The sequence below is a fragment of the Pygocentrus nattereri genome, chromosome 19 (genome assembly GCF_015220715.1).
Source record: "Pygocentrus nattereri isolate fPygNat1 chromosome 19, fPygNat1.pri, whole genome shotgun sequence".
NCBI lineage: Eukaryota > Metazoa > Chordata > Actinopteri > Characiformes > Serrasalmidae > Pygocentrus > Pygocentrus nattereri.
Window position 1 is genome coordinate 19,708,209 of NC_051229.1, and position 118,307 is coordinate 19,826,515.

At 39.1% G+C, this 118,307-nt stretch overlaps 4 protein-coding genes and 1 non-coding gene across 12 annotated transcripts; 3 read left to right on the forward strand and 2 right to left on the reverse strand.

Moving 5' to 3' along the window:
• Positions 1-9,067: 9,067 nt before the first annotated feature.
• trnar-ccg lies at positions 9,068-9,140 on the forward strand. Its single transcript has one exon. It is a non-coding gene; the product is annotated as a tRNA-Arg (tRNA).
• A 14,063-nt stretch (positions 9,141-23,203) lies between these two features.
• Positions 23,204-69,786, forward strand: per2 (period circadian clock 2). Of its 6 annotated transcripts, none has more exons than XM_017718511.2 (24): positions 23,204-23,382; positions 35,758-36,244; positions 42,353-42,451; positions 43,549-43,706; positions 44,178-44,299; positions 45,094-45,295; positions 46,583-46,634; positions 49,969-50,111; positions 50,887-50,965; positions 51,660-51,766; positions 52,607-52,760; positions 53,170-53,278; positions 53,669-53,809; positions 54,110-54,185; positions 54,632-54,800; positions 55,290-55,417; positions 55,949-56,149; positions 56,977-57,237; positions 59,102-59,997; positions 61,568-61,729; positions 63,056-63,251; positions 64,482-64,617; positions 65,642-65,792; positions 69,126-69,786. In XM_017718511.2, exons 2-24 carry the CDS (start codon positions 35,856-35,858, stop codon positions 69,243-69,245), a joined length of 4,251 nt encoding a protein of 1,416 aa, XP_017574000.2. In that variant the 5' UTR covers positions 23,204-23,382; positions 35,758-35,855; the 3' UTR covers positions 69,246-69,786. The 6 variants fall into 6 exon arrangements, with proteins under 6 accessions (XP_017574000.2, XP_017573997.2, XP_017573999.2 ...); XM_017718508.2 differs by having other exon boundaries at positions 23,205-23,382; positions 64,482-64,698; XM_017718510.2 differs by having other exon boundaries at positions 23,205-23,382; positions 59,105-59,997; positions 64,482-64,698.
• A 2,984-nt stretch (positions 69,787-72,770) lies between these two features.
• On the reverse strand, positions 72,771-82,913 carry hes6 (hes family bHLH transcription factor 6). Of its 3 annotated transcripts, XM_017718506.2 has the most exons (5): positions 81,821-82,913; positions 75,036-75,121; positions 74,864-74,950; positions 74,669-74,750; positions 72,771-74,155 (listed from the first exon to the last, which is right to left on the reverse strand). In XM_017718506.2, the coding sequence occupies exons 2-5, from the start codon at positions 75,114-75,116 to the stop codon at positions 73,710-73,712; spliced, it is 696 nt and encodes a 231-aa protein (XP_017573995.1). In that variant the 5' UTR covers positions 75,117-75,121; positions 81,821-82,913; the 3' UTR covers positions 72,771-73,709. The 3 variants fall into 3 exon arrangements, with proteins under 3 accessions (XP_017573995.1, XP_017573996.1, XP_017573994.1); XM_017718507.2 differs by lacking the exon at positions 81,821-82,913 and having other exon boundaries at positions 72,771-74,152; positions 75,036-75,374; XM_017718505.2 differs by lacking the exon at positions 81,821-82,913 and having other exon boundaries at positions 75,036-75,373.
• Positions 82,914-85,281: 2,368 nt separating this feature from the next.
• Positions 85,282-92,439, forward strand: itm2cb (integral membrane protein 2Cb). The gene is made up of 6 exons (XM_017718504.2): positions 85,282-85,456; positions 87,617-87,754; positions 88,058-88,246; positions 88,609-88,719; positions 89,290-89,440; positions 91,046-92,439. Exons 1-6 carry the CDS (start codon positions 85,364-85,366, stop codon positions 91,135-91,137), a joined length of 774 nt encoding a protein of 257 aa, XP_017573993.1. The 5' UTR covers positions 85,282-85,363; the 3' UTR covers positions 91,138-92,439.
• A 12,713-nt stretch (positions 92,440-105,152) lies between these two features.
• Positions 105,153-108,427, reverse strand: lpar5a (lysophosphatidic acid receptor 5a). The gene has a single exon (XM_017718503.2). It carries the CDS (start codon positions 108,253-108,255, stop codon positions 107,251-107,253), a length of 1,005 nt encoding a protein of 334 aa, XP_017573992.1. The 5' UTR covers positions 108,256-108,427; the 3' UTR covers positions 105,153-107,250.
• Positions 108,428-118,307: the final 9,880 nt, after the last annotated feature.

Here is a 118,307-nt window from a genome sequence, read left to right on the forward strand (position 1 = left end):
ATTATTCCATTTTAATGTTATTTTATACACCAGAAACAAAACCTCAGCACATCATAATGGTTGAATCACTCGATCAACTTAGCTTAGAATATTCGCCTCACGTTTTGCCATTATTTTTTGAGGGAAGAGTGCTTAGCTTAGCAATTCAAGGCTTTTCTTTTGTGAAATAACTCAAAGTACATTGATAAATCACCAACGTGTATGATATACCATTTTAAACTTTGATACATTTGTTAAAATTTGATCAATTTGCGTTGACATAAATTTGCTGATATTAATTGTTCTTGTTTTCTTTTATTTATAACAATGTGTTTCTCTCAATTAGATAGAAAAGCTTCCTGAATGTGTGGTCTTATGAAAGAAAACAGTACATTTGTCTACATTAAGAGGATCGGTCACCCCCTTACCCCTCATCTCAGCCTCAGATTCACAGCCCACAAAGGTACATGGAGCATCTGATATTTATTGAAAGCTAAGCTGCCCATATCAGATTTTTGTCAGTTACATTCTGATCAGCTGTCTGCAGCACTATATGTATACACTTCGGTGGACCAGTTTCCTTCAGTCCTATGGAAAACTAATTTTTGTTTATGAGGTTAAGTTCTAGCTACTCACCAGTAGCATGCAGATGCAGATTTGGAGAAAGATATAGCCCTTGGTAAATTTAGAGCATCACATCTGGGAGTTTTCTTTATTGCAAATAAATGAAAGATCACTGTGTACTGCCACTTTGTTTTTTGTGGGCCTGTTTTTGTTTAGTACTGTTTTGTTTGCCCCTATATATCATACAAAAACAGTGATCCTTGACTAGCCAGTTTGCATGTCATTTAAACGGCCCATTTCTGTTAAACTAGGTAGTTGTTGGCCATGTTAATCAATGATACTGACTACACTTTTTGTCAGACATAAGGCAAAACGTCTCACCCCACTGTTCCTTTGTGATCACTCACACCTTTAATGCTATAAAGTAAAACTAATGCATCTTTCATGGCTGTATTGTTTATCTGTTGTCTTTTCTCTGTCTCATCATCAAAAACTACTCACACCAAGAGTTCTGTCACATGTAAAATACCTTCCCAGTAAAAACATGATGACTGACAGATGCAAATTGACAAGATACATAAAACCAATGGTTGCTAATTTATTATCACATGCTGTGTGGTACTAAGTATTCAAACCAGTAACATGCAAATAGGTGGGTTTGCACATGGACACGATCAGTAACACAGTCAGACACAGATGCAGCACCCTTAGCATGAATGTACATGTTCCGAGTAATTATCATGAAACATCTGTTTTGCACGAGTACTAGCTAGAACACCTTGTTGCAATCAGAAATCATTAATCATGCGATTTCATTTTTTTAGTTTAATGCCCATTACTTCTCTGAAAGTGTTCCATGCTGTTTTATTTCAACGACATTGAACTGTAATGATATTGTGGCGTTTACTAGAAAAGAAACAGCATACTTAGGTAAGCAAAAGGACTGTGTGACTACTTTCCTTGTTTTCTAACAACAATACAACAGTGCTGCAATCTTTCATCATCCAACCTGAGACCCAATATAAACTTAAAGGAACAGCTGTTGGCTATGCCGGTGGGTAAAGTGTACAATAGCAATTAGGTTCTTCCCAGGGTTCCACAGAATTCACAAAAACTAGGAATGTAAGCTTAGCTGGTGGCTGAACTAGTCGCACAGCCTATGTTCATGGCAGAGATAACACTATCACTCCATTCTATCTAACATCAAACAGTCTGAGCAGGGGCCCCAGGGCAAGGTGGCAGCATGATGGCTGGATAATTAAAAATATGTTTTACATGAGCTGTTTAAAAACTTGGATATATGCATTTTAGATTGAATTTAAATAGAGGTAACTGGAATGCTTTATTTTATGTTATTACAGTTGTTTGTCTGTTATTATTTGCAGACGATACAGCAGTGGTTGGATGCATCTCAAATAGTGATGACTCTGGCTATAGGCAGGAGGTGGAACACCTGAAGAGTGGGTGCAGTGAGAACAATCTCTGTATCAATGTGAAGAAGACAAAGGAGATGATTGCGGATTTCAGAAGGGGCAACACCATCCCTCCCCTCCTCCTACACTTCGGAGGATCTGCAGTGGAAGTGGTCTCCAGCTATAGGTACTTGGGCGTACACCTAAGTAACAATCTTACCTGGAGTAATAACACTTCCAGCCTGATCAGGAAGGCACATCAGCGCCTCTATTTCCTCAGACGTTTGAGGCGTGCTGGACTCGGGAGTTCAGTCCTCACCTCATTTTACAGATGTGTGGTGGAGAGCGTTCTGTGCTCCAGCATCGCCGTGTGGCACAGAAGCTGCTCTGCAGCGGAAAGGAAAGCTCTGCAGAGGGTGGTGAAGGCTGCACAGAGGACTGTTGGAGTCGGCCTTCCCACCACCATGGACATTTAAACCTCCAGATGCAGGAAAAGGGCCACTGGCATCATGAAGGACCCCACTCACCCAGCACACACACTCTTTGTCCCGCTCCCCTCAGGTAGGAGGCTGCGGAGCATTAAGAGTAAAACAACCCGACTGAGAAACAGCTTCTTCCCTGAAGCCGTAAGACTCTTAAACTCCAATTAGACATCACTGCAATGGCACTTCATGTCCACTTATTTATCTCTGCTGCTGTACTGAATCGGTGCCTCCACTATATCACCCCTACACATGTCAGTGTATACATGACTCTTTATACATTATCAATATTAAGATGTACTCTTTCCACCTCGTACTCAGGCCGCTGTTATTTGCACCTTACTATTTATTGTTTATTGTTACTTTTGGGAGTTAACTGGGACCTTGAGTACACTATTTCATTCCACCCCATGTACCACATGTGATGCGAATGACAATAAAGTCTTATTTTATCTTATTCGTCTCTCAGTTTTTTTAGGCTGAGGCATTCCGTGGGCATATTTCCAAATCTGATTGGATGCCATAGTTTGTGCTGCAGGCTAGAATTGTGGTTATTTGCATCAGATACGGTCTGGTTGGTAGGATAAATGAAAATGTGTGTTTTGTTGTACATGAGCTGTCTCTAGATATGTGGAGTGTCTGCCTATACACCAGCTCCACCGAAGAGCACTGCAGATGCTGTCCTGACCTCCAGTGGCACCTATGGTGGACAGTCATGGCAGCAGTCATCCCTCAGGCCAGCTTTCAGGGTGGTCTTATGATATTGTTCACACAGGCCATTGGCTTGTGGATGATATGCAGTGGTTTAATGGTGTTCCATAGGTTCTAGGGATATCTGACCAGAGTTCTGAAGTAAACTGAGGGCCATGTTCTGAAGAAATATAAGTTAGTGTGCCAAACTGGGCCACCCAGGTACTGATGAATGTTCACTCCAAATCAATAGTTGTATTAAACATCAAAGGCCATCTGTGGTTCTGTACACTATGAGCAGGTAAGTCAAGCTATGGGAAGGGTGAAGGAGGCCCACTAGGTCCACAAGGACATGATTGAAATGTCACTCACACAGACCGTGCTAATTGTCCCCTAACATGCTGGTACTTTTACATTTACAGCATTTAGCAGATGCTCTTATTCAGAGCGACTTACAAAAGAGAGAGTATCCATGCTAGTTACAAATAGGTTAGAGAGTAAGCTAGTCCTGAGCTCAGATACTGCTGGAAACAAAAGCCCATGTTACTTAGAGAAAAGGAACAGAATAAAACAGCACAATACATTTCAGTAAGTGTAGAACAATACATTACAGTAAGTACTTAGTGCTCACTTAAGTGCTGTAAAATGAGATGTGTCTTCAGTTTGCTTTTAAAGACCACAAGAGACTCTGCAGATCAGATAGCCAGTGGATGTTCATTCCATCACCTGTGTGTCAGGACAGAGAAGAGTCTTGATGCTTGTCTACCACACGTCTTGAAGGATGTCGGGTCAAGCTGAGCTGTACTTGAAGCTCAAAGGGCTCGAGGTACAGTTCGAGTTTTGACCATTGCTATTAAGTAGTGAGGGGCTGGTCCGTTTTGGCTTTGTGGGCAAGCATCAAGGTTTTAAAATATGATGCATGGAGCTACAGTAAGCCAGTGAAGGATGGTTACAGGGGCTTGATGGCCTGCATAGGAAGACCAGCCAATACCAAGTTGCAGTAGTCAAGCCTTGAAATGACAAGAGACTGAATTAGCGCTTGGGTGGCTTCTTGAGTGAGAAAGGATCAAATCCTCTGGATGTTGCACAGGAGAAACCTGCAAGACTGCGGATTCGCAATATGAGCCAAGAATAACTGGCCATCCAGAATCGCACCAAGATCTTTAGTTGGAACAGCCAGAGAGTTGTCGAATGAGATGGCAAGATCATGATGAGGAACTGTAGTTGCAGGGATGAACAGCAGTCAAGTCTTGCTAGGATTGAGCTTCAGGTGGTGAACTGCCATCCATGAAGAGATGTCATTCAGACATACCAAGATGCGACTGGAAACCTGGGTAGCAGAAGATATAAAGGTAAACATTAGTTGAATGTCATAAATTCACACCTTTGGTTAACCTGAAACCACACCTGAAACTAGTAAATACAATCACTAGGTTTCACAAGACAGGCTTGTGACTAACAGAGTCTAAGCTAAAGAAAGTCTCAGCTCAGAGCCTACCTTTACCAGCAGAAAGACCCAGTTAGAGGACACAAGCACACTGATTCTTCCAGGAAATACTTAATCAATTCTCTCAACATACGCAGTGTGCCTGCCCTGCTTTGAATAACTCTGTGGATGTAGACAGCTTTATTGATTATAATGGAAATGTTTTGATTTTGTTGTTGTCACTCGCATCACTTGCTGTCAGGACTTGGTGTTAGTTTATTTTTCCCACCACAAGTCAAAAAAGTTTTTTGATTTTCTTATAATTGGTCGTGGGTCCCCCTAGTAGCTCCAGCTGCAGGGCATGCGCCCGTAAAAACCATTGGATGATCCAGGCCAGGGTGCCGCACACCGTTTTCCAGATGTCTTAAAGCTAAGTGTGTGGCGGCCACAGAATTTCAGCATCTTCCCCTTTTTTCAAAGCTGCGCTATGGGTGACACCTTTTGACATTTACACCAAAGTGAGAGTGATAAAAATACAAATCTGTGGTTTATGACTGCATCTCGGATGTTGGCTATATGTTAGCTTTGCTGACAGGGCTAACAGAGGCAGCAAAAGGAACTAGCACTTGACAGTTCACTGTGGCTGAATCTTGGATCAGCTTGCAAAAGCAATTCCCCACAAAAAAATAAAGCAGGGTTGGTGGTTACCTAAGAGTATCTGCATATGATCCATCAACTCAGAGCAAAGGGCTGGAGCTTGTTTCTCTCAAAAGTTTTTCTCTTGGAATCACCCAATCGTAGTCACCAATGTGACATCTGTGAGAAAAGAAACATGCAAAGATGCTGTGTTTAGCTTAGGTTGTTTAAGACAATGCATAAGTACCTAGGGACAAGGTCTTTTTAGGGGCATAAGAGACAATCTACCTTACCTATAATTATAACTATACCTGCCAACTTGAATTGCATTACTTTGTATTCATTCATTTCTGTAGCATCTTTAAATACATTTATAATAGAAGATCATATTAAATAAATAAATGACAATATAAAGATAAACTATAAGTGGCATGCCATGATTTATTTATTCTTTTTTTTTCATGATATGTTTGACACACAAACAAATAGTCACAGGGTTCCTTATGACTTGCAGGCTTTAAGCGACTGCTGTAAGAAAGTCATGGCAGCAAAAGTATGAAGGAAAATGTATTGTATTTGCAGATCAATAGCTGACTCACACTGTCTACTCTGTGAGAAGTTATGTCATGACCCAGTGGCCTAATGGATAAGGCATCAGCCTCCAGAAATGGGAGTCATGGGTTCAAGTCCCAATGGGGTCATTAATGTCTCTTACAGTGGATCTTTGTGAAAAAAGCAATCAAATGTTTTCTCCTTTGCTTGTAAGGGACAGACCCCTCCATGTGGTAGATGGTAGAAATCAGTCCAGATAGGGTTACAACGCCATTGCTAAGGCTCTGAGACTCATGAGAACCACAGTGAGAATCTTTATCCACAAATGGAGACAGACCAACTGTCCTACCAAAATTTCGCCAACAGCTCATTGACAGCTCATCCAGGAGGTCACAAACCCAGATGAAAATCTAAAGAACTGCGATGACAATCTTGATTGGATCATTTCAAAATGTCAGCTCTTTTGTTTCCACTGTAAACTTAACAAAGAAAAATATTATTACAACTACTTGCAGAGGTACTGACTACAAAGAACTTACTGTTGTTTGTAATCTTCTTCTTATTATTATTCTGCACTCACAAAATAAAATGTTTCTCGTCCTGCAGTTTTTAAGCTAGAGCCACAAACCTTTGCAAGATCTCATAACTGAATAGTGTGCTTGTGCTTTTCTAAGCAATCCAATGTATGGATTTTGTAAAATGATAAATTCAAAAATGAATTTTTTTCCCATAGGAAATGAAAGGCAGAGTACCAAAGTGATGCCACATTGCACATTTCTCACACAGAATACTCAGTACACACATACTCACACAGCCTAATGCACAGCAATATCAGCACAAATAATGGATTTAAGGTGGCAATGAGATGTGAGATAGCATGGAATGAAGGAAAGTGGCACTAAATTTAAGGTGGCTGTTGATTTAATGTTTCCGTAAATTTGAAGTGGCAGTGAATTTAAGGTGGATCAATGAATGTAAGGTGGTTAATTTAATTTAAGGCAACCTGACATGTAAGTTTGGCAGAGGGTTTAAGGTATGAGTAATTTTAAAATGTCAGAGAATTTAAGGTGCCATTGGAATTAAGGAGGTGTTTCATTTAAGGGAGAACTGGATTTAAAGGAGGAATTAATTTAAGGTAGCATGAGATTCAAGGTAACTGTAAATTTAAGGTAGCAATGGATGTAACGTGTCAATGAATTTAAGGTGGCAATGGATTTAAGGTATTAGTAAATTTAAGGTGACAGAGGATTTAAGGTATCAACAAATTTAAGGTTGTAATGCATTTAGGAAGCAGTGGATTTTAGATTCCAGTGTGTTTACTAGCATAGGAACCACGTAGCAATGCTTTAGCAACCACCTTGGAAACCATAGCAACTGCTTTGCAACATCTAAGCAAAACTTTAGCAACCATCAAGTCTTTCACCATTTTACTATTTTAATGTAATTAGCTGGCGTTTTCAAACCAACTAAAAGTTCATTCACAAATTTTCTCTTTCTATTTTAATTCAAAACTGCATAGAATTCTCTGTGTTCTAGAACATATAATGGATAAGGCATCAGCCTCCGGAGCTGAGGATTGTGGGTTCAAGTCCCACCTGGGTCGTAAGGTTGATGTGTTCCTCACCTGACTTGTTCTCCATAATGGAAATTTGTTATTCGTATTAAACCACCTCCATTTGTATCTGTGTATCTTACTCCAAGGTCACAGAAATAAATTTGGAATTTCTCCAGCCTGTACACTTGTGGCAAAGCTTTCGACTGAGGCAAAATGGAAAACTGTTCTGTGATCAGATGGATCAAAATTTGTAATTCTTTTTGGAAAACAGACTCAAGAGGAAAGGGATGGACAGAGATTTTGAATTGGTTGAAACCAGTTTTTAGGAGTGAGCTGAACATATTTGCGCATGTGAGTCTCTTGAGACCCTGTGCCACCTGATACTTAAATAAAGAAGAAGCCTTTTTCCCTCTTAAACGCAGCATCTGAAGACTCTTTCCTTTTTGACATCTTTTAGAACTTAGACTTCCATCCATTATCTAAGCCACTTCTCCATCAGGGTCAAAAGGGGTGGGGGGGTGCTGGAGCAAATCCCAGCAGCCTTCAGGCAGAAGGCAGGATACACCCTGGACAGGTCACCAGTCCGTCACAGACACACCTAAGGGCAATTTAGCATGTCCAATTGGCCTGACTGTATGTCTTTAGACTGTGGGAGGAAACCCACGCAGACAACATGCAAACTCCACACAGAGAAGACCCTGGTCGCCCAGCCGGGGAATCAAACCCAGGCCCTCCTTGCTGTGAGGCAACAGCACTTCCCACCACGCCACACAGAACTTAGACGTAAAACAGTTATTAATGAAAGTGTTTAGCCAGTATTAAAGGATTTCTTTTTACTCATAATATTATATTGGAGGCCTGGGGTTGGAGGGGATAGCCTTTGGTCCCAACAGGACCATCCAGCTTGTTATAATCACACAGTTCGAAAGCCTGTATCTCTGATGGTATGGGGTTGCTTTAGTGCCTATAGGGATTGTTTTTGGAAATAGGGTTGTAATTATTAGATGAATAATGTGTACAATGCCTAAAAAATAGGAAAAATAAAAACATTAAATGTTCTCATGCCCCTTGAGTTTTTTTATATTATGGGATTTTGTTGTTGCCATTTAGAAGGGATGGCTTGAAAGAAAATTAGAATAAATAATTCAAGTTTTACACAAAAATCTTCAAATCCTGCACAAAAAGCACATTTCACATTATAGTCACACACTCATATCATGCTTAAACTGGCTAATTCTGTTTGTTTTCAAAACCAAAAGTAAGCATTTTTCCACATAGATGTGGAAAAGAAATTCTTTATTTCACTTATGAATTTTGTGTTAGAATTTTTTATTGTTAGAATCCAGGAACCCTCCAAGTACTCGTGAGACCATGATCTGTTCTTGGTTGAAAGACGTGGACAATGAAATCAAGCTTTAACAGAAGTAATAGGCTGAAATATCCCATGACCATATATTACCACTAGAGGGGAGTATGACCTTAATAATGTCAGTTCCAGACTTGACTTTAGGTTTATCTAAGTGAGGATGTCTCTCAGAAAAGACTCGCCAGGTCCAGCTTCTTCTAATCCTGTTCTCATGTTTACAACCTCCTGCACACGGAATTGTTAAAAAGCAAAGCAAAACACAAATGTCTTCCAAAGTCATACACAGCTTGTGTGTCTGTATCATCCACTGAAGTGGCTGTAATTACTATCAATGAAAAACACTCCCTAGCCATACTGGGCAGGCCTGCTTACAGCTTTCTTGGGATTGTGAAAGCACTTTTCTGTGGCCCAGTGGCCTAATGGATAAGGCATCAGCCTCCGGAGCTGGGGATTGTGGGTTCAAGTCCCACCTGGGTCGTTGCTCAAGTTTCCAAAAGCACAGTATGTACTCTGCAATTATGCTGGGAGAAGCTATTACACCAAGTTATAATGAAACCCTCGTGATTTGAAATGGGTGCTATAATCTAGATATAGATATATAACAAGAGATATAAACTTTGTAGAACAGAAATGCCAATATAAAGGGATGCTCAACTACATTTTGATCCATATCACTGAATATGTGTTAACTGAAAGGTCTCTATAAGTATTTTATGATTTTCTGTATGAAAATGTAATAATTGAACACATTTCATAAGCATGAGACAAGGCCAAAATAAATAGGGTCTCAAATGAAACACACAGGAACTTACTTGCTTAATTTCTCACTTTATTATTAGGCTTTGTTAAAATTCCAGTATGAGCCACAGTTGGAACTGTTATACTTGTTTTGTCAAAGTATCCAATAGCCCCTTTAAAAATGCATACACTAGGCCCTCTGACACAGTTCACAGCCTGCTGTGTATGTGAGGTGGATCAATAGAAATTAGAAGCCCTGCCAAGAGAAACATCACCATCTGTGTCTGTCTGCATTTTTTCAAGGGCTTGGAAATATATTCCCATATTAAATTTTCCCACCTCCACTATCAGTGATAGAATGAGTGATGCCTAAGAGGTGGTGTTGGATGCAGTGTACAGGTTCACTCTGCACCTGCTATTTTTTACTCCTATGTTTTTTTTATAAGGCTTCTTTATTTGCCACTACTTGAGTTGTTTTCTAACTGTAACTGTACTTATTTAAGTTTAATCTACACTATCCACCTCCAACAACCAGGGACAAAGCTGCCCCCACAAAAAACTAATAAGTTCAATAAGTTCAACTTATTCAACTCAGAGATGGACTTAGATTTTTATTACTGCATTTTTTTTATTTATTGGTTGGTTTGTGGGAGCCCTGAATCACTAGGCCTGGCACTAATGATGCTTGAGTGGTCATATGGAGGATGGAGAGGTGTTGAAGCATGCTAATGTGTGTATGTGCTGAGTAGATTGAGCAATGAACTATCGGAAGTGATTCACCATCAGTGGGAGGTAGAAAACCAGTTGCCGTGCTTGGAATCAACAACATATAAAGCCATTCTGCCGGGAAAGCCCTAGCTCAGGGCCGTCCATTACAGGGCCCATGTCAGGGAAAACTGAATTTTCCTCACATTTTTTAAATTAAGGAGTTTGATGTAGTACGTAAGCAAATACTATTTACTAACCAGGTCATGTAATTAACAAAGCTACAAAAACAGCTTGCCTGTTAATACTGATGTTGAAGTTATAAGGAAGGTATCATCCTGGAATGCTTTGTGAATGAGGCACAAAACAGGGCAGCCAATCAGAACAGTGGACATTTACACAGATCAGTCTTCAAGTTACAGTAACAGAAACAGGTTGTTTATTTCTAAGGGAGGTTGGAAAATGCTTCTGTAAAAATGAATTATGACTGTTTTCTGGTACATGAACCCACAAAATTGTTCAAAGGAGTTCTAACAATAAAAATGGGGTCAATTTAAAGGCCTACTTTCTCCTTCTTACAGGAAATTGTACATGCCTCTGCAGGGCTTCCAGTCGATCTCTTTAGGTTTGAACTTAATCAGGCAGATGTGAATGGGGTTACACAGTAAAACTGAATGCAATAATCTCACACAGAGCTTGAAAGTACAGAGCCCCGCTGGTGGCATCCTGTATAAATAAAAATAATTTGTGTCCATGCCTTAGTAACACGTGGGAACGAGATCCTAACGCATGGCCACGACTTAATCATCTCGTTCCCATGCCTTACTAAGGCATAGAAACGAGATCACAGCTTGCTTAGTCGTGGCCACACATTAGGATCTTATTCCCACGTTTTACTAAGTCATGGCCACGGCTTAATTATCTCATTCCCACGCCTTACTAAGTTGTGGCCATACATTATTTTTATTTATACAGGATGTCACCAGCGGGGCTCCGTATGAAAGGCTGTTCATTGCATCAAAAGATTTTTATCACGTTGAACACGCTTTGCCTTGCCAGTTGTGTAAAAATGCACATTATAAAGTTGTATTTAAAAAAGCATTTGCAGGAAAACTGAACAAAAGTCATGCATAAACTGAGAATTCTTAGAGTTTTTGTACAAAGTAATTGACGCCATCTGCTCCTTGCAGTTTTGTCTCCAGTTTGCAGGCTGACAGACTCCAGCTATGGAGGCATATGGCCAAAACTCCATTCTGTTCACCCATTTACATTTAGCAGTGGAGGTCCATGGCTATCTCTGGTTTCTGAAGACCACCGCACAAGTTGTGTAGGAGAAATTACAGAAAGAGAAAAATGAAAGAATCTTCATCACAGCATCATCAAAAAGGGGAAAAAATAAACAAAAACAAACAACATTGTGATTCATAACACTCGGTTACTAAGGGAACCAGCTGGAGACACTGATGTCAAAGCAGGAAGCGTTTCACCACAAGACTGTGTACTGACCTTATAACAAGAAGACAACAATAACAACGAAACTGAACATAGATTATGCTGAGTTGCATCGTGGTTAGTTGAATATCAGAATTGCTGACTATCAGATTAGAATACTTCTCTCATGCTAATGAAAACCGTAAGATAGAATATTACAGATATACATCTCATGCTGCGGAAAAGCGAATGCGTCACTACTACCACCATAAATGACAGAATTTTAAAAAGATCCCTTGCATGATGCAAATGCCAGTGGTCTCATAGTGACGCAACAGGACGTTGCCCCATAATCACCACATTAATATAAATAGAGTTTAATCAGGGCCAGAAAGGTTAGTTTGATCTGAACACATTATAAAGGTGAAATAGAAATGAGCACCAGCTGTTTAACAGACATTAAGATGCTCCTGCTGCTAGCAACCCATGACTGCTTTATAACAGAGAGGAATTCTAAATGGTAAGACAACCATAGTGATGTATTATGAAGCCAGATTCCTAAGATTTTTATACACAGTACCAGGAACTGAGGAAAGGTGCTCAGTGGGGTTGAGGTCAGTGTCCTTTTTTTGTTTGTTGTACAGGCCACTAGAATTTCTCCACACCAAACTCGCCACATCACATTTTTACAAACCTTACTTTGTGCCCAGAGACACAAAAAGGGCATTTTACAAACTGTTGCCACAAAGTGGGAAGCATATAATTGTCTAAAATTGTCTTTGTATGCTGTAGCATTTATATTACCCTTCACCTGCACCAAGAGGCCTAAACCCTGAAAAACAGCTGCAGACCATTATCCCTCCTCCACCAAACTTTACTTCCAGCACTATGCATTCTGGTAGATAACTTTCTTTTGGCATCCACCAAACCCAGATTCATTCATCAGAGTGCCACATAGAAAAGTATGTTTCATACAACATTGTACAACAAATTCTACAGCTAGTGTTTGACTATGGAAACCGCATGGCTAAGGATGTTATAATGGCTATATAATGTATAATGTATAATGAAGAAGAAAACTATGTATCAATGAAATACATGAAAATGCTCTAAAACTAGATTGGAAACTAATGAATACAGTAAGTGGTCAGCACTGAAACAAATACACAAACATGAATTACATTATTAGTCATCATACAGAGGAACCTTGCAAATGAACTTATAACTCACAGACATGCATGGACTATAAAACTTTAACAAAATATAATATTATATATTATGACCACCTCCTTGTTTCTACACTCATTCTCTAGCAGCACTGTTGTGTCTGATCCACTCGTACACACACTACCATGTCAATGTTACTGCAGTGCTGAGAATGACCACTGAAAGAATAGGGTAAAAGGGGCTAACAGAGTATGCAGAGAAACAGATGGACTACAGTCTGTAATTGTAGAACTACAAAGTGCATCTATATAGTAAGTGGAGCTGATAAAATGGACAATGAGCGTAGAAAGAGCATAGAGTTTTTCAGTTTTTTTTTTCTTTACATAATTTGAAAATGTCTTGTTCCCTTTATACGGTGTGTGAATTAAGATGTTTCATGAAGAATAAATCAAAAGAAATGTGCCAAACGACTTGGAAAAAGTCTGGTTCCATTGACTTACATTGAAAGTGAAGTAGGTATTTTCCTTCTCCTGTAAAGTTACACTTTTGGAGATACAAGGTTTTCTGCGACATATATATTACATAAAATCTACACATCTACGCATTACCTGCTGTGTAACTCCTCCATTTCCTGGACACTGACTGGACAGGATAGGAGAGGCCTGTCGTTACAGGACCCTACTTCACCCCTCTGCTTGGTAAAATAGATAGAGGCAACAGAGACAGTGGGTCAGCCAGGGCAGGGGAGGAGTTTTAAAAAGGGAAGGGAGGCTCAAGTAGCTTGCAGACAGAGTGCACACTTGCACCGGGCCTAGTGCCAACACATTTCCTCATGCCTGTCCCTGTAAAAGTGCAGGGTGATGTAACGCTCAGAGGTTGGAGAACAGCGTCAGCCAGAGTCCCTTCTTTCAATTACTCACACGCACACAGAAAAATTACAACTGCTTACACAGCTCAGCATACACAGCTCATAAAACATAGCTTTTATGAGACTTAAGCTGTTGTTAAAGCACTCAAGTAGTATACATTAGGACAGTACTTCAGCCCAGATTAAATACTAATGACAGCACACTTGAACTCTTGAAGTAGAGATACTTTCTCATGGGTGGCACGTGACCAAGTTTCTTCAAGTCTGACCTGGCTAAGTTCAACGCTGACTGACTGCTATCTCATCGAGCCTAATTTCCACTCAGAACAACTAAATCCTCCTTCAACCTTTATTATGTACTGGGAAACAGTAAGTAGGCCCCATTCTGTATATTTACAATACCAGCCCAAGAAGACCTGCAAACAGTGTGAGAAGCCAGTATTCAGCTCAGGGACATAGATAAAACTGAATGAAATGAGGATAAATTTTATTTTAGTGGCACAGAGCAAAGATAAGAACAAAATGATGCACTAGCTTTTTTTCTGTACATAACTAAATTTGTCCCTCATTTCCACATCACATCAGCACAATTATTGTTGAAAGTAGACTGAAAGACAAAACTGTGATGTAATGTATTTTATTAATTCATAAGGATATATTTGAATGAATGCATCACTTTTTTTCAGCACACAACATTCAATTTCAGTAAAACATTTCATGTAGACATGCCATAGAAAATGATTCATTAGGGCCACCCTTGCTGTAGGTTATGCGTGAGTCTAACATTTAGAAGGCTGGCCAGATAGCACAGTATGAAGTAACCTACAACACACACTTGTATGTAGCTGTATTTAGCATGATAAATCATTATAGCAGACTAATTTCTGATACTTAACTGTATCTTAATTGTAGCTCAGAGCAGCACTGCTGAAGGGACCTAGAGAATTTACATTCACCTGTATGCTCATCAAATTAGCATATCAGAGCAAGATATAATTATTAAAAACAGAGTCATCAGAGTCATCAGACTCTTATAACTGATTAATAACTAGCCTGATAGCAGATGCCAGATCATCTAATTTTCCATAATTGTGGCCACCTCTTGGCTATGCTTCTAATTCAGCTTTAAAACTGTCTTGATTCTAAGTCAGGCAGTGTCAAAGTGTTGGAAGGCCTAGCCTGTCTTCCTAAAGGAAGTGTGGGTAGCTGAGAAAAAGGTGATTTGGTTGGATTTCAAGTGAAAAGACTCTTACAAAATGAAGGTGCCAAAAAGGATTTTTTTGAGTGATGCTATAATTGAATGCTTTGTTTCTTCCCTACAGAACTTTTCAGATGTGCAAAGAATCTTTTTAAAGTTTAAAGGCCCCCCTGTGATGTCGGTTTCATATTAGTTAAAGGTTTGTTCTTTAAATAATCATTTAGAAAATTTTCCTGGGGCTTATCAACTGAAATCTTAACAGATTTTGGAGATTCTCGCTTGTTGATTGTCTGGTTTGTAAGTGTGTTTGAGCAGGAGAATCACCAAACTATCCCGGATACTGGCCTGAAATCAATGAGTGAAAGCATGCACAAAGAAAGTATTTTGCCTGTTCAAGCACACTTGAGTCAGCAGCTAGTACTACACTCCATTAATTATCAAGATGATCACGCATGTTGGTTTCTCAGCTCACACTTTTGGAGAACGGCGATGATGAGTGATGACGAGAAGGGTGCTGAGTTAGCTAAATTAGGACAAGTGGATGTCAACAACAGTGCTAGGCACTGAAAGTGTTATCCTGCCCACTCTACTTCTGTGGGCTTACCAGCAGTACGTCAAAGTCCAAGGCCCAAAAATAGCACTTGGCATCCCTACTGGAAAGACTTCATCTAAAAGTCCTGCAAAATGACCTCACAATTCCTGTTCCCATAATGATGTTTTTCCAGACAGAGAGGAATGTTGTCCCAGTAGAGCTGTTTGGCATGAGTTTATACTGGGAGGGGAGTTTTTGTGTGCTGATTTCTTTCTAAGAGCACTTGGCAGCCTGATGTAAAGGAGAATTTTACCTGTGTTTTAATTTCTGCTTTATTAAAATGTGAACAAAGTCATTCAGAGTAGTTTGATGTGACATGTGAATTGTCTACAATTCAAATATAGCCATTTTATTTACTATCCAAAGCAATCAGTGAACCTACATGTCTTCTGAGTTTTGGTATCCATCCATCCATTTTCCAAGCCGCTTCTCCATCAGGGTCGCGGGGGGGTGCTGGAGCCTATCCCAGCAGTCTTCGGGCGGAAGGCAGGATACACCCTGGACAGGTCGCCAGTCCATCGCAGGGCGAGTTTTGGTATGTAATATTTAAATGTAAATTACACAAATTCTTAATTTCTGCATACTTATTAATTACTTATTATTCAATTAAGTGGCACCATGTATGTTTGGTGGATTTGAAGACTTCTCTAGAAATGTGCAATTGCACAGAATGTGTGGAACATTTTGTAACACTGGTTGTGTTTCGGCCCCCTTCCCCGAGTGGATGAATCTGATGCTGTGAACACACTGAAAGAGTATTCAAAGAAAATATTCTGAGGATGCACGAAAATGATCCAGTATTGCTATCGTCTGTTACTTTTGCATTTTAGACCTAATAATGAAGTCGGACCTTCTTTTTATGTTAATATATGACATAGTCTAAAAACTGGTGGTAGGAACCAGACATCTGTAGCTTAGCTTGAAGATAAAGTTTTGGCTTCAAACATATTTTTAAAATACATTAATGGTGGAGAGGCACATGCAGGGCATTATGTTAAAATAACACCTTTTTCACATTGCCCACTATTGCACCATGATCAAAATTACATATCAAATTTAGAAGATATGCACAGGTTAATTGGTCATTTTGCGTAGTAAATAAAATACTTATATTTGTGTTGCACCCATCACTACCAAGGTAAAAAAAAAAAAGAATAAGTCGGTAAGTTTCCCTAGAATGCATGATTCCACATTAAAATACTGTAATTCACAGATCAACAACAGAACTATACAGATTTTTTTTCAAATCTATAACATTCTGTAAGGGAGTTTTTAAAGGCGTTAAACACTTCAGACATCTGGTTCCTATTACCACCACTATGAACAATTCTGACTTCTAGAGCTCCCATTTAAATTAAGGGCACATTAATATTTACCCAAATGAGCCTGAAAGTCAGAAGAGATTAATTCAACTATTTTACACCATGTAGTGGCCTATATCTGAAGTGTATTTATTGTGTTAAGTGCATGGATGGTTCCTCTGAAAGCAGTGACTCAGAAGGATTTCTGCCATAGTGAGCGGAGAAAGGTGCTTCCGCTCAACGCCCACCTAACACTGACCATACTGCCCACCATCCATAACAACACCTGGTCTCTGTCTCTCCAAGCTTATGGTCTTGCTCTTTGGGTTGCCATTATTGACTTCTGCTGGCAAGCGTTTGTTTCTTGAAGAAAACAGGAGTGGAGACTTGAGGAAAAAAAGTTTAATGAACGCACGTCTTCCCAACCAAGCAAGTCTAACTAAGCTTACAAAAACCATGAATGTCTGGTCACCCAGGTAACCCACACCCTCTAGTTGTGTCTTTGTTTAATCGATTAATAGATTGCTAGACTGGGGAGCTATAGATAACTAGATGTGAAATAGGGTAACCATTGTGGGTAGTTACGTGACAAAAAGGACTGCTCTCCAACGCCCCCAAGAGAGACATACAACACGCAAATGAGATTAACTAAAAGGCAGGGGAAAAACGTGTTACAAAGTTAATAAAAGCAAATAAAGTAAAATAAAGTAAAATAATATTTAATACTATCCACTGCCTTATTCCAAATCCCAGCGAGAGGCAAGTGTCACAGTCAACCTAAAATCAAAATAGACCTTTTTATCTGGTTAGTTCTGCCCCTGGTCATATTCAGCACAATTCAGTACATCTTTATAAAACAAAATTCTTATTTTCCCATAATCTTCTATTAAAATGTGATACATTGTCTCCACATCTAAAACACCACATACAAGCAGGTGGGAAAAATCATATTAGCAAGTAATATGTTTCATCTCCGCCAACACCACCCTCATCTATTGAGTGAAAGCACTCATCTAGCTCAGAGACCCTCCTTGATGCTGTCTTTCACTCACAAACACAGAAGGAAATACACACACACATACATACACACACACACACACACACACACACAGTAGACAAAATTATTGGGACACCCCTGCTACAAGTTGTGTAATGCTTAAAAAACACCTGGTGGTTAACTGGCAACAGCTCAATAACATGACTGGATATAAAATGAGCAGCCCAGAGAGTCTTTCAGAAGTAAAGCTGAGGAGGATTCACCACTCTGTGAAAGACTGCACAATCAAAAAGTGCAACAATTCAAGGATAACATTTATCAACATAAAATAGAAATGAACTTTCGCTTTTCATCATCTATGGTAAATATTATTAGTAAAAGAGTCAGAGAATCTGGAGAAACCTTTGTATGCAAGGGATAAGGCCAAAAAACAGTATTTGCTGGCCATGATCTTTGGGCTCACAGGTGGTACTGCATAAAAATTAGACATCATTCTGTAGTGGAAATCACTGCATGGGCTCAGAAAAACTTTCTGAAAAACAATGCCTGTGAACACAGTTCACCACTGCATCCACAAATGCTAACTAAAACTCTTAAACGCAAAGAGGACATTGTCTATGAAGAGGATCCAGCAATGTTGCCTACCTTCTCTGGGCCTGAGCTCATTTAAAATGGACTGAGGGGAAGTGGAAAATATCCTGTGGTCTGTGAATCATCATTTGAATTCTTTTTGGAAATCCTGGACACTTAGGGTCCTTTGGGCTAAAAACCACTTGACTTATCATCAGTGCACAGTTCAAATGCCAGTATTCATGATGGTATAGGGGTGCATTAGTGCACATGGCATGGGTGACTGGCACATCTGTGAAGGCACTATTAATACTGAATAATAAATACATGTTTTAGCAATATATGCTACCATCCAGACAACGTCTTTTTCAGGGAAGGTCTTGCTTATTTTAGCAAGACAATGTCAAACCACATTCTGCATGTATTGCAACAGCTTGGCTCTGTATTAAAAGAGTCTGAGCACTAAACTGACCTGCCTGCAGTCCAGACCTGTCACCCACTGAAAACATTTGCCACATTATAAAATGAAAAATATGATAAAGGAGACCTTGAACTGTTGAGCAGCTAAAATCCTGTTAGGCAAGAATAGGAAAACATTTCACTTTCAAAACTACAGTCATTGATCTTCCCAGTTCCCCTTAGATCCCAACTTTTTTGGAGCATGTCGTTGGCATCAAATTCAAAATGGACATATATTTTTAAAAAATTCTTAATTTCAACATTTGATATCTTGTCTTCTGTACTAAATTCAAAGAAACATAGGGTTTAAACAAACAATTTGCACATCATTGAATTTTGTGCACAGCAAATATATAAATATATAATATATTCCTCAGAGATTTTAATCCATATTGACATAATAGCATCACACAGTTGCTGCAGATTTGTTGGCTGCACGTCTATGATGCAAATCTCCTGTTCCACCACATCCCAAAGGTGCTCTATTGGATTGAGATCTGGTGACTGTGGAGGCCATTGGAGTACAGTGAACTCATTGTCATGTTCAAGAAACCATTTTGAGATGATATGAGCTTTGTGACATGGTGCATAATTCCTGCTGGAAGTAGCCATCAGAAGATGGGTACACTGTGGTCATAAAGGGATGGACATGGTCAGCAACAATACTCAGGTAGGCTGTGGCATTTAAACAATGCTAATTGGTACTAAGGGGCCCAAAGTGCACCAAGAAAATATCCCCCACACCATTACACCACCAGCAGCAGGCTGAGCCGTTGATACAACGCAGGATGGATCCATGCTTACATGTTGTTTACGCCAAATTCTGACTCTACCATCTGAATGTCACAGCTGAAATTGAGACTCGTCAGACCAGGCAACATTTTTCCGATCTTCTATTGTCCAATTTCAGTGAGCCCCTGCGAATTGTAGTCTCAGTTTCCTGTTCTTAGCTGACAGGAGTGGCACCCGGTGTGGTCTTCTGCTGCTGTAGCCCATCTTCTTCAAGGTTTGACGTGTTGTGCATTCAGAGACGGTATTCTGCATTTCTTGGTTGTAACAAGTGGTTATTTGAGTTACTTTTGCCTTTCTATCATCTCGAACCAGTCTGCCCATTCTCCTCTGACCTCTCACATCAACAAGGCACTTTCCTCCACACAACTGCCGTCCATTATATATTTTCTCTTTTTGGGACCATTCTCTGTAAACTCTAGAGATGGTTGTGTGTGAAAATCCCAGTAGATCAGAAGTTTCTGAAATTCTCAGACCAGCCCATCTGGCACCAACAACCACGTTCAAAGTCACTTAAATCACCTTTCTTCCCCATTCCGCTGCTCGGTTTGCACGGTGTTGTCTTGACCACGTCTACATGCCAAAATCCATTGAGTTGCAGCCATGTGATTGGCTGATTAGCTATTTGTGTTAACAAGCAATTGAACAGTGTGCCTAATAAAGTGGCCCAGTGTGTGTGTGTGTGTGTGTGTGTATATATATATATATATATATATATATATATATATATATATTAAATGTTTCTCTGCATCCTTTGCTAGCCACCTTTTACCCTGTTCTTCAGTGGTCAGGACCCCCATGGACTCTTACAGAGCAGGTACTATTTGAGTGGTGGATAATTCTCAGCACTGTAGTAACACTGATGTGGTGGTGGTGTGTTAGTGTGGTGTGCTGGTACAAGTGGATCTGCCACAGCAGTTCTCTGTTAAGGGTTAAATTCCAGGCTTGAGGACCATTGGAACTTTACCATGTGCTGTAATGAAGTTTCTCTTTTTTTTTTCTCTTTTTCTCTTTTTTTTTCCTCAGCATAGTGAGGTATTCCAATTAGATTCCTCTGTAAAAAAGCATTCAATTTTTGCCAGCATCTTTCAGCATTCCAACAGAAATTACATTTAAAGCAACACAGTATACATTGTGTTAAATTGTGAAACTATCTTGCCTTAACAACACATCTTCCTAAAGTTCAATACTCCATGAGCAGTTCCGTACAGACCCACGGCTCTGCGTAGGCAGGGACTGACTATGTGTGGGTTGATTCGATGCTTGTGTTACTATAACAGAGCATGAAAATGTTTTTATAAATAACAGATCTCAAGGAAGCCAAGAGTCCCAAACAAAGCAGCCTCTGGATTTGCGCATTACAAGCGCACTTTGTTCCACCGATTTAGAGCACAGTCTGTACTTAATATATTCATCAAATCTTGATTAGACAGGCATAGACCAATGTACTTCACTGATCCCTGAAGTAAAATCTGGGTGCAAAAATAACAGAAGAACACAGAATATGGTGAATACACCAAACCGCATCTACTACACTACATATACACTTAAACAAGTGCAAAGACAACGTTGAAACATTAACATTTAAGTAGTATGGGGCACTGGGTTGGCATGAAAACATTACAAAGAATTCACATGTGTGCTAATGTTTCAGTGGTGTGTGATACATTATATGTCCAAAAGTATTCTCATGCCTTTTGTAATTTGTGAATTCATCTGCTGAAAGTTGCACACACTGCTGACACAGGCATTCAGACAAGAGGGGCATAAAACCTCCCAGCACTGGGCCATGCACATCTTTAAAGGTGTAGCCAGTGCCACCTTGAAATCTTTTTGGAAACCCCAAGTGCTACCCCAAAATTTCATGCCACATCATTGACTTCCACCTCCCTGTGAGGCATATGTGCATGCTTTTATGAGGAGAGTCCTTTTGTTATCATGAGAACCGTCCAACCTCACTTGGACATTCACATCACTGCCCTGCCAGAACTCCCTGCCACCACTGGTAAAATTTTCTACATGTGCCACTGCATTGGGCTACAGAGCACCGGTGTTCTCTCGAGTGATAGAGCTCCATCCATTTCCTTTAAGACAGTTTGGAGTGGAATTTACAATCCAGAACTAATCATCCAATACCAGTACCTGACCTGCCTAACGCTGAATGCAGTCAAATCCTCACAACAATGTTGTTACAACACCTAGAGCGAAGCCTTCCCAGAAGAGTATGGGCAGTTAATGATCCAAAGGGGGACCATTTCCCAATTAATACTTCTAATTTCAAAAGAAATGATATCTACAAATTTCTGGACATACAGTGTAACACTGGTGTTAAAAACCTTGTCCTGTTGCTCATTCTTAGAAGCTGGGAATAAAATATTAGACATCGTGGAGCCTGATGGTGGAAAAGACGTTCGATGCAGATTCAGAGTCTGATGGTGGAAAAGACGTTCGATGCAGATTCAGAGTCTGATGGTGGAAAAGACGTTCGATGCAGTTTCAGAGTCTGATGGTGGAAAAGACGTTCGATGCAGGTTCAGAGTCTGATGGTGGAAAAGACGTTCGATGGAGGTTCAGAGTCTGATGGTGGAAAAGACATTTTATGCAGGTTCAGAGTCTGGTGGTGGAAAAGACGTTCGATGCAGATTCAGAGTCTGATGGTGGAAAAGACGTTCGATGCAGGTTCAGAGTCTGATGGTGGAAAAGACGTTCGATGGAGGTTCAGAGTCTGATGGTGGAAAAGACATTTTATGCAGGTTCAGAGTCTGGTGGTGGAAAAGACGTTCGATGCAGATTCAGAGTCTGATGGTAGAAAAGACGTTCGATGCAGGTTCAGAGTCTGATGGTAGAAAAGACATTTGATGCAGGTTCAGGGTCTGATGGTAGAAAAGACATTTGATGCAGGTTCAGGGTCTGATGGTAGAAAAGACGTTCGATGCAGGTTCAGAGTCTGATGGCGGAAAAGACATTTGATACAGGTTCAGAGTCTGATGGTGGAAAAGACATTTGATACAGGTTCAGAGTCTGATGGTAGAAAAGACATTTGATGCAGGTTCAGGGTCTGATGGTAGAAAAGACATTTGATGCAGGTTCAGGGTCTGATGGTGGAAAAGACGTTCGATGCAGGTTCAGAGTCTGATGGCGGAAAAGACATTTGATACAGGTTCAGAGTCTGATGCTAGAAAAGACATTTGATGCAGATTCAGAGTCTGATGACGGATCAGACGTCAGATGCAGGATCAGGAAGGTTCTTCAGAAACATAAAAACATAAGAAAAGTGTTGAAAAGTGTCGAGTAGTGCACTGTTCAAACGCCCTTGACTGAAAAGTGAAAAGTACTCTGGTCATATGACTCCCGACGACGGTGCAGTTTTGCGCGTACAGCGACCACATTGACTTACACACGCTTGTATAACCGTTTGTATAACACGCCGGCGTGCTCGGCTTCTCTGGACCAACCGCTCTCCTCCCTCGCCAGAGCTCCATTCACTCACTCGCTTTCCCTACTTACTGATTTGCCCACACCGTTCGCACGCCGTCACTGGCCATGGGGTTTCCACGTGAGGCGTATGCCAGCCTTATATAAAGAGACTGGCGGCGCTTTCAGCCAATGGCAGCTCGAGCACCGTCGTTCGCTTGTATTCGTTATGGAAACGCGATGCCTGTAGCCGATCGTGGTTGGACGAGGCGAGGCGAGGAGGGAGGAGTCCGTATTGAGGTCATACTGAGAGCCGGGGATTCAGGGCAGCAGTGTGAGGGGAAACAGTGAGCGAGTGCAGTGTGTCAGCGCAGACCGGTGGGCTGAACCCAGACATTCAGGAATATCACTAAATACAACCCAGTAACCACGACGTGGAGCTCCTCTCGGAGGCTTTGTTCTGAACGAGGCGACGTCCGCTGAAGAGTCAGGTACGCTGGAGTTTCGGTTTGCAGCTATAACATAAGCCGGGTGCTCGCGCGTTTACGTGGTTGTATAAGAGTGAAATTCCATTGACTGCTCTGCGCGCGGTCTGAGGAAGCACATTTCCCTGTAAGGACGTTATTTGAGGCATATTAACACGTTTTCTTCACTGTCTAACACCGAAACGCTCCACTGAAGACATTGGGTTTATATAAACGCTCTGAAACGTGTTTTAACCGACATTGTCGTAGGTTTAAACATGCGCGTTGCATAACTGTGTCACGGAGTGGGTCAATGCCGGTCAGTGCTCTAGTACTGGCCCTGCCCACAGTTATTTCGGGAGTTTTTTAATTTTTTTTCTCCGGATATTTCACAAGACGTGCTATTCAACTTCACAACAAACTGCACAAGTCTTTATATTAGCAAGAGTATAACAAAACAAACTGTTCACTCTTAAAAATATGTTTTTAAGACTTTTTTTTTTTTTACTAAAGGCAATGGTTCTATTTAGAGCCATTAGTTCTATGTAGAACCTTTGCATGATGAAATCGTTCTTCAACTTGAAGAAGAATGTGTTGTATATGGTTCTATATAGAACATTTTGGAAAATAGTTCTGTATAGCACCAAAAATGGGTTCTGCTGTTGTTATGATGCCAAGCCTATAATGATAGAAGAACACCCTTTGGTGCTATATAGTACCATTTTCAAAAAGGTTGGGTATAGAACCGTTTTTGAAACAATCTGTATCTTACGAACTATTTCACCATGCAAAGAATATTTTAAGCATGCAGTAGTTCTAAATAGAACCATTACCTTTACTGAAGATCCCTTGAAAAAACATCTTTGTATGTTGGATTAAACTGCAGTCTGCAGTAGTAAATGAAAGTTTTCTCATCTTTCTCATAGCAGAATCAGGTTGGTGCGTATGTGACCTACAGTACAGATGGTGTGGACTGTACACATGCACAGTGAACCTACTGAGTTTTTTATGTAATGTTGCTAATGAGAAAGAAATGGTAAAAATCTGTGTATATTTGGGGACTGTTTTGCCATCCAATGGCCTGCATGTACCTCCCTGCCATTAAATATGTATTAACAGTATGTTTTAGACCAAAACCTTTTCTGTTGGAAGGCCTTTACAGGCATTAAAAGGTTTTGGATTCTGAATCGGTATGTTTCTCTAGCATTAAGCATGAGCCTCGAGCGTTTCACACCAAATCACTCTGAACGACTTTGTTTGCATCTTAGTTATTAAATTATACAGTCAAAAAAAAAACAGTCAATGGAATTCACTATTAAGTAGAATTTGGGTTTCTGTTGATCGAGGCAAAGAGGCCTGTATGTTTGTGTGTGTGTATCTCTGTGTAGGTGTGTGTATGTGGGTGATGACATATGTATGTGTGTGTGTGTGTGTGTGTGTGTGTGTGTGTGTGTGTGTGTGTGTTGACTCTTGTGAGCTTGTTATTAAAACTGACCTAGTCCTAGAGGAGGTGCTCCAAATACCTTAATCTGGCTTTAATGTACTAAGCACACAAAACTATATGCTGGTGTTTTCACAACTAGCTCTGTCTCAGTTCTTATCTCTGCTTCTCTGTGAAGTTCAATAGTAAAAGAATGTGAACATGAATACTTTAACTCCTTTAAACATACAGGCTTATTGCATGGCTTAATTAACTCAGTAGCTATTTGAAATTGTTCTCTGGTGTCTACATCCAAGCTATGTGACTTTGCTCAGGTTGAAAAATGCTCAGATGCAGTTTTACATGTCCATTTCCAACCCTATGATTTGGCCTTAGAATAAAAAAAGCCGTTTTTCCTTTTTTGGTGTGCTCATGAATAATTAAATGAGCTCTGCTCTGATTTGCTGGTTTACAGTGAGGCACCATGACGACTCACAAAGAAGCAATATATTATAATAGACACAGGCACAAAAAAATAAAATGAACCTCAATGTAAATAAGCTAGATCTTCATACTATTTAGTCAGCTATGTTAGTTACTTGTAACTTAGTAGCTAACGTTACCTATACTGCCTATTTGCTTTCGGTCTCAATAACAACACAAAGTAAATTAAAGTTGTGAGCTCACTATGAAACTTTCAATTTAAGATGATCTGCCTGTAACAGTCAAAAAGTGAATAAAATCACACAGCCTGACTAGCTACTTACAGGTTGGGGTTGTGATGCTATTTGGAACAGCCCCTCCAAGTTTTCAGTGTTAAATGCTGAGCAATAAAGTTTCAAAATATACAGTTCACCCCACCACAGTCTGTATAATCAATATATGGAAACTAAGCTGCAAAAATAGCATGTGTTGAAATCATGTTTTCTGTGATGCCATAAAAATCGTTTGCAAAATATGCATGTTCAACTCTTGTTGGCATGAGTGTGCTTGCAAAAGTTTAAAAAATCAAATAGTAAATTATAATGATTGATTATATGCAGATTAGCTAGTCTAATTATCTTATTGTCTCTCGCACTTAAGTGTCATGATATGTCAGAACTAAAAAAAAGACGTGTCAGATCTATGCTCCACCTAAGGCCACCTAAGCACATCGATATGTTAGCATGTCTTAATAGTGACAAAGAGTTTAGACTGGTGAAGTTTGTGAAGTAAACCCTGGTAATTTTACACTAAAATGTTGCATTAAAAAATTAAGCAGAAAAGGCTACAGGTTACAATAATGTGAATGTTTATGTTCTGCTTAGCTAGCATAAACACAAAAAGCTAAAGATTATGCTTAACTTATGACCAAGTTTAGCCTTATTGTTATGGTTAGGGTAAGATAACTGCACCGTTCTAAGAAAAGAGAGAATGTTTGACTGCTGTGCTTTTGTAAATGGTGAATAAAACTGAACAACAAATGAAGAACAACATCTAAAGAATGGGCTTAGTATTCCTTATTTCTAAACAGGAAAGGTATATCTGGATTCAGTTTTATTTAATTCTGGCAAAGGCTAGTACTGAAATTAGATTGACCAATGCCATCCATTCATATTGTGATGTCAAACCCCCAGAGAGAAGAGTAAGTGATGAGACTCTTTTTGTGTTAATGAATAGGCATTTCAGCCAAGTGGTTGCGTACACATGCTTTGATGTACATGGTCTATTTAGTCTCAAGGCACTGATGATCTCATTTTCCAGCACTCAGTAATCTCAGTGGCTGGGATTGTTTGTTGGTTTGAATGGTCCTGCTGGTCCTGATTTTGTTGGCCAGTACAGTATGTCCTCTTACATGACTCATAGGTAAAATTATAGTGGAAGACTGTCAGCCTTCACCATGTGGACTGTGAGTTTCCTTACTTAATGATGTGGCAGTTCATCAGTTTAAACAATATTTGCTCCTTTATTGACAAGTATATTACACTAAAAGCTACGCTCTAAGCTTTAAAAGTTATATCCAGTGCCCAGTGCAAAGAATTAGCGCTGTGTGGAACCAAGTAGATTAAGTTTTAACTTAAGCAGTTGGAAATGACTGTGACTGTAAATAGATTTTTTTCCCAACACTTGCAGAGCTATTGTCATACTTGCTTTCCTTTCACTTAGCTAATTCGCATGAGGGTATCTTGGTAATGGTGTTGGATAACTTCTCTTTCTTCATTTTCTGACTAAATTGGTCATTTGACTAAAATTTAGGTTGCATTAGGTTAGGATATGCTTAGGTTACATGTGTGACTAGCAAGCCTGTAGGTTAGCTGGTTGGGTTGTGGGCTGTTAGTTAGCTGATATAAACATGGTGTTTTGGTGGTGAATTGCAACATTACACAATTTTTATAAATCATTTTTGTTAAACATTTGAAAATTGTTTTATTGTTATTTGGTTATATTTGGGCATTGGTCTAAATCTGGATGCGAGTTTGTGTATCAAATCACCACCAACCGCTTTAGCCTGCATCATTTAGACCACTCTGATATTAAAATGCATTGTATCTTTGATTAAACTGATTTACAACCTTTTGATTAAGTGAAGGAAAACATTTTGGCATGATAAAGATCTTCAAAGCACATTTTCATGAAGGTTTTTGGTACAGCTTTAGATTTACATGATTGGATCTTGAGAATACAACAGGAAGACAGTGACGCATTTCAAGTCTCATATGTCACTGTGTGGTTTTTCGCTCACTTGCTTTGAGAAGGTTTCAGTGGGTGGATGGACACTAGGTGTTGGTATGGAGACGCGTTTAGGGAGCAGACTTGGCAGGCAGCACTGGATTGGTTGCTGTGTTCACATTCCACAGTGCAAGGCGTGGAGGAAAGGAGTGATGACGCACATAGAGACAGGCTTGAGATGCATTTTAATGTTGGGAAAGAGTTCTGGCCACGGGCCACTCGCATATACACACACAGACACACACAAAATTGCACACTCCCTCTATTCAGCAAATGTTTTTTGTCCTACTGCTTTTCAAAAAGATGATACATAGAGGCTGCAAAATGCATCTGGGAAAAACAGTCATGTAGTTAAAAATGTAAACTTTTCAACGTCAGTCAGGATATAGAGAATAGTTATGGGAAATGTTTTGGAATGATCTGTATTTCTATGTGAGTGAGTCTAAAATGTTATCTGATTGTCATCAACAAAGACACACCGTGTCATTAATGCAAAACACCACACTAATAGAACAGCGCCCTCTTGGGGAGAAATTCCACATCTTTGGATAAAAACAAAAAATGCTGTTCAATTTAAGAAACAATACCCAGCATTTTACTGTCGCATATTTCTTGAATAAGTGATTTAAACAGCCAAGGTGATTGATGGTGTAGTCAGGCATTCAAATGGATAAAAGAAGTGGGCATCCAACAGAGATCAGTGCAAGACCATGTCATGCAGTCTTCAGGCAAAGCCAGATAAGGATGTGCAGATGTCACTTGAACTTGATAAAGTCCATGTTTTTCAGTCTACCTTGAACACTGAACACAAGTCCTGTTTTATCTGTCTGCAAAGCTGCTGAGAAGCCATTACTGAGACAAGGAAATATACGAAAAAGAACATTTGCAAATAAAACTAAGAAGGGTATTCTCAGAAAAACGGAGCAACCACCCAATGGTCCAAACCTCAGGTTCACTGAATGTGTAGGAGATTACTTGCATCACGAGAAGCAGAAAAAAAACTTCTGAGACTGAACTTTGCTGATGTGGAAGCAGATGTCTCTACAGAGATGAAAGAAAGTCTCACAAAAAGAATGGAAACTAATAAAAGATTGCAGATACTACACAATGAAAATTGCTATTATATTTAGTTGTTGAGGCTTCTGTGTAGTGGCCAACTTGACTGGAAACTAAATAAATAAAGGCAGTGGTCACTGATGACTATATGTCACTCTGAAATGTGTGTTGTTTGTTAAATAGGACCATTTTACTTGTTCATATGACTTGAATGAAGACATTTCAGATAGTTCCAAAGGGTTCACAAACAGTGTCTAAGCTGAAGCCATAGCTGATTGTTTTTTTTCACAGATCTAGTGATGTTATTGTAAATTTTGTTATCATTTTTTATAGGATAGAGGAACACCTGTTGGGAGAGGCTATGCAAAATTAATAACTCATGGAGACAAAAGAGTGGAACACTGTTCCATTCAAAAGGGTTGGGGTTGTTTATAATGGACGTTAATTTTAGCAAAATATTGGAAAGGTACTGTCTATGAGTGGAACCCCTTGAGTGGAGCAGGACAGAGGTAGAGACAGAGAGATTTTTATCATCCTTCCCTTCCCTGAAGGTTTTTCCCTGCATGCTTCTATTCAGTCTGTCCTGCATGTAATATCAGGATACTACAAGAGGTTTTCCCCATACACAATATGTCACGACATATATTTTTCCTGACGTGATAAATTGGAAAAGACAAAGTAGTGCCACATTTAAAAACAGATACTATCAAAAACTATGAATATAATGATCTTTATTAAACATTCCAACTACTGCACCGCACTAAAACAAATAAAACACAAATAATTGTGCTGTCTTTGTAATCAAGCATACAGATGACTTAAGTGTTCTTAAGTGCTGATAATATCCACAGTATGCAATGTGTTTTATTATTCAAAATTAGCCGAAGGAAATTGGTAGATGTTTGTGTTGGATGAGTAAATGAGGCTGCCTCTTCAGGTGAGCTAATGAGCTAACAGAGCTAACTAGTGCAACACTGGAGGGTGATGAAGACTTATTTCCTTCTTACAGGTGGATGATGTGCCAGAATGTTAGTTTGTCAGAGATTTAAGTTCTGTTTCTGGACTTGGCTCATACCAGCTAGAGTAGTTAGCCCAGTTAGGCTGTGCAAACTGTGCCTTCTCTGTTACGTCCTTAGTGTGTCCTTTGCAATACGTATATGATTAATTGTAGCAAAGTGTAACATAATATACATACTTACTTATGCTCACAAACATACCTATTCATTTGTATTTTTATTCTATTTCTCTGAGATAAAATGAAATGAATAACTTAGAAATGACTTGTGTATTTAAAGACTGGTCCCTCAGACAGCTGATCAGCACTCGAATACCTGTGCACATTCTTTCTTTAAAGGTGTGCACAACTAAATTGCACACAGTAGTAATAGTAGTACTCTTAATTTGCAAATCTAAATTTCAAGCTGGTTTTGTAATAGAGGCTTTTGGGTATGTTTTGGGTTCATATTGAGATTAATTTTCTGATTCCATTGCAGTGGCTTTGTTTGTTTGTTTGTTTGTTTGTTTTGTCTGAAACATTCACATTTAATAATGGGTGAAATGGGACACTGTCTATGTAACTGCCTTGTGATTTAAAAGTGTCTTCCATGAAAAGTTTCATAATGCAGCTGTGGCTCAGCAGACTCAATAAGCCTCAATTACCAAAAAGGTCTCATTTGTTGTTTTATAAAAGCAGGCCATTGTTCTGGGCACATAAACCCACAGCATGTGGTAACATAAGGCTAACCAGGGAAGAGGGTCGTTACCTGTCTGTACACTTGCTTGTAGTTCAAAACTCTGTTTAAGTACAGATTGTGTTTTGACTTCATTAATCTTGTCCATATACCTAAGTTAGCATGTGAATTGGCCAAGTACATATTATATGGGCTAAAAGTATGAAATGACTGCATGGTTTGCCACACAACAGTCTTCTTCTAAAGTAATCTGCTACTGTAACAGTCCCATCAGGTACTTATGCAACACCTTGGAAAGTCAGAGAATATTATTTGTGTACTGAACATGCTTAAGTGCATTCAATATGTTGTTCTGAATGTCAGTTTTTGGCTTAATGGTATTTTAATGTATAAATAAGTTCACTTTAGGACAAAGTTAACTTTCTTATGAGATCTTACTTTGAAATTATGCAAGTCCTTATGTAAAGGCAGACAGTGGTGTGTGTGTGTGTGTGTGCTCACATTATGGCTCCACATTCAATTACATAAATGTCTCTAACTTGATACTTAGTTATAAAACACTGTACTAAGTTGATTGGCAGGATTATTTAGTTGATAGTAAACAATGACACATGGCATTGATGGCATTTGATGTTGTATAATTTATCATTATTATCATTATCATTATTATTATTATTATTATTATTATTATTAATCTGCCTGTTGAATAATGCTACATTACATGTCGTTGCTTTTCGAACAAATCTAGTATCCCCAAAAAATTTAGAATTTTTCCTAAACATACACATCAGCATGAGGTGGTTTTCGAGGAAACATATTATTCGTACAGATAATGTTGGCTACCTTGGCTAGGATGTTGGTCATTCTTTTTGCAGTTGTGAGCGACATTATGTTGGCTGAGGAGCAGTTTTTCCATTTACTGTTTTTTTTTTTTTTCTTTTTCCGCAGCTTGTTTTCTGTTGGGTTATGCATTGGCATTTGCAAATTCTTAAAGTTAACGTTCAACTAGATCAGTGGTGTACAACTCCGGCCCTCGAGGGCAGGTGTCTAGTACAGTTTGATAGTTTCCTCATTCAAATTCACCCAATAAACCTGACAGTTAGATGATCATTTGCATTAGGTGTGTTTGAGCAGTTAAATAAGAGTTGTGCACCCCTGACCTATATGAACATAGCGTGAACCAAAATGAGCTGCTAACTCAAGTGAATTTTCTTATCTGCAATCCTGTATCCGTTACCTTTCAAGCAAACTGGCTTTCTAACCAGGCACAATTTTATTTAAGAATAAAATTATATACTATTATTAAAGAAGAAACAGGAAAAAATCTAACATTTGAAAAGATGATGACATAATGGACTTGTTACCAATTTGTTACTATGCAATATTTTTGTTACTGTAAGCCTTTTTGTTTTCAGTCTTTGTATGTTTTTTCATCATATCATATTTATCATTGTTCACTGTTTAAGAAGCAATATTCTTAGAAAAGTGTAGCATGACATACTTTAACGTGTACACATATATAACCTGTAGCTGACACTTTATTGACCATTCATGCCAGTTTAAGTAAGAATGAGAAACGTATACCAGGCTTTGTGGCTCATGCGGGGTTCCATTGTTCTTAATCTTATTTCTCCATTATTGCTTTACCCAGCTGTTGTAACATAGATGTGCTGGCTGTAATCACATTAAAGAGCAGTGTTCTTCTATTGACCTTAAGGTAGCATTCACCACAGAAGTAGCCTGGCTGGTTGTGTACACCGGAAGCACTTAAGCCCATCTTTAGTCTGTGCTGGGATATACAGGTGTCAAGCAATTCAATTACAGGACATAGCCAGATGTGTGGCACTTTTTCACCATTTAAACTTGTTTTCTTTATTTAAAAAAAAAGAGCCTGCTCAGTAAACCATGCTTTGCTTTTGGGGAAGAAAACCTTGTTTTTTGAGTTTTGGAGAGATTGAGAGTAGGGAGACCAGAGAGAGCAACATGTTATCATTAGATGTATTTTAAATGTTGTTGTTATTTTAACCATAATAATATTCAGGTCAGCCCATATTATTGTCCAACTGATCTGAAATAGGGTCAGATTTGAGATTACTCAAAAGTCCATTTCCTTTTTGTGAAGTCTGCCACTTATTTTCAGACTATAGCTTTGATGCAACACTGCTGCAATAAGTACTGACACTTTCATAAGTTCTGGTGACTCAAACTACAAAAACATCAAAGACTCTGAAATGTTTATGTGGCTAATGGGGGTAGGTACTTAAATAATCAGATTATGCTCACAATATTACATTTTTTTGACAGATTTTTATCTAACAGATACTGTTCCTGTAAAACACGTCACATCTGAGTCATGATTTCCATCATTTAGCTGTGCAAGCAATTCTAATTTAACACCTGAGCAGGAGGTTTAAATGATCAACCTTAAATCCTATAAGGAGACAATATGACGATAACAGCCTAAAAGGTTTCTTGGTGCCATAGAAAAAATACTTTTCCTGAAAGAACCCTTCAAAGGCTTTTTGTTTGAGCACCACGTTTGTGAAGGAGAACCATTTTAAATTTTAAAGAACATCAACATAATGTGAAGGCCAAGACTTATTAAGGAACCTTTTTTAATAGTGAGTTGTGAGTTACGAAATATGTGCATTGCAATGGCCTTTCAGGACTGGAGTTTAAGAACCCTGATGTCAAGTGATTGCTGTGACTTTGCTCTCTAGGTTACTAGGTTACTCTGGATTTTGGCCAGAAACACTGCCAAATCTTCCGTTATTGTAATAATCACTTTCTATATTGTTTGAACTACAGAGGCTGCTGTGCCTTATCTCTCTACAAATAAGTACCATTCACGTGAACTGGCCACGGGGGCAAGTGAGTCCTTTGGTATTTGAAGACTTGTTTCTAAGGATGTTTAATTGTGTAAATGACTGGATTGCTTCTCTTTCAACTCGAGCTTTTAATTTAGTGTGATATCAGTAGAGAATTGGTGAGAAAGGAACATGTCTTGATCGGCCCCAAACATTAAACCCAAAGTATGATATGGAGAATTTTGAGCTGTCTACCTTATCTTGACCTAGATTCAAAAGGGAAGACTTTTTTTTCTTAAGTTATAAGAACATCTTTAAGCATTTCATTTAATGTTGTGAAGTGTTAATTGAATCTGTCAGTCAGTGAATTTATTTTGCTGATTGGAATCAGATATAAAAATCTGCAAATCTATCTCTTCCTAAAATCTATGCAAGATAGTACATAGTCCAGAACTTGGGGCTCATGTCCCCTTGTCCCACAGTTGGATTTGATGCTTCCTTTTGGAATGGCAGTGAGCCACAAACTGAGCCTTAAGAAAAGTGAAGGCACTGAAGGTGCCTTTCCTTAATTTGTCTGAGCTTGGGTCCTGGCCAGGAAACCTTGGTTAATTAAATCTGTTTGAACCAAAGACCTGGTTGTTATACTTAATTCAGGATTAGTTAATCCTATCACTAGGGCATTGTAGAAGACTACCAAAGAGAATCAGGTGCAACCATTGGCAGCAACTCCAAAGTTTAGTTTGTAGGCTTCCGCTTGCATTGCTGACCTAGTTGTAGCCTGTTCATTTCAGTAGGAGTGACTGAGAATGTGTTATATGACCAGCCAAGTCTTTGTTGTTGTTTGTAGCTTTGCCAAATGTTACTGACTAGATACAAATGATCTCTTCTGGAGTATATTTAATGCAATATATTTATATTTAAGGCTTTTTAATGCATTTTCTCTGTATGACTCTGGAAGTGTGAGAACATCTCAATCCTTTTAACCATGTCATAGTCCTAGTTGCTGTATAAGCAAAAGGCTCTAAAACGGATCTGCAGGAAACCCCAGAACACCTACAAGAAACATCAGCAGATCAAACCAGTCTAAACCTGTTGATTCAGGTCTTTTTATGTCTCGTGAGAGAGTAGGGCAAGGAGGATTTTTTTTAAAAGGGGCAGAAGTGCCCCTGGGAGATGAAAAGTGAGATCTGTCTGGCCTGCAAGCCAGTAGAACCTGTGGAGAGGCCCCCAGCAAGGCTAAAGGGCAGAGTATACAGCTACAGAGGCTGGACCGCAGGGTCGGACACCTTTTGAAGGCACAGATGGTGGTCCTTGAGCAGACAGAGCAGAGGCTATCCCCGAGACCGTTGCCCAGAGCTAAGCTAAACGGACTAGCTTTGATGTTCTAGCTCTGTGAGCTCCTGTTTTAAGAAGGGCACCAGACAGACACTGCCCTTTCAGATCTTGCTTTGAACATAAAGACTTAAGTCTTTGTAGATATAGCATTCATTTCTTAATGTTTTATACCCAGTGAAATAAAATAAAATAAAACAGATATGAATAGGTTTTTGTGCTACTGACCTGTGTTCTACAGCAATGGTAACTAAGGAGTATTTATGGATTTGTGTACCTGTCAGTGTTCCCCAAGACACATTATGAAACCTTACTTAAAGATTTCATAATATGTCTTGGGGAACACTGATGTAGCCTGTTTTGTAGGCCCCTTATGGCCACTTTGCTGGCAAATTATTCAGATATATTTATTTAATATAATCAAAGTGCAATATTTTCCCCATTATCAGATTATATAGGACACTGTTGGCTCTGTGTGTGTGAAATGTTGGGAGGCAGTGTTTAACTGCTAGCAAGCAATGAAGAGTGAAAGAGGAGGGTGAGAACCCCCTACTGTGAAAACAGTTGATGTCTCTTCACAAAGACAGCTGTGCTGAGATAACACAACAACATGTACAACGTGTGCAACAACAGACAACACATCTGCTGCTTTCTTTACTTAAACAAACCTGTGTACAACTGACACAGTAAACAAATAGTACTTACACAATAAAACACTTTCATAAATGTTGGATTGTTCACTCACAATACAAAAGGAATCCAGTTTGCTTGTGGTTATGTAAATCATTGACCCTTCAGTCAACATATATTCTACAGAATTGTTGAAGAAAAAAAAAAGAATAGTTCAACTGAGTGACCTGCAAACCGTTGAATGGCCACTGTGAAAAAGGATTAACATGTTTGGGGATGTAATCCCTGATGCAGGTGAAATGTTACTGTTGTAGCTCTGATGTCTGTAAGTCTTGTTTTTGATGAAAGTATCAGTTTTCGAACTTATCCTTGCAGTCATATTTTGACCAGTACTCAGATTTAGACAATGCCCTGCTTACTCCAAATGTAGTTGATCAGCCAACACACATTTGTTTCTTTAGTTTTGAACTACAGCCTAATGTAGTTAACAATTAAAGGAAGCTTATAGCCACTCTGTACCATCGTGCAAACTGTGTATCTAAATCATCACACTTACTGTACCTCAAACCACAGAGATGTGTTAAGTAATTTTAAATAGACTTCCTTATGTTGTTTCTGAGATAGTATGGCATACTTTCATCTGGAAAAGGGACTCAACATTGGGCTTTATATTACACTATATTACATGTATTTTTGAAGTTCCAGCTTTTCCTCTACGTGACTTATATTTCTATTTGTTTCTTTGTGTTTTCTTTAGATTTAATCCAGGTTGATTTGATTCACTCTCTTCAAGTCTTCTCTGTGAAGATGGGCTGATTTTCTTGACCTCTACATTAATGCAAGTAGTCTCTCTCCATGTCTGAAGACTTGGATTCCAAACAATACCTGTTCTCCTCTCTGGAGGGGCAGGACCAGGCAGCTGGCTGTAGTTCCATGGCTACACTTCGTCGAATGAGCGGTTTCGCAGAGGGTGGTGAGCTAGGCTTGGCCTCAGAGGGCAGTGATAGCAGCAGTCAGGACCCTCCTGCATCACCTCACAGTGACCATAAGATGGCGCACTCCTTGCACGAGGATGTTGAGATGAAGAGTAGCGGGTCCAGTGGAAGTGGGACTGAATCGCACGGTAACGAGTCGCACGGTAACGAATCTCATGGAAATGAGTCACATGGCAACGAGTCAACTGGAAGTTCCAATGGCAACAGCAAAGACTCAGCCCTGTTGGAATCGTCAGGGAGCAACAAGAGGTAATAACATTATAGCTACTATGTTTTCTCCACCCACTTCTACATGGAGCATCTGATGTCTATTGCACACTGAGCTACAATTATCAGGATTTTGTCAGCTGCATTCTGATTGGGTATCCAAAAGTTCACTTCTGTGCACCATACTTAATCTGTTAAAAGGGAAACAAACTTTTGCAAGCAATTGTGCACTTTGCACCTGACCAGTTTTTCAGAGCAAAACATAGCTGCTGAATTATTAAAAGAATACATTATAAAGTTACTGAAGAGTTTTCTTTGAAGACTTTAGTTGCTAGTAATGAATGAATGAACCCACATTTCCACATGCCATGTTGTTTCCTGCGTACGTTTTAGTCACTTATCTCTACACATCACACAAAACAACAGCAGTCAAACATCTGTATTGCGTCTAAGCAGGCAGTTGCCAACCAGGATAAATAACAATCTCAAAAAACACAGAAGTCTGGAATGTAGGACTACCCAAATGGCATGGTCTCATCACTACTTACATGCATTAGACCAGTGAATAACATATGTCATAGTTCCAACTATTGGTCTAAGACGTGATGGTAATAATGAGATCAATTTAACATCAAGAGTCGTAGGTATTTGTTCCTGACTTTGGACTCACCCTTTAGTTATTTTATTATACTTTTTTGCAGGTGTTTCTTGGATTTCAGTTGTCAAAAAAGAAAAAAACATTTGAAGTCTTATGGGTCAAAGACTTTCTTTTTGTTGTTTATTTTCATGATGCAGTAAAAGGGCCAAGATTGTTTGTCAGCATAGTTTTTAATGTTAACAGTTTTTATATCCAGTGTATGTAGGATGTAGGGTGTAATTGCTTGGGACAGGTTGTAGTGCTGCACAATGTGGACATAAAATTAGATGATTTATGAAATTGTTGCATTTCATGATGAATCATTATTGTTATCATTATTATCATCATTATTATTATTATTATAAATGTGTGTCTCTGACTGTATGTGCCACGAGGGCAGACCTTGATTTCTGTGCAAACAGAAATGTAGCTAGCATCTCCTTTGGACAAATAGCAACAGTACAACATTACAAAAATATCATTCACTAAATTAAACTAATGAAATACTAACAGCTACTTACATCAAAACAGCATTCAAAGATACTCTTAATATTGCCTTATTTTACACAATTACACACAAATGACCATAAACGCATAAACATTAATATAAACCCTAATCATTGAGCCACATCTTACCAGATTCAGGACATAGCCCTGCCTTGCATATCTCATCACACACAGAGCAATTTTAAATTGTCAAACAGGCATCTCGTCCTTTACAAAGACCTCTTCTCTATTTCAGTGACACCCCATATTTATTTACATTCTTTTAAGTCTTTATAATTAATTGAAGATGGTTAGAAGAGGACATGTGTTAGAGCTGGATGTTGATTGTAGCCTCACTGGCTGTCGGACTGAAGTAATAGTCACCTGCCATGCCGCATGACGCAGGCTGAGCTCACTCAGAGACAGCACATCTCCAAACCCGTCAGCAACAGTTGCTGTTTGTCTGTTAGTCCTCTCCATCCCCACTTATCCTGCTGAGACTGTAGAGAGCTCTAGTTTAGTTCTGCTTTTCAGGACTTCAAGAAGGTCTAATAATAGAAGCTCTTGAGACATTTTGAGGTTCCATCATAAACATCATGACCATTAGATAAGGGTTCACACGCAACACACTCAAAAGCGAGTTATGGGTCATTTTTAGGTCAAGGTTTCTCTTTTTACTTTCTGTTGCCACCCAGTCAGAGTTATGAAATGCTTCAAAGGACGTCTGACCATTATTTGTAATATTGAAAACAGCAGTAGTTAATTTGTTTATAATTAAAATTTCTCTGAGAATCGCTCTATGAAGGCTGAAAAATTGCTGTTTGCTTAAGAGGATGTGTTATGTAAGATGCTAACATGGCTAATAAAGACTGACCATAGAAAACAAAAAATGGCTAAAAGTAAATGGAAACAGGTGTGCCCTTGTTAGCTTCTGCTGTTTTCTATAGTCAGTCTTTAGTAGCCATTTTAGATCATCTTACATAACTAAATTCTTAATTAAACAGAGCAGTTTTTCAGCCTTCACATAGTGAGAAATTCTCTGAGAGAAAATGTAACTAGAAACAAATGAACTACTGCTGTTTTCAAAATTGGTGATGGGCCTAACAGTGAATGGCAACAAGCTTGGTTGTGCTAATTGTTGGATTTATCTGCATCCAGTCTATTTGCCATGTTAGCATTTCAGCAGTTTTGTACTATGTTAGCCCTTTTTTCAGTCTTTTCTTTAATGGTCAGGACCACCACAGAGCAGGCATTATTTGGGTGGAGGATCATGCTCAGCACTGATCTGTGGTTGTCCTGTAGAGGTCCTGACCACTAGAGAGCTAACAAAGTATGCAGAGAACCAGATGGACTACAGTCTGTAAAAGCAGAATTACAAAGTGCTCCGATATGGTAAATGGAGCTGGACAATGAGTATAGAAGAGGTGGTTTTAATGAAGTGACCAGTCAGTGCATGTTGATTCATGAATAAATCATGGCTAATAACTACCTCGTTATTATTATTATTAAGTTGGCTAATATTCCGGGATGAGAAAAGCTAATACATGTTTGATCAGAGACTAAAAGACTGTAATCCTCTCTAATCTCTGACTGATTGATGCCTCCCATCGTCAGGCAGGAAACTTTCCCTACCCACGCACTCATATTTCCATGCCAACGTGCTGTTTGTGTATGAGTGCATGAGATGAGTCTCCTCACAGTCTCCTATTTTTCTCCACAATCCCCTTTCCGCATTTGTGTTTATGTCCCTGTATTGAGTTTTCTTTGTAGTTCATGTCCTTCCCAAGCCTTTTCTCTCTTTCCTTTTTCTCTATGCTTCTCATTTTGCTCTCTGTCTCATTTGCTTTCTTGGTCATTGGTGCCTACACACACACACACACACACACACACACACACACACACACACACACACACACACACACACACAGAAATATATATAATGTTTTTTTTATGGATGGATAGTGACTAATGGTATTAAGCCCAAAAGACAAAATTCTTGTTTTCCTAGAATTCTGTTCACAATTAAATTATGTTTACCCATTTCTAAAATGTCTTTTGATGTTTAATTATCTCCCCATGCACCAGACAGGCTGGGGGAAAAAAATAATAACCAGTAATATCATGTTTCACATTCCCAGCCCACTATCCCCAGCTATTTTCCAAAAAAAAAAAAAGAATAAATATACTTTAACACTCTTAGGACCCTTTGTATCACATCTGTCTCAGTCTCCGCATGTCATTTTTAATAAGTTAAGTGTCTACACCTCTAGGGAGCTACACTTTTTAAACTGTGGAAATTCTAACTTTAAGTGTAGCTCCCATTTGCTGACTTCATGTGTCTTGCGTACCTAGCACCCCCATCTCTCACCTGGACATTATTAAGAAAATATGCAGGTCTTTCTTAAGAAAATATGTCTTGTGTTTAGAGCTGATTACCTGAACACCACCTGGTATCAGTAAAAACAAAGAAGCAAAGAGTGTTTGGCCAAACAGACACTCCAGCAAATCGAAGAACCTGTAAATGCTCTTCCTTGAGCTTCTGTCTGAGAAGTCTCCCAGCCTCAGATTGTGAAGACATTCTGGGCTACTCCACATGCAGCAGCAGGACAGAACTTAACATCTTATCTCTAGATTTAATTAGCCTGCAACATTAACCTATTGTATCAATAGCATACAGACACAGTCCCAGCTGGCTAAAGACAGGTTTAGTTTATATAATTAGTCCACACTAAGCGCTTAGAGATGCTATTTATTGACATGTTTTCTATTCTAAGCTCCTTTGGAGACTATTTATACACATACATGTGGCCTTCGAGGAGCCTAAAATGTCACCTGCACCTGGATAGGGGCTTTCTCTAGTACTTACAGCGCTAAGCTGAGAGGACACAGCAGTGACTCAGACACATGCTCACGCACTCAGAGAGCTGTAGTGGTGAAGTCCCCTAATACTCATCTGCAACGGCAGCTTGTCCTATTCTCCCACATAGTGAATTGCCAAGGACGCAGCACTCTTGTTCTAAGTAGGTTATATTTTCGTGTGGCAACATGTCCTGTCCTTGATAGCGAGAGAACAGTGGACCACTGGCAGCTCTCTGATGGCAGAACTGGTGGTCCACTAGTGTTTTGCTCAGCATTTTCTGGGCAGTCCACCAGTGGTTAAGCAGAGTACTAGACAAAATTTCATGTATCATCACAAATTTTTCTACACACAGCCCAATTTACCTTTGTATCCTTCTTTTCTTTCTTTAGTCATAATTTGTAAATTAATTTAGTAAATAATTGTCAGTATGATGTTATTTTCTATAACATAATTTTACATCAGGCCTTATGATTATTTTTTTTCTCTCAGTTGTTTGTAAAATTTGTGCAAGTTTATTTTCTAAAATAAGTCTCTGTGCATTTATAATCTGTTTGAGTTTAAAAATAGGTAGCGCTTGTATGCAGTATGCTTGTATGCAGTAATCTGGATGGTCTGAGGGTGGTCTAGCAGTAGCAAACAGTCAGTGGGGTGCTGACCTTACCAAGCCAACGGACCAAAATTTGCTTGCCGTTTGGGGTGACTCATGGAGAGAGAATTATTGATTAAATGCACTATTGGATAACACCATGTATAATGTTATATATAACTTTGACAGTTACATTTGTTTCTTCCAATCATTGAATCCATTAAATCAGTCACACTCCATGCATCACCAGGCACATTCTTGGAAGAATATAAGTGCTACCTGTCAGAATAAAGGCAGAACAAGTATTAATATTTATATAGTAAGAGAGAGAAAAATCAGTTTAAGGCTACGTTCACACAACAGATAAAATTGGCCCAAAAGAGGTCTTGGTCCAGATCAAACTGAACCATGGCTTAGTTTGTCTATAGTCAGAACAGACTTTTTGGATGGATTGGACCACAGCTTTAGCTGTCTTTATGTCAAATGACTTATACATTCTATCAGCTTACTTGCATATTTTACTTTTATCTCCTTAAGAGTTTTGAATACTTAAAGAGTTCTTTTCGTTTGATTTCTCTTTCTCTTCGCTGTAATAGCATTCAGCTAGAACTGATGCATCTGAGACGCACTAAGTTTCTTTAAAATAGAAAATGTCACCTCAAATCACTCTGACTTTGTTTGTATTTTAAGCATTTAATTGTACAGATATATTGAATAATTCCCCTTTAAATTCCTACTTTTCAAAATTGTTAGACATTCTCAAAACCAGCACGGAACAGCCCAGTAAGACCCTGAGAACCATTTGTACACAGTTCTTAATGGGGTTCTTTTTTTAATGAAATATACAGAAAGAGAAATAGAGGGAAATACAAGGGTTATGTAATTGAGTGCCTGAGGGAGGAACAAATAGTCAAGTCACACTGACTTTTTGTTAAAAAGACATATGTCATCTGTTCAGTGGTTAAAAACAAAAGAAAACTTACTACCCAGACTGCACTTGGGGTGTCTTGATACATGTCTTATGAAGGCATATTAAGACCTCTTAAGACATGTCTACAAGTGCAAAACAGATGGTGTAGTTGCAACTGCCCTGTTACTATAACAGTTTTTTGTTTTCTTATGCACTGAAAAGTAGAACCTGAAACTGTTGGCCATGTTGCATTAATTTGGTTTGATAAACAAATCTCCAAATACATTCATTTGTTTAGTTCAATTGAAATGGTCATCTATAATATTCATGCTGAGCTGCAAATCACTTCTTACAGTCTGTTTGACTGCCATTTGCAATAACAAAGCTGTTTCTGAGAATCCAGTCTTCCTGACATAAGAAACCGTAAGTCTAGTGGTCTTTAAAGGTCAGAGGATTCAAAAACAACTGTACAGCTCCAAAAAAGGTCTCCCTCAATTTTCACATTTATACCTGATGACCTGCAGCCATGATTGGTTTAGTCTCATTCTGTGGTTAGTGGTCTACTTATTATAAGATGAAAGTTAATCATTGTTGTCTTATGATGCAGTTTGTGTTGTTTGTTCAGAATTGTCTTGTGCCTTAATGCAAATATTTTGTGTTTTGTTTTGCAGCTCTAATTCCCACAGTCCCTCACCTCCTAGCAGCTCCAATGCCTTCAGTCTGCTGAGTGCCAGTTCTGAACAGGACAACCCCTCTACCAGTGGCTGCAGGTTTGAATGCACGCACACAAACACACACAGATATGTACACACATTTAGTACTGTGCAAAAGCCAGATCACCGTTTGTATTTAATTTATTCATTTTATTGAATTCATTATTCATTTTTCAGCATCAAACAAAAAAGCAGGAAAATCATATTTAATAGAAAATGACACAGGAACCGTAACAACTAAAATACTATAATACAATATAGTTATTGTCCTGATATTTCAGTTTTCCACACCTTCAAAGTCAGTCTTAGAAGGTGATAGCATTTTCTGCTTCTTGCAATTCAAGTAATCCAAACATGTTCAGTGATTTTGAGATTTGATTTACTTTTCTCAGTAACAGCCTCTTGACAGGTATGCATGCTTTTGGTAATCTTCTCACAGTGGAAGGATGGACAAAAACACCTGTAGATTTTTTCAGATCTAAAACAGGAATGGAGCTTGATTTTTCTCCTATCTCTTGAAGATAGAAACTTTAAGAAGGTTGTCTGATGGTTAGAGTTTTTTTACTAGGTTATGATTGTTAGGGGTTCCATTCTCTCTATATCTGTTAGTCACATTTTGAAATAAAGTTTTGGAAACTTATAGTTTTTCACTCATTGTCTTTTTACTTTCCCCTTCCTTATGCAAGTGGATTACTATACTATATGTAATCCTATCAGAAATATCTCCTGAAAAATTTTGTACCTAATGGCTATCCTGACTGGAAATTAAATTAATGAAGTCTAGTCTTTGATTTTTGCACAGTACTATTAAAATACAATCAATGTACCAGTAGTCTGTAGGACTACATACGTTTAGCTCCACTGCTATTGTAGATCTACAGTATTTAGGTCAGTTCCAACTGTAGATGTTGTGCCCTACAAAATAGTGGTCCAATCCTACTGTAGATCTACTGTCTTACAGAAATTGAGTCTGGTCCTACTGTAGACCTACAGAACTGAGGTCCCAGTGATCTGTAGATCTACTGCCCTTCAGTATTTAAATATTGCTTCCCCCTTCACAATTAGGCCAGTATATACAGTTTATGCTGGTGCCTGCACATGTTTTGCAAGTAAGTTTTTACTCTGACATGTTTTTGTGTTCTGTGCACCTGCAGTAGTGAAGAGTCGGCTAAAGCAAAAACACAGAAGGAGCTGATTAAAACACTAAAGGAACTGAAGCTCCATTTGCCAGCAGAGAAGAGGAACAAGGGCAGCAAGTCAACAACTCTGAACACCCTGAAATATGCTCTGCGTTGTGTTAAACAGGTTGAAGGTACATGGAAACTCTTCAAATGTTAACCTTTATCTTAAGACTGGCTTCAGCTTGTTGTGCCTGCATGGTATAACAGCCTCGTTTCGCAAATTTGCATTGAAGATTTTTCTTATGAATAATTTAAAGCATTCACATATTTAAAGTTTTCCTAAACTAATAAAATAAACCAGGTAAAAGTTTATTATTTGCTTTTTTCATGTATTACCAATCTCTGTTCTATCTAAAAGCCTTTGCTGATGAAATTTGGGCTGCAGTTTTAGTGGGTTATAAAAGGATGAAGCTTCCGAATACTAGCTAGAGACATGAATACCATCGTAATGAATGAGTACTCGATTATTCAGGCCAATGCTATGTCTGACTTATGAACAAGTCATATATCTATTATAAATGTTTCATGAGGTCCTTAATTGGGGAATTTTAACTCAATTTACAAGTTTGATTAATTCTGTTACTTTGTTGTTGTTTTTTTAGCCAATGAGGAGTACTACCAGCTGCTAATGATCAATGACAGCCAGCCATCTGGCCTGGATGTGTCTTCATATACGATAGAAGAGATTGACAGCATCACTTCAGAATACACTCTCAAAAATACTGTGAGTTTCAGGCTTTATGATGTCTTTTTACTTTGATTGGGTTATTTCTGTATTGTTGGAGTATGTACATTTTTGCTGTAACAGTACATGTATTCGTATTGAGAACCCATTAGCAAGTTGCCATTGTGCTATGCTAAGCTTAGCTAGAGATTCTCACTTAGCTCAAGTTGATTGGTGTATGACTGACAGTAAGTCTTATTTAAGAGACTGTTGCTTGGTAGAGCATGTGCTTTGCAATGTACTTAGGAGTAGCATTCTGTGGAGGAACCTTTTCCTGCTGCTTGTAGCAAACGATGTGGTCTATCAAGAATTCAGAACTATGGCAGCACCATAACATCTGATACCTGATCAGCTATGAGGCTAGGTTGAACAGTAAGGCAGCTATTGAGGGAAAGAAAAAGAGAGGGGATTATTTAGGTGGACCAAACTGTAACTTGCACTGCTGTCTGTCCAAAATAAACAAAAAGAAATCTAGCCTTATGCATTTGGGGGTTCTTGTTGCTTTTGTCCTAGTTTACCAAGCTCATACCGTACCGTGATTTCTAAGCCGCGGTGTTAACCGAACCGTAACTTCTGTGTACCATTACGCACCTAATGCCCACACATTATGAAGTTAATTTCAGTTTTATACAATATTCTAGCAAGTTCTTTAATATTTTAAGTGTAACATCTGGTGGAGTGCCCAGACCTTTTCATATGACCGTATATTTTGTGTTTTATCTTTAAACATGACAAACGATATGGTGGGTAATTATACTATGCTACTAATGACCCCTGACGCTGACTGTGTGTAGGATATCTTTGCTGTGGCCGTGTCTCTGATCACGGGGAAGATTGTGTACATCTCAGATCAGGCAGCCTACATTCTAAACTGCAAGCGGGATGTGTTCAAGAACGCCAAGTTTGTGGAATTTCTAACGCCACAAGATGTCAGCGTGTTCTACAGCTTCACCACTCCCTACAGGCTGCCCTCCTGGAGCATGTGCACTGGAGCAGGTATGATCCACAGTACTTATCCTCACACCATATGATGCTCTGATATAGAGAGGGTCCACAGATATGATGTATATATGATGAACATACACACCATGTAATTTCTGGCATATCAAACCTGTTGTGTGAATAGTTTATGAAGACTGGACTACTAGGAAATGGTCCTGAATTACTTTACACCTTAAAGATTTTCTTACATTGAACATACATACCACTGTGCAAAACTCAAAGTCCACTCAATGGTTTATTTAATTTCACCGGCATCCAAAATGGCTAGAAGACAGATTTCTGGGAAGATCAGATATGAGATAATGTACTTGCATAATGAAGATGAAAGGAAAGTAGGTGGGGAAAAATGGAATCGGAATTACTTGGATCATAGATGCATGGATGAATTTAGGAAACAGAAATACAGGCAAAGAGTAGACATACAAAATACTGAAAAAAATTATACATGTAGTTGTTGAGAGTTTTGTGTAGTTTTCTGGTAAGGCTTATACTTTTTTCTGACTCTGAAAAATGTATAACTTGAACTTAATGGCTGTTTTGAGTAGAAATCAAATGAATGAAATGACTTGCACAGTACTGTATACACCCACACATCAACATCCATGATACGCATACACGCACAATATTTGATATATATAAAAATGAACCAAACACACGCCATAAACACCCTCACAAGCACTTCACACATCAGCCCACAAGTGTTGATTCATTCTCTGGGACTTCCAATCCCCACTGCAAATGAGTGCGTCATTCTCTCATGATCTCCTCACTTCCAAAGCCAACTCTTTCCTCTACCGCTGAAGTGAAGGCTTTTTTAGACCACAGGGAAGTGCAGAAAAAAAAGCTTTGTTCTAGAACTGGATTCACTGTGATGTTCTAAATTAGCATGCATGTGTGTAGTTGGTGTTGATGCAGTTACAGTAAATAGATAAGCACAGAAGTTGTCTTTGAAGGGTTACAGGGATTCAGAGATTGTTCCATGGAAAAAAAAGAAAAGGTAAAACAATTATTTGAGAGTTATTTTTACTCATGAGTATACGCTGCCTGTGTTTCAAGAGTACACAAGTATTCATTAAAACTGGTATGGCAAGGTTAGATTTTATATTAATGTTATTCTGTCTGCTCCATTCTTTGGTCGATTTGGCCTCAAACAGCTGCAGCCAGAATTACCTCTCTATAGTGACCGATGTTTATTTAGCGCAGAGTTATCTCATGTTTGCAGCTGCCTTTTGAATTAACAACTAGTTTGTCTGATTTCCCCCAACCCCCACCCCAACACAGAATCCTCACCTTCTGACTGCATGCAAGAAAAGTCCTTCTTCTGTCGCATCAGGTGAGTGTATGTACATACACCATACGTCCAAGTTTGTAGACACCAACTTATCTGAGTTTTCTTTTGAAATCAGGGGTGTTAATTGGGAGTTTGTACCCCTTTGCAGTAGTAACAGTCTGTACTCTTCTCAGAAGGCTTAACACTAGATGTTGAAACATTGGTGTAAGTATTTGCTTACATTCAGCCACAAGAGGACTAGTGAGGTCAGGAACTGATGTTGGAAGGTTAGTTTTGGATCACAAATTCCACTCCAGCTCATCCCAAAGGCATTGTCTGGAGCTCCATCACTCCAAAAATGCAGTTTCACTGCAATGCTGGGGAGCTTTATACCCCTCTGGCAGATTCTTGGCATTAAGCGTGATGGTCTTAGGTTGCTTTTACCTTATGATGCTAGACGGATGTCAGCAAACCAGACATTCTGTTGTTTCAATGAACTAGCAAAGGAAAATTTGTAGTGTACCACAGCAGTCAGTGGAACATTCTGCAAAGACTTCAATTTTCCCTACTGTGGCCATCGATCAACCAGATGCTGATCTTTTGGGAGCCATGGACGCCAGACGCCTCACTGTTGCACTCCAGGTGCTCTCAGTAGTGTCAAAGTCAAGGCCACAAGGCTGCTAGAGTTAAGACCAAGAACTACACACACACAAGTCCAATCCAAAACCAAGACTTGTTGTTGTAGTCGAGTCTGAGTCAAGTGTAGTAGTAGTTTAGTCAAAATAAAGACAGAGACCAGATTTTTAGAATAGTAAAATAAAAAGAAGGGGAACTGCAATTTAGTTGTAATTGATTGGATATTCATTATCTTGATACTTATCCATTTTTGTTCATCTCAAGTTCAAAGAACATTTTAAACCTCGACCAACTATGTCATTTAGTGGTTTGGTTCTGGATTCAAGTTTGGTGAGGCTGAAACTGGCATCTTATTTGTCAGCTTTGTATTTGAAATTTCTGTTCCACCTTAAATGATGCAGCAGTCAGAGGTGCCAAAATGTGGCTGCGGCAACATTTAAAATGGAATGGAGAGTTTGAAAATGGACAGTCAGGTCAGTTTCGCCTAAGTTTGAGCAGTAATGGAGCGATAATGAATAGCAGTACAAGAAGGCACTGATGACCACAGTATGTGCACCTTCATGAAAAACATGTGTAACTAGACTCGCAGGGCCCAAAGCAACCTAAAGCTCCAGGGCCCGCGAGCAGGTAAAAGCGCCCCCACCTGCACCTGCATCTGGTCGGCATGATTGATTCATGTGCTCTTTCCTTTCTGGATGAGCTCAATGTAATTAGCAGCATGGCAAGTAAACAGGAACAGACATCCTAATACACCTCCCATTACCACCCACAGAAACTGTACACACTGCTCACTCCAACACTCCTTTTGCCCCTCAGCTCTAGTGTCACTATAGTAAATTTTACAGCAGCATGATTATGGTGGTCATCATAATTATTCAAATTTCTTCATGAAAATGTTATTCAAAATACCATGAGAATATCATATAGTTAGTACAGTATTGGGAATCTAATTGAATCGTGGGCTAAATGCCTTGGTATGCCCTAAATTAATGAGTATAAGGGATGTGGGGAAAGTGTTTTTAAGTTGGGGTGCTGAAATTTCAAGCTGTACATAAGTAATGTGAGCGGTGACCTCATGCAAAATGATTTTTTTTCTTTACATTTTTTTATAATATCCATCAAACAGAGCATGCCATAATGTGGCGAGAGGCAACAATATACCAATATAACTGACACATTAAACCACTGATGCGCACCCTGATTTCGCTGCTATTTCTCCTTCTAGGATATCATAATGCCAATGAGTTGAGTGACGTCCAGTCTGATTGTGGATGTGTGACGCAGTAACAAATTGCGTAACATCACTGTGGTTTTAAAGTTTAAAAAACAATATCAGCCAGTTTTAGTGAAGCCACCAAAGCGGCCAGCAGTGGGTGAGGTAAGCGATTCAACTCAATGAAAGCATTATCTCAGAAGAAGATGTGGCAAACATTGCACGTACAGGCAAATGCTCTTTTATTTTAAGCACACACTTCACCAGTAACATGGGAGTGAGGCAGGAGGACACAACATATGATGAGGGTGGACACTTCTAAACACTTCAAAGCCCACCCTTCTCAGACACAGTTATGCTAATAAACACAACTGCAACAACAACTGAAACACACAACAACAGAAAAAACAGCAGTCACTGTTTATATCTCACCTCAAACTACAAAACAGAAGAGACAACTCATAAAATTGCTACAGTTTGGAAGCTAACGATTCAAATTTCCAACAAAAACAAATTTTACAACAAAAACAAAGAGCACCTGAAAATATTCCTTATGGTAATATTTTAATGTTTACATTTTCATTGTAGTAGAGCATTCAGCATTATAAAAGTACAAAATTTGAAACATAAGAAGAGCACTGTGGAGTTTTGCAAGATCTATTTAAAATGCTTTCTTACCAGCATAGATACACTAAACAAAAGCAGTGTTATACAACGCTTTACTACTCTAGTGTTCAAAAGTTTCAAATTAACATTTGTTTAGAATTTAGAGTTGGTCATATCAGTATTTGTTAGTATTTGTTGTTACAGTATAGAATGAAAAACTATAAGGAATACCAAAAGGTTTTGATGTTATTAATTGCATGATTAATAATATACTGTAATCATTTCTTTGTAGTAAATTCTTGGTACAATATCTGCCTGAGATTTCATCACCACATTTCAAATGTGAAGCAGTCTGGACTTTCTACTAATGTTAAAATGATTTAACTGTAGGGATTTGGGCTGGGATTGTTTGTGTGTTACGTGCTGTCAGGGAGACGGCGGTGTGTTTGTGTGTTTATATGTGCTGTTAAGGAGACAAGTGCAAGCCTGTCAGGAAAGGTTTCCAACAGAGCTGAGAACAGTTTCTTCACTGTTACTGTTCATTATATCGGCAATCAGTAATAGAGTAATATTCATCTCCATGTTCATCAAAGTGTCATGAAGAACATGTTTTGCCTAAATAATGATTTGACCATTATTTTCCAACTATTGTTAAGAACACAGTAAGAATCTATTGGCTCAAAGATGTTTTAAAAATCTAAACGATCTGAGTGTTAAACACTGAAATCACAATAAGCCTATAAAACGTTAGGTTGTGCCATTTTTCCTAAGGTAGGGTTTTTAGCATTTTTAGCATTCTATTTATTATGGTAAGTTATTAGAAATACACAAAAAAAGCATGCTATATATATTTTTTTAATAAATTGAAAAGTTAGATGTCCCCAAACTTTTGCAGTGTGCATTTGTTTGTATATTCTAACTCTTTCCTGTTCTCTGTTGCAGTGGTGGTAAGGAGTGTGAGGGAGATTTGCAGTATTACCCATTTCGAATGACACCGTACCTGATGAAGGTACAGGATACAGAGCACACTGAAGATCAGTTCTGCTGCCTCCTGCTGGCTGAAAGAGTGCACTCAGGCTATGAAGGTCAGTAGGCATGTTTGCTAATCAAAGTGTAATCACATTGGTGCTTGTTCACTTATGAAGTTAGTTACAAATTTAATAACATTTAAATGCTAAATTAACAATTGCAACTCTGCCTTTTTGGCTTTTTTGAATGTCAAGCAATGGAAAGAAAAGGGGGAAAAACCTTAAAGATGTTTTTTTTTCTTTCATCAAAAGAAGTATGCACAACACTTCATCAAATTCAAATCATAATAGGATATCTCTTCTTCTACATTCCTGTACGAAAACTATACGCAAAGCCCAAAATATAATTTTTTTACTTATGGTTTTGGCCTGGTCGGAATCCAGATATAAATATTAATAATTTTTTACTGTAAAAGGTTGTCTGCAAGTTTACCCACCAGATTATTTGTTTTCATTTTTATCATTTGTACATTAACATTTTACAAATGGAAATAGTTTCAATTTCATAGTTTACATGTTGGCATCAACAGATGTGCATGTGCATGATGTGCATATGGTGCATATTGTTAATTACTGAGCTCAATTATAATGTTTATAATTATATTATTATAATGATAAATATTTTCATATTTGTTTATAGATTATAGTGAAGTTTTGTGGTTAAACAAAAAAAAAGGCCAACAGCTCCCTGGCAGTACCACTGCAGTCCACTGAGGGGCCTTCTTGTCTGGGTCGCTCTACCAAAAACAGAAATGTCTGCAAAATTGTTATTAATGGCAGAAATGTCACTGTGACAGTGCCAGCATTGACGTGTAGATGTTTGATCTTTCAGCTCCAAGGATCCCCACTGACAAACGCATCTTTACAACCACGCATACACCCAACTGTGTGTTTCAGGATGTTGATGAGAGGTGAGAGGTTTTTTTTTTGTTTGTTTGTTTGTTTACTTTACTAGATCTTAGGCTTGTTTTTCTTTTATATTTACTCCTCTGACTTCAAATCAGGTCCTTCATACCAAATGATTATAGCAGCAGCTCTTCTGCTAAATAAAAAAGAACCCAATTAATGGATGGGTGTGTAAAATGGTGATATGTTATTGTCATCATTATAAATGTCATTGTTTTTCTGTGTGTATTATCAATATTTCGTGAACACTAAACAACTGCATGTACCGTAAAAATGGTACATATTTAATACAGTAATTGTATTGTAACTACATAGCAACAATTAGCTGATTAGATAGCAGCTGTTATTTTGCTGTTATCTAATTTTATTCATACATTTTATGACCAGATGTTTGATTTCTTTCTAATTAGTTCATTTTTGGGGGGGGGGGGGGGACATTTACTCTTTTAGTTGTACATGGTCTTTTTAAATGTCATACTGCTGGGTTGCTGGTATATGTTATATTTACAATCGAAAAGATGTTATGATGTTTTTGATATATCACTCTTATTAATGGCTTGGGGACCCTGGCTTAAGAAAATAAGTTGTAGTAAAATCCATTTCTGCAACATAATTTTGCTACAGTCAACAATACAAACAGTATTTTTTGTCTTCAGGACTGTTCAACATATGTGTGACTGAGATTTTTTTCCATCTCAGGGCTGTTCCATTGCTGGGATACTTACCGCAGGATCTTATTGGTACGCCAGTGCTCTTGCACCTGCATCCAAATGATCGACCAATCATGCTGGGGATTCACAGGAAAAGTAAGTGTAGCTTGTTTAATAATATCCACAAAGATTTAAGATTTCAGGAATTATTCATGTATCCAAATAATCTCTCATGTTAGAAAGCAATAATAATAATAATAATAATATTTGCGTAATCTAATATTTGCACTTTTAGGCTTTACAGAGGAAATAAATCAAACCATTGGAGAGCTAAAATGTTACAACTTATATGAATAGTAAAATTAATTAACTGCAAAGTAGAGGGAAAGAAACAAAACTTATTTTGACAGTGCCAGTGTAGCATCATGACAATGCTTTAAAAGCTAAAGCAGTTGCAGAACACTGTTGATTCTTTTTTATAACTTAAATGGGATTATGTAGTAATGACAGGTAGTTGCTAAGGTGCTGCAGTATCCCAGTATATAGTAGCCCAGTTGGGTTGCTTAAGTGCTGCTTGGCCATTGCTATGATATCCCAGTTGGTTAAGGTGTTGCTAGCATACTTAATAAAGATGGTGACATAAGAAGAGTGTACTACAACAGTTGGAAAAAGCACAGGCAACCTTTATGGGTACAGGCTCTATAGTACTTAAACGCTTTGTGTTTCTAGCTGGAAAACTGTAGGAAGAGTTGCGTTGCAGCTTTTAAAGTGTAAAAAAAAGTCATTGTATAATACAGTATAGAGACTAGGCATATGTCAGCCATTGTGATGTTGCAGTAGCTACCGTACATTATTCTGTGATGTACTATTAATCATGTTGTCATTTAGGAATGCTCCTCTGTACTGTACTTCTCTTGACAGTGTGAAACTGTTTATCATTTGGCATGAGTCCATATTTGATTTGCTTGTTCATTTTTTATTTATTTTTTTCCGTAGTCCTTCAGTACGCCGGGCAGCCATTCGACCACTCGTCCATCCGGTTCTGTACAAGGAATGGAGAGTATGTCACCATAGATACCAGCTGGTCTAGCTTTGTCAACCCCTGGAGCCGCAAAGTGTCCTTTGTCATTGGACGACACAAAGTGCGCATGTGAGTATGTGACCTGTGTGTTTACTGTATGTGTTGGTCCACTTGAATCTCTGAAACAGTTCTAATAATTATTGTAACCTAGGGTTAAACCCTTACACTATTTTGGCCTTAAAACCTTGTCTGTTTCACTGCAAGTAAACTTACATGGCAAGAAAAAAAACATTTTTGATTGCCATATAAAAACATTTCTGTTACTTTCCAGTGTTTAGATTAGGTTTGATGCAGTCTAAGGACTAGCTTCTTTAGATTACATAACATGAAGCCAGCAAATAGATAACTGCACTGGAATGAGAGCGTGTTTTTGTTTTCTCATAATTTTACTGAGAAATCCCTGAGCAGACTGTTATGTGGTGAAGGTAATGGTTGAGACTTATTTGTTTGATTATTAATGGTGATTATTTTTCCTTAGGGGCCCTGTGAATGAGGATGTGTTTGCAGCTCCAGCAATAGCAGAGGGAAAAGTAATGGACTCAGACATCCAGGAAATCACTGAGCAGATACATCGGCTATTACTACAGGTCAGTCAACAAAGAGAAAGGGAGAGAAGACTTTTTTGCTGAGGAATTCTAACAGTTTACACAAGGTCTTATAAAGATTAAGGTCATACTTTATTTTGATGGTCCCCTGTAGATAATTATTTAACCTCTTGTCTATAAATGGCATTTACCTAAATATATGTTAAATTGAGCTTAACTTTTTTCTAACCCTAAATACTAACCTAGCCTTAAACGCTAAACCCTAACCCTGGTCCTAATTCTAATCCAAATCCCTCCTCAGCTCATTTTCACCAGGTAGTTTGTAATTAATTTGAGGTTTCGCATGTGGCAAAGAAGAATGCACTTACATCATTAAGACATACACTGCAATCAACAACAGTAACCCCTATATCTGTGTCTGTGTGCATCTAGCCAGTACATAATAACGGCTCCAGCGGATATGGCAGCCTTGGCAGTAACGATCATCTGATGAGCGTGGCTTCGTCCAGCGAGAGCAACGGTAATGGAACCCGCCCACGCGCTGAGAACGAGGAGGGCAACAGAGCCAAACCGGTGAGTCACATGACCACTCCCTCACTATGTCACTTGGCATCTGTTCCACATCTTTCATCACAGTCCTTTAAATTGAAAACTGCAGTCAGTTTAAATAACATCAGTAAGCTTAAATAATTAGATAATAATTATGACAGGCCTGAAGTCCAAGCCAAAAAAACATTTAAGAGCCTTTATTTTAAAGACTGGGTATCTGACAGTCCTAAACTAACTCATCACAAATGACTCTTCAGGGCTGGAGTAGGTCACAAGATTACATTGTACAGAGTTCTGTATGAATGTGTGTGCTTAATTCCACAGAGAACCTTTCAGGAGATCTGCAAGGGGGTTCATATGCTGAAGAACCAGGAACAGCAGTCCAAAAAGAATTCAGGCAGTAAGTACAAATATCTGTGTCTCGGTATCTGTTAGAGATGTGCATTTGAAATTTGAGTAGCCCTTAGAGTTAATGAAAGGGTAAGACTTTGGGTGTCACTAATGTAGGTCTGTAGGCTTAGCTTATTAGATGACAGCTCTAGTGTCACACAACAATTTTGCTATTTTTGTGCACAAGTAAGAAACACATTCATGCAAAGTATAATATAGTACACTTACTTGCATGTACAAGCAAAAATGTAACATGTAATGAATCCCTGAATTATTAGTCTGCTTATTTTTCTTCTTATATCTTCCCAAACAGTTAATTGAGTGCTCAAATAAACATGCAGTATCTGAATTTGTGAGAGAGAATCTGCTTGTGCTGATTATCGGCCTTGTGTGAAGCAGCTTGTGTGAATGTCTGGGCATATAACTCAGAATGTGAATGCCTCACTCTTTCTCTAGCAGAGTTACTCCAAAAGAGTCCAGCAGTTCGGCCCAAAGACTCCGCTTGCCCAGTGAACTGGAGAGAGAGTGTGGATGAGCAGCAGGCCACAGTACAGGAGGAGCTCACCTTTAAAGACCAGACCGTCTACTCCTACCAGCAGATCAGCTGTCTGGACAGTGTCATCAGGTACAACATACTCTGAACTCTCCTTTCAAAATAAACAATACATGTTAATTTCTTTCGAGAATTTTTGGTCTTGAAAAGTTGAAAATTGGAACAGGAAAAAAATAACAGTTAACAAAGCAACTGTTTACAACAATGATGTTAATAATACCTGAAGAATTTAGGTTTTCTTTGTGAATGCAAGTATTGTAGTCCTAGGTTTGAGCGTTACGATTTGACTTAAAGTCACAGCAACAGCTCTATGCCAGGGGTCTTACTGAGTCACTCTTAAACTTCTGCAAAGTTAAATATATGTTAATATGTCTGTTACAAGCTTCACATAAAACATAGCACTTCTTTTACAATGTTCATTTTTAGTCTTGAATGGCCAAAAATGTATCTAAATCACTGTTGCCACTAACATATTACTAGAATCCCATACAATAGCAGAAATTATCATTATAGCAGAGCTGTTTTTTTTACATTTAATTTAAAACTCTCTCTTTTTCTCAGATATCTAGAGAGCTGCAATGTGCCTATCACAGTGAAAAGGAAGTGTCCGTCATCCTCCAACACCACTTCCTCAAACTCAGATGAGGACAAGCAGAAGGCTGCTGAGAGCTCAATGCAAGTGGCTGAAGGTACTAAAAAACACACTCACAGTTTACCAGTGCTTTACCAGAGCATTCTGTCTTTTTAATTCAGGTATTTTCATAGTGTAGCAAATTCTCCAAACAAGCTGAGGCACTCTAATGTTATGTGGCTCAAAAATGTCTAGTATAATTCATAAGATCTATATAAATAGAAATATCTGGACAATAGTTTAATAGTGACAACATTCGGAAATGCATTTAATTAACGTTTATCAAATGATTCATTTTCCCTAAACAACAAAAGCATAAAACACTCTTACTGTAAGTAAATGGTTGCGGGTTTTAAACTCACTTGGATGGATTTCGACATATCGGTTAATTCTACTAGTCTTGGATTAAATTACCAATGGACGCATTAGTCAGTCCCAAACATGGGTCTGGTCCATTGTATTTGCATTGTGAAACTCTGTGTATACACTGTAGCTCTATAAATATCCTTGTCTTTCTGTTGACTGATGTCAAAGCAAGTAAACACCATATAAACCTATTTAAAAAAATTACCTTCTTTTTACCCTTCAGAGTCTGGTCACCTGAAACCGCAAGCAGGCCTCTCATCTCTAGACGTCTCAGAAAAGCCAGCAAGTTCGGGGGTAGTGGGCACGTCGCTGACACCACTGGCTCTACCCAGTAAAGCTGAGAGTGTGGTATCCATCACCAGCCAGTGTAGTTACAGCAGCACCATTGTACATGTTGGGGACAAGAAGCACCAACCAGAGTCAGGTAGATTGAACATTAAGCATTATTATGTAATCTGAATTGAGAAGACCAGGACAAAATCAGGGTTAATTAATTAATAAATTACTAAATCGGGTTGAATTTTAAAAAAATATTGATATGTTCTAGGTAGCATAGTAGTAGTAAAAGCAAGTCTTTGTAAAAATCTGTGTACATTCTTGTATTTATTTTCTAAATAGACTTAAAATATAAGCTAAAAAAAGACCTGTACTCTCTAGAGTGCAAGTTACTTGCTATGCTTTAGAGGTAGCACACAAAATATTATGCCATTCATCCATTCATCATTAGCATTGTATCTGTACTAATACAGTGCTAATTGCACAGCTGCAGGCATTGTGGCTGAAGATCAGCACAGTAAAACTGGAGCCAAGAAAACAAATAAAAGATATTGAGAAAAGACCTGGCGATCACCACAACTGTCACCGTCAGATAAACCGTGCTTAAAGTTTTCATCTTTGAGAAATAGAAGAAAATCATGCTCTACACTTCCTTTAGACCTGAAAAATTCCACAGATGTTTCTGTTCATTCCTCCAGTGTGAGGAAAAAATGCTATGCGTTTGAAAATGGTAGGAAAACCAAACTGTGCTGATCTCTGGTCCTCCAGGATTAGTATTGCTATCCCTGCATTAATGTTTTAGATCATTCCTGAATGATACCTAAATGATGATTGCATGCATAAACTCTGCATACAAAGATTACATAACCTGCAGTAAAACCTATAGCCATTCTCAGAGAGGCGGTGTGAGCTCATAGTGTAGTCGTGTTATCTCATTGTCTGCCTTTGATTATGCTCCTATTTTTTCGTATACAGAGATCATTGAGGATGCCCCTAGTGCTGGAGACACAGCAGAGGGGCCTGCTCTGGCTGTCCCCCCTGCTGCAGTTTCCCCTCCCAGCCAGGAAAGGGAGGCCTATAAGAAACTGGGCCTAACCAAGCAGGTGCTGGCAGCCCACACTCAGAAAGAGGAGCAGGCCTTCCTCAGCCGCTTCAGAGAGCTGAGGGGAGTTCATGCTTTTAAAGCGGACTGCTCCCTCTACCTGGAGAGACAGAAAGGACAGGTCACATCTGATGGTGAGTAAAACAGCTTAAACCCCAAGGGTCCCACATTTGGTTCCCTACTTTTTATACTTTACAAATTTTTGTAGTAGTTGTAGTAGTTATTGAATAATGAACACGCACTCTAAGGGTCATACATATCATACATTTTTCTTATATTTTATTGTTTTCCTTGAAGCCCACACACTTTTATGGTTTTATGTTACAAATACAGTCGTTCATTTCTACATCACCATTTTCCTACCTTTCTTTGCATAAAGTGCATTGGTTTTGTGACATCACAAAAACAATGGACTACAATTACCAATATCTTCTTAAGATTTTGTTAAATTTGTTCTTAAGAAAGATCCTAAGGAAAAGTCTACATCAGATTCATGATGTGTTCTTAAATCACGAAAATTATTTGCACCATTTTGCTCTTCAGTGTGCATTGATTCTGTTCTTCCCTCAGAGCAAATCCCATATAACAAACCAATGTGGAATGTCAGAATCTTTGTGAAAACTGCATAAATGACTTTTAACAAAAAATTACTTCTTAAGAAATGTTGGTGAATAAAGTCCAACGAATCCAAAATAGGCTACTTGTGCAGCTTAACTTTTATATCAACAGTAAATTTTAAAACATTAACAGTGTTTATGTAGTACATCAATCTCTGGTATTTAATGATATATGATACATGATGTGGGCCCTTCAAAATGTTCATTAATTTTAGCTGTACCAACAGAAATAAACAGCCTATAAACATATATAAAAAAAAGAAATAAACATACCCTGTTAAAAGCTGCCAAGAAAGTTATGGAAAATTCAGTTAGCAAAGCTATTTTAAACAAAAACTCATTAATTGCTTGGAATTAAATGTCATTGTTTCACTGAAGCCCAAGTAAGTCTATTCTGAGCCCACACACCAGTGAAAGAGTAGGAGTGGGTGAACTGCCATCCTGGCAACGTAAGCGCTGACTCAACCAACTGAATTACATGTTGGCTGTTAACTTGCCAAAATTTTATTTCCCAAGACAGATAATGAGTAGAGGAAGAAAAAACATAAAAAGGATGCTTAGGATGCTTTCCTTGTAAGTGAACGTTATAGCAGTCCTGCTTTAAGAGGTACAATGAGTAGAACCTGACAAAAGTTTAGGGAAAATATTGCATAGCAGGATGACAGCAGATGTAACAACCCAAAGCATACCTTGAGCTGATTACATTTATTCTGGTAAAATTGGTCCTGGAAAAAAAATAGAATGGCTTCAAATATTTCTTGTTCTGGTAAATCATTAACCCTATTGAAAAGGGTCCTATATAGCACCAAAAGGGTTCTATATAAAACAACACAATCTCCAACAGTCCTCTAAAGAAACATTTCATGATGCATACAAATGGTTCTTTGAGTGTTCATGATTCTCTATAGAACTACTGTCTTTGCTAAAAAAACCCTTGAAGAAGTGTCTTTTTTTTAAGAGTGTACATAATGAATTGTATTTACATTCTAGGTTTAAGCTCAGACGTTTCAATATCAATGACAAAATGTCAAAGATGTAAAGGACTTTTCAACACAATGACTAAAAAAACAATACATTTTATTGAAATTCAAGTCGCAGCAAAACAGCTCCTATTCTGCTAATAAACAGGTTTTGTATATGTACACTTGTCACAATTTATCAGAAATGTTACAATGAGCTACGAACGACAAATAATATAAAATTACAGTGTGTTTGTTTCTGCTGCTGACTTCTAAAGTTAATTGTCATTCACAGAGAAGCAGTAGATTGTGTCTAAGAAATGTTTTTACATCTCATAAAGCAGCCTTTATGATACACCTACACCCTTGATAAGCAGCCTCAAAAAATCCTGTCTCTCTCCCATTCCCTTCTTCTCAAACAGCAGGACCACCTCATGTAGGAAAGCAGGGGGGAGTCACAGAACCAACTGCTCGCCGAGGGGGTCGCAACAAGAAGACAAAGTCCAAGCGTGTCAAACAGAATGAGTCGTCTGACAGCACTGTCTCACACAGGAAGCAGCTGTCCAGGCAAGAGCTGCAGGGCCTGAACCAAACCTCCTGGTCTCCATCGGACACTTCGCAGTCCACGTATCCAATCGCGTACCCAGCTATGATGCCTGCGTACCCGCTCCAAGTTTACCCAGGGACCAACATTATGGCCCCCCGGGTAGATGCCTCTATCTCAGGATTTGGGGACAGCCAGTGCAGCCAGGTCCCGCCCATCCAGCCACCTTTTTCAGCCCCTTTGGTCACACCCATGGTGGCACTGGTGCTGCCGAACTATATGTTCCCACAGATAGGAAGTGCTCCCCGGCAGCCTTTCTACCCAGAGCAAGGGACTTTCACTGCCCAGCCATCATTTCCCCCACAGACTGTGTACCCCCCTCAAGCTTCGTTCCAGCCCCAGACTACATTTCCTGTACAGACTCAGTTCACCACGCAAAATCCCTTCACCCCGCCAACGCCTTTTCCCACACAGTCCTTCCCCTACACTCTCACAGGTGACCCGCCAAAGCCCGCAGAGACAGTGCTGAGGGAGGGGCAATCACGAAGCTCCACTCCTCAATCAGTGGGTGGGCGGGACCAGTCTTCTCCACCCCTCTTTCAGTCTCGTTGCAGTTCCCCCCTGCAGCTCAACCTCCTGCAGCTGGAGGAGAGCCAGCGATCTGTGGAGCGACAGGACAGTTCAGCACCCTCTTCTGGAGCTCAGGGGACCTGCACTGCTGCAGCAGAGAAAGGAGGGAATACAGGCACGCACAGCAAAAGTGACAAAAAACAGGTATGGACTTCCAGAATCTTTTGAATAACTCAGACTGAAAGTCTCCCTACTGGACTTTACACATTGAAACATTCATGCAACAACTAGTTGCATGATGTGAGTTGCCTGCAGTATAATTTCCATGCAGCTTGACACTTATAGGAAGCAATTCAAAAAGTTGCACACAATACATTGTTACTCCAAGTTAGCTAAATTAGCAGCTCTTGTTTTTTTGATAGTGTTTCATTCTTGCTGTAAAGTCATAGGCAAGATGTGATTTAGATATTTGCATCTTTGTTTTTTCCAGCTGTCATTATTTTTCCCCATATCTACATAGCTTTGTCTATCTTGATAGAGATATATATATATATATATATATATATATATATATATATATGTTTGAGCTTTTACCTGTTCTTTGTCAAATTTTTGAAAATTAATGTTTAAGTAGCCATTATAGCCTACTTGACCTCTCACTTGTCCTAGAAGCACTACAGGTCCCCATCTCACTCATCTCACACCTTCTGTAATAATTTTAATCCTTTGGGTCATCATCTCTCTTGGGCATCAAGAGAGAACAAAATGAATATAGCTTAGTAAAGCAATGTAACAGCAGACTAAAGAAGAATAAATAGTGGCAGCTGACCAAATGAAAAACTACCAACTTTGGGGCAGCTGGGCGGGGGGGGCGGGTGGGGGGGTGTCTCTTTTTAATTGCGCAATTTCTTGTCTTCTCTTCTGGTTCAATGATTGGAAAGTATGTCATTCAACATGATCACTTAATGTATTTCTGGTGTTTTGATTTGTTTTTCCATGAAGCATGTTTCACTTGTGCAGCTGTTGTGGCTGAGTTTCAAATGAATTGAACGTTTTATATTATGCAGCTCAAGTGCTTGTAGGATTCAAGCAACTAAAGTTAAAAATGAAAGTGTCACCATGTAAAGTCAGCCTTAGAAAGTTTCTGAAGCTATTGTGTCATGGCAATATAGTGCACTACACCTGCAGTATGGAACCATTTGAGATTTTGTCTCTCTCTTTCTCTGCCTTTCTATGTTTCCTTCTCTCCTTGTCTTTTTACCTTCACGTTTCCAATTCCCTCTCTCCACCTGTAATCACCACTTCTTGCCACCAAGTGGCAGTGTTCTGCATCACACCAAATGTTCAGGATAGCGACCAGGGTCATTCCTTTATTGATTTTAATTTTTGCTCTGTCCACATTTAAGCTAAGGTCAATGAGTTCAGTGCACTGGATAGAAGATTTTTCCCAATCTTAAACCCCAACTCCCAAACCCCAATCTTATCTTATCTAACCCCAATCTTATCTTATGTAATTTGAGGCGCTTCATCAGTGTGAAAGACCAACTATACTATGTTGACCATCATTGCGTTGGTCTGGTTTGGGGCATAGTTGTCTCATTAATGCCTTTATATGGACACAGCCTAATTCATACAAGCCATGTGTTGTTTTTTTTTTATCCCACATTCAATTTTAAGTGTTTAAAATGAACTGAAAAATCATGAAACATAGTAACCATTGCAAAAGAGTAGTACACATTTCAGTGCTAACCCCTGTGTCCCTTGCACCTTTTAGCTGTCACTCATTTCGCCTGGTCCAGTAGGGGCTAGATATGGGCCAGGGCATCCTCTGATCCCGCCCCCCCAACGAGGCCCCCTGTTGTCTGGGGAGCAAGAAAAAGATGGAGAGGGTTTATGGGACAGAGTTTTCTCTAAACTCAGATGTCCCAGCGAAGAGGTAGGCCCATCATGTAATGAAATCCTCCCTTACTGCTCCTCTCCTACTTCTGACCTCCTTGCCATCTTATTGGAGCAAAGCATCTGCTCGCCTTTGATTTGCTTGATTATTTTTGACCCCTTTTATTTTTTAAGTTGGTGATGATGCCCCAAACCCATGGCCTGCCTGGACCCCCCCGTGCCATGGATTTTTGTTTTAATGATGCTTCAAGTTATTTCTTTTTCACCTGCCACCTTAATGTTAGCATGTATTGACCTCTTTCAAAGTAGTGGACGGTCAGCAAAGTGTAACAATCCTTTCTTTCACTGCGTTGTTACACTTCCAAGCCATTTCCATTACATGCCATTTTATTTATGGCGAAAGACTGCATCAGACCAGCATATCAAAAATGCACAAACACTTTATGTTGCAGAAGTGTCGCGCACTCACAAGATGTGTTTGTGTCTGCAATCGTTTCTGCCAGTGCTTTGTGACAGCATGGACTTCTGTCAGAAAACATTATTTGAAATAAATATCTAAATATTTACACATTTACAGAGTATCAAAGTCATTTACCCATTTCAGTTTTGACCATTTGAGTTTTAATTAGGGCTGCACCAGTACAGGAATTCTGGGCCTTTGCCAATATCTAATATTTTTCACATACCTGCAGTTGTATGCAAAAGTTTGGGCAAATTTCACATTTTATTGATTTTTGGAGTGAAAATAAATTAACACATCCTCTATAGAGAACACAGTTTTACATATTTTAATGCACAATTACTTTTTATTTTGTGAAAAAAATTAAAAATGCAGCCTGTGCAAAAGTTATGGCACAATTTTGATTTTATGTTTTGGGTTTTTTTCCAATAAGTTAATTTCAGTATATAGTAAGTACAGTAAAATTTGTAGAAATGTCATATTTAAGTTTGTTTCCTGTAGAGGAACTTATTTTTACTTAGATCAATAAAACATGTAATTTGACCAGGAGATATTTGCACTTGTTCTAGTAAGTTATTGTACTCAATAATAACTTATACAATATAAATGGAAATACTGTAAATTAGACACCAAAAGATATTTATTTTTTGAGAACACCAAGAATGTAATAAATTACAAATAAAGTAACTTCTTGATAAGTTACCTTGAGTCAATCCTAATGTGCAGCACTAGTTTTATGTCTGTTGACCAATTCACCATAAACTGTTCACATGTAATGGACAACAGGTGTTTTTATTTTCAATATTGTAAAATAAAGAAATAAGAAACAAAAAACAGCTGCAGTGCAGTGATGAGTGTACTTATAGCAGAGTTGATAACCCCCCTGCTTTCTCTCTGGTTTTGCAGGATGAAGGTTCAACAGGTAATGGTCACCACTGCGACACTCTCTCATCATCTAGCGACCTGCTGGATATCCTTCTACTGGAGGACTCTCGTTCTGGAACAGGTTCCGCCACCTCTGGGTCCATGGGCTGCGGTTCTAACGGCTGTGGGACATCTGCTTGTGGGACATCTGCCAGTGGTGGATCTGCGAGTGGAACAGGTGTGTATTGACTTTTTGGAATACTATATGCTCCATGGATTCAGTTTGGCATTACTTCAATTTCTCTTCCCATTTTTCAATTAGACCAGTTAAGTTCTGACAAACTATGAAGATCATTTGAGAAAGCCATTGAAGATATAGCTATGTGCACTTGTGGTGGGCAGATCACCAAACAATCCATGGAAGGTGAAACATGGTGAAAACCTGCAAGCTTGCAAGGGGTTCAGTCTTATCCCAAAAGACTGATTTTCATTTTAATCAAGCTAGAGCACACCAGATACCTCTTGTTTAATCAGTTGGTCTACAAATAGTTGATCTGCTTTGTTGGAATGAAAACCTGTAGCAACACAGTCTCTTTGCAGATTGCTTTAGTATAACTTGCATCAGGCTAAAGTTATGTGGATGTGCATGTACAATAGTTGAACGGAAACATTCTGCCATCTTTTAAGAACATATTTGCTGAAATCCACTCCAAGCTTTTCTGAAAATAATTTTCTGGACAGCTTTTCTGGACAGCCTACAAATCTCTTCCAAATTAGTTAAAAATATTCTATTTTTGCTGTCATGGCACTGATTTATATAAGAAAACCACATAACTACCACACTCATATTAAACTCGCACATCTTTTAGAGAGATTCAATTGGATGATGTTTAAGCTAATTTGCATGAGCAAGACAGACACTATGATTTGCAGTAAGCTCTGGCCATTGATTGAGTACAGAGCAGCAACTGATTCATACTAACAGCCAGTGTCCTGTCTGACAAAATACCTGACCTGAGCTTTACAGTCTTTCATATAGATTCATTTTTTGTCTAATTGTATTTTTGCCTCCTCCTTCTTGAATTGGAATGTGGTGATATGATGATATAATTATTGCGATAAATAACATTACAATATGGTTTTCTGAGCATATCATGGGTATAATCAAACCTCTTAAATTAATATGTAATGTGTATCTCCTGAACACGTGAATGTACGTATTACATTATAACAACCCTGTTATGCCCCTTTTGGCCTTTTTAAAATGTGATTCCACTATTTTGGTGCATTTTCTCCACATTATCCTTAAACCTTAAAACTAAATATTGTCATGCATATTGTGTATCGTGAAATGTTTTCAGCTATCGTTAGATTTTTGCCATATGGCCCTTGCTTATTGCTTAGGAACCTGTATTGTGAGAATTATTAGAAGGATTATAATTGATCTCAATGTAACTCTTTTTCACAGGGAGCAGTCACACCAGTAATAACAGCAGTAACTACTTCGGCAGCGTGGACTCTTCGCAGAAGTCTCATAAGGCCAAGGGGTCGGGTGGTGGCGTTTCAGGGCCCATGGAGATGGAGGAGAGTGAGAGTCTGATAAAGTATGTACTGCAGGATCCTCTATGGCTCCTTGCAGCCAACGTAGACGAGGCTGTTATGATGACATACCAGCTGCCCTCTCGGTGAGCAAAAGGAAAAGGAGAACACAAAACCCATGCCCTCATCCCAGCATAAAGGGGGATTCAATTTACTCTGACCCTGCTCACTACTATTCATAGGACACCCCCCACCCCCCCATAAGTAGCCTCAGAATTTAAATATACTATGTCAGTAGAAGTGTATTGATTGATTTTTTTTCCTGCTGTCACTATGTCCACTAGAAGGCACCAGTGTGCCTTTGTACATGTCATGGACAGTGGATTAACAATTGAGGGAGCAGGGCAGTTGCACTTTGCTCACCAGTTACTGTCCATGAACACTACAAAAAAGCCCTGACATCTGTTTTTCTCCCAATTTATAATGCAGCTCATTGATGATAAACACTTTAAAATGAACAAAAGTGCAAACATTAATGCTGTAAAAAGTAAAAAGAATTTCACAGGTCGTTGATGTTGTAAGCTCTAGTTATACAAAAGTATTGTTCCATTGTTCTCCTCAATTCCATCAGCAGCACTCCTGATTTAATAAATAAACTTAATAAACTTTAATAAACTTAATAAATGAATGATAAGAGTATGTGCAGGTGTTGGATGATAAGAAGAGGTTTGGAAATGTCCAACCGAATACTTTGACTAGCATGAAATAACTGCTTATTGTATTAATGTTATTTAAATGTGTTCTATAATTAGAACAAATAAATGCTTACTGACTAGAAAAATAGCTTTTTGAATTTTCTGATTATATCAGATTCTCGCACAGTGCTGTATTTCCTCCAGTCATATTTATTTATTGAGAATTTTTTTAAAGTAATATCAGACATTTCCTGATGCATTGAATCTTTTCCGTTCAGTCATGATCTAATCAAATGGTGAGGTTACAGATCTACACCCTTAGTGTTTGTGTGTTTTTACCATGGTTTATATCTGTGTGTGTTAAACCTGTGTGTGTTTACTTGTGTCTCATCAGTGATATACAGCGAGTTTTGCGTGAGGACCGTGAGAAGCTGAGGCAGATGCAGAAGAGTCAGCCGCGGTTCTCTGAGGAGCAGAAAAGAGAGCTGGCTGAGGTTCATCCTTGGATGAGAAGAGGAGGTCTGCCCAAAGCCATTGACGTAAAGGTAAGCACCCAAATCTTTGTTCTTTCAGATTGACGTATTATTTTTAATTTAATTGTAGATTCACAGAATTTTGCATTTGTTAAGTTATGTTTTTTGTTGATGTTCTAAGTGAAAATAACAGATCCTCTACAGAGAACTCTGTTGTATTTTTCTTTAAAATGTTCTATTTATTAGCTGAGTTTAACATATTGGACCAAAAATAAAATATAAAATGTGCAGAATTATGTTTCCAGTAGTAATTTTCACTTACAAAATCATCAAAATGTAATTCAACCATTAACACCTAAACCTCATTTAGGTTAGTTAAATATTAGAGATTACAAATTAATTAATGAGGATAAATTTATAAATAAATTTTCTGTGACAACTTGTGGTCGTACACTTGGGGCACTTCCACGTCTACCTAGTTTAGGGTGGACCAATCAAACCTTTTTTTGTTTTGTTTTTTTGTTTGGTCTGTATTGACAGGTATGAACACTCCACATGTACCTGGGGCCACACCAAACAGCTGAACCGTGATCCACCAAAAATCATGGGTCTCGGTCCACCTGAACTTGTGTGTCTATTTTCCTGCAATGTAATTGTTGAGAAAATAGATTTATATCCATATTATTATATGGTGATTAGGCATTTTATACTATGATAAGACAGTGAAAGTTAAAAATGTCGTTTTTTGTCATTAAAGGTGGCAAACATAAAAGTAACTAGTGCTTGTATCCCTGCCAAATACCTTAACAATCAGTGATCACAAATGTATATAATTTGGCACACTTCCGTAATTGCAATATGAAACCAAACCTAATAAAAAATGTACACTATATGGACTATGTACACAAAAGTACTGGGACACCTACACATTACACCTACAGGAGCATTTATGACATCCCATTCTAAATCCCTAGGCCTTTATATGAAGTTCAGAATCAGAATCTGAATCAGAACCCTTTATTGATCCCAGAGGGAAATTGCAGAAATTGCAGTTGGTCCCATCTTTACAGCTATAACAGCTTCTGCTTTCTTGGCAAGTTTTCTACAAGATTTTGGAGTGTATCTGTAGGACCGGTTTTCGTTCATCCCAAAGGTCTTTGATGGGGTTGTGGTCAGGGCTCTGTGCGGGCCAGTCAAGTTCATCCACACCAAACTTACCCATCCATGCCTTTATGGACCTTGCTTTGTGCAGTGAGACGTTGTTATGCTGGAACCGAAAAAGGCCTTTCCCAGAGTGTTCCCATACGGTTGGAAGCATACAATTCTCCAAAATGTCTTGGTATGCTGAAGCAATAAGATGAATGAAACAACCCCATAGCATTATCCCTTCTCCACCAAACTTTACACTTGCCACAATGTACTAAGGCAGGTAATGTTGTAATGTTCTCCTGGCAATTGCCAAACCCAGACTCTTCCATCAGACTGCAAGATAGAGAAGAGTGATTTGTCACTCCACAGAATATGTTTCCACTGCTCCAGAGTCCAGTGTTGGCATGCTTTACACCACTCCATCCAACTCTTGGCATTGTGCTTGGAGATGTAAGGCTTGCATGCAAGTGCTCGGACATGGAAACCCATCCCATGAAGCTCCAGGTGCACATCTTTTGTGCTGATGTTAATGCCAGAGGTTCGGAACTCTGCAGTTATTGAGTCAGTAGAGCGCTGGTGACTTATGTACAATGCACGTCAGCATTTGGTGACCTTGTTCTGTAACTTTACATGGGTGCTGTGGTTCCTAAAGCTTCAACTTGTCAACAATACCACTCACAGTTGATTGTGAAATGTCTAGGAGGGAAGAAATTGGGCAAACTGACTTGTTGCAATGGTGCCGTCTTATTACAGTGCCACTCTTCAGTTCACTGAGCTCTTTAGAACGACCCATTCTGTCACAAATGTCTGTAAAGGCAGGCTGCATGGCTAGGTGCTTGATTTTGTACACCTGTGGTGAAGGGACTGAATGAAATACATGAATTCAATGATTTAAGAGGTGTCTCAGAGTCTGTTGCACCAAAGAACGTTTCAGCCTAGACAGCTTTTTGAATGATGCAAAGTACAGGGCAGCCAACCAGAGATCATTTACATGTATCAGTTTTAAAGGCACAGTAACAATTGCAGCCCATTTGATTCAACAAGGTCATGCAAAAATTAGTTATGGCTGTTTTTGGTACATAAAAACACACAAAAAGTACACTTAAAAAAATACCTACAATACAAAAATGCATGTTTTGAGCCCACATTTGCATAGAAAATTGAACTGTAAAGAAAATGTTACTTTAGATGTTTAGAATTACTTGTCATGGTAATAACTTAATGTAGATATAAATTTTGAACTATGAACTTAAAATACAATGTTAAATTATTCATTCAATATGAGGCATACTGGATATTACTTTTATTATAAATTAATTTGTTATGCTACACAGCTTTCTTATTTTAGAATATGCATTTCTATTCATTCTGGACAAAACAATCCTAAAAGAGGCATGCAAAATTTGTCCAGTATTATTGAAAACAGTAATTCCAAACTTTTCAACATTAGTGTATAACTTTGCTGAACACAAAGTATCTCCTCTGCTTTACTACATTACTTCTTGAAAAGTAATATGTGGGGGAATCTGAAAGCAATGATGTCACAGCAGCCCCCTCAAACCAGGAACAGTGAAAAAACTTCCTCTAAAAAATGTTATACACCAACATTTCTATGGTCTTCATGTTTGTGGGGCAAAATGTATTGGTTTTGAAAACACAACAAAAAAAATGCTGTCATGAGTCATGACTGAAAGACTGACAACAGACAACTGGACCACTGACTGACTAAAACTAAATTTCAGTATTACAAATAGTGTATGTCATGGCTAAAATGTCCCATTAAACCTTGAATTTATAAAGTGTCTGCTTGTTTTGACTGTGGGGTTCACATTATTCTGTAGCAATGTTTGCTAGCAAACATCTCTGAAAAACATCAAATCTCAGTTTAGCAAGGTAGCAGTAAGAAATACTGAAACTGACATTTAGTAAATTTCACAGTGTGGTCACATAACTTATAACCAAGTGCATTTGTGCATGTATTGCAGTAAAAACATTATTACTGGATTATTACGTCAGCTGACGTCAGCAATTTGACTGGTTCTGCCGCTGAGTTTGGCTGAGTTTAGTGGTGCATCACCCCAGTACTTTGAAAAGTAGTGGGTCAATTGTCCGCTTGCCCTCTGGTTGTTCTACCAGCCAGGGTTTTTTTTTTTTATTATAGTATATGACATTTAAACCTTGATCTTAGTTGATGACAATTCCTTTAAGGACACTGCTGTATGTGCAGGCTAAGCAAGGTGTGTTTGTGTTGTGCAGGCTTGTGTCGGCTGTGAAGGTGTGACAGAGACGCTGCTTGAAGAGGAGCTCCCCGACCTGCATATGGGGGAATCTGAAAGCAATGATGTCACAGCAGCCCCCTCAAACCAGGAACAGTGAAAAGACTTCCTCTAAAAAATGTTATACACCAACATTTCTATGGTCTTCATGTTTGAGGACACTTTATTTTACGAGTGTATGGCAACCACGTGCTCTCAAAGAGTGTGTGTGTGTGCGCGTGTGTGTGTGGTGGGGTTATAAACTGTGATGTAAATTTTCTTTGTCGCCATGGCAACAGTGAAGCGTATTTTTGTTTCTTTTCTTTGCTCCTGTGTTCTGCTGTTATTTTAATGTTGTTTTTCCCCCCTTTAAAGCTCTTTCAGGACTTCTGCCATGTGCCACATTGTGTTGTAAAACTGCAGTCGGCAAAATTTTACTTGTGTGTAGCTTGTGTGTGAAAAGATTGTCAGTGGGGTCCTCTACTGAAAGATGTCAAAAATATTTATTTTTATATACATATGTTAATATATAAGTAATAAAAGTGCATATCGCTTTTTATGTGCTGAATCTGGAAAAGTGTGTATTAAATTACTTATCAGAGCAGAGCAATAGAAAAGGAAAAAAAAAAACGAGCGTAATGTATATGGACCAAGCTCAGCATCACTATTTGGGACGAGGCAAATATGAGCCGAGAACTTTCTTTGATGTGCAATTAAAATAGTATAACATGCTGCGTTACCAATTATTTAGGAGAGGATTTCTCTCAAGAAACACACAGCCAGTCACACCTTCTTGATGTACAGAGTAATACAATCACTTTGGTCTACAGTTAAAGGTCATTATAAGAACAGAAGAATTATAAGGCTGCCTTAAGAGACCTTGTAGAAATGATGTTTGAGTTTTGAATCTTCTTTCTACATTTCCTATTTCCTCTGCCCTGTCAGTCAGCCCTGCTGGGTGAGGTCTGATGTCTGTGCTGAGAAACGAGGTAGCTTTTGGGGGAAGCTAGCTTTGGAAAGTGCTACAGTTGCTATTGGGGAACATATTTTATTTTAGTCTTAAAAGGCTGCAGTCAGAACAGTGCGTCTGCTTAAATGTTACTTTTTGGAAAGTGTTTACTGTACACCAAATGTTGTGTGTGTTCATTGTTATGAATGCATAACATTTGTTTGTAATAAAATTGTATTTTTTAGAAAGAAAAAAACCCTTGGAGTTGTGGATTTGTTAACTAAACATTCCAGTGAAAATGTGTAATATAAATATAGCTTAAATATAGGCATTTAACATATTTTAAAGTGTTTAATGATGCTATAAGAATCTGAGAGTTCTGCTGTGTAATACTATAATAATTTCACCATCATGTAATATTTCTGTAGTACTGTAATACAGTAATATATACTATTAATGCAGTATCCTGTAGTATAATGTACAGTATATGCAAAAGTTTGGTCAAATTAAATGCTGATTTTTTTTTTACATTTTTTAAGCAAAGCAAATGCAGACAGCTACAAAGAACACTCTTCTGCATATTTTAGTGCACTGTTTATTTGCTTAAATTAACATACTGGGGGAAAAAGACTAAAATGTGCAAACGTTATGGCATATTTTATGTTTTATTTTTTATCCAATATGTTAGTCCGATCAAAAAATAGAGCTTGTGCAAAAGAAATTTGACCAGGGGTGTTCAAACTTTTGCATAACCGTCCATATTTATTATATGATCCCTGTAGTGTTCAGATCTGTATTCATACGGGTTATTTGTGGTCCTCGGCCTGTGTGTGTGCTCTATGCTGTCTGTGTGCGCTCACACGGTCCAGCTCCTCCGGTAATAAGCGTCTGTTACAGACTGGCCGTTGGAAACCCCGAGGAGCGCATTTCAGTGCCATATGCTCCAAATCAAACGGCTCGTTTCCAGCGCTCCTGTTCGCTTTTTCTTCTTTTACAACACACATCCGATGTCCAGCCTCTCCCTGCCTTTGGTGGCCCTTCCATGTGGCCGAGGTGCAGACTTGTACGTGCTGTGGGAAGGAGGACGCTGCCTTTGATGAAGGCGACCGGAGTCGTTCACACCTCCGCCAATTTAAAGTGGAGGTGTTAAAAGTCCCCGGACAACACCCCCCCTCAGACGCCCACCCCTCCTCCAAACAGCACCCAACAGACGCCACTAATCCGCCTCAGCAGCAGAGAGGCCCCCTCACGAACCGACAGCAGCCCGCGAAGTTCAAATGTGGATTTGGAAGATTAATACGTCTTTATTCGGGCCTTGAATGCAGCTTTATAGCTGTTAGGGTCGTGTTCAGCAAACGCGTTGAAGGTGTTGATTGTCCACTCGAAATGAGCGTACAGGTGCAGGACTGATGACACATCAATGTCCAAGAAAAAACTCCACTCGACCAAACCATGCGGATTAAAAGCGAGTTTTTTGGTTAGGACATCTGTTTTAAAAAGGTGATTGTGAATAAAAGTATTGAAATGACAGGATGCGACTAAAAAGCACTGCTGAGTTCATCCAAGGCAAATCTTTCTTCACTTCACTGTTGGACAAGAACGGATTAATGCTTTCCCCTTTTCTAATGAATGATATGCTGCGTGCTCTTAGTCTTGTTTTTACCAGCATTCATTATATTTTTGTATTTGTATCATCACATCCCTCATGCCTGAAGTTGAATATTTTACCAGCATTTGTTTTTTTTTTATCATTATATTTTCCCAACATGCCTTGCGTTGACTATTTCACCAGCATTCATTATATTTTCATATTTATATCCTGGAGATTTCCCGCCATGTCCAGACTGAAGGTTCTAACTGTACTGTTGATGCTACTTAACGGCTCCTCGGCGTTGAGCTCGGTGGGTATCTGTGAGCTTCCTTTGAGAACAGCTACACGTATGTTTCCATTTCCATGTCTATCGTGACTTAAGCGGTTGCTAGCCTGCTATCTGCGAGTAGAAAGGTAAGAAAAGTCCAAAATTATGAGGGTTTCAGAAGTGAGCGTAAGTAGTTTTCATATTTCGGTCCTGTTTCGTCCAGAAAACTAGCTACGATAAATCTACGACTATAAAACCCCGGGCTAACGTTAGCTTAGACGTTGCTTTGCTATTTGTTTGGAGATGTGTCTGTCGTAGCCTCCTGAAATTATACAATTATACACATTTTAAAGGCAAAAGCAACGAGAAACCTTATTGCATTCTAGCCTTTAAACAGCGAACGAATCAAACCAACCAGCTTGTCTTTCCAGCAGCATGACAGCTCGGGTTGTCAGGTCCGGGCTAACAAACACCAGGGGTGTTGGCTCTGACACCTCTTACACCATGAGCACAAAAGAGGGACTCCAAAGCAGAACCTTCTCACTTTCAAATAGCCTTCACAGCCCACACAGGCGAGGTGTGTCAGGAAGGCCTCCGTGCTGTATGCCTGATTATTTCAGTTGTTCAAGTTTCCCCTCGCTGAGGTGGATGTAGCCGTTGTAGTCAGTGTTTTGGTGACGAAACAACGACCAGGTTTATGATAGATTATGAAACGTATCATGCAGAATATCAAATAATATTAAAGAATGTGAAAGTAGGCACCTTTTCTCAATTATTGTCCACCGACTGCATCAACTCAAACATGCAGAACTGAAAAAAAGAGACCAGTGTTTGGGTTATTGTTTTTTTTTTTATTGATTATTATTATTTAATGAATGGAACAACTTACACTTCATCAATATCTACAACAGCAACAACGATGAAATATTTACATTCTCTTCTACAATAATAAGATACAGATAGGCGTCTCCTAGAAATACTCATCATAACAGTGTTGTCTTAATTTAGCTTATACATTTTTTTTAAATACAAAGATGCAGATATAAAAAGATATTTCTGTGTTACTGGGTTGAAATCTGGCTGCTACACCAACAAGAGCTTTATATTAAACACAACTGTTACAGATACCCCAGCTACAATCTCAGAAGCCTACATGGCCAATGGTCCAGTGTTACAGACTATACACATGGCCTATGTCCCAGTTCTATAGCCTACACAGTCATTTGCCTGGTGTTACAGCCTACACCAGTGTTTCCCAACCCCATTTCTAAAGGTCCCAACTGCACTGTACAGTTTCCTGGTTTCCCTGTGTTAACACATTTGATTCAGTCAAAAGGACTTGCTAATAAGCTAATGAAAGCTTTCATGTACAGGGAAAACTAGAAACAGAAGCAAGTGCCCATTGGCTTCTATTATAAGTGTGTCTTGAGTCAGTGTTTTACAGGTAAACACATTGAAATCACTGTCCATGGTAATCGACCACATGCTAGAGAAAATTGTAATTGAAAGAAAATGCTGGAATATTCCTAGAAGAGTAATAACTTGAGTTTCAAACTTTAAAAGTGATGACTGTCCAATAAACAACAGGAATTCCCCTTAGCTCTCCTCCAACTGGACCCAATGCCATGACTTTTGGAACAAGTTCTCTGGGTAACTGCTTTATGAAGTGATCAGGACCGAAGGTGAGAAACCAGCCTACACACGCTGCCTATGGCTTTGTGTTATAGCCTACACACTTCCACCCATAGTCCAGTGTTGTTGCACAGCCCCTCCGGCTCTACCAGGGCCTCCACACGGCCTTAGAGTAGTAGCTGGTAGGCAGTTCTCTCGCGTCCCGGTCATCAGGCACCCCATGGCCACGCTCACTCTCTGTATCCTCGCCATCTGAGCTCAGGTCATCACTGGACGTGGTGGATAGGGACAAAGACAGATCAGATGGGCTTCCTCCTCCTTCTCCTCCTCCTTCACCACAAACAAGCCCTCCGGGGGACTCGTTCGGCCAGGGGCCACAGCGTCCCGGCTCAGTCAGCAGGTCAGTCAGCACGTCCTGGAAGCGCTGCTCGCTGTTCAGAGGCATGCACTCCAGCAGGTGGTTCAGCAGGTCAGCCGCCACAGTCGCGTCGATGCCTGGACAGCTGGACACAAACGTGTGGACCTCGTGCATGCACTGGATGTAGCCTGCTGCAAAGCGCTCGCTCGCCTCCCGGTTCATGCTGTCAGCTGCTGAGGTACATAAAGACACAAGGTCAAAATGAGACACTACTTAAGTCCACTGCCAATGCCCCCAGCTTTCAGCTTTAAATGAAAGGACATGTAACCTGCACAGTTGTATCCCTTAACTCAGATGTAATGGATCAGCAAAGACAGGTTCAGTGTCTGAAGTTTGCCTCTTTAGTTTTGCGCTGGAGTTTCTAACCGAAACGTGATGAAGTCTGTCACTGAAAGTCTTGGATGACAAACTTGTAAAAAAACTTACAAAAAACTTCATTATAAATCTAAACTTCAGATAGATAGATACATACTTGATTGATCCTGAAGGAAATGTAGCATTATTAATCTAAATTATAACCTCATTATAAATCTAAAGGACCAAACTTAACATGCCAAGTTGCCTTGGCTGATCTACTACATTTGGGGTGCTTTTGTTTTTTCGGTGAACTAGTCCTTTAATATGAGGGGAAGCGCTGCCTCTCGCCGTGTTGTTCAGCCTAGCGTGTCAGTGGTTAGTTAGCTCACCTTTAGCTCTGTGTTGAAGAATACTTTCTACACGTTTCACGGTCATTTCCAGCACCTCGGCGTTCTCCATCTTGGTTTGTGCCTGTGAATAACAGAAAACACGTTAGGGTGATTACTCGTATTTGTATTTTGTGAGTCAGCACTTCATTTGTGGTCCAAAAGTTGCGGTGAAGTGGATGAAGTGAGCTTACTTACGTCCGAGTCAGCTAGCAGCAGCCGCAGCTCCTGTAAACTTTCGTTAATGCGGGCCCGCCGCTTTTTCTCCACCAACGGCTTTCGCGTCTGTAGAGAGAAGAGGAAACGCTGCAGAGTCCTGTACAGACTGTTAAACACAAGCGCTGAAGGATATGTACAGCGAGTCACGTACCTTCCTGTCTCCTCTGATGCCGAAGCAGTCATCCTCACTTCTGCCCGGTCCACTCCTGCCGTTGCGAGAGGCCGGGGCCATGTTTGCTGTGCTCAGGAAAAAAAACAGAAAAAAAAAAACTCCTCAAAGCGCTGTTAGGACTCCTCTCAATGGGGCAGATGGTCGGCGAGCCCAGGCTGGAACAAAAGCGATCTCCAAATACACGGCGCTAACGAGCGAGGCGTGTTTTGTGCGCTGAGGGAGAGTGAGTGAGGGGCATTTATGGGCTCTGATTTACATGTGAATGAGCAGCAGGGCTCTGCGCGGACAGGTGACGGAGGACTCCCGGGAGCAGCGGCCAATCAGCAGCCTCGCCTTTGTCTGGCCTTTGTAAACCAACCCGCCCTGAGGAGAGGAGTTTTCAGTGGAGGAGAACAACTTAGCGCTGTCTGCCCCACACCAGCACTGTACACACTGTTCATGTCAGTGGAGAGCAGACTAAATTACACCACTACTAATTCTGTCACTACTAGCACTTCTATTAGCACTGCGTCTAATACTGTACATACTACAGCACTAAAATAATAAAAAATGAAAAACAAAACATACATAAGAAGAATACTGATACTACTACTAATACAATTATATCATATTACTGCAACAAATAACACAAATAATGCTTGCACAATAGTACTGATACTATCACTACTACCAAAACTATAGCATATTACTGTAATGATACGAACTAAACAATACTATTACACAACAATACTGCTACTGGCACTACTGCAAATACAATTACAGCACATTTTGCTATAATAATAACAAAAATAATACTAATACACATCAATACCGCTACTGCTACACAGACAATTACAGCATATTACTATAATAATTAAAACATCTGAAGTGCTATGGATACTCAATAATACTGCTACTGTTCTCTTACAATCCCTGCCTTATTATATACTAAGCCTTATTATTCAGTAACTACATGGGCTACAATGCAAACTACACTCAGGCTGAGTTATTCTTAAGTTACAGAAGTGTGTAGTAAAATTTGGTCTCTTCTTTTTTCTCCCTCTGATGTCCAGTACAGCATTTTCTGCTGATATCCGCCTCATTCTGATACCCACCGATACAGATATGCTATCTTTTTATCTAATACACAACAAAACTGCTGCTACTAATATTGCCAAATCTAATAATTTAACTTTAATGTGCACTCATTGCTGACACAGGCATTCAATTGCACATACAGCTTGTGTAATCTCTACTGAAAGACATTGCCAAAAGAATAGTGGGGACAAGTGTCAGCTAGAGAGGTATAAAGCCACCCATCTTTAAGCTGTGGAGCAGTGGAACTGCATTTTCTGGAAGGATGGTTTTGCACTATCTGCAACGTTTGGGATGGGTTGAAGTGGCATTTGTGGTCTAGAACTAATCATCTAACATCAGTACCTGATCTCACCAATGCTCTTGTGGCTGAATGCAATCACATCCTCACAGAATGTTCCAATATCTAGTGTAAAGCCTTCGCAGAAGAGTGGAAACTGTTAATGCCGCAAAGTTAATCAAACTCCACTCCATTAATACACTAGAATTTAGAAGAAACGCTGGATGAATGTTTACAAACTTTTGGGCATCTAGTATACTTACTATGACTGCTACTAATATATTCAAAAAACCATAATTATACAACAACTACTACTACTAATAATAATAATGCAAAGCCGTAATGTATAATATTGAAATACTAACATTCTACACTACAGTAATGACTTATAAATAATACAAACATTTCCAAAAAAGGTCAGAAGGCAAAATGTAAATAAAACAGACTGAAATGATCTGCAAATACTTTCTGACTTGTATTCAATTGAAAATAGCACAAAGACAAGATTTTTAAAGTTTCAACTAATTAGCTTCATTGTTCTTTGTATGTATACACTAATTCTAATTTTGATACCTGTAACATGTCCCAAAAAAGTTGGCACAGGGGCATATTTACATCATCTTTCCTTTTAATAGCGTTCAGTAATTGTTTGGGAACTGAGGACACCAATCACTGTAATTGCTTCTTTCTTGCTTGAAATAACACTTCAGCTGCTCAAGTCTGGGGTCTCCGCTCTTATATATTGTGCTTCATAATGCGCCAAATTTTTCAATGGGAGACCGGTCATCACCGCTCACTCTCTTACTACAAGCCAGAAACATTTTGATAGGTGGACCCACTGCACTTGGCGTCAGTCTGCCTCTGATGATACGATGATAAGGTGCCTTTATTGTCCTTGCACAGTGTACAACTAAATTGAGCAACAATCCAATGGCACTTTCTACACACAAAATAATTAAACATAAGGCTAAAATATATAAAGTGCAGATTTAAGAAAAATAGTATAAAAAATCCTAAATATAAAGAAAAAGGACTATAAGACTATATATTCTAAAACAGACAATAGACAAGTGAGGTAGCAGTTAGTTATTGCACATTCCTGGATAGCTTATAGAGTTATATAATAGAGTTATATAATACTGCACACCTTAGGAATTATTGCACAGAAAGAATATAGATTATAGATTGCACACTCGAGAACAAATGAATAATAAATAGAACAGAGGTGAAGTGGAACACTGGAACAGTGTAAAGTGTTCTCTGAAGTCAGTGCCAGTAAAGAGTTGTAGTGCTGTTCAGTCACTTCTGCTGAGCGGTGTTCTATAAAAAGTCCTTGTCAGTGTGTGTGTTTGGAAGTGTTCAGTTCCCGTACGGCTCTGGGGTAAAAAACTTTTCAAGTCTGTTTGTCCGGGATGGGACAGATCTAAAACGTTTACCAGAGGGCAGCAGGTCGAACAGATGATGTCCTGGGTGAAATGTGCCCATCAGGATGTTAGCTGCCCTGCTGAGGCAGCAGGAGCTGAACAGGTCCTCCAGGCAGGGCAGTGGGCAGCCGATGATGTTCTGGGCCATGTTTATGACTCCCTGCAGTGCTCTCCTCTCTGCTACTGAGCAGCTGCAGTACCACGTTGAGATGCAGTATGTCAGCACACTCTCAATGGTGAATCGGTAGTAGGACATCAGCAGCTTCTCCTGAAGGTTGTTTTTCCTGAGAATTCTCAGGAAGTAGAACCTCTGCTGTGCCTTCTTGACCACTGCCAAGATGTTGGTGGTCCAGGAGAGATCTTCAGAGATGTGTGTGCCCAGGAATCTGAAGGAAGGGACTCTTTCAACACAGTCCCCATTGATGTACAGTGGTGTGGGTACTGCTCCTTTCCACTAGAAGTCTATAATGAGTTCTTTTGATTTGGGGAGTTCAGGGTGAGATTATTCCCCGAACACCACTCAGCCAGTCCCTGGACTTCATCCCTGTAGGCAGTCTCATCTCGTATAGAGATAAGTTCAACCACTGTCGTGTCATCTGCAAATCTTACTATGGTGTTGGAGGAGTGGGTGGGGACATAGGTGTACAGAGTATAGAGAAGTGGGCTGAACACGCACCCCTGTGGTGTTCCAGTGCTGAGTTTAAGGGTGGAGGAATGATGGAGACCCAATCTTACAGACTGGGAGGGGTCTGTCAGAAAGTCTTTGATCCAGAGGCAGGTGGGTTGTGAAAGTCTCAAGTCTGTGAGTTTGGTCACCAGTCTGTGGGTGACAGGACAGTGTTAAAAGCTGAGCTTAAGTCTACAAAGAGTATGCTCACATAGCTCCCCTGGTGCTCCAGGTGTGTGAGTGCTGTGTGGAGAGCAGTGGTGATGGTATCTTCTGTGGACCTGTTTGCTTTGTAGGCAAACTGGTGTGGATCAAAGGTGGGTGGGAAAATGGCTCTGATGTGATGCAGAACCTGTCTCTCAAAACACTTCATTATGATTGGTGTGAGTGTGACTGGACGGTAGTCATTGAAGTCGCTGATGGTAGTCTTTTTTGGCAGTGGAATGATGGTGGCAGACTTCAGACAAGATGGGATGGTGGATTTGGACAGGGACAGGTTGAAGATTTTTGTGAAGACCACAGAGAGCTGGTCTGCACATACCTTCAGCACCTTTCCTGTGACACCATCAGGACCAGCAGCTGAGCTTTAGCTCAGAGAAATCTGTGCCATTTCTGAATGTTGTTGATATATGGCTTCCACTTTGTGTAGAGGAGACTTGACTTGCATTGATTCATGGATGCATCAACTGACAATGTCTATTGGTTTTCCTATGTATTTCCAAGCCCATGTTTTTTTTATTTAGCACATAAGTATGCTTTTGTTTAATGCAGTGCTGTCTGAGGGATTGAAGGCTTATCTTTTATTCAAGCATGATTGCATCACCCATTAATTTTTTTTGGGAACACTTCACAACATTTATAGTCTTAAATTGCCTGTCTAAACTTTTCTGGAACATGCTACAGGCATTAAGTTGAAGTATGAAAGGTAAAACGGTAAAAAAAAGGTAAAAAAATATTTTGTCCTAACTTTTTTGGAATCGGGTTTGCAGTGAGATTGCTACTGCAACTAGTGTTGTATTGATACTACTAATAAGACGAGGAAGAAAGAGAAAAGAGGCAGAATGTTTTAGCTTATTTGGATGTTATATGTCATGTTAACCAGGGATGAAGATGCTAGACCTTGATTTTTATTACCTGAAAATAGCTAAAATATTTGTTCTTACAAAAGATTACAGACATCCAAGTCCCCTGGATGTCTCTGTGAGTGATCTATCAAAAGAGCACATCATTGACAAAGCATAGTCTAAGGGAGATTAATTGATGACATTTCCCATGTGCTTCTTAGCCTACTTGATTAAACTTATCAGCTGCTTGCAATCTAATCTGAATACCATAACACTAACAACATTAACTGTGATCTATAAGGTTTCATAGGGAGGACGAATACATAAACCTGTAATATAAAAATAATAGTGTACACAAGTTAAGTTCATCATGGATGTGTGCAGGTATAACACTGACCCACTCCATCATACTGAAGACAACAGAGTGGAATATTTCATGGAAAAAATCTGCCACACTTACTGTTCAACCTTCAAATGTCAGTAATGGTAAATTACATAAACTTTGTGTGCGTATTACAAAAAAAACCCAACAAAAAGCCATATACCGGTTTTCCGTGTGGGTTATACACCGTGGACTCAATAGGCACTGTTTCATTGGAATGACTCAGGGCTGCTTTGTGAATGTAAGCCAAGTTATAACGCTCAGCTTTAACTGGGCTTCCAGTGTAACTCTGGCTGCGTCCAAAAAGACACACTACCTTACTAAACAGTAATCAAACATGTACAGCACTATTAGTAGTAGTTCGTTAGTAGTAGTAGTAATTGTGTGTGGTTTTGGACACAGCTGGTGTTGTACCACTCCTTAAGAAATCAAATCTTGATTCATCAAATTGTAATAATTTAGGCCTATCTCTAAATTACCTTTTATTTCCAAGATTTTGGAAAAGACAGCCTCAGTTCAACTTGTGCAGTTTTTCAAAGATAATGCCATTCTGGAAAAAATTTTAATCTGGCTTTCGCCCATAACAAAGCAATGTGACAGCTGACACATTTGGACATTAGCGCAGCTTTTGATACCATTGATCATGGTATTTTATTGGAAAGGTTGAGTCAATGGCCTGGAATTTCTGGGAGAGCACTAAAATGGTTTAATTCTTATTTGTCAAACAGATCATTTGTGGTGTCTGTGGGTGACAGGATGTCTGCCCCGTGTCTCTCAGCAGTGGGGTGCCTCAAGGGTCTGTCTTGGGTCCACTTTTATTTTCTTTATATATGCTCCCTTTAGGTGATCTTATTCAACGATTTAATGTTTCTCTTCATTTTTATGCCGATGATACACAGATATATCTATCTGTCAAACGAAATGACACTGGTAGATTGGCTAATCTTACCAACTGTCTGACAGCCATTAAATCCTGGATGTTTTAAAATATTCTTAAACTAAATGATGAAAAGACAGAGGTTCTAATTGTGGGCTCTGAGGAAATGTCCAAAAAGGTGCAGTCAGCTATTGATTGCATTGGTTTAAAGGCAAAGCCCTTTGTGAGAAATCCTGTGACTTTTGACTCCCACCTCAGTTTCTCCTTATACATCAAGAGGTGTCTTCAATCCTGTTTTTTTCAACATAGAAATATTAGTAAAGTTAGAAATTTCCTGCCCTTTTCTGACATTGAAAAAATTATTCATGCTTTTGTCTCCACCCGTTTGGACTACTACAATGCCTTATTTACTTGTCTGAGTCAGAGAGAGGTGGCTTGTCTACAGTTTGTTCAAAATGCAGCTGCTCTTCTTCTCACTAGGACAAAGCGTAGGGAACATATTACACCAGTATTGGCTTCTCTACACTGGTTGCCTGTAAGCTATAGAATAGATTTAAAAATTTTAATGCTTACTTATCAGGCTGTTCATAATGAGGCTCCAGTATACATCACTGAGCTCTTACGTCCTCTTCACAGTGTGAGAACTTTAAGGTCCTCTAATCAGGGTTATTAACTGTTCCTCGTGCTAACTTAAAATCAAAGGGGGACTATTGCATGTCCCAAAATTGTGGAATAATCTTCCTACAGATGTCAAACTCTCTGACTCAATTCAGGTTTTTAAAAAACGTTTAAAGACATTTTTATTCTCTTGCTTTTAACAGCTTTTGATCAATGTGCTTTATAAGTCGGCGTGCATTTGAGTGTTTAATTGTGTGTATTACTTATTTGAGTACATAATTATAGTGATCTTAATTGTCTTGTATTTTATTTGTAAGTATTTTGTAACGCACTTTGTGAGTCACTGGAAAAGTGGTATATACATAAAGTTTTACTTACTTACGTACTGTTAGTTAAGCGCGCCCCCTGCTGGTGATCAATCCACAGCTTTCGGCGGCAGCATCCTTTATACGCCGTGCTTCATGTCAGTGTCACACTGTTAGGACCATAAAAAATGAAGATAAAGCAGTATTACAAGCACTCTGGTTCACGGCGTCTTCCCCGTAGTTTCTCTTTTAAACGAGTTTGTCCAGAAAGGCGTTTATATAAGACTGACAGGCATTAGACATCTCATGTTTACGGACGAGCAAGTGCAAAATCGCCAAATTTGTAATCAGTATCACATTTCAGGGCACTGTTTCCTCGCTTTCTTACCTGCGAGTAATATGAATTGAATATCAATACAGAATATTCAATATTGAATACTGAACACTGAATATCGCGTCTAATGAATTTAATGAATGTCACATATCGAGGTAATAGGCTACACCTATAAATAAATAGGCAAAATTAGCATTCAGTATTAAAATCTTAACCATTCAGGCATTTAGCAGCGCTGACAGACCTGCGTTCACATCAGGTCCGGTCATTTGGTGTAATGCATTCCTCAGCATATACAGAAATCTGATATATGGCTGTAAGTGTAAATGTATGGCACATACACCTCTATACATGTGCGCATATGCCAGGTAGCTCGATGAACACATACGTATAACATTGATTATGGGCTAGGATTCATGCTTTCTGTCATATAGTGCATATATGCTTACATATGGTGTTATATGACTGAAATATGTGCCCCATGTTTTAAAATGGTTTCTAATACGTTTCCATATATGTCCATCTGACTAATAGAAGTCGGATCTAAGATAAATCCCTGCATGCTCTTTATTTAATGCCTGTTTAGCCGAGTCAGTTCTCGGGTCTCTGTTCCAGAGCGAGACTGACTGCAGTATAAAGGCTATCAGGCTAACAGGCTAACAGGCTTCATTGAAACATTCTTCGGATCTTCTTTGGCGGTTCAAACATGGCTTAAAAGCCTTCTGATTAGCTGGATGATGGGGGATCTCATGGATTCACACGCCACCTCAGAGCGATTATGGGTGATTATTCCATATTTCCATATAAAGTATTATTGCATGTCAGGTTATTTATTGACTTCCGGAGGGCTGATGCAAATCAGAATGCGTAGTTGATCGTAAATGGCTAAAATAAGACTCGGAAGGCGCGACCATTTCAGGCGCACTTCATCTTAAAAGCCCTGCTTGTGGAAGGATGGCAGATGGCAAAAAGTCCCTCAGCAACATGTAAATGATAGCAGTTGGAGCAGGGAGTTTAAAATGTTTCTTTTTTTTTAAACATGACACAATATTTTATTTAAAAAAAATGAAAATAAGATTTATATAAATTATACAGCAGCAATTTAAATATTTGTAAGCACATGTCATAATAATAATGACTGTTTTTTCATTCAGTAATAATTTAAATAGTATACAGTGAAATGGTATAAACTACATACCAGCAGGTATTTTATGATGTTTTACTTAATATTTAAAGTTAGGAACACTTCTGTTTGTATTTCTTTAAGTTTAACATATTAGAGGGAAAAGCCTATGCGGTGCCTTAACTTTTGCATAGGACACATTTTATGTTTTATTTCCCCCATATATTGAATGAAGCAAATAAACAATAATTGTGCATTCAAATGTGCAGACGTTTGCTCTTTGTACAGGACCTGTTTTCAAATCAACAAAACATAGTTTGTCCAGGGACGCCCAACCTTTTGACTTATACATGACTTTATTTTGTATGAGCAAATATATGTGCGTTCAAACACACACAAAAATAATTAGACACTGCACAGAATATTATATAAAAGTTGGCAGCAGTTTACTTTTTTCTGTTAGCTGCCCTCCATCATGGACCCACATACTTGGTCAACAAGTACTTATAAAATAAAATCTAATTACATTAATAAACATTAAAGTACACTTTGTCCCTCTCCGATAAAGGTACCATTGCAAAGACAAGGTTTTGATACATCTGCGATGATATGCAATATAATGTGACAGCGTGCAATATACATGCTAAATGTCAGTGTCCAGTTCTAGAGGCCAACACAGTTATGCTTTTCTGAACTGTATCATGTGGCTGCCTGGATGTTAATGATGAAGTTATGTAATGTACTTTTTTAACCTCATATCTCTGCATCTTTTATACTGATGCCAGACATATTATATCTGTGGTAAAATAACCAGAGCAGTGGACATTGTCTCATAGCGCTGTCCAGCAAGTAAGTGATATTATCATTATCACAATAAAACTGGTGATGGTTATCTTTTCTGAGCTTTTTGTGAGTTTTGCTTGTACATGAAGAAGACTGACCAAGTGCATGTTTCATCAAAAGTAGATTAAAGGGTAACTTCTCAGTGATGTAGCCTAAGGTTGAACCGTTTTTGGGACAAATAAATTGCTATGAATTTGTCTCAAACAAATGAAATGATATATTGCGATATTACCGTGACTCTATCTGGACTAAGCAGCTAAAGATGATGCTGATGACTGCGATGCTGTATATAATGAAAATATCTTTAAGCATTTATTTTTTTTACATTTATGGCATTTGGCAGACGCTCTTATCCAGAGCAACTTTTTGTTTGGTGTTAGTTTGATCATTTTACACAGGTAGGCAAAGGTGGTGTTAGGAGTCTTGCCCAAGGACTCTTAGTGGTGTAGTGTAGGGTGCTTACCCAGGTGGGGATTGAACCTCAGTCTACAGCATAGAAGGCAGAGGTGTTACCCACTATACTAACCAACCACTTTAAGCTTTTATGCTACAACCCACCTCTATATAAAGCTTTGTTCTAACCAGAGGTGGGGAGGAGGGGGGATTAGTTGCATTTGCTCAGTTAAGTTTGCTTAAGTACGTTTTTGTTGGAGTATTTTGTATGAAACATTTTTACTGCAACTAATTAATATTCAGTCAGTCATTTTTGTGTGTGTTTGATTTTATTATGTTCCAATGGTGATGGTATCTAGTCTCTACACCGCTGTCGTTACAGCTTTAGCAATTTAATTCAGATAAAGATTGCAGTAAAACAGAGGTATGGAGTTTAACACACTTCAGTTCCTATGCTGATAAAGCAGCTCCACTGCCGTTAACTTACTCAGTATTCAAGTGGCGACTTTCAGCTTGTACTTCTGTTCCTCTGCTCAAGCTGCGTTTTATAAATATACTTAACTCGAGTCATTATTTTACCGTGGTAATGTCGTTTACCTAAGTATGGTCTGTTCTTCCCACCTTTGGTTTTAGCTCAACTTTATCTTTTTCCTTGTACTTTCACTTTTAGTTCAATTTATAGCAGAAGACGTGCTCTGATGTAACGACAGTCTACTTTTACTTGAACGGAATCTGTAGGTCTCTCTCTAGAGCGTTATTTATAGACGGCGGTTGATGATTGGACGACTCTTAGTTTGAAATGGTCCGGAAGTGAGGGAATCCTCTTTAAGAGCGCCCTCCGTTAAGCGGCTCAGCAGAACCGTGAGGCTGCGGTCACTCCGGCACTCAGAGAGCGAAGAGCGAAGAAAGAGGGAGGCAGAAAAATGGTGAAGATATCTTTTCAGCAGGTGACGGCACAGAAGCCCGAGAAGCAGAACGATGGAGACAAAGAAGAAATTGTCATGTCCTACCCACAGGTGAGTATATTTTCTTAAAGAAACGAAACCCGATTGTCACAACGACAAAGGATGCCTGCCCCTAGTTATTCGGCTTTATATGAGGAAATAAAACATGTAAAATGGGGATCTTTTGTTATTGGGACAATCCGTTATTTCTTCATGTTCTTTTAATTTTTAATATTTTTTTATAGTTTATTTTTTATGTTTTATAATTAGACATAATTGTTTCACGTTTATCAGCTTTTTAACGGTATTTATAAATGCATTTATATTATGGCGGCTGTTATAAATATTGCTTAATCTTTAATTTCACTGTTACATTACGTGCAGAACATTCAGCCTGCATCAAGGTTGCCTGTGCGCTACAATGACACCAGCTGGTCACATTTGACAGTAGGTTACAAACAAAGACCTTTGCAGGGATGCTGACTGTTCCTGTATTAGATATTGGAGTCGAACACACGCTGTAATTCTGCGTCCAGCGTCTCTAATCGATGGACAAAGCAACATTAAGACCCCCACAGTGCACTCAACTGCCTGCATTGATATTACATCATTATCTGCAGATATATGCCAGGCTATAGGCTTATGGGGGACAAAATGGCTGTATGTGCAGTCCACGGGATGGTCATTGTGATCCTTCTAGCACTTATTTATCAGGGTGAAACGTCTCGAGTTACCATTTGGAGAGATAATGTTGCACATTAAATTCTCAGATCAGCGAGCATAGCCTACACAAGCTTAGACTGAAATCAGCTGTTGTCATTGTGGATTAGAGCAGCTTGGTAGGGATGCTGTTAGGTTTGATTTGTGTCTAATATGGATTTATTTTGGAACAACTCCTAATGTTGAAATGAATAGCCTCCCCAGGGTGAACTGGACTACATTCTCCACAGGATTTCTTTATTCACTGAAGATTAAAATGGAGCCCTTCTTTCAGCCAGGCTATTATTAGACAACCTCATTGGCATGCTTGTGTTCGCCTGCGAGGTTCTATTCATGATTCAGATCTGTGAGTAAAGACTGGATGAAAGTAAATAATGAAAGAGCACCTGTTTATAGCCCAGCAGTGTGGGCATCATCCACACCTCACAGTTTAAACCATTCTTCTCTCATTCAGTTATTGAATGACTGAAGATACGTAAATGGCGCTGCTCCTACTACCTTGATACTATAGCTGTTTTATTTTTGCTCCATAGCCATTGAGAGTCTCTCACTGGTTCCCACGCCATCTGTCTTACGTTGAGAGGTGCTCTGTACAAATATGGGCTGTGGAAGTACAATGTGTGACTGAATAGTACGGCTGCGTCAGATAGCAGCCCAGTCTGCTGGGCTGGCTGTAGTAGTGCAGTCAGCGTGGGTTGAGCCAGAATGGCTCCACGGCTGAGAGACTGGGGGCGGACTGCTGGGCTGCTAACACTGACACCTCCTGAGCTGTGTGACTCACTTCTTGGCAGTTAGATGGAGAAATATCGAATTGCATGCACAGACAGAGAGAAAATGTGTGCCACTAGAGCTGATCTGGTGTGAAGCAAGAGCAATTGAGGGTCTTATCCTGGGCCCATTGAAACAAAAGCAGTTGATTGTAAGAACAGGCTGCATCTTGAGAATGCCTAGGCAGTCTTCAGAGAAAGATTGTACTCTTTATCCATGACGATGGCCTGGCTAGTCTTTATTTGTGGGGGTGCCTAGGTCAAATTTTACTCGGAAGATCCTTAGGTCAGAATGCGTAGGTCTGTCCTTCTTTCTGAAGATGTCTAGGTCAGTCTTTACTCATGAAGTTGCTTAGGACAGTCTATGCGTGGGATACCTAGGTCAAATCTTACTCATAACGATGCCTGGGTCAATCTTTAGTCATGAAGATGAATAGGTCAGTTTTTACTCATGAAGATGCTTAGGTCAGGTTTTTATTCATGAAGGTGTATAGGTCAGTCTTTACTCATGAAGATGCCTAGCTCAGTCTTTACTCCTGAAGAAGCAGGCCAATCATTACTCTTGGATGTCTAGCTCAGTCTAATGTGGATGCCTAGTAGGAGTGTAACAATATTACCTACATGCATTACATACATGTATAACAGCATTCATTTGCAGCCTAACTTTTCAGCCCACAATAAAAAAACTCTTTTTTTTTTTTTTTTTTTTTTCTTTCTTCTTTTCTTTCTCCCTTTCTTCCACCAGGACGAGTTGGTCCTCCCGCTCAGGCCTAAGAAGTCCCCAGTAAGCGGCATCTGCTGCCTGACCCTCGGCCTGGTCATCTTCATGTCTGGACTGATCATGGTGTCCGTCTACGTCTATCGCTACTACTTCACCCCTCAGGTAAGACATGAAATGAGTTCAGTGTTTAATTTGAAGAGGCACTTTTAAATCATTCACTAATATTGGCTCCACAGAAGTGATTAAATACAAACAGAAGAGTGTGCTCTCATTGCTAACATGTTCTGCACACCTAGAAAAGCAAAATCTAGGCCAAATTCTATGCTCACCAAGTAAAAATATGCCCTGTCAATCATTCTCCTAAATTTTGCAGTCCTCTGAGTGTTCGCCAGTGATGCGCTCCATCTCTCTTGCCCTTTCCACGTTCTTTTTAAAGACGTGTTCTATTTCTCGTTCTTTGCCCAGATCCCCGAGGACAGCCTGTTCCATTGTAGGGTGATGTACGAGGACTCCGTGTATGCGCCGTTGCTAGGGAGACAGGAGCTGCAGGAGAATGTCGGCATTTACTTGGAAGATAACTATGAGCAGATCAGTGTTCCTGTGCCTGAGTTTGGAGGAAGTGACCCAGCTGATATCATCCATGACTTTCACCGGGTATGGAGGGGGGAATCTATTAACACTCACTTATTTACTGCTCTACCTGTGTAATATTGTAAAATGAGTGAAGCCAGATGTAACAGTGTTTCTCAGGCTTCTAATTCTGAGTTTGTGCATGTATAGAATATAGCATATTGAACTGGGTGTGGTAAAGTGGGGGAAAAACTAAACAGTGCAGGACAGTGCTACCATAGAGCCAGAACTAAGAACACCTGTTACCTTTAAGCAGTTCTTATTGTAGGATAAGAAATGTAATTGTCATTAAAGAAGTGGTTTCTTGAGTATCTGCATTTGTCCAGATTCATTTGTTTTCAGAGTTGTCACTAATTAGTGTTTCTCCTGTTTCTTCGTGTATCCAGGGCCTAACAGCCTATCACGACATTGCGTTGGATAAGTGCTATGTCATCGAGCTCAACACCACCATAGTCATGCCTCCCAGGAACCTGTGGGAGTTGCTTGTTAATGTCAAGGTAAAAATTTTTTTTTTTTTTTTTGCACTGTTGACGTTTCTATCATTTATTTTGGTCTTTTTTTGCATAATATCAGATCAGAAAGATCTCACCTTAATCCCCTCTGTCTGAGTCACACCTTCTGTTCAGTTTGCATCTAGCTCCTTATATGGACTTTTTCCAAGGATAGGGATTATAAGAGAGGCAGTCTGCTTAGTGGGGTGAAGAAGAAAAGAGTTTTTTTTCTGCACTGAGAAAAAAACAGGAATCACTTAGCCTCATTGCAGAAGATTAAGGGTTCAATAAATAGAGATGAGATATAATGGCAATCACCATAAAATACAACGAAAAGAAACATCAAGGCAAATTTCTGGGTTTAACAAGTAAAATGTTTAGATGTTCAAACCCCGTCACATCCAGCATCCACTCACTACCATTCATTGATTTTACAAAGTAGCTTAAATTATTGCACCAATGCATGAACCTCAGTCAGAGTGTGGCATTGATATGTCTGCTTCAACATTATCAATTCAAATTTCTCTGTTGGATATGCTCATAATCCTAATTGTTATTATTGCCTGTGTTATACAGAGAGGGATGTACCTGCCTCAGACGTACCTTGTTCAGGAGGAGATGATGGTGACTGGCCGGGTGAAGAACATGCGCCAGCTTGGCCCCTTTATCCACCGGCTGTGCTACGGCAAAGAGACTTACAGGCTGAGGCGCCGCAGCGCTCGCAGACGTGAGTACATCTGCTCTCATTCTGTCTCTCTGTGTGAAATAGCAACTCTTCAAGTTCCTGTTAAGAACTGGCAGTACATTGTCACTGCCATACCAAACCTTCATAAGTCCACTTTGTTCATGTACGCCAGCTGTCCTTTACAATAGACCAATACAAATGATCCAAAACGATCTCCATTAACTTACATTAAGGTTGCCTTTTTGCTGACATGAGGTTTGGTTACATGCACATTACCTCCTTTCCCCCATGGGTATCAGTCATCATCTATCCATTCATTCTATCTGTTTCTCTGTGATCTGTTGCCATAGATAAGTGCAAGGCCCAAAGCATAAAACATTTCACAATACTGAATAAAGTTTATCTTATTTCATGTATAATATTGCTTAATGCGTGGCCGTTTTTAAATTATAAGCCAATGCGGAGGCACATGGTGTGGCATGAGCAGGAAGAATCGTTCCTAATGGGCAGCCATGTGGGCAGATATGTCAGCAGGAGACCTGTAATGAGGAAGCGTGACTTAGTAGAAAAACTCCAAGCAATTCTTTGCTGTACCTGCAAACCTCATCATGATATTCAATCCTGAAAACTGTTGCGTGTCGCACGTAGACCGCCTCCAGCATAGATGGGCAGCACAAGAGGAAACCCGAGTGTAGGCTGGTGCTGCGTAGTCCTTTGGTAGTGCGTGCATGTGTGGGATGCGCACTAACGCCGCAGTTCACCGTGTGATTAATCCATGTGTGGATGATTCACCAGCGGAGAGTACGCCGAGCATCTCCAAGTAGGGAGCTGCACGGGAGGAGGAAGTGATGTGAGTGATGGAGAAGGCGATGCAGCGTGGGAGAGGTAGTTTTTGGCTCACAGAGGATTCTCCTTCCTCGCATGATTGCACAGATTGTGCTGCAGTGACAGGCTAAATGACGCGTTTGGCTAGACAGCATTTGTGCCATAGAGCCCGGAAACAAAAATAACCAACTGCGTCTAAAATGAGGCATCAGCATTTATTTTTAGCCCTTTTCTTAATGAGGGGAATAAAGAGAGCAGATTTCCTAAACAATAAAGCCATTAGGCCTCTGCACAAGCGTAAGCTTTAGTCACTGTTTCCCCCCTTTTTGTTAGTACATCCACTCCATCTTCTTTTCTTCTTTCTCTCTGTCACTCTGTGTCTTTGTCCTTCCTTTTAATTTTCTACATTTTTCTTTTTCCATCTTTCTAACCAGTTTTTCATTTTTTTCTCTTTTTCTTTTTCTCTATTTCTCTTTATCTTTCTATCTCTTTCTCCATTTTTCTCTTTTCATTTTATTTCATCCTTTTTCTCCATTTCTTTCTTTCTTTCATGTCTTTTCATTCTCGCTTTGCCTATTTTTTTTTTTTCTCTTTCCTCTTTTCTTTCTCACTTTCTCTGTCTTTTCTTCCTGTTTTTCCTACTGCTTTCTCATTTCTTTCTTTTTCTTTTTCTTTCCTTCCTTCTTCACCATCTGTAAGTTGCGCAACACAGTGTGTGCTTGTAGTCATGTCCTCATCACTGTTTTTCTTTTCTAAGTATGACCGCTTGTTTAATGTAAGTTAGCTTAGCTGACCTATGACATTTTACCTTCCCAACTGCAGGTATCGATAAGAGAGAGGCCAGGAAGTGCCACAGTATCCGTCACTTTGAAAACACATTTGTGGTGGAGACGCTGATCTGTGACAGGGCCTGAACTGAGCGACTCCTGCCTCCTCCCAACTCTACTGAGCAGAACCCAAACCCCACCCCCTGCGTTTAGCTTTTATTGCACTTTACAGCGTGTCTACTCTGTACATATCGTTTTGTTTTAGTTAAGTTATGATTCATTGTTATTATTTTTCTCTTTTTTTCAGTCTCCTAATGTTCCAGGTTGAATCAAAACTGATTTAGGGTCCAGTTGATTTTTGTATTATCATAATTATTATTTATCTGTATATATTTATAGTTAATTAAACTAAATGTGTAGACTTTTTTTCCACTGAATGTGTGGAAGAGCCCTGAGATCTAAATGTGAGAGATTGGTCTTATTAATGTCTGATGTCCTGTCTCTCTTTAACTGTAAAGCACTGACTTTTTTTTTTTTTTTTTTTTTTTTTAAGTTTGAAACTGTGGCATGCACTATGCACTGACTTCCCTTTTTTGTTTGTTTGTTGATTTAGGTTTTTCATTGTCTATACAATAGGTTACTTGTGCACTACTGATGTTACCCTGTGTAAGAAAAGAAATCCAGTATTGGAAAATTGTCTTAATGCCAAAAAAGTATACCTCATGTATTACAAATGTATGAATTAATTGCCTGTTCTTTAATTCAGACATTGTTTTTGTTTCAGTGTGACTTATAAGCAATATGAGCATGTAGAGTTTTCTTATCTTGGATTTCATATTGTAACATCAGATGTTTTTGTTATATCGACTGCGTTACTGAACTGGAACGTTTTGTCTCTGTGATTTATCTGTGAATAAAGTTTCTAGAAAAACTGAAATGACTACAAAGTATGGGTTGGAAAAGATGGTTGCCCAGCTGTCTTTACTATTGCTATTCAGAATGTAGAAATAATGGTACTGTATTGAAATTCTGTCTGTCGTAACACATTTAGGGTAAAGCTTCTCACTTCCGTCTTGGGTTACTGTGTGTGTGTGTGTGTGTGTATATATTGTCATACATGTTGAGTCTTTCCTAAACATTTCTGTGGTTTTGCCCTAAAAGTAATGGATACAAATATCTCTCAAAATTTACTATCAATACATAGAACTTGGGCCTTTTGTAATCAGACTGTTTCAGTTTGCATGTTCCCCCTCGTTCACATTTGCATCATTACTTCTTTTCTACGATAGTAAGGGAAATATTGCACGGTTCTGGACCAGGAATGAAGTAGCTGCTATTGAAAGAGATTCTGAAAACTGCTCGGTGTGATGAGCCACATTCAGCTTCTTCCTCTATGTAAGATAATGTTGCTTGTATGATGAGTACTTATCAATAAACTTCTGAAAACTTTGAGGTTTCCTGTTTTATCAGCACATCTGGAGGTGTGGGTTGTAGTTCACTTTACTTCTAGTCCACTTTTATCAGCACATATGGAGGTGTGGGTTGTAGTTCACTTTACCTCTAGTCCACTTTTATCAGCACATCTGGAGGTGTGGTTTTATGAACCAAGATCAGTCAGCATCATTTTCTAACCTCTTTTTTTTCTCTAAACAAGTTAAACATTTATTACTGTGCTTTTAAGTCTGATGTATGTAAATTACTTGAATGGCTATGTGGTCTATGGTTTGTTCAAAGTGTTCAAAGTTCAAAGTCTGAAACACCCCTTTTCACTTTAGTGCGCATGGGTGGAGCCGAGTTGGCTGGAGAGATGGATATGCACTATATAACCAAATGTATGTGGACATCTGTTTATTGAGCTGAGTTTCAGCAACACCTATTGCTAACAGGTGCATAAAATCAACTGCACAGCCATGCGATCTCCATAAACAAACAGTGGAAGTAGAATGGGTTGTTGTAAAGTCAGTGACTTTAAACATGGCACTTTGCTTGATGCCTTTACAAAAAGTTAGTTTGCTACATTTGAAATGATAATAATCTTAGGCTCCAGAACCCCCTGCGACCCAGAAGGAGAAGCGGTTTAGAAGATTTTTCTGAGTTTCGGTACCAATGATCAATATTTCAGTTTTTTCACAATTTAATTGTAGAACATTTTGTGACATCCACTGAGAAATGTCTGACGCACAGCTGGTCAGTCTGTCTAGAGTCTTGATCTTCAGAAGGAATAGAAATGTATAGCTGGTTGTCATGAGCATAGCTATGAAAACGTGTACTATGCTTCCTAATGACATCACCTAAAGGTAGCATATACCTCAGTTCCTCCAAAACTATTCAAATGGCAAAGTCATCATTTGGTTTTGCAATATAATGAAGACATTTGGGTTTAAGATCAAAAGATGGATGAGATGACAGATCAGATTTGAAGCTTTTATTTCTTGATGTTTATAAATATATGTGTTAAACAACTTAGAACATGACACTTTTAATGGCAAACCACTCAACATTTAGGTAAGCAAAAGAATAGACAGTCTTAATATTTGGTGGCATATTCCTTGCTTGCAATAACCGCATCAAGCTGGTGAACAACTGACATTGGCAAAATGTTATTCTTATTTTGTGATGCTCTTCCTGTCTTTTACCACAGCTTCTTTCAGTTGTCGCTTGTATTGCTTGTATGTTGCTTGGATTTATGTCTTTAGTGTCCTATTCAGAAGATGAAATGTAGCGCCTACATTTTTTTCTGTAGCTATAGCAAAAACTTTCATTACAATTTCGCTACAGGCTTCAGGCGATCCACACAAAATCTGAACCACAGAATGCAGTGGTTTACTGAGCTGGTGGGTGACCATGCAATTCTGCCTGAGCCTGCTGCGAACAGTTTGAGCAAAAGGCCATGTGCTGATCACCCCTTACTATAGTAAGCTTAACTCGCAACCGAAATGTTAAGAAGAGCCGTTTTGTCCTTTCAACAAAAAATGAAACCACCTTGGGAGGCATGACATTTTACAAGATAAGATAACATAAGATAGTCCTTTGTTAGTTCCACTACGGGGAAATTCTCAGTGTTACAGCAGCAAAGGGACAGCAATGAAAAAAAGACAAGTAACAAGAAGAAGTATGTCCGTTTTACCATCTTGGCTGTAAGTATATCTCAGTATGTGCGTAGTATGTTCAGGCTAAAAATATAATATAAACAAAAACACAGACTGCTCTGCTTTAAGCTTTAGCTCAGCTATAACTGCTTTTCTCGCATCTCAGGAATGGTGCCTGAGGTGTCAGATTGTATTGCTGCTCCATTTAAGGTGGAACGGGAAAATATGAACGAGAAGCAGTAGAACGAGAAGCAACTTCAGCTTCATGAGTTGTTGCTGATTAAACGTTTCAGGAAACCAGCTGTTCATCTCCAAATTATCAATGTTTGTCTTAAATCTCTCTCTTTGCCTTTTTGTTATCTGTGTTGCTGTGTGTCCGACAGTCGTTAAAGGTTAAAGGTTGGTGAATTAGCAGTTCTATATTAACTTCAGTGTTTAAGACCATTTATTGTGAAAAATTATGATTTTACAGCAAAGGAGGATCATGTTATTTTACTTAAAAATCTAGTTCTGCTGTGGAGCCACAACAGCAACAGTGGAGAGATTATTCAGGCCTGATTCTCACCCCAAACAGAGCCAGGGTCACTGATGAGAGTTTTGTGGCAAAAGTGTTGCTGAAGTTTAATAAAGGACTCTGAATGTCATCTCTGTACATATCTTGCTGTAGTTGGCAATTCTTCGCACAAGTTGTTTGGTTTGTATTCAGTTATTTTTGTAGATTTTTTTGTTTGCAAAACTTGGAATGACTGACTTTGCATTTAGTCAAAATTTTTGTTGGAAACACAGTTACAGATACAGCATTTAGCAGATGCTCTTATCCAGAGCGACTTACAAGAAGTGCTTTGTCTATCTAGAGAAAGTATCTTTGCTAGTTACCAAGAGGTTAGAGAAAAAGACAGATACCCAGAAAAAAGGAACAGACTTGAACACTGAACTCTGTGCTGTAAAATGCAATACAATATCACGCCTTTGGGTGTCTAAGTTTGATTGTTGGTTACATGTTTTGGTGATGGTTTTGTATATTTGCAGCTTTTCAACTGTATGTTTCTTTCTGCCACAAGATTAAATTGTGTGTTGTTCATATTTTCAGTTGGGCTTGTTTGGTGTGTCAGGTGGAGATTCACAAACATTCTGACAATCGTACTTTGAAAGTAGCTAAAAGGTAGCACGCTACTTTTTCTGGAAAAGTAGCTAAATTGTAGCTAGCTACAAATTTTGGGATAGTAGCTACAAAGTAGCGAACTACTCATTTTTCAGTAGCTATGCCAACCCTAATTGTATTGCATGATGAAGTTCCTCCTACATTAGGTGCATTTCTCTGTAAATGGGCAGATGGAATGTTTCTGTTGTTATGTTTGCACAAAGACTTACTAATACTACATGTCACGCTTGGCCCCTCCCAGTCCTGTCCATGTGCTTTGTGTTTTGGATCTTCCATGTGCGTTTGGTTTGGTTCAGCCCCCGTGTTTGACTCCGCCCCTGATTGTTTTCACCTGTCCCTCATTATCCCTGTTTTATAAGCCCTGTGTTTGCCCCTTGTCTTTGCTGGTCTTTGTTTGCTTTGTTTGATCTGTTTGATCGTGCTGTTTGTTTGATTTATGTTGGCAGAACTGTTTGAATCTTTGTTCGTTGTTTGGTGATTAGGATTTGTTCGTGTTTCTCGTCATGTCTAACTCTCGTACGATCCGTGTTGGCTCTATGACCCTGGACTGTCTCGACCCTGATTTTGGATTTGCTCTTAATAAGTCTTGCTTATCTCAGCACGTGCGTCCGCCTCCTCGCTCCCCGTTACACTACATCTGTGTCCTCTGCAGATGTTTGGTGATGTCTGATGGCAAAGATCTGTGTTGATGACCTAATGTTTATGCAAACATGGTGTCAGTACATGCTTATTAAGAACATAATATTAGGCAATGAGTATGGTCGGTATTTCTCTTCCTCTACCTGAACCCTTTCTTGCTCTGCCTGATGAGCCTCCCAACCATAGCATTCCAGCAACCTCCGGATGGAACCAGCTGCAACATTTGTGGTAGATAACACAGCCCCAGTTCATGCCGTTAGTGTGGCATGATGCATCTGTGCTTCCTGCAGTCTCAGATGCCCTGTTGCCTCAACTGTCTCAGCCTTGCACCTCCTCGTACCAGCATGACACCTCTGTGTGACCTGCTTGCATCAGTTTGCACCAAGGTCACTTGAAGAACTTTGTGACATTTCATGTCTGACTTTCTTCCAGGGAGATGAATATTATGTTTTCACATAGTCTTATTAGTGTTGCATCTGTGTTTTCTGTGAGGATGCTGCGTTGATATCTCTGTCTGGGTTTTGCCCAGCATTGAGTAGTAAAGTTGGTGCTAATGATAATGCAAACAAGCTGTTATTTCATGAAAGTTCATAAAGTTCATAAGAAGCACAACATCTACACACTTCTGAATTTATTCTGCTGTTACAATGCATGCCCAAGCCATGACACTACCTCCACCATGCTTGACCTGTTTGCTCATACATTATATGGCCAAAAGTATGTGAATGCCCCTCCTAATTTTTACAGTTTTTTACAGAAATTTCTGCCCTTCTAGATCTGTCTTGATAAGCTAACCGTAAGTGCTATTATTGTAAAATGGAAGCATCTGGGAGCAAGAAAAGCTTAGCTATGAAGTGGTTGCAAACCATGCACACACAGGGCTGTCAAGTGCTAAACCACATATCGTCACTCACTGCAGAACACCAAGCCACTTCTTGATGCAGCATTAACTAAAGAACTGTGTTAACTAAAGAACTGTCTATTGTCTCATGTTCATATTTTGATCTCAATGCCAACAGTCTTTAGTGTTTAGCAAAAATAAAAACATTGGCCTTGCCATTCCAATACTTTTGAAGGATATTGAAGTCAGTGTAATTTCTATCTGGTTAGATCAGTCCACTGTAAGTGCTATTAGTGTGAAACACTGTCTAAGAGCAATACCAGCTCAGCCGCAAAGCAGTAGACCACACAAACTCAGGGGTAATGTTAATTCTAAAGCATACAAAGGCATTTTATACAATTATATTCTTTCAAATTTGTGGCAAAGGTTTGGGGTAAGCCATTTCCTTTTCCAGCATGACTGTGCCCCTGTCCTCAAAGGTAACTCCTTAAAGACATAGCTTACCAAATTTTGGTGTGATGGACCTCCAGTGGCCGACACAGAGCCCTGACCTCAACCTCATTGCACACTTAGAGTAGAACTGCAAAAGACACAAACTACACTCAAAATCCTTCCCAGAAGAGTGGAAGCTGTTACAGACCCAAAGAGGGGGACCAACACCATACTATGGCCATGGTTTTGGAATGGCCATGTGGTCAGCAGTCCATATACTTTTGGCATGTATATAAATGTGCATCACTGTGACATCCCCCAAAACAATGAGTTCACAACAAGCTGTTTTTGCAGCATAGTTTCCGTATGTGGACTGGGGAGTGCACAGTATTTTAATATTGTTTATATATTGGTTATCTTATAGCCTACTAATATTTCAGTTTTCCATTTAGAGAACAACCTTCTGCACATTTTAATGTACAATTAATGTGTTAATGCACATATTGAGAGGAAAGAAAAAAATACACAAAACTACTTGCTTACAATTAAACTTCATTTTTCACAATTCAAAAGATTTATATAATGTAGACACCCTGTGCTTTTCCATGAGTATTGATCCTGCTGATTCACCATTAGGCCCTTTTGACCTACTTATTCCAAAAATGAAATGTTGGAAACAGCACAAACAGTAAAGTTTTTATGAGCATGAGCTGATGAAAGGCTTAGTGTCTTCCTTTATGCCTTTGCTCATTTTTTGCTTCTGCTTTTATGCATGCAAGAGTGGTCCATAAATGAGGAAGTTACAGTACATAATGGACTTACATTTATTTTACAATACCTCATTGGTGACTAACACAAAACTTACTGAAACTATACATTAATTTCATACTTTGTTATGAAATAATTACAGTTTGGCAGGAGGGCCGTGTCTGATGCTCCACTTCATTAGAGACGTTTTACAAGTTTACATCTCTGTCTTGGTTTCCTGTGACAAAGTTTCTAAACCTCATTTCTTCCCTCTGACTCAATTCTCTCTGAGGCGTACCTTTGTTTATCTAAGGGGGGCGGGGGGGCAATGTCCAAAACCCCAAGTTCTCTGAGTTCTTGCCCTGCCTTCAGTCTCTTCTATACTATGACCACAGGTTAAAGACACATTATCAAATGAAAGCAAACTTAACATATATCAACTGCTTTACTTCCACTGTCCATAATCATAACAATGTCACCATTCATAATTGAGAACCATTCTGAAATAAATAATAATCTTAGTCATCATAATTCTTGTTTACATAGGACACTTCACATTAGTTAAAGAATCTCAAAGTCCTCTATGAAAAGATAAGCAAAACACTGGTAGGCTAAAACATCATAGTTACTTATAGAAAAAAAGTAAAATGGATGAAATAATTATCCAAGAACAGAACAATACAATAAAAACTAAAGAAGACCAGACCGAATGTGTTTGAAAAAAGATATTCAGCTTGCATTCCTTTGAAAAAGCCTTTTAAAAAAACCTTTCTCACAAGAAGTAACTCTTCGTTGTTTCTCTCTCAGCCTATCACTTTTACCACAAAAACTCACAGAAAAGGTCATTGGCTAGTTGGCATTTCTTTATTTGTGTTTCCTTGTACCGTCAGTGATGGGCTGATATATGAAGTGATGGCAAGTGACAGGTTCTTTAAACAGGAAATCCACTCCTTTTTCAAAAAGTTTGCATAATTCAGTCGTAAACAGATGTAAACAAAATCCTTCAGAACATTTTGAAAATTTCAAACCCAGATTTCTTTACAATGGTGCTGACAGAAACCAGAGTATAAAATAGCCAAAAGCGTGTGGACACGCCTTGTACTGTATATGTTGGAACATTGCTACGTTTGATGTTGGATGATTAGTTCTGGATCATAAATTTTACCCAGACTCATCTAAAATGTATTAGATAGAGCTCCATCACTTCAGGGAAACTTTGCAGGAGCAGGCATGACACTTCTCGCAAGAACTGCTTGATGCTTTATGGCATCACGTCACATACCAACAGCTAAGGCTCTTCAGCCAGCTATAAGAAGTATCATTCACATTCGCATTCACAGCACGGGCATCAGGGCAGAGACTGCGAAGAGACCATAGAAGACGCTGTTGGAGGAAGTGAGGAAGAGAAAAAGACAGTGACTGAGCAAGAAACAAGACAAGAGTAAACCATGGGTTGGCTTGTTGGCAAGAGCTAAAAGAGACAGATGGGGCTAAAAGAGGGATGCAAGACACAGCTAACAGGAAAACAACGAAAAATGGTGTCAAAACCATCTAACCTCAGTTATTTTCTTTTCTGGCTTTATCAAAAGGCTTTTCAGTCTTTATCAAGCTCACACCAATTAAGTCTTGAAAGTTTGCAACCTCTTGTAATGAAATCCTGTAATATAAATAAAAAAATTAATAATAATAATAATGAAATAAAATAAAACCTTGCAAGTCGACAAGGTAGAGTTCTTTCTCTTCTGATGTTGCCTTTTTGGTGTCGGTGTTGTCGAATTGTAACTCCCCTTCACATGCACACGTGTTATGCAGGCACATAGAAACAAACAAAATCACAAGCTAATCAAGAATTGATGAAAGTGTAAGTACATGTAAGCTGTCCATGAAGAGGGTGACACTACCCGATCTGCGTCCCCTGCCCGATTTGCACCATGCATGCACACCACTGTCAGGCATGCGTAGAGAAAATGACTTTTACCAGCACTGCCCAATCTGTAGCGCATATGTGTAAGCATTTACTGAAGTTGAGCTGTAACAAAACAGCCATATTCTTCAAAAGCAGCTGCATATGTGTATTCTACACTATTCTTTGCTCAGGTGGCTAGCTATCTATGTGTTTATCAGTGAAAACACAAAGCTTTAAGGTATTATTATCTACCTAAACCATTTTGCTTTGTGTAGGATGTCATTCTTGGCCTGTATTTGCGATACAATAATAACAGCTTGAACAGATCTGGGCAAACTATAGACTCAACCCCAAATGGCTTTCTACTCCATAAGTACTGCACACTACATAGATATTTATATAACGGCTTCTGCACACAGTGTCCAAATAAAAGCCAATTATATTCAGTAAAAGTTGCCCCCTATCTAACATTTAGTGCCCTGTTTTGGTGTAGCTAATAAGATTAATCAAAAAGATAGGTATACGGGTACAGATCAGGGTGTATCATGAAACGTAATGCGGTGTACACATGCCTGACAGTGGTGCACAAGCATGATGCAAATCAGGCAGATGATGCAGATTGGGTAGCGACAGGGGGCTTAAAGTGTGATGCACTCCACAACTGTATAGGGAGCCCAAGAGCAAAAAACACCAAACACTTGCATAAATTAAGGAACAATTAAGGAAACAATTCAAAAGTTTCTCTCTCAAAAAAATTCTAATTCTCCACTTTTTATAGCTTTTGCTAAAATTATTTTGGTAGATTTTTTGTGGGCTTCTAAATACAGACACAATGCAAAAATAACCTGCATTCCATGGGGTGCATCTTTGTGAAAATATGCTAAATGCAAATTTGCATTAACTAAAGAAAGAAAGCTACCAAAAATGTTTTGCTTGTTGGCTGACCTAATCAAGATTTTGGTCACAATAATGTCTTTGTCAAATTTTCCCACCTTATTAGAAAACTCTATGACCTTGGGTCCATCTCTCATGTTTCAGTTTCACATGAACAATGATAACAAACACATGAACATATACATTTTGGGCCACACCTTTAGAACTTCCTGCTTGACTTTCGAAAATCTCATGTGTGTGGGTGAGAGGGAGAGAGTGAATCTCCTCTCTGTTTTATATTAAATCTTACTACTATTAAATTTGTCCAATCCAACTGCTAGAATTATCACATGCACCCACATGGGTGCACCCACATGCACAAGTAGATATGAGATACAATATTTTATTTAAATGTAAGGTTCTTTCCTGTTTTTGCATGTGTCAGTATAACACGTTCCATATCTTGCAGGCAATCCACTCACTCACTTTTTTTTCAACATCTCTGGTTTCACAAATCCGCACCCTCTTCCTTTTTTGCTTTTTTGCTGATTTTCTCCTTCCTTTTACACCTCAAACTTTCCATCACTGGTGATCCAGCACTGGTTACAAATTTCATTACTAAACAACTCTGTTTGTACGTTTCTACAAGCCCTATTTCAAAATAGTTGCGACAGTAGATAAAATTCAAATAACAGAAAGCAGTTCATAAATCTAGTCCTTTGTAAGGAAGGACAATTTTAACCAATGACACATAATGCATCAGTGAAAAATACAGCAACTTAAAAACAATGTTCCTCAGCAAGCCATTGAAAGGATTTTACATATTTCAGTCTCTACAGTACATAATATCCATGAAAAATTTAAGGAATTTGGGGAAATCTCTGTGTGTAAAGGGCAAGGCCAAAAACCACTGTTCATGACCCTTGACCCCTCAGACGACATTGAAATAAAAACCAGCATGTATCTGCAACTGCATGGAATACTTTAAAAAACCATGGTCAAAAAACACTGTTACTTGCTGTATACATAAATGCAAGTTAAGACAGTAATATGCACAGTAGAAGCCATCTGTCAGCAATGTTCATAAATGACTTGTCTGGGCTCAGGCTTATCGAAAATGTATATTGTGGTCTGATGAGTCACCCTTACAGACTGTTTACAAAAATGAAGGACATTGTGTTCACACAGCCAAAGAAGAAAAGAACGACCCAGGTTGTTACCAGCGTAAATTTCAAATCCCGTGTCTGTCTTTGTATGTGGGGGATATTACTGGGTAACTAGCACATCTCTGAAGGCATAAATAACCCTGAACAAACTTTGGAGCAACATAGGCTGCCTTCTAGACACTGTCTTTTTCAAAGATGCCCTTGCTTATTTCAACATGATCCTGTTCCAACTTTTTTGAAATGTGTTGCTGAGTCCATTTGATAAATTAAGAATTATAACACAGATTTATTGTTGTTCCTGAAATCCTGAAAAACAATCAGCCCTAAAGAACTATCTGAAACATTACGTCTTGTTTGTTACTTCCCAACACTGGCTACTGGGGCCAGGTTGTTGACCCTCAAGGCCCCAAAATTGTGGAACATTCTAGTTTAGCTTCTGCATGTTTGTACAACCATCTGTGCTTTCAAAACACAACTTAAACTTTTTCTACATATTTTGAATGTCCTTCTGTGTCTTACTCACTTGAATTCTGCAAATTCTGTTTTGCAAATCCTTCTTGGAGTTGGTAAAGTGTGATATGTTGCTGCTATTACTAGAAGACCACAATGGAAACAAATTAGCATATTAAATGACAGATTTACAATTTACAAAATAAACCAGTCAAATCAACATGTTTATTTTAGACTACAGGCTCAACAGGTTCAGCTTCTACAACTGTACTAAAGAAAACACAATACAATACAAAAATCATAAACTCATACAGGAATATATTCTATTTCAGAAACTAAAAACATAGGCTGTAATATACAAACTGGACAAAAGTGATAAACATGCAGTATTTAATCATATAAAGTACAAGTCAGAGCAGTTTTTGCAATATTTGCGAATTGTGGACAATTATTATTATTTATATTAATTATACTCAATTTATAAACAAAAATACCTCAACAAGAAACTACTTTTACTTTTACTATTGTATCATTCATGCAAAGAACCACTCTACCATGGCATCACCAACTTAAACAGTGGGGTGTTCTAGTTCTAGAGTTTTTTTTTCAATATAATCATCAACATTTCATTACATAGCAGTATTTTACATAGAAAGATATACTTTGTAAGTAGCCCTTTGTCTGCTAGCTTTGTGCAAATTTCCGTCATTCAGTGATGTTTTCTAAGTTAGGTTAGTGCCAGACTAATGGTGATGTATGCACACTTGGTTTTATATTACTCATGGCAGTTTTAGAGTGAATTCTGCAGTAAATATTTCCACTTGGTTTAAACTGTATCTGAATACAACAGTTTCACCTATAAACCAGCTTTAACTGTATCTAAAGAAAGCAGTTTCATATATAGAGTAGTTTCAATTATATCTGATTATTAGTGGAGGAGCCTGTTAGCTCTCTGCTGGTTGTTATGTTCTTTTGGAGGGTGTGCTGCTACTGTGGTTTTGGGGCACTGAGTCCTACTGGAAAGGTGTTAATAAATTTATAAGCGCTATAAAACACATTTTCTGTGAAAATGTATGCTACTATGAATGCTTTGTCTGAAGTGCACACACATGCGTCTCTGGTAGGACTATGTGTTTTATATTTTGTAGTTCACTCAGCCTGCGGAGTGCAAAATTGGGGTAAAAAGTAAATAAATAATGCTATTTTTAGTGGCTTGTTGCTAAAAACATAACATCTAATAAATATTAGCATAAAAGAACATTTGCCTGTAAACAAATAGGAATCAGCAATAAAAATCCAAGATTTTTAACCTAGTAGTTACCCATGAACTGTGCTAGCTATTGCTGCAGCGCTAGCTAAAAAACATATGCTGCACTCAACCAAAAATGATCTAAAAGTTAAACCAAGATGGCGCATGACTATTCAAGCCAAAGGGGCCATGGCTTTTGGCTACAAGTATCCTCTCTGATTGAAGTATGTCATTTTTGACCTCTGCATGTTCAAGCTACAAAGTGAAGGCAGATAGTGTAAACAATAAACTAAGTGATACTTTGTTTTTTATTTTATTCAGCTCCATCTCCAACATTCTTTGCCCAATATATCCACTATTCCTCCTCAACACTTGTCCAAACCATCTCAACCTGGCCTCTCTGGCTTTATCTCCAAACTGCTCTACCTTCACTGTCCCACTGATCTGCTCAGTTCTAATCTTGTCCATCCTTGTCACTCATAACGAAAATCTCAGCATCTTCATCTCCGCCACCTCCAGCTCAGCCTCCTGTCTTTTAGACAGAGCCACAGTCTCCAAACCATACAACATAGCAGGATGCACTACTGTCTTGTAAACATTCCCTTTCACTCTTGCTGCTATCCTTCAGTCACACATCAGCCCTGACACCCGTCTCCACCCACTCCATCCTGCCTGCACCCTCTTCTTCACCTCTTTTCTACACTGTCCATTGCTCTGGATGGTTGACCCAAGATATTTGAAGTCATCCACCTTTACGACCTCTACTCCTTGCATCTTCATATTTCCACCTGCCTCCCTCTCATTCACATACATGTATTCTGTCTTGTCTCTACTGACCTTCATTCCTCTCCTCTCCAGTGCAAACCTCCACCTCTCCAGATTCTTTTCATTGTTTCATCATGGTTGTCAAATTCGGTGAAACTGACACTAATAAATACATAATTCCTGCTACTCGTCTATTTAGGAGTATTTTATTTTCTTCACTTACACAGATATAGTGATGTATCATAGAGGATTTTCTTGCAACATATTGAGTATCACAGAATCTCAGTATCATGATATATATTGTGATACTATCACATTTTGAGATGCCCAGGGATTCCTGCCGTAATTTAAACAAAGCCACATGGTGCAACACTGATTAACATAGATTAATGTAGGCTACATTTTCAGTGCTAACAGATCATATAAAATATGATAGAAATAAAAAAATAAATCCATACATAGAAATAAAACTAATCCATTGCTAAAAACCAGCACAAAACCAGCATACATTCCATGCTGGTCTTAGCTGGCGTGTACTAGATTAGCTGTCTCTAAAACACAACATACACTCACCGACCACTTTATTAGATACATGCTAGTAAAAGGTTGGAATTGCCTTAATTCTTCGTGGCACGCTGTCAACAAGGTGTTGGAAACATTCCTCAGAGATGTTGCTTGGTTATTTGAGTTACTGTTGCCTTTCTATCATCTGGAACCAGTCTGCCCATTCTCCTCTGACCTCTCACATCAACAAAGCATTTTCATCCACACAACTGCCGCTCACTGGATATTTTCTCTTTTTCGGACCGTTCTCTGTAAACCCTACAGATGGTTGTGTGTGAAAATCCCAGTAGATCAGCAGTTTCTGAAATACTCAGACCAGTCCGTCTGGCACCAACAACCATGCCACGTTCAAAGTCTCTTAAATCCCCTTCTGATGCTTGCTTTGCACTGCAGCAAGTTGTCTTGACCACCTCTACATGTCTAAATGCATTGAGCTGTGACCATATGATTGGCTGATTACCTATTTGTGTTAACAAGCAACTAATAAAGTGGCAGCTGAGTGTATGTTGGTTTTGTTGGTGACCAGTCTAATAATTTCTGTTGCCGCTGACCAGCATTCCAGCATCCAAAACACAACTGGTCTATGATGATTTATCTAGTAGGGATGTACAAGATTTATGGGAACCACTCAAGAAGTACACTACAACAATCACTACTTCCTCAGCATTACTAATCTCTAGTGAGTATCTAGTAGATAACAAACTTGCATTGGTTGAACACAGCATAAGACTGAGAAAGTAGCCTATTTAAAGGTAACAAAAGGGGTTCTGGGATCTGAGGGGTTCCAACGAGGGTAACATTAGATTCTGTGCTAGCTGCTGCTGGCTTGCTAATTAGCTGTGTCAATGTCTGCTTGTCCCGTGACCCTGAGGGAGAAGCGGCTTGGAAAATGAATGAATGAATGAATGTCTGCTTGTGTTATCATTTGATGTGTGAAATAAATTACAATTTTAGATTTTCTATCCTACACATCACACATACGTATGTTTTGGGGTTTATGTTTTGAATGTAAATATCAGCTGTATTTTTTGGCTCTTGAGTTTTAAAATAGCTAGCTTCAGTTAATTTACAACTACATGGATTACCTCACCTTTAAATAAACTCAAATGGTGCTTCACAGATTTAAATAAGTTGTTGGCAAGCTAATATCAATACCACAATCCACTGTTCATAATAATTAGACCTACTACTTGGTTGGTATGGGGGTAGAGGGAATTTGGGTTTAATATTTTCTATTGAAATGTTACATTGTCTATTGGAACATTTTCACCACAACACAAGACAAAGAGCTTTATGTTAAATTTGCTATATTACTGTTCTTTGTTAAGGAACACAGTTTGTTACTAAAATGACGTGGCATTTTGCAGGCTTGGTTGCACCCGTCAGAGTGTGTTGAGGAGAAATAGCAGATCACACCTTTAACATCTGAAGGAGATTGTGTTGTTGCATGCTCCATTTTATGGTGGTTGACTAATAATTATAGCAAGTTTGGAGGAACTAAATTATGTAAAGGAAAGAGTTGTTGGCAGGGTGCTTGGACCCCTAAAAATAATTGCACGTAAATTCTCGCCATAGGAAACTTTCTCAAGCTGTGGTTTTAACCGCTTTGTTTGTTGCATCACGATCCAGTGTCAAACACCAGAAAGACATCTTTATACTGTATGCCTTCCCTAATTTAACACATCAGAATCAACTCATTGGCTACTTGCTGAGTGAATTAAACTGATCACATACAGCAGGGAAAAATATTCATCTTTGCAGTCCTTAGTTTGACTCCCATGAATACATTTTTTAACATCCAATTGAAGGTTAACAAGAAATATTTTTAGATATACAAGCAAAATTAAATGTTTTAGACTGTGGAAGTCTTTGCAAATTTCTATAGAAAGCTCAAATAAAAGAAAAGTCAATAATAATTTTTTCAGTGCTAAAGCCTAAGTGGTGTGCACTAGCTTGACCCCAATAAATGTATTCCCTGCTCTAATGCAACTTGCTTAGTTTATAAATGCTTTAAAATATATTTAATTTACCTGAAACAGAGTAAACCACTATGAACCCCTGTGTAAGCCTAGGTTTGTAAATGACACAGTCAGAAAGTATCCTTTCATCCTTTATGTCCTAAATACAGTAATCCTAAATACAAAATGAGAGTATGTGCACTTGATAGCCTTGCGTAGGTGTGTCTGTGTTGTAATATGTGATGATGTTGTTGATGTAGACTGCTCAAGTAGTCTTAGCTGCAAATCTGATTCCCTTTAAGTGGCAATAAAATGAAACAAAAAGCTTCTTGTTTGATACTTCCATGACATAATGAACCTTGTAACTTCTATCTTCTGAAAACTCACACTGGCATTAAGCCCTATCCGTACAGAAGTAATCACGTCATTGATAATTCTTGGACTCCTCTCAGTGGCACAGTGTCATAGGAATGAGATGTCTTCTTTTCTTTTGTTTTCTGTAAGTCACACGAGCTCTTCCTCGGCAGGCTCTTGGTGCTAAAGTAGTAAACAAGTGGGTCCAGGCAGCTGTTTGTACTGGCCAGGCACATGGTCACTGTTTGTATGTCCAAGAAGTCGTACTGCAGGAACTTAAACTTGTAAAGGCCGTAGAGAATGAAGACAACATGGAAGGGGATGAAGCAGATTGCATAGATCAGCAAGTTGGACAGAAGGAGCCACACCATTTTGACACTGACCTGAGAGGAAGAGCAGGATGCTGAAGAAGCCGCCGACATGCCCCATAGCTGTCGGATAACCATCACAGTGCAGCCCAGGATGATGCAGAATGGCAAAACAATCCCTACAGCGGTTACGGTGCAAAGAATGTGAAAACCAACGCGCCAGTTCTGTTCACTGTAGTGCTCAAAGCAGCGAAACACCTTGCAGTTTGTGTCATTGTTGGTCCGGTGGTTGAGGGCCACGGGCACGGCCAGCACACTGATGACCAGCCACACAGTCAGGCAGGTGGACCAGGCCACGGTGGTGGTACGGACAGGACGAGAGCGCAGTGGGTACACCACAGCCAGCATGCGATCTACACTGACCAGCATGATGAAGAAGGAGCTGGAGTAGAGGTTAACGGAGAAGAGTGTCCCTGGGATCATGCAAGCCACATCTCCCAGTGTCCAGCTTCCTGTGGAGAAGTAGGCGATGCGTAAAGGCAAGGAGAGTGTGAAGAGCAGGTCAGACAGAGCTAGGTTGGTCATGTAAATGACGGTGACTGATTTCCTCAGACCAAGTCGGCGCACAAACATCCAGAGAGCAACAGCATTGAGAGGAAGCCCCAGAGCCAGCACTAGGCTATAGGTGATTTTGAAAAGAGGGTACCTGAAATGAGTCAGGTTGCAGCTGCTGTTGTTGGACAGGTTATTTCCAAGTTCCATTTGCCCAAAGATAGTCTTCAATGACCGAGAAACTTGAGAAACACAAGGTGCGGGGTGTACGCATATGATCTAAACTTGCAGTTGTCGTTTTCTGCAAGCACAGATGCACAGGAAATTGTGGGAGGTTTTTCTTTATCACGTGGAACCTTTTGACAACGGAAAATGGAGCAGACAGAGTAAGTCAGTTTCAGGCCAAATAAGATAAACATTTCAGTTAGTAAGTTAACGTTGTGAATAATGTTCCAGTTTTGACCAGCGTTGCTGAATATTACATTTTTGTACTTTATTTTGTATTATCATAAATAAACTTGAGAACTGGTTTGGGCTCTCAGGAACTGTCCTACAATTGTTCACTTCATGACTACTAAGAGACTACTTTGTAGTGCCAGTTGTGTCCCCCAGGGTTCAAAACTTGGGCCACTCATATTCATTTTATACATGCTGCCTCTTGACCAAATGCTACAAGACTGTGGGATATCTTACCACAGCTATGCAGGTGATACTCAGATCTACTTGGCCTTCTCCTCAAACAACTATAGTCCCCTTGACTCTGTACTTACTTACTTACTTTGTAAGTGCCTTGAGCACATCACTAACTGGATGAGACAAAACTTTCTGCAGTTGAATAAATATAAAACGTTTGGGAATAGCAATGAGAGGCAGAGACTAGCTGCCTCCCTGGATTCAAGAGCCATAAGATCTAAAGAGCTAGTATGTAACCTTGGTATACTAATAGACTCTGATCTTAGTTTTAGCAGTCATGTCAAAGCAGTCAGCAAAGAGTACAAACTCAGCTGTTTGTCACCTTAAAGACATCAACAAGATCAGAGATTTTCAGACTAAAGCAGAGCTGGAGAAACTCATTCATGCCTTTATTTCTAGCAGGACTGATTACTGTAATAGTCTTCTAACCAGAATCCCAAAAAAGACAATCACACAACTTCAGATGATTCAAAATGCAGCTGCCAGAGTTCTCACTCAGAATAAAATAAGGAAACACACCACCCCCATTCAAAAATCCTTACACTGGCTATCAGTCTGTTATAGAATAGATACTATTACTGGTCTATAAACTGCTCAGTGGTGTAGGACCAGCACATTTATTTCCTATGTTGCAGCAATACGAGCCAAGCAAAGCTCTCAGATCATTAGGAACTAGTCAGTTAGTTCTGCAGAAGGTGGACTAAACATGGAGAAGCAGAATTTAGCTACTACAAGAGCACTAGAAGAGCTCCGCCACTGGGCACATTTAAATCCAGGCTCAAAACATTCCAATTTGAGCAGGTTTTAAGCTCAGTTTAAAACACTATTAGCATTTCTGGGCCCTTTTCTTTGTAATTTGAATTATTAATGTATTTAATGATTTTCTCTTTTAAATCTATTATTTTAATCATATTTCATAATCATGTTTTCTATTTTCACTTACTTTTCTTAAACAACGCTGTATTTTCTGGCTCTGTATTTTCTCATTTGTGAAGCAATTTGAATGACATGCAGTGTATGAAAGGTGCTATATAAAAAAACTTGCCTTGCTTTGCCTTGCCTGTCCTGTAAGGAACAGAATAACCAGAAACAGTGGTCATTATATGGCTGAATGTAATTTAGTTAGGTTCATGGGGACGATTAAGGTGATTAAATATGGTGACACTCTCTCAAAGCCTTCAATGCTAGCAAAGGCCCTAGACATTTGGCGAAAAGAAACAAATAATGCAATAATTTATTGTTCAAATCTGATAGCCGCCCACAGGGTAGTACAGTAGTTGTATTTACATTATCAGCATTGTTTCTTTTATTTTTTAAAGGGGAATTTCATTAATATAAAAAAACTCTCATAATTAAACTGTTGATATGTAAACAGTTATTCATACAATGTGTACATATGTAGACATCATAGTTTCTGGTTCTTGTCACTACCACTGTAAAGAAATCTGACTCTAAGTTTCTCTCAATTAATTATTTCAAAACTTTTATTTCTTAGATTTATATTTCTAATTCACACAAATGAAGCTTTTGGGCAGAATTTGCACATGTTGTGTGGGGACCGCTCTCTGATTACTGATTTGAGTGCATGGCTGCTGTAAAAGTGGAAATGTGTCACAGTGTGGATGCTCACCCAGCAGGCTTTGGTAAATCTCATCAGTACCATATTTACATGTCATCAAGCTCACAAAAAAAACATATATATATATTTTAGCCATAACCAAAGACCGTCTTTTGCATCAGAAATGGAGCACTGGCCATCAGCTTTCAACTACAGAATCATAATTAAGTGGCGCCATCTTATGGTGAATGTTCATTTGTTATCTTAAATGTGTGTGTATAACTAATACTGCACCTCAACGCCACACTTGCTTACGCACCCACGCCACTCAAACTCTGTTAGACCGATCTGTTCTATTAGACAGTTCTGCCTCTACGTGTGAAATTTTTTTCCTCTCCTAGAAAAGTAAGACATTTGGTGGGGTCTAGTAAGTTGGAACATTACATAACAGGCCATATTGCTAAGTATTAAATTATAAATCATGAAATATACAACAGCCATATACAGCCTTACTGACTCTCTGGAAAATATGAACACATTGACTTTATATACAGCACTGTACAAAAGACTGAGACTACTCTCCATTTATTTTATTTCCAGACAAAATGGTAAGACTCAATATATGGGACCTCTTGTGGTTGAATATGTGAACTGCAACAAGACTGGAACATTTCTTGGATCCACCTCACATTTCAACCCATACAAGCAAAGCATGTCCATAGAATCGATAGTGACCAAAGGAGTGTGCTAGCGTTACCAAGCACTATCATTACTTCACTGTGTAGTGATGAGGTGGGCTGTTTATTGATCGTATTGCCTTACTTCATTATTTTGATGTAGATGATCAAAGTATGGCATTGTGCTAACGCTGCTTCAGACTGGATCAAAACATCCGATGGGGCCTATATCTCAATGCAACACATCGAGTGTGACTTTTTTCATAGCTATAACAACAATTTCACAAGATATCAACAAAAGTGAATACTGTTGGTATGGGAATGTGCTAATTTATCTCACAGTGGTTGTGCTTGCTTTTATGAACTTAGCTAAAAGATATAAGTATCAAGTGATGGCTACAATTCTGCTATCCCCAACAAAGTATTTAATTAATCTATTTCGTAGAATGCAATGATGTACCATTACATTTCACTTATTCAGAGAAACTTTTCAGCTAATCATGCTGTCCATGTATTCTCCAAACACACTTTGTACTTGATTTATGTAAAGCATGTGTCACATTTACACATTTGCACACTTGTACTAATGCCACTGATAAAACAATTCTTTTTTATCATGTTCCATATTTTTTTGCAGGTTAATTGTTCTAGCAATGAAAGAAAACAATCACCTAATGCACCTATTCTACAAGTTATTCATTTTTCCGGAGATAGCTCAGAGGCATAAGATAATCTACTTGCTTAATGAAGGGGAAAGTCAAAGGAAAATGAGACAAACACAGAAGTTTCCAAAACTGGAGTTTAAAACATTAAATGATACAGAGAAAACAGGACTCCTAACAATCATGCAAGACCTGGTACACCACCAAAACTGCCACTGTCAGATAAACAATCCTTAAAGTTTTCATCTTTGAGAGAGAGAGGGGAAAATCAGCCTCCAGTCTTACTTCAGATCTCAAAAAAATCAACAAGTGTTTCTGTTCATCCTTCCACTGTGAGAAGACAGCTCAACACTATGAGACTGAAAGGCTGTGTAGAAGAAGTCAACATAGAGAAGATGGGGAAAAGGAAATAAACAAAAAAGGAGGAAAAAAATGCCTGTCGGGGCGGTAACCCAAAAACCTCCTGGTGGACACCGGTGGTGAGGGAGGCCGTCCAGCTGAAGAAAGTGGCCTTTAGGGACTGGTTGGCCCGAAGGACTCCAGATTCAGCAGATAGGTACCGGCAAAAAAGGTGGCAGCTGCAATGGTGGCAGAAGCAAAATCCAGGGCATGGGAGGAGTTTGGTGAGGCCTTGGAAAAAGACTTTCGTCCGGCCTCAAAGAGGTTCTGGACAACTGTCCGGCGACTCAGGAGGGGTCAGGGTGGCTGTGCCCAAGCTGTATTCGGCAAGGGTGTAGAAACTCTGACTTCGATTGAGGATTTTGTTGGTCGGTGGAAGGAGCACTTTGAGGAACTTCTTAATCCAGGAGACATGCCTCCCTCACGGGAGTCAAGTCTGGGGTGTCAAGTTCCATTTCCCTGGTGGAGGTCACTGAGGTAGTTGGTAAGCTCCTTAGTGGCAAGGCACCGGGGGTGGATGAGATTCGTCCAGAAATGCTTAAGGCTCTGGATATTGTGGGGCTGTCATGGCTAACATGCCTCTGCAATATTGCATGGACCTCGGGAACAGTACCCTTGGACTGGCAGACTGGGGTGGTGGTCCCTATTTTTAAAAAGGGGGACCGGAGGGTGTGTGCCAATTATCGGGGGATCACACTGCTCAGCCTCCCTGGGAAAGTCTCGAGATTCCTCGAGATATCTTGTGGGAGGTCCTCCGGGAGTATGGGGTGCTGGGGCTACTACTCCGGGCTATCCAATCTCTGTACTCCCGGAGTGAGAGCTGTGTCCGTATACTCGGCATTAAGTCAGACTCTTTCAGTGTTAGCGTTGGACTCTGCCAGGGTTGTGCTCTGTCTCCACTCTTGTTCGTGATATTCATGGACAGAGTGTCAGGGCGTAGCCCGGGTCAGGAGGGCATTATGTGTGGAGGCCGGAGGTTGGCGTCTCTGCTATTTGCAGATGATGTTGTTCTTTTACACCTTTAGCATACACATTTAGCAAAATGTATGTGATTCACATGCAGGCCACATCCTTGGTTTTATTCTGGCCCAGATCTGGGTGGGTAATAGATGTAGCCTAGATGTGGCCTACACACTTTAAAATGAGTACAACTAACAGATGTGGCCCAGATCTGGCCCATATGCGGTAAGGTCAATAGAACTATCAGATGTAGCCCGGAACTGGCCCATATACAGTAAAGTTAATAGAACAGCTGGCCCATGTACTGTGAAGTGTTAAGGTTAGGACAAGACAGGTTTATTTGTATACCTTTCATACATAGAGGCAATTCAAAGTGCTTCACACAAACAGAAAAATGTAAGCATTAGATAACAATACAGCATAGAATATTTCTGAGATCTAGCATCTCAGAAAGGCTTTTCCAAGGGTTGTTCCCAAGACACAAGAAATGCAATTGCGATTATGCTCAAATCAATTTCAGCACCCTGAGTGAGGAAGAGCACCAAAGTTACCATTTTCACTCGCTGAGCAGCAGCCATAACCAAAGAAATCTTAGTAAAGCAGTAAGCTGCAAAAAACCTCCAAAGAGCTAAAAAAAAATGTAGGAGAATGCACACACACACACACACACACACATACACACACACACATACACACACACACATATATATATATATGACTTTTCAACCTGATCTTAAAAATGACTACATTAGGAGCATATCTGACCTCATCCAGCAATGTGCTTGTATATCGTTAGTATATATTAGTTCTCATAAGCACTCTAGCAGCTGCATATTGAATAAGTCCATTAGTCCAGCCTCCTGGAGATGAACGGCTGAATCCGTTTTTCTAGGTCTTGTTGTGACATTAAATTTTTAAATTTTGATATCTTTTGCTTTCGTTATTACTTCTGAAATTCAGAACAGAATCAATTGTTATACCATGATTCCTGACTTGATCTTTAGCCCTTGGAGCCCTGGTGTCAAAATGAGTACTGACCTTGAGACTTTGCTCCTTACTACCAAATACAATTACCTCTGTCTTTTCTTTGTTTAGTTGCCTTCTTTCATCCAGTCACCTAGTCACTCTAGGCCAGGGGTCAATAACAGGCTCCGAAGCCACATACAGCCCTTTTACTGCCTTGTTGTGGCTCCACATTTTTAAAAATAAAATAATCCTCCTTTGCAATAAAATAAAGCTCTGCTGATCATTCTAACAAAGTTTTAACAATATGGTCTTAAACTCTGGAGAAAATGTAGCCTATTCCAGCTGTCATCAGGCAGAAGGCAGGATACACTCTGGAAAGGTAGATTTAAGACAAACATTGATAATAAGTTGAGAGATATTTTACAAGAAACTATTTTACTTTTGTGGAAAAGTTACCTGCCAGAGATGCAGCTATATCTGAACTAAAGTTTAAAGTAGAGCAAAGTAAGTCTGCGTTTTCATTTATATTTTTTAACCTAAATTAGTACATTAGCACATACTGAGACAGCCAATACAGCCAAAATGTCCATTTTCCCATCTTGGCTGTATCATCATCGTCATCATTGTTAACCACTTAGTCCGGATAGGGTCGCTGTATCTTGGCTGTATTTGTAAACATAAATACAGCCAAGATGGTAAAATGTACATAAAATGTTGTGGCTCCCAAGGTGGTTTTATTTTTGTTGAAAAGACACATTGGTTTGGGTTGCCGATCCCTGCTCTAGGCAATGACATAAGGAGTCAATGTGGCTGTAGTCATCAGGGAAAAGAGGTAAATAGAGTGTGGTGCATTCTGCACAGGTATGGTAAGATATTCTAATATTTTTAAGGGTTAATATTTTTAACCCAGTGGTAGCATGTAGAGATTGAATAATAAGAGCCCAAAAATGGACACCTCTGTTTAACGTTTCTCTCTTAGATGTGTAGATTGTAGTGTAGATCAGATGTGTTGATTGCAATGAAATAGCTCCTATTTTCCAAATATGACTGGAACCAGCTAAGAACCATTCTGCAAAGCCCTACCCAGTTTTGCAGTCTGTCTAAAAGAATCTTACTATCAACGGTATCACTGAGCTCAAGAAGCATAGCATAGATATTTTGCCATCATCGTTATAAGAAGTCGTTATAAGAATCTGTTTAGATGATTGAAGACAACTTTCTCAATAATTCTGTCTATGAAAGGAAGATTAGAAATAGGTCTATAATTATTAAGGACAGAGACATCTAGATTGCGTTTTAGTAAATGCTTAATCACAGCAGTTTTCAGCAGCCCAGAGAAAATGCTGGGAAAATGGTCTGGAGCAACCCATTCACTATTTGCAATAAATCATCTGCTAGGCAGTTAAGGACTTCTTATAAAAAGAGAGTGGGCAGAACATCAAGACCACATGTGGATGATTTTATAAGCTGAACTGTTTCCTAAAAGGTGTTCAGCTTAACAGCAGAGAATGTGGACGTACAATATATCCTGCTATTTTGAGGTAGTACATGCTGACTATCACATTTGATAAAGCTTACAGGTTTGTGTGGGGTATATTAGCGAGGTTGTGCAGCAGTGTTAACTTCTATACAGTAATACTTGTATTTTGTCTCCTTAACAACCTCTTTATTCAGAGGATAGGTAAAAAAAATACAAAAAACATATCGGCTTTGAGTTCTATTGGACAGTTAAATACTGTACTGTAAAATGTAATAATTGCACTAACTTAATTTTTTTGGGTTTACTTTACTCATTCGCTACACTTACTAATGCAACTCTAGTAACACAAACTATTTCTTGTATATTCCTTAGTTACATAGGTAATGTTAGTTTAGATCAATTCATTTGCAGAAGTCCTACAGACTGAAGAATATTTTGCCTAAGCTAACACAATTTAAATACTACAGGAAGTTGGAATTACTTAATCAGAAAAAAATCAAACCAACTCAGAAATGAATTGTTGAGACAGTAACTCAGTTCATTTTGAGTAAAATCATTTGTTAGCATATTTTGAGTTGAGGTAACTTTATTCAAGTGTTTTATGTTCACTATTTTTATTGAAGCTGACAGGGTTGGATTTACATTCTCATGCTTTTCATGTAACTTTTGACAACTTTGATATTCAAATGGGATCTTTGAGTTGAATCAACCTCTAGCAGTTTAGTTGCTAAGATTTCTCTGCTTTACTTGATGAAAGCTTGGTCAGTGCAACCTTGAGTAAAACTTGCATCATTCCTTTTGGCTCTTGGTGGCATGCATATTGGGCATGTCTTTTCACTTTATTTAACCTACCATCTCTGTTAAAGTCATTCTGTTAAAGTTAAAGTCATTACTGACTGTACATCAGTACTGAGTGAGCTGAGCTGTCATGACCCTACCTGGTGAGTGTAACTCTAAATACTTCAGACCACTTTTGCTTTCTGGGATGGATTGCTTGGATTGGGCCAGATGGTCCAGAGTGGTATTAAGTTAAACTGTTTAAGGCATTCTTGTTGAAAATGTTCTGCTATTCTGTATAAATTTGTTGAAATTAAAGCCTAGTTAGCATTTAATGGAAGAAACTAAGTTAGCTGAACTTGAGTGGCTAGAGTTGTATAAAGACAGTAAATATAAGTAAGAATTACTTAATTGTCTGTAGTTAGTACCGTTATTATATAATTCAAAAATAATCATTTTAATATCAAAGAGTGATTTACTTAACTTAGTTAAGTGTATATAAACAAATGTGTTGTTCATACTCAATTCAGGGAATTACTCATGGTCATATGTTTTGAGTAACCTAAACTTAAACGGTTTAAGGCAGTCAGTTTCCTTAAACTGTTTGAGTTTTCCCATCTCATCAAATTTCAGTTACTTACACTTAAATGTTTTAAGGCAATTGGTTTCCTTTAATCATTTAAGTATACTGAACTCATTAGGTTTTACAGTGTGGATTAATGCGCCAAGGCACTTAAAACAATAGTGATGTGAATGGACTGTGATGCAGCCCTCATGGACCACTAAGTCTATGAATAGATGATGCAAGAACAGGGTTTTGTTTAAACTGAGAGCCTGACATCTATCTATTTTCCTAACAACTGCACTAAGAGACAGCTCAGTAAGCTAAACTTTAGTGGCAGGCGAAGGAGCTCATTTATAACGTGTTTTATTCATTCAAACTCCAAGGGAAATCTGCTAGCCACTCTGGGTTAAATCAGTAGATGAGCTAAAGTTAGAGCTAACAGTGTAGTGTTGGTTGAGATCATTGAGATCAGAGATCTTACTATCGTAACTAGCTTAGCCGCACTGTTACTTCAGAGCATGGCAACATGCACACTCAAAGGCACTCAGGTATCACAGAAAAATCACACATCGTAGTAAGATAGCACACTTAGTTGCAGTTTGTTATATATACCTGCCTTCTGTACATACTCACACACACACACACACACACACACACACACACACACACACACACACACACACACTTCTTCTAAGCCACTTCTCCTTCTGGGTCGCAGGGGATGCTGGAACCTGTACATCTGTACATACTCACACACACACACACACACACACACACACTTCTTCTAAGCCACTTCTCCTTCTGGGTCGCAGGGGGTGCTGGACCCCTGTCATCAGGCGGAAGACAGGATCCTTGTGTGTACAGTGTTTGATTATTTTATGTGGTACACCTACTAATCCTTGACTACAATACTCAATAGCTGACTGAGCTAAATGTTTGGAGAAACTGGAATTGGACTAATGATTTTCTCAGAGCACTGCCCCAGAATCACGTGGCCTACTTGAGGGACTCTCCCTCAGCAGTGCCAGATGATATGAAGCAGGCTATCCAAGTTAGTAAGTTTGTTGAACAACCCTGCTAGCAAAACCAGCATAGACCAGCATGCCTGGCCACCAGCATATGTTTTGTTTTGGATGCTGGTTTTCTGGTCAGCACCAATGGACTGATCACTACTAAATCCAGCATGAAGGTGTTCGATGACCAACGCTAGAACAGCATAAATCAGCTAGCAAGACTATGAAGGAATGCATGCTGGTCTGTGCTGTTTTTTTTTCAGCAGGGTAGGTGTAAATGCTAAGTTTGGTTGTCTGTCACCAGAGACGGAATGAAAAATGAACATGAAAGCTTGTAACTCCACATGGCATCTGTTTATGGGAAAAAACATGATGTCAGAAGATGCCAGCCCTGAATGCTTGTTTTTCTACTGTATCTCAGGTTTATTAAAACATTGCACTATCCTTTACCAGTACTGTTGCTTTAAAAGTTTACACCACAGTACCCGCAATATCTGATGGGCCCCACTGTG

Coding starts and splice junctions, on each gene's coding strand:
- itm2cb (XM_017718504.2), top strand. CDS start 85,364: ATGGTGAAGATATCTTTTCAGCAGGTGACGGCACAGAAGCCCGAGAAG. Junction 85,457..87,616: donor TTGTCATGTCCTACCCACAG/GTGAGTATATTT, acceptor TTCTTCCACCAG/GACGAGTTGGTCCTCCCGCT. Junction 88,247..88,608: donor TCATCCATGACTTTCACCGG/GTATGGAGGGGG, acceptor TCGTGTATCCAG/GGCCTAACAGCCTATCACGA.
- hes6 (XM_017718506.2), bottom strand. CDS start 75,116: ATGGCCCCGGCCTCTCGCAACGGCAGGAGTGGACCGGGCAGAAGTGAG. Junction 74,751..74,863: donor TGCTGCTAGCTGACTCGGAC/GTAAGTAAGCTC, acceptor TGTTATTCACAG/GCACAAACCAAGATGGAGAA. Junction 74,156..74,668: donor TCTTCAACACAGAGCTAAAG/GTGAGCTAACTA, acceptor TATGTACCTCAG/CAGCTGACAGCATGAACCGG.
- lpar5a (XM_017718503.2), bottom strand. CDS start 108,255: ATGGAACTTGGAAATAACCTGTCCAACAACAGCAGCTGCAACCTGACT.
- per2 (XM_017718508.2), top strand. CDS start 35,856: ATGTCTGAAGACTTGGATTCCAAACAATACCTGTTCTCCTCTCTGGAG. Junction 50,966..51,659: donor TTTCAGGATGTTGATGAGAG/GTGAGAGGTTTT, acceptor TTTCCATCTCAG/GGCTGTTCCATTGCTGGGAT. Junction 57,238..59,101: donor AGGACAGGTCACATCTGATG/GTGAGTAAAACA, acceptor CTTCTCAAACAG/CAGGACCACCTCATGTAGGA.